Below are 144,179 nucleotides of genomic sequence, written 5' to 3' on the forward strand. Positions count from 1 at the left end.
AGTTGAAAAAGACAGGTATTCTCGTTCTTAACATAGTTGAGGATTTTATCTCAAAGCGAATGGCCATAGACCAAATACTTATCGAAAAGTATAAAGAGCTGCACCAGCCCCCTTCCCTTGAGTTGAAGACTCTGTTGTTACTTAGACGATACAGTGCTGACCTAAATACACTGAAAGCTAAGAAGAAGCGGAATCGATTGTCGCCTAAAAATCGTAGAGCGATTCACAACAGACTTAAAGCTTTAAAACTTCAAGTTACTCCCCCTTGTAAGTTATTGATGTATTAGAGTATTCTGTGGATTTACTTGAGTGAAAAAAAAAGTATTTCTGAGAGTCGTTTATTTCCGAAATTATTAAGCATGGAAGTTAAATTTCGGGAGAAAATTAAGAAGTTGTTTCATAAACGTAGTAATCTCGAAAGCGAACTTTATAAACGCCATGAAAAATTTTTTGAATACATAGAGAGTCAGAGTCGTTGCTCAAAAATTGATACCTATATTGAAAAATGTAGGAACTATATAGAACAAGCGGTCGAGATAAATACTGAGTTGATTGATATGGCTGCAAAAAGTGCCAATCCCGACGAATTGATACCGGCACAGAATATGTGGCTTCATAAGTTGACTCAAAGCAACGATAAACTTTTACAGGAAGCTATCACATACAAAACAAGTTTTGAGGCAGTAACAGAGCCGGACAACATAGATAGCAGCTCAAAAATTTCTCATCCTTCTGAAAAAAGTGAAAAACCCCAGTCGCATAAAACAGATACCCGCTCTAAGGTGTCACACCGAAGCAGCCGACATCATCAATCGGGTTCTCAGAAATCTAGTCGTTATACCGCCGCTCCGTCGAAAACACTTTCTGAGAAAAAGCGCAAATTAAAGATTTTAAAGAAACAACAAGAGGAACTTGAGAGGCATGCAAAGGTATCATTAAGACTGAAAGAGCAGCAAAACAAGATGAAACAATATGTTTTAGAACAACAAAGCAGTTTAGAGTTGGAAAAATTGGCTGAAGAACACAGAAAAAACTGGCAGAAATTGAGTCGAAAGGGCTTGAGTTAGAAGATGAGTTGTCGGAAATCAGCGAGAATGCTGAGGAAAGTGGTTTAACTCGAATTTCTCCGCAACTAACAACAGACAAAAAAGATCGTACGCGTCACTGGGTCGAATCCGTCGACCACAATCAGCATGATGCTGTTGTAGTTCCTAATCAAGAGCAGCACGCTCAACGTTCAACAGCTCATGAGGCAACTTATCCTGCATCAACAAATTACTTGGTCTCATCAAGTTTTACAGGAGTGAATAATGGCCAGGCAGCTTCTAGTGATCCGGGATTGTATTACAGTAACCACATTCAGGGACAACAACATAATTTGTCGAATTTGGTCCGATCGCAGGTTTCCGTTAACAATCCAGTAGGGTTACAGCAGGTCATTCAACCTGTTTCTAATAATTTGCCTCCGCAAACTTTTCTGTCCACTCATCCGGTGCTAGGCAATCCAAACACAGGTTCAGTAGTCCCGGTAACTTCTGAAAACTATTTTGCTCCACCAACATCTGCAGAAGTTCCTTCTGGTGTAGCACCGTTTGTTCCTGAATCAATCAGCAGCAATTAATCAGGTTTCTTTGAGTCATCAAACTACAGGATCAGTAGTAGCTGGCTACCAAGCACCTGTAATCCCATCACAACAACATATGGGTGTTCCCGTTAGTAGTTATAACTTTTCAAGTGACCACTATAATCCTTATAGTAATTTGTGGAGACCAGCTGTTGCTGCCCCTTTAATGTCAGCTCAACAACACTACGTTCCTTCGACAACTGTTTTTTCCGCAGTAACCCCGATTGTTCCTACGAATAATTTTGTTCCTTATACAAGTGTAGTGACTGTGTTCTTTGCACAGCCTGAAATTTCTTCACATGCTAATCAACCGTTCGTTCCTGATTGTCACGGTAACTCTTCGAGTTACACAGAGCCAACTCCCGGTAATTCAGCTGGTGCAGACGTCGAGCGTCCACTTTCGACACGAGAGTTGGTTAATATACTCATGCACAGCCGAAAAGATCATCTCCCTGAGTGGAAGCTGACCCAGTTCGATGGCAATCCACTTAATTGGCATGAGTGGTTTGGGCAGTTCATATCGACGGTCGATTCAGCCATACTCAGTGACGATGAAAAGCTTACCTATCTGAAAACGCTCGTAGTGGGTAAAGCAAAATCCGCAATCGCTGAGTATAGCTATAGCGGAGTACTATATAAAGACGCATTAGCAACTCTTCAAAGAAAATTCGGGCAGCCGCATGCTGTAGTAGGGGCTCATCTAGATAAATTGAGTAATTTTCCGCCGCTGAAAATGCATAGCTCGGAAAATGTAATTGGATTTTCCTCTGCAATTTCTGGACTTGTTGCCGTATTCAAGTCGCTGTCTTTTAACGACGACCTGAAAAGTGTTAACTTACTGAATCAAGCTGTGAGTAAGCTTCCCCCGAACCTTAAGGAGGCATGGTCATTGCTAACCGTAAGACGCCAATGGCATAGACCAACTCTGCTAATTTTCAACGAGTGGCTTAAAGAAAAACCGGAGGGTCATGAGAGGCTAAAAACGATCAATTCGAAGGGTAAGTCTGAAGAACCAGTTAAGCAAAAAGTAGGTACGAAAGTGTTTGCTAGTAACGCAAATGTAAGTAAAAAGACTAAGGAAAAACCAAAGTACCCTCCATGTTCTGTATGTAAAGGTCAACACGCTCTTTGGAATTGCGCCGTATTCAAAGAGAAAAACGCTACGCAACGAGCGAAACATGTAGCCGAACAAAAACTTTGCTTTGCGTGTTTACAGAGCAATCACAGTTTTCGTAATTGTAGCAAGGCCAGAAAGTGCCCCAAGCCAGATTGTGAAAGCACGCACAACGTGCTCTTACATGGAGCTGAGAAAGTTTTTCCTCCTAAGGATACTATAAGTTCCCCGGCGTCAGGTAACGCAAACACTAAACATGTATCGACTAACGCTGCCGTCGGCGATGTTCATAGCCAGGAGTCAACTAAAGGCCTTCTGCCAGTTGCATCACTCGCCGTCTCTTCGGATGCGACGATTACTAATGCCCTAGCTCTTTGCGATAGTGCTTCCACGCACTCATGGGTATCCGCCGATCTCGTAAAACGCCTCCATTTGGTTGGCATTCCCGTTAACCTCGCCATAAATGGATTTAATTCCACGAGCTTGATGAAAACTCATCAAATAAGTTTTCAAGTTTCCGCCGAAACGAATAATTGTGAATTTTCGTTTTCTTTTCGAGCTTACGTTAAGGATCATATTCGTATTGGATCGGATAGCATAAGCATTCCTGAATTCCAGGAAAAATACCCGCAGTTGGCTCCGATCAAACCTATACATTATAAGTATGAGGACGTCGAAATAATTATTGGACAGGATTTCTACCATGCCATAAGACCCGTTGAGTACCTTCTGGGGGAGGACTCTATTTGACCGTGCGCCGTACGCCTTCCGATAGGTTGGGTTTTAAGTGGTCCGTTACCGCCGTCCTTTAAGTCGAACTCGTCTTGCTTTAAGTGTGTTGTCGAAGACATGTCTCTTGCGGACCAAATTAAAACTTGGTATGAGTTGGAGTCATATGGAGCCTTCAAGCAGGGAGATGCCCGTTCCGCCGCCGACAAACGCGCTTTGTCCGTTTTGAAAAATGACACCTTTCACGATGGTGAGAGGTACATTGTACCAATGCTTTGGAACGATAAGGAAAGTAGTTTACCGAATAACTATTTTTCCTCCTTAGCTCAATTAAAGTCTTTGGAAAAGAGGCTAGATAAGGATCCGTCGCTCCGTGAAAAATACGCCAAAACAATTAGAGAAGATATACAAAAAGGATATGTCATAACCGTTAAGGCACACGATCCCAAATCACGAGCCGATCGCGAGTGGTATCTCCCGCATCACCCGGTGTTGAACCCGAATAAACCCGGTAAGGTGCGCCGAGTCCTCATGGGGCATCGAAGTGTCATGGCGCTTCCTTGAAAAAATCTCTGCTGGTTGGCCCGGATCTCCTTCAAAACCTCATTTTTGTACTTTTAAGATTCCGTCAGCATAAATACGCCGTTTCAGCTGACATTGAAGGGATGTTTTTACAGGTTGGAGTCCGGGAAGAATATCAACCTTCTCTTCGTTTTTTGTGGCGGGAGGACCCCACATCAAGTGTGGTAGTTCACCAATATACGCGTCACATTTTTGGTGCTCGTGACTCGCCGACTTGTGCGATTTTTGCTTTGCAGAAGACTGCATCGGATAATCAAGCTGAGCACCCCGAAGCTGCTTCGGCTGTTGTCCAGAAATTTTATATGGATGATTATCTGGATTCTTTTCAAAACAGGGATAACGCCTTGAAATTAGGTAGGGATTTAATCTCGTTGCTTAAACTAGGTGGGTTTCGTCTGACAAAATTTGTCAGCAACGTGCCCGACGTAACAACCGCTCTTGATCCGGACAACCGTGAGTCGAATTCCTCTGTTGAAGATATTTGTGCGAGTCCAGACCAGTCGTCGCATGTTCTCGGTCTTAAGTGGGATCACGTAAAAGATACCTTAGTCGTTAGTAGAGGGGTCCACTAGACAAAGCAATCACTCAGCGTACCGTGTTGAGTTTTGTTTTCTCTGTTTTTGATCCAATTGGGTTAGTGGCTCCGTATACTGTCGAATCAGCGGTCAAAAATGGGACGATGAACTGCCAGAGGAAATCAAAAGGCAATTCGCGGTCAATTCGAGGCAATTCTGGCGAATCAGCGGTCAAAAATGGGACGATGAACTGCCAGAGGAAATCAAAAGGCAATTCCTTGAGTGGCACTCAGGTCTTCATTTGTTAGGTTCTCTGACAATACCTCGCAGCTATTTCACTGAGCCTTTCGACCGAATAGAGCTTCACATGTTCGGTGATAGTTCGCAGGATGTTTTCTGTGCCGTCGCTTTCCTTCGTGCGCGACTTGCTAGCTCCCATCAGACCGAATTAGCCTTTGTGTTTGGCAAAGCCCGCGTCGCGCCTATGAAAGCGCTTTCTATTCCAAAGTTAGAGCTTCAAGCGGCTCTTCTTGCAACCCGCTTAAAAGAAGAAATTTTGAAAGGTCTCACTTTCAAAGTTACGGATGTTTTCATGTGGACAGATAGTACCACTGTTCTCCAGTGGCTTCACTCTTGTAGTAAACTACCCGTTTTTGTTGGTAATTGCACTGGTGAGATTCTGGAGTCTACCAGCACTGATCAGTGGCATCACATACTTAGCGGTGATAACCCAGCTGATACCGGTACACGAGGGATTTCTTTGGAAGCCCTCAAGGAAAGCAGCTGGGTTAATGGCCCTAGTATATTGAGAACAACTGATTGGCCGTTCAAGCCCGATACAAGGGTTATCGATAAAATAAGACTCAAAGAACCATCATGTGATATCGACATTTGTCTGGAAAATTCGTCAAATTTCGTCGTCGATGTTTTGACAGAAGAAAATCTTCCCTTCGGAAAATGGGAGAGATTCAATTCAATTGTAAAATACAAACGCGCAGTAGCATTTTTGTTAAGATGGCTGCCATCCCATAAACATTTCCGGTCGAGTATATTAGAAATTACAGACCCGTCTGAAATCGATATTGCTGAACAGAAGCTCATTTAGCTGTCCCAGGGTGAAACATTCCCTAGTGAGCTAAAACTACTAAGATCCGGTAAAGGTATCACGAGGAATAGTCGGATCGCCAAGTATTCGCCGTTCATTGGACCAGCTGGCATCCTTCGCTCGACTGGGCGCATCAGCCGCTTGGTTAATTCCGAGTTCGATAGCAAGCATCCGATTATACTTGATGCACGTCACGCGGTTGTTCGGTTATTGGTTCAGCACTTGCACGTTAGGAATTTCCATCAAGGCTTGGATTACATGCGTTCGGTGGTTAATTTGAAGTACGTTGTGTTAAATTTGCGATGGTTGCTGCGAAACATTGAAAATACTTGCGTTGCTTGCCGAAAACGCAAAGCGCAAACAGTAACTCAAATTATGGCTGATCTGCCCATTGAAAGGCTGGGTTACAAGCAACCTCCTTTCACTAACACAGGTGTCGACTACTTTGGGCCGTTCCTATTTCCAATCCGGAGAAGTACGGAAAAGAGGTGGGGTTTTTTGTTCATCTGTCTCACTACTAGAGCGGTGCATATTGAAGTGGTCCCGTCGCTCGACACAAGCTCTTGTGTGATGGGCGTAGAGAGGTTTATTGCGCGTCGCGGTACTCCGACTACTATCATGTCCGACAACGGAACGAACTTTGTTGGCGCTCAGAAAGAGCTCTTAGCTTGCGTTGAGAGTTGTAACAAGCTCGCACCCGCTGTTTTTGTTCAGAAAGGGATAAAGTGGAAATTCAATCCACCCAGCGCACCGCACCATGGTGGGTCCTGGGAGCGATTAGTTCGGAGTGTTAAGCGCGTCTTGTATGACATCCTAGGCAACAGGAGAGTAACTGAGGAGGTTCTAGGAACCACGCTGTGCCTTGTTGAGCAATCACTCAACGCTAGACCGATAACAGCCGTTAGTTCCGATCCGCTAGATCTAGAGGCGTTGACCCCGAATCATTTTATACTTGGTCAACACGCAGCGAGTTTTCCGTCGCTAAGTTTCGAAGAAAACTTCGACCATCCGAAGCGTTTCGCCAGAGCGCAATCATACGCTAACGCAATATGGACACGGTGGATGCGGGAATACGTTCCTTCCCTCAATAGGAGGGCAAAGTGGCACAACCAGTCAGACGTTAAGTTGAAAGCCGGCGACTTGGTTTGGGTCATAGAGCCTGACACTCCACGTGGACATTATCCACTCGCACGTATCCTAAAATTGCACTATGGCAAGGACGGATGCGCGAGATCCGCCGACATAAAGACCGTTACGAGCGAACTGACCCGCTCGACCGTAAAGCTCGCTCCCGTTCTTCCTTGTTTAGGGGTGGAGGATGTTGAAGCGCAAATGTAAATGTAAGCGAGAGTATAAATGCATATAAAACTGAACCAAAATATAAATGCATATAGGGACAGTAGCCAAGCGTATACATGGTGCGTCCCGGCGGGTTCGGCGCCGGTTCGAATCCCGACTAGGTCATTTACTTTCTAGAACTCAAATATGCACCGAACTTGATGGGATGCTCCGTAACCAGGTTCGATCCCCCCAAAACCTATTTTAACCGTCTTTTCGCTCTAATTTGGTTCAGCCTTGATTAAGGCTGACCTTTAAAAAGAGCAATTTGTCTCAAGGACAAATACTGGCCATTTTTGCAGCTTGCTTTGAGTTATGCAGTTTTGTGTGGCCGATGTTACCGATGGTTCAGATGTTAACAATACAAAAAAGTTTGTTAAAAATATCATTATATTACGAAATTTCCAGAGTTTTTTTCCCGATAAAATACTCGTTAATTCAAGTGTTTGGAAACAGATTTTATTACGAAGTGTGGAGATTGGCGCGCACATCTCTCTTACGCGTTAATAGCGCGAATTATATTGCGCGCTAATTGTCCCAAATTGGTCAAAATGACCAAAATGGCAATCTTTAAACCCTCATAACTTTAGGAAAAATGATCACAGGTGAAATATCTTTTCAAATTTAAGCTCAAGACAACAATACCTTTTGAATGATATAAAAAAATTCCGTCAAAAATGGCTAGTTAAAAAGTCGAAATTTGTCTGAAGAAAAAAACCCACCCCGAGCACAAATATTCGGTTACTTTCGTATCGAAAGTCGGAACAATAAACATGCTATAATATGCTATAAATGTTTATGCTATAATGAATTTTGTCAAAAGTGTAGTCAAAAAGTCGAATAAAAAATCACCCTATTTCGAGTTCTGAGCATTCTGAGCGAAGTGGGGAACGGCTAAAGCGTAGGGAAACATGTAGGTCATTGAGCTAGCGACCTTTAAGAAGACTTATAAAATGGATAACATACTAATCCCCTTTATGGTGATTTGGTTAGCAAAAATCAAGCATTTCAAAATTTTCCTCAGGGAAAAGTATTCTATAACTTTTACTGACTAATTTCCCTCTCACGCTAAAATATGAAACATTTCAACTTATTTAAAGTTTAAAGACATGAACATCCAAAATATAATTTTGCTCTGATTTTCAGCATTTAATCAGACAGCCGCTAATTTGTCATTTGACGTGAACAGAAGAACATTCGCCCCCTATCTGACTCAAGTCGCGTCGCTGAACAATCCAAACACGCCAGTTTCTGTTTCTGGGGGTGCCCCCTACATGTACCCTAGTGGGGGATCCTACCGCTCCTCTATGGCACTACCATCTAACAAGTCGCACCCCTACAACATGTGGAGCAACTACCCCTCCAGTGTCACTGCAACGGGAGCTAATTTGGCGTCAGGGATAAACTGGACAGGCTCAAAATATGGCGGCACCCCGGCTCCTCCCCCTCCTTCTACGGAGAGTGGAGCAGCGCAGATACTTGTCGGACCCGTGTCATTTCCGTCATTTGAAGCCATGGTAAGATAACTCATCCTACAATGGTCAATTATAGCTGACGTTGAAAGGCCATTCTTGCTTCAAGTAAAAAGCGAGTAAAAAATTAATTTTCAACGTTATTTAGAATGTTAGCAACTAGTTTTCGAAGCTCTCTGAAATGATAGACTTCACAGTAAAAACTATAATTATTCTAATAAAAACATAAATTTTTTCATTGAACAAAGATAATGTGGTCGGAAAACTCTGGACTGCTTATACAGGAACGGAATAATCATGTGAAAAAACTGATTTCAGACAGGAGACACGAGCATGGCAAACAGTCGAGGCTCCTCCTCCAGACCCCCTCTACCCATCGCAAACACCATCTTCATCCCCACTAAGCCATCAATGGAGATGGTAGCTGGGGGAGATTCGAACCTCAGTCCAATGGAGAGAATTGTACCTGAGGATAATACTTTGAAGTCTGCTGGCACGTCTCCGTTGTTGTTTGCAAACTGGCTACACAATCAGCAAACCAATTCTGGTAAATGGTAGTTTTAAAAAGCATTAAGAAACTAGCCCAAGAAGTTGCTCAAAGACTGAACGTCGATAATTGCTGAGGAAAATACGAACGATAACATAAGTAAGAACGAGAGAAAAAGCAGAAGGTTTTTGAATCCAACCGGAAATACCAAACAAAGGCAAAATCCGGACCAATTCTAACTGAACCATATTTTAGCACTGTACCAAGAGTGGGCCAGCTTACAACAGAAAGAGATCAAACGAATCTTGAAAGGAGAAATTGAGCAAATAAAGGAGATGATCGAGAACTTCGGTGAGAGACTTGACAGCATCCAATTGAGCATCAAGAAAAGTGTCGAAGTTAGCAAAAGTCAGGAAACTGAAACAAGTACAACTAGCAGCAGTATGACAGTCACTAAGAAGCTAGGCCGAACCGGATCCCGGAAGAAACACCATCCCGTAGAGCCGAAAAATCAGGGCCAGCTAATAAGCCGAGAATTAATTAAAACTTTGACTGGTTATGATTCAAATAATGACCAGCACGCGACGTTTGCTGTGCCTAAACAAATGCCTCAAGGTTCCTCAAGGAGCACCAAAAGTGGCCCTTGTCCTAAACATTCAACATTTTCGGCTAGAAGGGCAAATCGGTCAAACGATGGGGATGTCTCAGTTGAAATTGTTCGAGAAAACGAAAGTAAGATTAAGCCGAATAAAAATCAGAGAACGAACTCAAAAGATTTGACTCGTTATGCAACCGATGCAGGGATCAACCGAAAATCTGGACCATCTCATTCGTACGATTTCATCCGGAAATATCAGAATTACCAGCCGTATCTCGACAACAACGACTCCCAAATTACATTCGATGACGAACCAGTTAGCACAGCCACGAGTAATAAAAATTACACTTCCCAATACCGAGCGTCGAGTTACCAACCCGAGAACAAAATCAGGCTCTTTCCCATTATAGCCCTTCCATTCTAAGAGGAAGTTAAAGTAAATAAATAATACATTGTTTTCGGGCAGTAACATTGTAAAATTTGCTTTTTTTTCTATTTTCCGAATTCTAATATCCTTCTTATGCCTGGGAACAACCCTTGGATCGGCAGATCTGTTTTAGGAGTCTCTGAAAAAAGTTAATATCCCAAACAGTTATACCAATTTTGTGTTTTGGGTAGCCTAAATTAGCTCTATTGTAGATACCTAAAATTCAACTGCAGAAAATTTGCCGGCAGCTATAATAAAAAGAGCCCAAAATCAGTTCGAATGCGGAGAAGCTGGCTAAGCAGTTCACGCGTCCAATTCAAAGTGTCGACGCCACTAGATCGGAGCGTCATGACTCACTAGATAGCCAGACTGCGCCATTTCAGTTCCAGTACCCACTGGCAGTCAATGCTACCAAAGTGGTGGTGAACCCAGTGGTGAAAGTGGACAGGGAAGCTCTTTTCCGGGAATTATGGCAACTTAGAAATTAAAAAGTTTGTCCATTTTGTTTTTTAAAGACTCTTTTCATAATTTTTGATGCGAGAATTTGAAAAAATCGACACCAAGGTTCAAAACTGACAATATGTCTTTATTGCTCACTTTTCAAAAACTTCAAAAATCATAATTGCTGTATAAAATGAAAATATCAGTTAGTAGTTCTCCCATGAGGCTATGTAGTGTTAAAATTCCTGGAAAAGGAAAGTTCTCGCATGAATAGGAAGATGAATTACATATCGCCGATTGCGTCCCGTCCAGTGAGCACGGAGTCGAAGCTGCCTCTGATTCCCGAGACAGACGAGATGTCCATTCACTGTCTTAGTTCACGAGAGAGCGACATGAACAACAATGAACAACAGCAACAACAACAACAGCAGCAGCATCCGAGACGAAAAGAGTCGGTGGAACACGAAAGAAACGCCGAGACAGACGAGAGGTGAGTCATCATAACCTATTCTAAATTTTAACTTCATTGAAAATTAAAAAAAAAGTGCAAAGAAAACAAGAAATGCTAAAAATAGGCCAAAATTAACCCTAACTAAAACCCCATTTAAAGTTAATTAAAAACAAGCATAGCCGGTTACTGCGCAAGTAGCACAGAATGTTCCGACCAGTCTTTAAAAATTTCCTTAAAATTTTTCTTTCAAATTAGTGTCGTTTTTTCAGCGTGGTGTCTGATCGAAAAAGTAGGGCTTAGACATTTTCGTCAGTCATTATAAAATATGCAAATTGGAAAAAAATTTTTGAAGACAAATCACAAGAAAAACAAAAATTAATCGGAATTTTTTTTTGTTAATTTCCAAATTTTTTTCCCAAATATTTGAAGTTTTTGATTCCTAAGATAAAGCTAAAAACTCCAAAAACTAACTTCATTTGAGTAAAACTAATTTTTCAAGGCTTAAAATGAGCATAAATAAGCTAATGTAAGCCTGCTCACTGGCTCGAAATTAGACGAAAAATTAAAGATTTCAAATCGGTTTTTCTCGACACTGGGAAAATTTTTTTGAATTGTTAAATTTCGTTCAAATCACGACTGAAAGGGCTTTAGTTTGATAAATCACTCAACCCAGTCCTATTATTTTTTGGCAGCTGACTCTACGTGGAAAACAAAAAGAAAAAACTAAAACACAGGCCCGAATGCAAAGTTACTCCCCATTTTCAATGATCGAAACAATAATCTTAAAAAACTTTAATAATGCTTAATTTTGCTCAGCTGAATTTGATCGCCTAATAGGTACTATTTGAAGGTCAAACTGCTTTCTTGGTAGCCTCTCAAGTCTCAGTTGTTTCAAGTAATTATACTTTCACATATTTTCATTTTTATGTTGCAAACTTTAAAACAAAGTTTATTATGACTAATATTCTTATGACACAGAGGCAAACCGGAGCTTCGCACCACTTGCGATACAACACTAGCATAAAATAAAAACATCAGAAGCGGAAAACGAAAATTTCAGCAAAAAACTAGGTCTGATAAATTTTCATATGTCTCTTTAGAAACTCATTCCAGGCAAACATGCCGGAAACTTGAATTTTAAATCAGCAACAACGGAACAAAACTTACGAAAATAAACACAGCCGACAATCTTTGAGCAGACACAAATTGAGCAAAAAAAACGATTGTAAGAAAAGAATGGACAACACCTGAATCAACATTGGACAATAATTGCAGTTGCAACTACAATGAAAGTTGTTTCCTTTCATCAGAGACACCAACTGAACTGAAAAAAAAAGTGGAAAACTTTTAAGAAACCTTTCAAGTTCCCCCTTAAAAATAAAATGAACAATATTTGCACTTGCAACTACAAGGAAAATTGTTTACAACACAAAAATAATCTGTTGTCACAATTTAGCCGACAAAACCTGAGCGAAAAAAACGAAAAACCAACAATTCACTTTTCTCTGAATTTTTTTTTCAGTTTCCTTGACTCTAACCCCACACCTTAGGGCACAAAGGCAACTGCTTTACCTCCAGGCCAAGGGGGAAGCAACCTGAAACAAATTAAAAGAAGATAAGAAGAGAAGTTACCAGAAGATAAAAAGAGAAGTGAAAAAGAAATGAATCAACTGTTTGTTAAACCAGTTGTTAACCCGAAAAAAGACAACATTTCAGTTTGATAACGCTTGCTTATTGCAAGCGTAATAAGCAAAAAATTGAAGAAATTCAGGTTTAATCTACCACCAAATATAACGCTTTAGGGCCCCGGCAGTCATCCGAATCGATCGCAACTGAGGCGTCGAACTTTTTGCTTCTCGGCTTTTGTAAGTTTTTAAATTGCTCACTCGTCCTGTTTGATTACATGAAGTTCACTTTGATATTACGTTTTCCATTATCTCATCAGTATTTCAGATCTATTTTTTTTATTCATTTCTTATTGCTCGATGACTTTCGTTTTTCTTTCGTTCGCATGTCCAAATCTCAAGAAAATGACTTTGATCAATTTTCTATCGAATTCTTTGTTATGGAACCTCTCCGTTCAAAAATGTTTTTCTCCGTATCCCGTATTCTTTGTTTTATCCTCAATTTCTGCCAATCTACTTTACTTGGTGGCCCACAGCCCATCGTTTTACTTTAAAGATCTTTTCTGGTGTTCAAATTTAATTATTCAGAAAATCAAGTGTTATATGTAATTTTTCGATTGCTTCAGTTCATACCAGCATTGATATCTCATCATAAATCATGTTCAGTTTCAACCAGATAAAGCTATCTGCCACTCTAACTGGTGGCAGTTAAACAAATTCTGCTTTTTACAACCCCTCAGCCAACCTTGAGTACTTAGCCATTCTACCTTCTGTAGTTAGCTTTTTGTTCTTCAATTCTTCATGCCTTTCCGCTATAGTTGTTTGGAAAATTCGCACAATTTCTTTTAACATACCCTGAGTTTTTTCTGTTCATTCGGTCTCCTCTTCTACGACCTCCCATTTTTGAACCATAAAACAATTGATTTTACAATCTCTCAACCAATGATCCAATGGTATCTATCTGAACCGTCTACCGAGTTGTCGCTTTCCTCCCCGAGCTGACCTATATCCCCCTCGTCTCCATTGATTAATTGCTCTGTTTGATTGATTGAACCTCTATTCTGTCTATGGTTATTAAACAGAATATTTTATGCTTGATTCTCAATTACTGTATTTCGTCGCATTTCTGCTCTTATACCAAATGGTCCATTCAATTTTCTAGTTCTTTGTTTTGTGCGATTTTCGCTATGTTTATCTTGATTGTCTCACACAAGTTCGACTCTTCTAATAGTGCAATAAAGAAGATGCTGTATTTTACTGACAAATCAACTTCGTTATTTGCTCGAACACCTGACCTTCTGCTTCTTAGACATTTGCTCTATCCACTAGGCTACATTCCTAGATGTATCTGCCTAGTTTTAGCTGTATATAATTTGTTATAAACAAATGTAAGTTTGCATTGTATAGCTACTGTTACTCGAAGCATGTTTATCTCGTAGCGGTTGAGCAGTGAACTGATTTCTGGTTATTTATTTTCAGAAACTGTTTATTTCTAAACTAGAAAAGAAATAGATCCTTTCTGCACGGAAAATAGGTGATTATTCACAAGTACCAAAATGATAAATCAGTCGCATTTGCACCAAAATAAAAAATCAATCATGTTAGTACCAAAATTATTCAATAGGCCAACAACTATTAAGCCCACTGTTTTAAGCCGAATATTTTAAGCTCTTGGTTTAAGGTCGCTAGTGGGCGCGCTACACGCGCGTCGCCGCTTTGCGGCGATAAATGGCTCTAAATTTCGTATAGAGACATACCCTCTATTGGCAAGCTCGCAACACGTTGGCGCGACTGCGGTGGTCACTATTCTGCTGCTAAGTTTTCTTCTGTTTGAACAGTAGAAAATTATTTTAATTATTCGTTGGCTCACAATTCGACCAATCAGAAAACGAGTTGAATAATTTTGGTACAAATGGGACCGATTTTTCATTTTGGTACAAATGAACGTTGGTACAAATGGGAGTTCACCGGAAAATACGAGAAAACTAGGATAGATAATCTACATAAAATTTCTATCTAGAAAAACAGCTTCCGTTGGGTACGGACTCCACTATCAAATTTGGATGCCGATATTCTTCGACATTTGTTGACTTCAAGACGTGTATATTACCATCCTCCATCTTGTTTTCAATGCCTTTTCCCCTTAGTTCCTTTCTTTAATATTATTTTTCTTCTGACTTTTTTAATGTCTTAGTCTTTCAATTTTGCACATGGTTTATTAGTCTTCACCGAATCTCTTACTAGTTGTTCTCTTCATTCGTGTGGTTCACATTTATACTGTGTAGTATATCTCAAGCCGGTGTTCCTTCTTCCTCTTTTTTTTGCTCTCTGCGAAGTTTCTTTCGATTTCATCATTTCCCTTGAGCTCGTACTGTTTCTTGTCCTCGTTTTTCGTCTTGTATATTTTCCCCATTTTTATTACAAAAATCTCTCACCTTTATTTTTGCCGTTAACCTCCTCCTACCATGTTGAAGTTACCTCTGTTGGCTTAAGGTTGCCGGTGGGAGCGCTACGGGGCTGCGCCATTTCACGTTAATAACCAGCTCTAGACTCAAAATGAAGTCTTTTTGTCCGTTGCCAAGCTTGCAACACGCGTCATTCAGTATTTGTTCCAACTTTCGATACGAAAGTAACGGAATATTTGTGCTCGGGGTGGGTTTTTTTTCTTCAGACAAATTTCGACTTTTTAACTAGCCAATTTTGACAAAATTTTTTAATATCATTCAAAAGGCATTCTTGTCCTGAGCTTAAATTTGAAAAGATATTTTACTGTGATCATTTTTTGTAAAGTTATGGGGGTTTAAAAATTGCCATTTTAGCCAATTTGGGACAATTAACGCGCGATATATTTCGCTCTGTTAACGGGTAAGCGGAGATTTAATCCGTCTTAGAAATCTTTCCAAATGGGGAGGGTTCTCATGCTAGAAGGACCGAATGTTTGAAAAATTTCAACCAATCAAAATCGTTAAGCGTTTCTATTGGCTAAATGCTTTCTCACAAAATCGAAGTCAATATTAACAGAAAATGTATTAAATCAGTGGAAAATAACCAAAAACATTACAAAATGCGCGTTACAACCGCAATATTATTCAGATAATTATCAAGATTAATGAGGTGAGAATCATAAGAATTTTTCAGTCTTGAAAACTCACTTGCTTATTATCTAAACGGTCAATATTAACACTAATGGCCTTGACTGATTTTCTTACTTTGAGATTTTCGCGATTTACTTTGAGATTTTGAATACTCAATTCTGATTGGCTGATAGAAAGCTAAAATTAATTTCAAGCATTGGGTCATTCAAGCATTTAGAATTTTTTTTTCATTTTGTTTTATTTCATTTAATTTTTAAATGTTATTACTGCTCCATAAACCTTAAAAGGCATTCGAAACATTCAGGGCTTCGCCCTGATGCCAACAGTTTTGTGTGATTTTATGTTGCCTGAAAAACAGCTAATGTTTGCGCGTTATTTTTTTAAATTATAAATTGAGAAAGAAAACTTGTTTGCTTGGTGACCGGCATGTGATTAAAGCAGTATGCATTTTTGCCGCATAACTATTACTATGCAAGTCGATTAGCTTGCACATGTGAAATATTGCAGTTGAATCGACGGATAGTTCATTTAGGTTCAAGAGTTCAAGTGTTCTTTCAGGTAAGAATAAAGTTTCAGATATCCTAACAACCCAAGTAGTTTTCAAAGTGTGCTGATTTTAAGGCTAAGTTAGGTTTTTTGGGTCTTATGCACTAAACGGCCCAAAATAAGTATTTCTACATCTTGATCATATGTCAATGTGGATCAATCTGATTGATTAATTAGTCAATCAAAGCAAGCAACCTTGTGTCACATTTCCATTAAAATTCAAAGCAGATAAAATGACTGGCCAAAATGACCAAAAATATGTTGAAACCGTTTTGCAGAACTTTTCCGTCTTGGCAAAATTTCACTAAAAACATGAATTAAATTTTTTAGTTGACTACAATTCACACTTTCGGTAAATTCTGCTAACATTTTTCAGCTGGACTAGTTGTTTGAAAAGCCTAACCATGTGCTAGAACTTGATTGGCTAATATTAGCCAATCAAATTGTGCCGCATAAAATTTGGGGGCTTTTCTCATGCGCGAAGAACTGAATGGGCGAAAAATTTTGTGAGCGAAAGACCGAAAACAAAATTAGCCGAAAGTCAATTTTTGGAAAAAAGCAATTGCCATTGAATTAAAATGAACTAAATGCAGCAACATTTTGCTTCTTTCATAACAAAACCCTTGAAACATAAAATTTGTTCCAATTTGGCGGCGTCAGTGACAATTTGAAATTTTGGCATTTTTCTACCGTTTTTATATTCGGCCAATATCAATTTTCAGTCCCTGGAAATGTTTATTTTTTTTCCAAACTTCAGATTACTGAGTCTGATTGGCTGATTTCTATTTTCGGGCATTCGGCCCTTCGCGTTTTATAGGTTCCACCTAAAATTTAGGTAAAGTTAAAAATTTTGATTTTGGGCCGTTTTGTGCATAAGTCCCGGTTTTTCTGAAAAAAGCTCTCATTGTAGCATTTATTGTATATCAATCGACATAGGTGTTTATATCAATATACTCCAGGGGGCCAGCCTATTAGCATGTGTAGATGAGCCCGCCAATGTGAATGATTGCAGTTGGTTGACTCGATGCTTAGTTAATGATTTGTTCACTGAATTTTGAATGTTTGAACAGCTTAGCACTTCGACAAATTTTTAATTGGACAAAAACGAAATGTAAAGTCTCTCAGAAAGCCAAATGATTTTCAAAATTATTTGAAAATTTGAGCTGGATGAAGTTAACATCCTCCCCCGCCCCCCACCTGATTGGCTGAAAGTTCGAACTCAGAACCAAGTTAACATCCTCCCCTCTAAACGTGTTAACATTCTCCATGTCCCCCAAACCCGTTGGGGGGGGGGGGTGTTAACTTGGTTCTAAGTTGGGATTTTCCAGCCAATCAGAATCAAGCTCCTTACATGCAGCGCTTAGCAAATTTAATAAAAAAGCACTGGGGTGGAGGATCTTAACTTGGTCTACTTGGGGGGAGGATGGAGGATGTTAACTTGATCCGTTAATGTAATCGGGCTGATACGCGTGGTGAGTTTGCCAAAGCTGCGATCCAAACTAGTTATAAAAATGCTTGATGGTTCAACCACCAGGCCACTGGAAAGAGTGTTTATTGTTCCGACTTTCGTAGCGAAAGTAACGGAATATTTGTGCTCGGGGTGTTTTTTTTCTTCAGACAAATTTCGACTTTTTAACTAGCCATTTTTGACGGAATTTTTTTTATGATTCAAAAGGTATTGTTGTCCTGAGTTTAAGTTTGAAAAGATATTTCACCTGTGATCATTTTTCGTAGAGTTATGAGGGTTTAAAGATTGCCATTTTGGCCATTTTGACCAATTTGGGACAATTAACGCGCGATATAATTCGCGCTATTAACGCGTAAGCGTAGATTTAATCCGTCTTATAAATCGTTCCAAATTGGTTGAACGAAGCTTGTTTGCTATAATTGATTTGTTACAAGGAACGAAATCTCTCTTTTTGTACTTTATATGGCGTGTGGGGGGATGATTTTCACAAAAACTTTCAAATTTTAGAAAAAATTTTCATTTTATTTTATTTCATTTCATTTTTTTATGCTTTTACTGCTGCTCCATAAACCTTAAAAGGCAGTCGGAACATTCAGGGCTTCGCCTTGATACGAGCAGTCTTGTTTTTTTATGTTATTACTTATCCATACACCGTAAAAGTCAGAATATTGAAATTGAACTTCGGAACATTGAAATTGAAATCGAGTTGAAATTGAAAGCGCTAAAGAGTGAAACAAACAATTATACACCACTCGCGTGCAATTAGCAGCTGCTGGATTAGAAGTGATTCTAATGATTACTATGAATCCAAATCGAGCAGCTGCTAATTGCACGCGAGTGGTGTTTAATTGTTTGTTTCCCTCGCTTTCAATTTCAACTCGAAATTTGAATTGTCAAATATATCCGTTTAGGGGAGTATAACCGAAAAAACCCAAAATTTGCAATAGGACGAAACTTGCACCAAGAGACATTTTTATCATTCATTTCAGCACTGTAACTACAAACAATGACGACCATCCTGACTTGGTCAATGTACCAGCAGCAGCAGTTGGTGGAAGAGAAAACGGAAAAACACAGCCTGGAAAAAGAGACCTTTGCTCGGCGCTTACAGGAGAAGTGATGGCCCAGGTAAGTGATGAGATTTCTGAGATTTTTATTTGATCAATCATAGACTTCATTTGGATCTAAAAATTGAGCAAGTTTTCTAGACTATTTTCTAACCTGTGCAAGACTTGAACCTCACTAAATCGGATATGAATCTGATATTTTAAAATTGGACTTAATGTAAATGAAGAACAACTTTTAAAAAATCTGGAAACTTCTTGGTTAGCCTCCAAATCCGTCCAAACTTTGGCAATTATCGTCCTTCGGTAATTTTGGCAAAATTTGTTAGTCACATCTTCAGGGGGACAAACTGGACGAGCGAATCAGCAGTATGAGGAGTGAGATATCAGAGCTGAAGCAGTGGATCATGATGCTACAGAATAGTGGAGGGGATCTCAACCCAGAACAAGGCGATGTAGTCAGACCAGCCCCATCCCCTCCCCGTCCGGACCAGAGCCGCTTTCAACCACCTGCAGCCGAAAGCTATCAAAAAATTGACCTGGAGTGCTTTAAAGATGGACAATGAGACATACCTAGAGACTCGATTTTCATTTATTGAAACCTTTTTGGTTTTGCAGATACATTCATTTTTTGCTGCTCTTCTCTGGCATTAAACTTAAACGTTTAAAATGTATTTGCAACTGGTTTATATATCAGAATTCAACCATGCGAATTTCAAAAACTTCCTGAAAACTTATTTAAAAAAAACAGAACACCAAATGCTAGGGGAAGTAATGCAACAGGTAATAAAGACGCAAGATGTTAGGGTGACTATTAATATTTGTATACCTGATTTCCCACATCTTTGTCAAGAACTAGGCAAGCAGATCTCAAAATGTTAGCAGCAAAAGTAGTTGCTGTCACTGCTTTTAGTTGCCTTCTTAAAATCCTTGTAGAGATCATTTTTATTTTTGATTTTAACATCCATCGTCTTCTTTGTTGAACTTCAGGGCAAGGAGACAATTCGTTAGAAACTACAATTTTTACAAAACATTAACAAAAAGCGACGATTCGTAACAAGCGATAATTCGTAATCTGCCATTGGCAAGAAGTGACGACCTGCTCGGCAGCTCTTACATTCGGCACGACAAGAATAGTACGCGTGAACTACTGTTGGAGCTGTCGCCTCACAAGACACCAAATTATTCGGTTCGTGCGCAAATAACGCATTTTAATTCATACGCCACTTACCAAATGAGCAACTGAAATTTGAAATCGATTATAGTTTGTGTTGATTTATAGCAAGCTTTCAATTGAAACATCCGAAAACGCCCAACTAGTTTCACGGGCGTTAGGTTTTTCGACATACCGGCCATTTACCAGACCGGTATTTAACCATAACCAAAAAAAAAACTTTTTAAAGGAAGCTTTTAAAAAGAGCAAAAGTTGAGCGCTTTCTCCAGCGCTCACCTTTCATTCGGCTTGAGATCTAAAAAGCTAATGAAAAAAGCTGAAAAGGTTTCTAAAAGTACCAGTTGTCGATTTCAACGAATTGTCTCCTTGCCCTGACGTTCAACAAAGATGACGATGGATGTTAAAAAAATATACTCAATATTTTAATTGGAACTAAAGGTTGGCGATACAGCAGCCAAGCTGCATCTGGAGCATGCTGTAGGTCTGACATGAGCAGAAGTAAGCTATCAGTCTATAGCCTCACTGGCTAAAACACCATTTTATTCAAGTGTAATTTCATTTTTTAATTCCATAACTTAATTTGTGTTTTAGCTGAGGTAGTTGCAGGCACTTCTTTTGCAATCATATCTGCGGTGATGATTCATTTAATTTATTAAAAAATCCAGCTCAAATGAATAAAAGTGTTGATTATAACTTTAAAACAGAGGCAAATGAAAAATATTGAAAAAAAAACAAGGTGAATCAAAATTTTTGCAGGTTTTCATAAAAATTAACAAGGTATCAGCTCAAGCTCGATATTTTTTGAATTTGTTTTCCACGGGAAGAAATGTTTATTTTCAAAATCTGGACTTTGATCTGGAAAGTTTTTGAGATATGGAGTTTACCCAAAAACAACAATTCTCCCTTAAGAAATTAAGGAGTCGCCTCTTCTGGAGTCTCGCAATCGGTTCTCTCGATTGAATTTTTCATCTCAAATTTGATAGGGTAATTTTTGAAATATGCAAAAAAATTTTGAAAATAGTCGAAATTTCAGTTAAAAAATACATCCTAAAATCCAGGCCGCTAAAATAAACAAGATTCCCGAAACTCAGTTTCTCGAAACAAATCGAAAAAATTTCAAAATTTTAACATTTTTGAAGCCGATAAATTTTATTCTGAAAATAATTGGGCTTAGCCAATTATAAAATTATAAACATAAACTTTCCTGAGCCTGTTTTAAATAAATCTATAATATAAGACAGAGCGGATCTAGGATTTTCTCGAGGGGGAATTTTGAAAAAAAAAAATCGAAAATTTTGTTAACCTTTTTTTAACGGGCCAAAAGGCGTTTTCAGTCAGTTTATGGAAAGATTTGACCAAAAAATAGTGTTTTTTCGGCGCGCTCTCACCCCTCGAACTTAATATAAATTGGCGCCCAAAACGCTTTTAGAAAAATTTAGGGTCCGTTCCCAAAAATGGATATCTGAAAAAAGTACAAAGAGGGACCCTTTGGGTCGGCAGGGGGTCTAGTCCCTGAGAAGGGAAGACGTCCCCCTCCCCCGATCCTCCCTAAATCTGTCCTGATATAAAATTTGGCAGTAAAAAAGCCCAAAAATTGACCAAAAATTTTTAGAAAATTGATTTTCCGAGAACGACTTTCTAAAAAAAATTGTGAGTAGCCGCTAATGCAAACGGGTTTCACACTATCCATTATCTCCATTGAAACCAAATCTCAGAACTCAGAATTTAATTTTCGCCAAAAAAAAAGATTCAAAAACATCAAAAACTCAAATATCCGTGGGCCTCAACTTTGAAACTAAAAAATTTTGGGCTAAGATGCTTGTTCATGGGAGCTTTCCAAAACCCGTTGTATTTGCTTAATTCAAAGTTGCAGATTTGTGATAATAGTTTTGAGAAAAAGATTTAAAAATATGGGGAAAATATTCCACCCACAGAACATTTCGAAGGCTGTCGAAAAAGTCTTGTAAAAAGAGACTAGGACAGTATGCAGGCCCACACGCGCGTAGGCATTCTTTCCAAAAACACTGAAAATCATTGGAATCTTTTTGAGAAAAGGACATTTTGATTAAAGCCCAATCGCATATATTTTCATAAAATCTAGGCAAAATGCCAAGCTAGACATTTGAATTTTAAACTAGCAACGGAATAAACTTGAGAAGTGAAAATAAAACCGAAAACTTTTGAGCAAACATCAGATAACCGATAAAAAAGTTGATTTATGAGACCCCCAAAACTACAATAATTAACATTTGCAATTACTATGGCAGACGATTTGTCCACAAGGGAAAAGACCAGCATACAAGCTGGTCAGCTCATCGCGGAGAAACGCTGCTGTTTCCTGGCTGGAAAACTTCGTGCAAACTTTTTGGTGATTTTTTCTAACTGGGTAATGTTACTTCATTCTCGAGCAACGAGCAACGAGCACGGATGATTGTGGGATTCCAACATCCGGCCTTTCAATTAGGAGGCGGAGACGTAGCCTCAACAAAATACTTTGAGGCCATGCGTTATCAAACCTGGTGATCATAGGTTCATAAACTCAAGCAGCGTCAGATTTTTTTTTAAGAACGACAAATTCCGTGGTTGGATTGCATTTCGGCGATACTGCGCTCTTACATGGGAGCCACTCATTCTTTTACACTTTTTTGGATCAGATTAGGCTGGAAGCTGCTAAGCAAAAGTTCATTTTTTCAAACGCAAGGGGAAGCAGCAACCAAAATAGCAAAAAATAGACTTATTCAATAAATACCCCATTTTTGATTAGTCGAATTGTCTGATTCAATTGAGTGTTTTTTGAAGGTATTTGTTTGAAACGCATGGCTGATGTTTTGAGAGGCGCTAGAGGTAATGGTAAAAAATAGTTTTTATTTCCTTTGCATTTTAAAGCACATGCATTATCCATTACTCTCAAAAAATTTGATTATACATGAGTTTTACTTGTCTAACTAATGATAGCAACGCACTATAAAGCTTCAATCTAAATAAATTTTTGTCTGTTTATTCATTTCCATTTTGAACAAGCAATTTTTACGTTGCTGTGATATTTTATGATCTTTTTCTTCCGACTTACGATGAAAGTGCTGAATTTATATGCTCGGGGTGTTTTTTTTATTCAGATCACTTTTTAAAAAACTCTGGTCTTTCGCGGGATCATTTCTGAGCTGCATGGGCCAGCCGCCTGTGCTCACCACTATATTAACCAGCCATGAGCTCGAATTAAGCTGCTTGCTTTTTTATCCTGCACTACAAAAACGTTCGATGAATTGAATCGAGGCAGCTAGTTGGTTGTAGTAACTCCATGCACGACTCAAATTGCAACTTTTAATTCCAGCCTATTTGATATTATCAGCCTAAAAATCCTAGTTTTGCCAATATTTAGTTTAACAAATTATCCGAGACTAATTAAAGGGCAGTCGGGACATTTAGGGCTTTGCCCTGATAAAAGCAGTCATCTTTTGTTTGTTATGCTTCATTCAAAGTACACAAATGAACGGTTCTGTGCATTTAGCACAGAATTTTCCGGCCACAGTCAGTTTGAATGTAAGAGCTGATTTTTGGACTGTTTCTAATTATAGCCCTCCGCTAAGTTCTAGTTCCCATATTTAGTTATTTTTGATACGGCCATTTTTTGAAAAAAATCTCAACTTTCAAATTTCACAGAAACAAAAGATGGTCTTAAGGCTCTTAGAAATTCTAGAATAATATATGGATGTTATTTTTACAATAAAATTAACTCAATTTGAATCAACTCGACCAATAGTTAAAATTTATATTTCGCTGTGAAAACTGAAAATTAAATGCCACCTTTACACTTCCGCTGTTCGATATTGGTGTGCCTTGCTTTTAGCAAAGCAAATGAACGGAATCAAAAGTCAAACGCGAAAATTTTTTTAGCCTGAGCACATTTTAAGACTTCCTAAAAAACCATCGCGACGTGTAATATTCTGAACTACGTTCATCGACTCTCAGTAAAATTTTTTGGGGGTCTTGAGACGTCTCTGTATCCAAAACTGGACCAAAATTGATTTGTTGCCAGGATGCTGTCCCAGTCATTTTTTTTACTTTTAAAATGAAATCTTGACGATTTTGGATCTACTCAACAGTTGCCTCCATTTCAAGAAAGGGAGGCATATGTTAAGTAGATTAAGTTGTGGAATTTTCGACCAATCAGATAGCAGCAAAACTCGAATTTTAAACAACGCTCCAGTGCTAATTACTGCTTTTATTTATAGAGCTGCCAATTTTTTAAGTTGGTACCAAAGGGACGGCTATTATTCAGTAGATCCACGATGCTTTTCGAAATCTAAAATATAAATTCTATGTCATGATTTCGGTAATTGTTAACATGATTTTCCAATAATTTTTGATAACTTTCGTATTGAGTTTGATGAATTTCATAAGAGGTTAATTGAAGTCGTTACAACTACTCCAAACTATTTTTTCGCCACTGCTTTCTGGCATTACTTAACTAATGATTGAATTTGAAAAGAGAATATGGAAAATAATTTAAGATCACAAAAAATGTTGGACAGCAATCAGACAAAAATTAGCAATTAAACATTGACTTCACTCAAAATCGCGCTTGAATATTTCAATAAGTTCGTTTACACAAATATGAGTGATGTCAAAACAGCTGTACGAAACTGCGAAACATTCTAATCCAGAGGGTTTAGAGAAAGGTATTCTAGTTATGTACAAATTCATCATATATAAATTACTTTTTCGCAATATCAATATCAATAAACAGCCCACGATTTCGAATCCATTTTTGAAATTAGTTTGTTTTCCACCAATTAAAGGCTACGTTGGAAAAGAACGCCCAATCAAAACAATTCATCTTTAAGTACTGCGAGAAAGGTCATTGTTTCTGAATAGTTCAATTAAAGGTAATAAATTCTGAGCAAAAATAAGAAACTAACTACTATTGACTGGTCGATTGTATGAAATTAATGATACAGAACAATTAATTCACAGCAAAATGTGCTAGCCTTGAGCAACATTTTTGATAGTTGGTACAGGTAACAATGTTTCTTCTGGCTTTCAGATAAAATAGCACGCACGTCTTGGAATAAAAGAGACCTTTAACACTCGACTACAAAACAATTTTCAAGACAATTTTGAGTTCTCAGTTTATTAATGGATGGCGAAAAAACTGTTCCAATGCCCGAACAAAGCCACGAATTGAAAGCGAGTTTTCTTTTTGGGTTGCTTTTGTGTTTCTTTTTTAATTTCCTATTCATTGAAGCGCTCTAATCTGTCCTTACTCTGAGACGAACTCTCCACATTTCGTTTCAGACGCTTACGAATTTAGATCCCAGAAGAGCTACGTAACAAAATCAGGTCGAAATGAGATGGATGTTCTTTGGAGATGTGCTTAGAGATATGACGGCTTGCAATTGAGGGTATGAGAATCCACATTAAGGTATAGGCTGCAGGGTTCTAGCAAAGTGGTAATGCCACATCCACAAGGAAGTGAAGAACTCGGCAGTTGTCGAGAAACAGGGCGAAAAAAGATTAAAACGTCCACCTTAGTTAGAAAGCAGCTCCTCGCATACTCTGGATCCGAATATTTTGCAATAGTCCAGAGGTGTCCTGCCGTCACAATCTTTCATTCGGCTCTCTGCTCCAAACTAAAAACACATCAAGATCTATTTCACAATCATACATTTCATACTTAGAGTAGCAAAACCGGAAATTTGTCGGTAGCGCTCCCTAATCATTCTACTTCACCGAAACAGCGTTTTGTTTCATCGGAAACTACCAACATCAGGTAACGCGCAGAATTAACTAATTCTGAAGTTCACTGTTAACTAACATTTTTTTGAATTCAACAACACTAGGACTACTCACAGCTAAAAGTAGAGATGCAATGGCTGGTTGATTCGTCTCACAGCTCACGTGCATAGCCGTCTTCTGTGTTTTATCTGAGGGGTCGTGATGATTTAACTCTGCGGCTGAGTGCTGAAGGACTGCATTTGGGGGTAAAGACACCCCAATCCCTACCACACTGCTGCGTCTGGCGGGCGAGGGCGAGGGAGACACAGAAGAAGATGATCTGTTGGGGGCACAATGACCTAGCAAAAGTAGCACCAGAGGTATGTCCCTTCTCTGCACGGCTGAAATCAACTGCACTGCTAGCGGCTGCTGTGAACTGGAGGCTCGGCTGTTGTTTGTACTTGTTGTGCTTAAAGGCAGAGGCGACAAAAACTTCCTTTCTATGTACTTCTGTTGAATGTACGCTTTGCGTTCCTCGTCCGTACAGGTTCGGTTACACTTTTTAACACCTGAGAGCGAGTCGTTTGGAGATCCGAACAGTCGTCCCTCGAATACCTGATTTGCCACTAGGTTTCCGACTGAGATCATAACATTGTATGCACTGCTCGTCCAGTTGTCTAGGTCCAATGATTTGATTCGAGACACGTGTGTTCCCAGGTTTCTGTGGACTCCACTGCACTTTATGCACACCAGGATCCCAAATGTAACACTTGCCCATTTAGGGTCCTGCTCGTCACAGTCTGCGCATCTGAAATATAGTTCAAGCGTAGCCAACAGAAAGTTGAATGGACAGTTGGAAAATTGTCAATGCACGCAAAGAAACATCGAATTAGTAAAAAAAAAAACGGCAATATATGAGATTCGAACCTGCGTCCTACAGATTAAGAGTCTAATACACTAACCACTCAGCCACGGACTCATAATACACACCATACAAAAGCCACTACTAAAGCAGAGAACAGAATTTCATATTTAGAATCAGCAACCAGGCCGCGCCTGACTTTCAAAAGAGTTCGCACCTTTCAAGCTACAAACGCCCAGAGGGAGCGCAACTTCAGCAGGGCTGGTCAAATCCGGACAACCAAGTGTGTCCTCCTTTCTGCGGGAAAAGTCAGCCAAATCAAACTGTTAGGATCGGCTGCGGCCAATGGACTTAAAAAATTTTGATTTTTGCTAAACTTCAAATTTGAATTTCAATTTACTTTTGTTAGGAAATTCGTGTTTTCATTAAAAATGGGCCTTGAAATTTTTGTTTCCCAACCGGGCCGGGCCTCAATTTCAGGCCCGGTTCAAATTATGGCAAAAATACACTAAGATCATCGATAGTGTACAGAAAAAGATATATTACCTTAAAGCTCTTCGAATTTCTAGAACAATATCAATTTTTCACTTTTTGATAAAATTAGCCATGGAGAAAACTGGATCAATAGGTATTCAGGGCAACTCCTAAATAAGTCTCGTGATTTTTCCCAGTGTGGTCGCATCTATACATCGTTTAATATAATGTAACCTCGCAAAATTAATTGGAAGTCGACATAACTCATCAATTCCGCTGGGAAATCTGAAAATTAAAATCAGTTTTCAAAAACAGCCAAATGACTTGTTTCGTAAAATATATATTTTTTCGAATTTCAATGAAACATTCGACTTACATTGGAAAAAATGGACTGGTAATATAATAACATAACCAACGTTCTATTGGAAAAGCGACAACCAAGACGCAAAAAAAACTAGTAAAATAATTATCATAAAAAATTTTCCAATTGAGTTTCAAAGAACTAAAAACTCTTCCTTGTATAATAAGAATCTTGTATAATAGACACTTTTTTGAAAAAATAATCCAAATCGAGCAGACTGGATCAAAATATAATTTTTCTGGTAGCGTTGGGAAACCATAATACAAAATTTTGTTTTGAAAATGAAAATGTTTTTGCTATACCAAGCGTTATTTGCCTTCCATTCAGCAAATGAATATGTACTATGAAAATTAGAACGTTTAAGTGAATCAAATTCAAACCAATTTGAGCGCAGATAACTTTTCGCACAGAGGCGAAGCGAAGCTTCGAACAATTGCAATAGAACATACGTAGAAAACATAGGAAGTCGAAAAAAAATGAAACAAACCAGATTAACCAAAATATACGTATGTCTTGATGAATGAAAACTAGGCGCTCAGCTAAAGCTGGGGGTACTTGTTTGATGTTTTTTGATATTTTTATGCTGATGCCATGTGCATTGGGTATTTTCTACATTTCAACTATTGAACTTAGCCCAAAACCTTTACTGTTTCTCTACTAAAATAGCTGACAATGAAAGATTCTGAGAAATTAGACTTTCGCCAAGGACAACATTTTTCTTTCAAAAAATTAAAAATTAGCATCTGCAGGGAAAACCCTTCATCTTAGATTTATTAGGGAAGTTTTTAAAAGCTTAAAGCCTCTAAAAACGGCCAAAAAATTTGACTTTCCAAATCCTTCTGCAAAAAATAAGTCAAGAAAATACTCATAAACCGAGCTTATCGACTGAACACTTTGGCATGTTTTCGAGAAAAAATTTCAAAGCTTCGTCTTTTGTGCAGGCCATAATTTTTGCCTAAAATTTGGATGTAGCCGCTCATCCGGTTAAGTTTTCAACAAGCTGATGTTTCGATTAAAACCTGATATCAGATTTGGCAAGATAGTTATCGAGAAAAGTAAAAAAAAATTAAAAAATATGGTTTTTCCGAGAAATCATAGCTTTTTGTGTAGAAAATGGGCGCAGCCTCTTATGCAGGGGAGTTTCCCACAATCTCAGATTTGATAGGACACTTTCTGTGTGCCTGCAAAATCCCCGTCTCCGCTTACCTTACCCCACTATCTACAGCTTTTAAAAAGTCTGTATGGGGGAATTTTTTTTCATTTTCTCGAAAACTGCTCTCCCAGTTTTTCCCTGCAGTTTTCGGGTTCAATGGGAAGATCATTCCCATGCATACGCGATAACGCCCAAATGTTTTCACAAAAAATTATGGCCCTCGAAAAAATCAAACTTTCAATTTTGGAACTTTTCTCAAAACTACAATCCCAAATCTGAGTTTTAAATTTCAATCAAAAGGATGTGTAGGTCAAACTCCCCGGCAAGAGCTGCTAGACCCAATTTTTTACCTAAAAAATTATGCTCTCGGAAAAGTCAAATATTTGATTTTTTAACCGTTTTTTTTTGAAACTTTGTGATATTTCTCAAAAACTAAGCTCCCAAATCTGAGATTTAATATTTCAACAGAAAAAGTAGATTATTAGAAGCCCCCTGCATAAGCGGGTACGCCCAAATTGTTTACACGAAAATTTATGAACCTCGAAAAAGTAACTCGAGCAGACAAACGATAGTCCGACAATTCATTTTTAACCGGAAAAAAAATCAATTGCACGCATAGCTATTTGAAAAAAAAGCACGGTCCGACCGTATATGGAAACCCAGGCCTTAGGGTGCAAAGGCAACAACCTTACCTCCAGGCAAAAAAGGGATGAACCAGGAAATTGAACATAGCCATCTGACAGTTGGAAAAGAGTAATGAGCGCAAGGAAACTGAAAAAAAAGAACTACTTGGTTTTTCAATCAACTTTGAATTTCGAAGAAAATAAATGGCCTTAAAGCTCTTTGAATTTGCAGAATAATTGATGATTAATCATTGATTTTTGTCAAAGTTAACCCAAACTGATAAAACTGGATCAATAGGAAAATATATTTTTTTCGCTGGTAAATCTGATAATTAATTTCCATTTTCGAAACTGGAAGTCGATCACGTTTTTCGTGACCTCTACAATTTTGCTGTTCGTTAGGGGAGTTTGTCTCCCTTTTAAAAAAGAAACTTTTTCCTGAAAAAAAAACAAAAAAAATCAGCAAAATCTATATAAAATTACTCACCACGTTCATTACTCTTAATACGGTTTCATCATAAAAAAAACGATTTATTGTAAGAAGCTGTTTACGGGGTGATCTGGTACTCGATCACAAGACAACTGCTCTGGCAAATGTAAGAAACGTTCCTAAAAAAAGAAAATACGACCTAAATAAGTAACTTCACTTCGTACATCGACACTTACCAAATTCCGCTCCAATAGTTACATCAAAAGTCAACCCAACAACAAAGATAAACAACAAACAGCCACCAGACAGTTGGTAAAAATGTCAATGAACGCAAGTAAACAAAAAATACTGACTTTCTCAACTTTCAACAACTGAATTTTCGATTTTACCAGAAAAATATATGGCCTTCATTCTCTCAGAAATTCTAGAACAATTTAAGATTGACACTTTTTTGACAAAAACAATCCCAATTTGAGAAAACTGTAAATTTTTTATTTCGCAAGAAAATCTGAAAACTAAATTCAAATTTCGAGACCAGAAGTCGATCACGTTTTTCGTGAACTACGTTAATCGATTCCTTAAGTTTTCTTGAACAAAAAGGTAAAGAAAAACCCAAAACTTTATTTTTAGTTAGTTTCCTTGACGCTCTTAACTTCACTTTTTCAACTTTTTTAGATACTGCGCTCAAAAAATGAATTTAAAATACTACACTTTAAAATACATGTAAACATTTTGCTGAAGTTCCAAGTGAATGTAGTCCAAATGGAAATCAAAAACAGGCATTGGTGAAAGAAAAAACCTAAATTGGGGCTATTTTTGTCCACTAGTGTGACATGACAAAGTTTCGAAAATTAAATTCCAGTTTTGAAAATAGAAGTCGATCACGTTTTACGTGACCTTTTATCTTGAGCTGTTTGATGGTGGAGTTAGCCTTCCTTTTAACAAAGGAAATGAACTGAAAAAAATCAGAACTCAAACCGCAAAAAATCAAATTTGAGCGTGAGTTAATCTTAAGACTTTTCCTGAAAAAAATACTAACAAATCATCGCCACCTATATAAGGAGCTGAACTAAGTTCATCGGCTCTTAAAAAAACTACGCTTAAGCTCTTTGAACTTTTTGAATCTCTATTCCTCTGTTGTAATAAAACTAACCCATTTTGAAAAACTAGCTCAAAAGATACTTTTTAAAATGGTTAAATAATATTACTGGGAAAATTTAAGTCGATTTCTGAAACTAAAAAGCATTCACGTTTTTTGCGCTATTAACACTTTTGCCATTGAACAGGGAAATTTTCCTCCTCAGAAATCAAATTTGAAATCAATTTAAAGCCAGAAGTCAAACCTCATGAACAAATATTAGTTTCCTGAAAAAATAACATGATCTACTGAGAGATAAACAAGAACTTCAAAATGCGAACATAAGGTCATGAAGCGAGGCGGTTGCCACTGCTTGCCAATGATAAATCCACAATTACGGCATCCAATTTTGACCGACTAAGCCTAACACATTCTAACTGCGCCTTCGTTGCCAAGATTTAGTAAATTTGAAGATGAGCATGCTTTTTTCATCAAAAAGGTTGTGGTGCCGGTAATTGTAGCAAATTGAAACATAGCAATCGAAGATTTGACACTTGACTTTTGAAAAAAAAAACACTTGACACTTTCTTGAAAAAAATAGAATTTCAAAGAAAAAAATAGATGCCCTTTAAGCTCTTCTCTTAGAATTTCCAGAACAATTTATGATTGGCGCTTTTTTGATAACACGAACTCAACTTGAGAAAACTGGATCCAATAGGTAAAGTTTTTATTCCGCTGGGAAATCTTGAAAGTAAATTCCACTTTCGAAACTAGAAATCGTTCACGTTTTTCGCGCCATTTCCACGTTCGTATTTGGAGAGTGCTATTTACCTCACTTTCAGCAGATGAATTTCAATTGAACTCAAAAAGTGCATTATACCTCCTAGATTCGGATAATTGCATGTTACATCGAGCGTAGAATAGTGAATATCTAACCTGTTATTTCCAGGAAGTGAAAGTATGGCCTGTTTATGTGCGTCGTTCAAGTTAAGCGATGGCAAAACGAAAGGCGAGTAGTGATCTCCCAGTCCGTTCACGCCGTGTGTTGACATGTGCTGCTGATGTTGATTACTACCCCTTGGGACTGAACCCCCCGAGGAGCTGTGGTGGAATTGTTGCACGTAGGGGTAGTTGGGGTTCTGGCTGTTGTAATGAGTGGAGCTCTGATTCTGGTTTGTAGATGACATGATGTTGTCCAAAGATGCTCCGGTGGTGTTTGTGATCGTGGAGTCTGGTCCACTGAGAAGACTCGTCTCGATCTGCTGCTGAATGGCCGATATCCACTCGTCACGATCCTAACATTTCAATGTGAGAGTAAATAAATTTTAACTCACTAAATCTATAAGAAAAAACTACAAAGCACGAAACATATGGTTTAGGCAGTTATTTTCTGGACTAGTCAAATTCACGACATGTTACAATGAAATCATCGTTGCTTCAAAAACTGATGAACACTCCCGAGTCTTATGCTTCCTACTTGACTAGTCATTCAAGATTTGTTAACTTCAATCAAAATGATATAAAACGGTATATGGCTCAGGGACTCAAATCTATAGACAAAAACTGTAAAGGATGATTTCGCTTACCTCAGGTGAGTTTGCTTCGAACTGCCACTTCTTGTCCATTTTGATTATCATGAACTCCACGTCGTCGGAATCTAAACATTTACACATTATCACCAAGGCTTAAACTAGAAGAACTTTAAGCACAACTCAGTCTACCCTAAGTCTCATTTGATCTCTAACTTACATTAACTTACTATCTGTGAGCATAAAATGCAGCCATTGATGGGATAATGCTTTTAATTTTACCAACCGTCGTTTAAGGCGGAATGTCTTGTCTGACTGATGCTTTTCTGTCTTCTGTGTTTCCTCTTGTTCCCTCCGGAAGCCTCCTTTTCCTTATCTTTTCCTCCTCCACTCGACTGACCATTAGTTTGCTGCTGTTGTTGCAGAGAGAGTGACTGGTGGTCTGTTGTCAGATCTGGAGTTGCACGTGTGTTCTGCTGCTGCTGCTGCGGGTGGTTAGAGGATGACACCACACTGAGGTTGCTGTTTAGGTCGAAGGAGGCCGAGTTCAGCACCCTCGATTGTGACGACTGTGGAGTGGATCCGTTGTACGAGTTGCGACAGCCCACTGCAGAAGCATCTGAAAAAAAAACAACTGGTAACTATTGAGTAAACTTTCGGGTCTTACTGAACATATCTTGAGTGGCTTTCAAAAAGGTGCACAAAAGTTCTAGTTCTTATTCAAGTACCTATTATCAATGCACCAGAAATGGTATTGTTTAATTGAACAATACTTTTAGAAATTATCTACAACTCTCTCGAAGATATGGAAGCGATTTCCAGTAATTCGAAAGCGAACCTGGGTCTATGTGCATGGAGTTGACTCCATTGATGAGTACTCCGCTCACGTTGTTTCCCAGCAGGTGTGTGGGTGTTGAAGGTGAAGATTTGCTAGCAGCACTGGCTGTCGTTATAGACATGGACTGGGTCCTGCTCCCGAACGCGTTTGTTTGATTGGGCGCGACAGAGGCGGAGCCAAAGTTACTGGTAGGGAGTGCGTTTCCGAGCCCTGTGGTGCTACGTGGCCTGCATATTGCAGATGCTTTCACAGATGAGTTGTACAGTGAAATTTCTTTGCACGTCTTAGCATTGTTCGACTGGTAGTCCTAGATCAAAGACCAAATAAGATCACCCATCAATAGCACCATTACAATGCCAAAAAAACGTTGCACTTTTCGTATATCTCATATTTCTCAATTATTTGGGTAAACAGGATGGATAAAAATTATGCGGTTTAAATGAGTGCATTTCAAACGTGACGATTCACGCAGAAGACATAATAAAAAAGAGCGTGTTTACTTACTGCATAGTTTGGGTAGTATGTGAGGGTGGCGTTGTCGTTTAAAGTGACATACTTCTTCTTCCACTCTCTGCCCAGTGCTTTGCTGCTACGTTTGTATAGTAGACCCTACACATTACAACCTCATCATCAAATGGTGGTTATTAAGTCAATATTTATCAATTAATTCACCCTTTTCAGATTTAATTATTTCGTGGAGATGGAGAGATGAAGACGGCATTAGACTCCCAATCCGAAGTTTTTACTGTTTCTCTTATCTTATTCGCACAACTAACGCTCATTTTTAAGCTTAATTCAATCACTCCCCTGCGCATTCCGATAAAAACGGCGAGATATATTGAAAAAAAGGCAACGAGTACTGCAGTCAGGAATTATTGAATTGACACCTGCACTGCAAACGGGTGCTCTTGTTTTATTTGTTTTTAATCTTTTCTCTGTTACTCCGGCTGGGGTTACTAGGGTTTACTGGTTTCTAGTTGAAATCAGAACTTTTTTGAATCAAGATGCATCGATTGCAGCACCATATATGGCGAATTACCTCTTTGATTGGAATGGCTCTACCCACGCCCAGCCCTGGGAACGACTCGCAACTCGCTCTCGCATTTGGCGCAGAGGGCATCATCAAGCCTCCCGCTTGGGCGCCCACAGGGTTATTGCTACTGTTGCCCCCTCCTCCAGAATGGGTGCTGTTATGTTGGAGACTATTTGTGTTGAGAGGGGGTGCGAAGTTGTTCTGTTGTTGAAAATGACTGTTTATCAATTGCTGCTGCTGTTGTTGTTGTTGCTGCTGTTGCTGCAATTGATGTTGTTGTTTACGCTTGTTACCAGTCTGAAATAAAACCAACATTGCTGATATTGATTTCTAAGCCGATTACAAAGTAAATTTCTACTTGTGATTGCCAGCCAGATAATGAGATAGGTCAACATTCGAAAGGTATAAGGGTCAAATGATTAACATCAAAATTAGTCAACGATAACCAGATAAAAATAACAACACAGGCGAAGTGGATCTACGCAACACTACCGATACAACAACGTCATTGCGTTATAGAGGTCTCCCCTAAGGTACTGATTTATAACCTCAATTTTCGACCGTTCGACCCTATAAACTTTCTAAAGATGCCTACGCGCTATTAAAAGCTAATTTACAAGGGAGCGCGCGCGCCCAATAAAAGCAATAATATTTTACAAAATATGGTCTTTGTTTTCAGGGGGCTCCTACAATCAAAAAGGTCCAACTAACAAAAGCCGACAAAAATTTCAAAATCCAAGATCTACGATTAGATAGCCGGTTGCTGGGCAAGTAGCACTGAATGTTCCCCGACCACCTAAATCCAAGAAAAAAAACTTTAAAAAAACAACTGAAACTTTTTTCTGGACGGTGGGAAGAGTGCCATTAAATGATTATCTACAAGAATGAGGTTACTATAGTTAAACACAGAGGCGAAGACTCGCTTCGCAAACACTAGCGAGAACACGACAAAAAGCAGCTCTAGAAAGTGCAATAAAGTAAAAATAAGCCTCGAATTAGTAAAAAAAAAAATTCGGCCAGGTATAGGATTCGATCTACCACCTACTGCAGTATAGAGATTTTGAGTCTCACGCGCTAAGCATTCAGCCACGAACGCTTAACCATCGACTAACACTAGTCACGAAGAAAGCAGCTACATATGCCACTAAATTTCCAATGCCATTCAGCCTAAGCGGCACCAAATACAAATAGACACAATTTTCCAAGTAATAATTTGGAATATAACACTTACTTTGCATGTAACAATTCCGAAAGCAAAAAACCAAATTATGTATAAGTTATGCATTTCAAAAACTGTTAGTTTTTACTGTTGTACTGATATTTGAAGCAAATATCTTTTTCGGTTCATTTGAACAAAGAGAACTGCATCAACTGTGTTAACTTATAATTAAGCGAATGTCAACGAACATGCTATCAAAAAGCTGTAAAAAGGCCCCAAAAAATGCACCTAAATTTGTGATTTAATTAGAAAAAAGAAGGTTCGTTTTGATACACTAAGTAGAGTTGGACAGGAAATTCACTCTCTCTCATTCTTTCGTGTAAATTAGACTGAAAAACAGTAAAATTGAGACTATTTTTTCGACACAGACAATTCTTCACTTTTTTGGAATCCGAATCAAAAACCAACAAGGCTTTAGAATGATACCAAACTTTTCTCCCTATGAGCTTTGTTGAGGTACCTAAAATTAAATAGAAAACCAACCCTAAAGAGCTTCAGAAGTCAAACTGGGTGACTAAAGGCCAAAAATATGATATATGGACAGTATTAATTATGGGTCTAGGACAACAAGCCGACGGGACTTCAAGCCGAAGGGACTTCAAGCCGAAATTAAAACTTTACAAGCACCCCAAAACGCTATTTTATCATCTGCAAAATGTTGCTCTTCTAAAATTTTGGCAAGTTAAGTCCATAATAAGCGTTATTCATGACAATGCACCACTTGTGATTCGCATCCGTTAATAACATCAGCCGGTTTTTGAAATGCATAAATTATAAACATGAAAAATGCCTTCAACCATGTTTTACTTTTCAACTTTCCGGAACATCATTTGGAACCTTAAATTATATGCAAACGCCAATAACTAGTGAAGAAAGATCATGAAATTCAGAAACTCTTCAAAAAAGTTTTCAAATTGTTCATATTTCACGACTTTATAAGGAATTATTCGGCTTGAAGTCCCTAATTTTACAATTCGGCTTGAAGTCCCGTCGGCTTGATGTCCGGCACCCATTAATTATAACCTCTTCGTTCCTGATCATTTAAACAATGTATGAAGCCATTTAAAGTCTCCAAAAAACAAAAAAAGGCTTACAACCGAAATATAAGCAACGGAATTCATTGATGCAATTGATATCATTGATTGTCCTCGTTTTTAATACATTTAAGCCAAAAAATTTGGTCGCTAGGTCTCGCACATACACTTTTGATACAACGAGCATGAATGTTCCATTCTGTTTAGACCGGAAACATGAAATATGTTTTTCTCGAAACCGATATAGAAATACTAGAATGCAGAATTACACATGATAAAGCAATCTTACTGTGTTTGCACGATCAGACATTCGACCCAAATGTTTCAACAGAGAATCTTAACTCGAACCCATTTCATACAAGCACACATTTAACAATAGAGTGTGCAGCATTTTCTATCAGAACAGGAAATATCGTAGTTGTCACAATTTAGTACCACAAGAGCAGAAATAACTTGTTTTTGGAAACATGAAAACTCGAATACTGTAGTTGCTACCATTGATCCAGCCTTTAGAACACTGACCGAATAAACTTAGGGTGACGTGAATGCATGTCTAGAAACTGCAGCATAATTCAGAGATTTCTCTATCTTCAGACAAGTGCTGTCTTCATGATTTATGGCTTCGTGTATTTACCTAGCAACTAGGTTTTCTATACTAACAATGAACTTTTCCACGGCGTACCCATAAATTTAAGGGCTGCCCCATTTCAAATCATTTCACACAATAAAACATTTCAAATCATTATTTAGGACTAAATATTTCCTAACATTTAATCGAGGTTTTACTTTTTATCGGTTTTGCCAAAGATGACAATCGGGTTTAACAGCCAGAACACAACAAATCCAAACCCTACCGACCGTGCATACACCGAAGACCCTCGCAAACTAAAAAAAAAATAGTCCAAAGCTTAGCAACACTAATCAAAAGGTTATGTTTTGCAGGTTATGTCTTGAACTTCAACTTACCTCGCATAGCAAACAATGCATGAGAAACTGAAAATGTCTTCTCTCAATTTCTCCTAGAGTCGTGTTGCAATTTAATTACAACCGCATACAAGCACACCAAATTCAATTCCATTGGAGAGCCACGCAACAATCTTCACTTCATACGGCTGATATCTGGCTAAAAATGGGGTTTAAAATTCACTTCTGGGACTTAAATCTCCTCAAGGCTATTTCTTTACGCAGATGAGAAAATAGCAAGGGGAAGAAGAGAGCAAATAATCGTCACTTTCTTCCTCAAGTTGAAACACACGTTGACGATGAAGAGTTTAGAACCCAATCGACTAGTCCAGACATCAAATCGAGCATTTCAACTCAAATTTATTTCTGCTTATGGCACTTTTTTGGACTTCGAAAACGTTCATCACATAAGTTATTGCCACCAAAAAAAAATCAAGTAATTGCAACGGTAATCGAAGGTGAATGTAATTTAATCGCTGAAACGGGTCTGCGAAGTGAAGTATTAAAAATTTTTCCAATGGAAATAAAAAAGTATTCATTTATTCATTTGATGCCACAATTTTAAAACAATATTAGGCCAGGCATCGAACTCTTTTCCTTGAACTGATTGGAGTCAAAATGCAATTGAAAAAAAAACAATTTAATCTTGCAATCAAAAAAATCCCATTCGGTCGAATGAAACCTTACTCAGCTCAATTTTCTGTTTAATGTTGGATTGAAACAAAAATAACAAAACTAAGCATAATTCAGGCAAAAAAAACATTCAATATGAACTGTAACTCAATGTCTATTTTTAAATGACAAGCGTTCATTGCTAATAAAATCAGCAATGACAAGCAACGTCTCTAAAAATATATCTTGCCTGGATAAAGACGACTAAAAGAAGCAACAGTCGCAAAGCTAGCTAAATCGTACACAGTTATCTAAATTGGTAGAAAACTACAGCTCAGAAAATAAAAATAGCTCATTAAGTTTCAGTTAGTTTCAACGTCATTTGTAATTTTGAAGTAAGAATTTAACAAAATGTTTCATTTTCGGTTTCACAGGAAAGAGAAATCCGTTGTTAGTAGCTTATGTATATAGCAGGATGACAAAATCATGGGACCACTACCACATACCACAAAGGCCACGCAATTTATGGTAATAAGATGGTAGATTCATGCTCACACTAGCATTGAAGCGCAACTTTTCTGTTGTAGCGCTAAATTAGCTAGGAATAAATTGCTGTCGCTGTTCAGGCGTGGAAATATTGAAATATATTTTCTGTGTGGTTAAATTGAAGCGCATACCGTCATGGTAAAAGCTCACCGAACAGACAAAGTCAGTCAAAAAAAAACTTTAAAGAAGTGAAACAGATAAAAAGAAATAAAACTGAAGTACCAGCATCAAAAAGGAATGAAGATTAGAAAAGATATGGTTCAATGTTCTCCGTTACAAAACAAAAATGAGTTCATAAACTACCAAATACAAAAAAGATCAATTTTGCACCATTTCTTTCTGTCAAAAAAGCATTGGCGGCAATTAAGAGGATATGTTATTGTCTGATTTAGATTCTAGCCCCAAGATAATTCTGGCATTAACTTAAGGCCTTACAGGGCTGATGACAAAAACTGCTTTGGGGATGGAAGACTGCATTCGGGGGTCACGAAAATACAATAAGTTTAGTGTGACACATCGTTAAGTTTTCCTCACTGTAGACGGGGATACCATGAGGAAGACGCAGTATTTTCTTTCTAGAGGCTTTAACTAGATCAGCGTGGAGGACACTTCCATGTACAAATACTAATCTAGTTCCTAGTAAAAAAACAATAGTTCCATAAAAGAGTAATTTACCACGCATGATTCCATGCCGCATATAGATCATCCTTTAATCGCCCACAAAGTTTAACTTAGATCCGGCCAGGCTTTCAAAACCAATAAAATATCTTCACTAGTCGCAAATGCTGCTTAGCATCACAAACCGAATTGCCACCTTATCTGTTCTCATTAACATACTAACTCTCCAACCACTTGCCCAAAATTGTTTAAGCTAGGAAAGTTCTAAATCTGAAGACCTCAAGACCCCGAGCCAACTTAGGGCTCCAAACAACACAAAAAGCTTCGGGAATTTGAGCAACACAAAGAGCTTAGGGAAACAACACACTGAGCGTCGTGAAGCAACACAAGAGCGCCGTGAACAACACAAAGAGCTTCGGGAATATAAGCAACACTAAGAGCATAGGGAAGCAACACAAAGAGTGTCGGAAAAGCTCATACTTCGAATCTTCAAGACATTTCCAAAAAAACTGCTTTTTTTCTGATTTAAGGCAAAAAGTAAAGTTGATCAAACATAGTCAACAGTCAGTTCGAATAAGGACAATGAACAAGGAAACTTAAAACACACCACTTGCAATACAACAAACATAGATTGCGACGAAAGCCGCTAAGTCGAAAAAAGTTTTGAAATGTAGATAAATACTAGATCTACCAAACCTATTAAATCGTTGTCTCATATTACTGACAAATGTTTCAGCAGTCACCCGTTGGGCCAAAAAAAATTTGAACTTTCAAAAATAAAAAATAAATATCACCCTCAAAAGAATCACGTGCATAGGAAAGTTGTTGCCTTCAGAAATATCAGGTTTAAGCCGAAAAACTTATAAGCCCAGAAAACAAAGAAATTATTCCAAACTGGAGTTGATAAAATTACAAAATATTGGTTGAATAGAAAGGTTGTCTGATATGCAGACATGGTCAAATTTTGTCTGTTGGTTGACTAAAGATTTATCAAAATTTAGGACAAGTTGTTTGCAAGAGAAGGCATATTCCAAATTGATAACGCTTGCTACTCGCCAGCATGAAAACCGCATGCCTAATTATTCTGTGCATATTAATAAAGAGTTGAGAAATTTACAAAAATGTACAACTGATAGAAATTTTTTAACCAAAATTACATGAAAAATATTAAAAACTATTCATAAAAACTGTAACTAAAATACCTCAAAAATCTTTTAACTCAATTACATTCTAATGAGGCTTTAGAAATGAAATTCCCAAATTCATTAGGAAGCCGGGCCTTCGAAAAGAATCGGGCCATGGAAACAAAGACTACAAGTATAAACAGATAAACGATAGTCTGAAAAAGCAGAACATTTCTAGTCTAGTTTGCAAAAAAACGTGACCAGGCCGGATTCGAACTGCAAGCCTGAGTTGTTAGATTTTACTTGGGTTGTTAAATTAGACTTGCGCTGTTAACCAAAGTAGTTAACTTGGGCATATACCAAATAAAGTTGTTCGCGAGAAGAAAAAGTCTGCCACGCGGTTGCAACACCCTTGCTTTTTTAGAACTAAAATTGGGACAACTTGCTTTTCATTTAGCAGAAAAAACTTAAATGAATCATATTTTTCAGTGCATTTTAAGATAACGTTATAGAGCGTAATTCGAGCTCATTTTACCAAGCCAATTTGAATTGCATTTTAACAAAGCCAACAGAGAGATGACACTTTCCTGAAAACCAAAAAGAAAGAATATATATTTTGCAGGACGTTGGAAAAACGTGCTACAGATTGTGATAATTTGCATTTAGAATCCCGCAAACTTTACGCAAATTAAAACTTAGTATAAAAAGCCTAGTTTCAAAGACAAATTTAAACGTTTTATGTAATTTCAACAAGAATTTTAAATAGGCCGTGAGCGAACGTTCTCAGGTACTCTCTACTGAAGAGCCCTTACCTGGTTTGAAAGACTTGAATGCCAGTCTCGGACTACATTAGGTTTTCTACGGGCAGTGAGTACTTTGCCCAAAAAACGGAGTAAACCGGGTTGATCATGCTACCCCGGCTGTCTTACAATTACACGATGTTCGATAATAACTTTATTGCAGTTGGTAAAAACAAGCTTTTTCAGACCTGGAACAAAAGGACAATGCTCACGGAATAATGTTGAAACTTTTTGTTGAAATTTTGCTGATCTTGTCCAAAATGGTTTTCGAGAGTTCTTCAATTTGCGTTTAATTTTGACCACCTGTGTACTGGAGAACATACACAAGTGACAAAATTAAGCGCAATTCCAAGTTTTTTTCCTGTACAAAGCCTGCTTTCAATATCTATTTTGGACAACTTCAGCAAAATTTATACGCAGAGCGAAAGCAAATTATCAAAGCTGCCCTCAAGGAAAATATCGATATATTGTATCAAAGACTAAACAAAATAATCCCGGTCTGAAAATGCCAGATTTCTTCATTTGCACTAAGTTTTACATCGGAGTGAACTCTCTATTAATAAGCAAAAAATTGTTATGCGACGTGAAACATTTTTAGTTAGAAAAATTCAATTGACCACTGTAAAAATTTACTAAACCAATGCTTCCTACAATTTCACGCGGTTTGAAAACTTAGCACAGATGAGAAAACATGGAATTTTCAGACCCAAATATTACATTGGTAAACCTTTAAAACCACTTATTGATAAATTTATAGAAAGTAGCTCTCATCATTTTCTCTCGGTATATGTTAAAATTTTGGAGAAGTTCCAAGTGAATAAGTCCTGTCAAAATGGAAATCAAACATGCATTTTTGAAAGTAAAAATCTTAATTTGCGGTCAATTATGTCCACTAGTGTAAGTGACGCACAGAGCTTACTTAACTTAAGCTAAACAAAAACCAATTTAAATTTTGACAGTAGTAGCTACTTTGAGTGATAAAAAAACTCTTCCCAGTTAAACATAGCCAACAGAAAGTTGGAAAAGATTCAATGAACGCAAGTAAACAGGAAACTACTGACTTGTTTTTCTTTCGAAAAAAATAGATCGCCTTAAAGCTCTTTGATATTCTAGAACAATTTATGATAGACACTTTTTTGATAAAATTGAACCAATTTGAGAAAACTGGATCAATGGTAAAATTTTTATTTCGGTTAGAAATCAGAAAGTTTAATTGCATTCTCGAAACCAGAAGACGCTCACGTTGTTCGTGACATTTACACTTCTGCTGTTCTATAGTGGAGGTTGCCTTTTTAAAAAGGAAACAAAGTAAACTTTAAAATAAATCAAAAGTCAAAGAGCCTGAAGAAATTTTAAGACTTCTCCTGAAAAAAAAACGAAAGAAAAAGCATCATGACCAAAACAACTACGTTCATCGACTTGGAGTTTTCAAACTCAAAACTTCATTTTTATTTAGTTTCTTGACGCTCTAAACTTCACTTTCAATTTTTTTTGTGATACTGCACTCAATAACTGACTTTAAAATACCAGATTACCAAAATCGAAATGAAAATTTTACGTACTCTTTTGTAGAATCTGTTTAGAATGTTCCACATTTCTCTCATCTGAACTAAGTTTACAATGGCTTAAAACTAATTTATTGCAAATTACATTTGTTCGAACAGTTTCAATTATGGTCAAACTTATTGTTTTCATATGCCGACGGAAGAGATTTCATGTTTATAAGTTTTCTTAAGACAAACTAAAAGTCCTACAAAACGTTTGGTTGTGTTACTTTATTTCTCCATTGTCTCATTTTCCAAAAAAAAATTCAAGTAGCGTTCAGTAGCACTTCCGTGGCCTTGAAAATGACTTGGCAAGCACACAACGCAGAGAGAGCTCCATGAAGCAAAATATTTTAAGCTACTTTTTAACTACAAACACATTAATGTAAAACATTTTGCTAGCTAAAACAAAACCTAAATATAACTTACCAGAAGAGTAGCGTACACCGATATTAAACACGACATCAAATGAATACAATTTAAACTGAATAACACACAGCGGATAATTCTTTTTTAATAAGTCCCTCCTTTTCGCCCTGCTTTAGTCAATAAAATCGAATTTATTCGATGTGACGTTCTGATTGTCTTGCAAAAAATTCCGAGCCATTGATTTTCTGCAGCAATATCTCTTTATGTTGGAAAAATAAGGAAAGTTATTTTGCACAAAACCAGCAGCGTGACTGATTTATTAAATCACGTTTCAAACCAACTAAAAACAATTTTCTCCATGGAATGACGGCACAAAAAGCAACGTTTTTCCTATTTGTGTAGGGCAACTATAATACATATGCTGGATATTGCATAGTACTTTTGTGCACTGAAATGTAGTTACACGTGGAAGATAAAATTTGAGTTGGTAAGAAATGGCGACAGGAAAATTGCTCAGTGCTTCCCGTTCCAAGGAAAGGGAAAGAAGAGGCTATGAGTGATAACTGTATAAAACACAGAGGTAGACAGCGAGATATGTAATGTATAAATATTTGGTGCGTTGGTAACACAATCGGATGAAATTCGATATCAATAACCTACTAGGTCAAAAAAAATTGTAATGACGACAATGCTCAAAGTAATTGTTGCAAAAGTGCAAAATATTTCTAGATAGCCCAACTGATGTAACCGATAAAAGCACCCCAAAAAAATTTATCAAATGTTTCAAATGAAGCTGTTCTAATTTGCTTTGTCTATAAATATAACGTGAGCTAGAATATTTTCACACAAAATAATCCAGCAACATTCAGAGCTTCAAGTTGTTTGTTTGTTTATGAGCCTGTCGGTTGACAAAACACGCCAAATTTTCGTTAAAACTAGGTCAGCACCATTTAAGTCAACATTCCATACTTCCATAGACGGATGACACAAATTAAAGAGATCGTTCACTTCAGTAACAAGTGAACCCTGTTGATACTCTATCTAATAACTCCTCGATCCTTTCAAGGGTAAATCTTCCAACTAATTGAAATTGAACAAAAAATGCCGCATTCGTAAACTTGAACAATCACAGTCAACCATTGAAGCTAGATCTTAGTAGTCGAAGCTTTTATTAAGCTTTTCAAATATTTTTGTGTAATGAAAAATTTGTTAATACTTTATATGTTAGCTGACAGACTTATTATTTGAAGCACGCTTTACATAAGCGCATATCTTACAAATGAATCTGTCTTTTCTAACAGACAAGCATTAAAAAATGTCAGTAGAAAAGAATAATTTTCGAAGACAACCTATACTACCTAATAAATAAGTCTACTATAAAGTTAAGAAGCACCTAGTATCGCAACCAGGAAGCGAGCGAAATCAACGGTTAATCGGTTTGACGTTGACAATCACATAAGCGAAGAGCAAAACACAAGTACCTTCACAGCTACAACTGCACTAACTAACTACGCTATGTAATATAGGGTACCAAAATTTATCGCAAACAATGTCCAGAAGCCTTCTTTAAATGGTAAGCCCTCCGAACTTAAGTGCCAATGGTACTATTTCGTTGATCCTTCTACCTCTAAGAGAACATGAATGGGGAAAATACAATCAAAGTTGAGCCGCCTCAAATATATCAGTTGTAAATAGTATTTATACATTACTACACAACCAAAGTTTCCGGGCACGGGTTCGAGTTATAACGGTTTAATACAAAACTTAAAAGGCACTGTTGGAAACAGCGTGGAAGAATTTTTCTCACTCTTGACAGCCTGTCAAATCTAGCTTCAAAGGTTTTGACGTCATTAACCGACAGTTGGGGCCGAAAAAACTCCTAAGCAAAATATCTCAGGAAAACGTAAACTTAGCAACAGGTGCAGATACGGGAAAACTAATTCAAACTCAGAGGGTTTTGAGCAATTTACCAGCTAGACTTGTAATGCCTTTGTACATTGCTAGCTGAATAGAAAAATTAGCTTACGTCTAGGAAATAGTGGATAACTCTGTTTCAGGTCAAATAGGAGCAAATAAACAAGGAAATTAGAAGCTTCAGTAAATAGGATAAAGATTTAGGCTGAGTTTCATTTATTTAACGCGCTGGAGCTAAATGAAAAACAGACTACCATTAAGCTGCAGATCACATTACATAAGATCAACGAACAATATGCAAAAATACGACCAAAAACACGTTTGAAAATAAAAATGGCTGATTGTACAACTAACTGTAGCAGAAAAGCTTAAGATTGGAGCATATTTTAAAAGAAACTGGCGTTTACTTTTCAGCTGAGAACACAGCAGTTCAAGTCAGTTCTTCGGGCGGTGCAGCTCTGAATGTTTTCTTGTTGGTTTAGAGCGATTTGTTTGCTAGTTTGGGACAGCACAAGACATACCATGTGCTATCTACGGCTGCTTCAATCAGTCTGGCGATCGATTGAATTACATTGAATAGCGGATTATTTCATTACGCAATCGGCTTTTAAGCGGCAGCTTCATTCGACAGTATGTTCCAACGATACTTGACAACAAAAGGTACTTTAGAGATACTTACAGTATGAATTAGACATACTTGTAGAAAGTGATTCCAGAATCCAGAAAGTAAGTACAGGTCCTTGAAAGCAAGCATCTGATAATGAATATTTGCTCCATATTGCAAAAAAAAATCAACCAATGTACAGAAACGACGGGACTTAATGAAAATAATGTCGGTCATTTCGGTTAGAAACTCCCAGTTTCATTAATATATATTTTCATATCAAACGAGGGCTTTCTCACAAAAAATGATACACAAAATTTGTTACCAACGGCACAATAAACCACCAAAAGGCTTATATGCTTTCTATAGAGAGACGATCATTATTGAATGGCCTATTTTTCGGCTGACCCCAACCAAAATCTTATTTGCACGACCTAAAAAAATCAAGAAAAGCTGGTTGCTGTGCAAGCAAAGAATGTTTCGAGCGCAGTGATTTGTGCAAACACATAGCCAAACAGCCAACAGACAGTGGGAAAATAGTCAAAGAACGCACGGAAACAGAAAAAAAGAATAACATGGTTTCTTGAAAAACAGACTTGAATTTGAAAATTAAAAACATATGACCTTAAAACTCTTTGAATTTCCAGAACAATTTATGCTTGACACTTTTTTGAGAAAACGCAATTTGCGAAAAATGGATTAATAGGTAAAACTTTCATTTTGCGTGAACAAAAAGTAAGACAACCAAAAAACTCACTAGACTCTACATAAGAATCTTAACTACGTTCTCTTACTCTTAACCAGAAATTTCATGTCAAAAAAAATTATTCCTTGAGATCCAAGTGAAACACAAAACCCATTCAGCCCTTTATGTAAGAAAACTAGTTAAAAGGAGTATACACAAATACTGCTTTGCCGAAATCAATATTAACTATATCACTATTCAAACTTTTCAAACCAACTTATAATGAGCAATTGAGAAAAAAAACTGAAACAGATTGGAACAAAAACAATACCATTTGAAGCGACAAATAACCACCGTAAAAAAACTTGGTGACCTGGAAAAAGGACTTTTTTTCATTTACAAGGTTTTTAAGCTGGACTTTCTCAAAATAAAGTCGATTGTCTCATTTAGTAACTGAGCTAAGATATTGCGATATGAACTGAATGCTGACACCAGGCGAATTAGGTCTCCTAAATACTTACGGTACATCACGCATATAGCATTGCAAGGTAGCGGATAGAAAAGCTAAAAAAAAAGTCGAAAAAAGTAAAAAACAAACAACATCTACAAACGTATGTCGCAAAATTCAGTCGCTTTGAAACAGGTTGAGAAAAGTAACTCTCAGCGTTGACTGAGCACTGAGATAAAAAATACTACAGAAGTGAAGCTCAACTAAGACACAATCCTGAAAACAAGAAAAAAGTAGCTCTTAAACCCAAAAAAAAATCACAAATAAAGCCTTGAAAACTAGAAAAACTGCTGTGCCGGCATCGAAATTCAAACTTGGAGATTTAACTTCTTTGCATCTTCAACAGGTTCTTTTAGAAAAGCAGACACAAGTTACTAACAAAGCCTATAGACTGCTGCTATTAAACTGCCAATGACTTGCCAAAATGATACCAAATGAGTAATTATATTTTCGAATTTCGTTAGACGTCGGGTGAGCCAAAAAAGTCTCTTTTTTTTTGTGATACAAAACGTTTTCAGACTCCAAAATCCACCCAAGCACAAAACAGCGCAACAAACAGTTGAAAAAGTCAAAAACGAGCGCAACAGACAGTTGAAAAAGTCAAAAACGCCTGTGAACAGAAAAAATACTTTCTTTTCATCTACAATTGTATATCGCTAACGTCGTTCGCTTTAAAACAAAAACAGGTCGAGGAAATCTGAGATACAAATTACCACAGAGGCGAAACTGAACTTTGCAAACGCAAGCGAGAAAACCGCAAAAGTAGCTCTAAAAACCAAAAAATTAAAATAATGAAAAAAAGACAAAGTAAGTCTTGATATTTCGCGCTATTAACGCGTGACCAGAGATTTAATCCATTCTAGAAATCGTTCCAAATTGGTTGAAATAAGCTTAATTACCATAATTGATTGTTACTAGCAGCTAAATCTATTCTTTTGTACTTTATATGGCGTGTGGGGGGATGATTTTCGTAAAAAAGTTCAAATTTTTTCATTTTGTTTTATTACATTCATTTTTAAATGTTATTACTGCTGCATAAACTTTAAAAGGCTGTCGCAACATTCAGGGCTTCGCCCTGATACGAGCAGTCTTGTTTCATTTGCGAGTGCTACCAAAATGAGTACTTTCAAAATAAGACAATGCTAGCTAGCTCAATTGCGTATCCAAGCGGTAACTAGGCAGATAATACTTGGTAGACGTCGGTTGAGCCAGAAATTGTTTTTTATTTTGTGCTATAAAAAGTTTTATGACTCCAAAGTCACTCGAGCACAAAAATGTCTCAACATATAATTTCGCTCTTTGAATGAGCTATTATGAGGTAATTAAGCCGTTAGAACATAAGTCGAAACCATTAAAACCCAAAACACTTTTTGGCAAAAAAAATAAAAACGGAAATCATACGAAGTCTTCAATTACGAGCATCGTTATGGAAGTAAGATACGACACTCTAAAATAGTGAAAACTCACTGAGTATTCAAGCAAAGTCCATGCTGTGGAAAATAACCCGACTACCGATAGTACGATAAATGAAATTTTCCAAAAAAAAATATAAATTCCCGATATGAAAAACAAGTTCCAGTAGACTCTAACCCACGATCTTAGGTTTCCAAGGCACGCACTTTAACACTAGACCAAATAGCTCAATTAAGTATAGATTAATTACAGCAACGTCAATTAATTACAGATTTTAAAAAAGTTGATTACGTTAATAAAATACCGACATGAAAAAAAGCGCAATTGGGACTCGAAGCATCCATTTATCGCAAATCAGATATATTACCTCTACGCCAACGGTAATTTAATTAAATTATGAAGACTATAAAAAAAAAGGTTCAAAACAAAGCAAGGGCTTACACGTAAAACTTTAACGTGCGAATTTCTGTGATCAGACTTTTTTAACGGGAAAAGTCTAGTACTCGATCGCATTACAGTTACTCTTGCTCTTACGATCGCATTACTCTTTTACTACGCATATACTAAAATAAGCGTTAGTTTTCCTGTTACGGTGAGGGAGTAAGGGTTACTTAAAATTCTCTAGATGCCATCTTTTCTTATTTTCTTCCATTAAAGTTCTTTTCAGCTATTATGGATAGTGAAATTACTCTGCCAATCTGTGCAGTAGACAGAAGAGAAATGGGGTCACTTGAAATGAAAACACATGGGCACAGAAAGTTGCGATGAAGCAGCTGAAAACATGTCTACAATACTGGGTGAACAAACACATTCAGAAGCACAAGAGGATAGAGAGACTAAATCAGCAAGTGGGTTGATTGACATTTAGCTGTTTAAAGAGTGAAGGGGAAATGTGCGGTAGTACGCACCAAACTACTGGCCCTGCGTCCAGTTTTAGGCGATAAAGGAGCCGCATTTTTGGATGAAGCAGATCCCACACCGGTAGCGTTTGATTTTTCACTGGATGACTTCTCACTAACATTTGAGGATTTGCGTCTAGAGCGCAGACTGCCTTTGGACTGGGAGCCAGTAGTGCTGTTAAGCGTGTTATTGTTGGACAGCACGTAAGACTGGCTGTTCATGCCTGGTAGATTAGGCAGCACAGCCTGAGGAGAAAAGCACTCCAGCATCGTGCTCTATTAGCGAGTGCAAAATGAGTATTATTGACTGTTAATCGGTAATGAGAGATGTACACGAAAATCGATTAGTTCTTAGCTATATTTTTAATTAACAAATTATGTTAAATCGATCCAAAAAAGCAAGTTAGTATAGTTATGGAAAATCATGGCCAACAGACAGGTCGAAAAGTGTAAAAAGAACATGATTGAATTTTTTTGAACATTTTTCAACTTGTTAAAAAATATATATCACGTTGAAGCTCATTTTTTTTTATTCCGTTGAAAATTCAGAAAATTATAGTCCATTCTTGGAACTTAAATTTATTCACGTTTTCCGTGACCTTTTCATTTATGTAGTTCGACAGAGGAGTTTGCCTTCATTTACACAGAGGCGAAGCTGAGCTTCGCAAACACTAGCGAGAACACGATAAAAAAATAGAAATACACCTAGAATCAGTAGAAAAAAAAGATTCTGCAACGCAACGGATTCGAACCTCACGCGTTCACCTCTCAGCCACCAACGCTTAACAATCCCCAAACACTAGCCACAAATAAAGCAGACAACAGATGCTATGAAAGTTCTAATGCAACAAATCGTGATTAAAGCAAAAGTAGTGCCACCAAATGAGCACTTTTAACTGCGATTTAAGTGTGAAAAGGGAAGGTTCATAATAATACACTACACTCGCAAGCTCGCTAGAGTACATGAAGTGAACTTAATCAGAAATCATAGTCAAACCACGAAAAATCAAATTAGAGCGTGAACAAATTTTAAAAGACTTTTTGCCTAAATAAAAAATGATCTATGAAAAAATAACAACTTCGTTCCTTTACACTTAATAACCAAGACAACTATGGCAAAAACAGGTCAAAAATAACAAGCAATTTTTTTGTATAATTTTGAGGTTCAAGAGTTTCCAGATTTTTTTTATCAACTCACCGAAAAGAGGTTTGATTTTCGTTTAGTACTGCCGCTGCTTTTTCGGCCTGCATTGGGCGTGCTGCCGCTACTCATTTGTTCGTCGTTGTCCGTGTAATCGCTTCTTTCCCCTGCTTGAATAGGCTGCTGATTTGGGAAGCACTTGATTGCACCTCCGAACGACAGACTACCTGCATTGGCATTACTGCTGGCATTCGAGTTGAGAGAGTTACTGTTTATTTGAAGTTGTGAGCCTGGTTGCACCATATGTGGTGAGAAGTTAGCAGTTGCGTTGACCAAGTGTTGGCTGTGATATGACTGCTGGCTGATTCCCCTGCCCACTTGAGGAGTGAGGTTCTGAGGTGTTGTTGAGACTCCTGTTGCGAGTGTGGCGCTGGATGTTGTGCGATGCGGCAGGTTACGCGGGGGTAAAGCTGGGGGTACGGGTGGTGGCTGATTGGCAGGCAGGGTCTCTGAGATAGCATAGGCGCTCACTAGCTGCTGAGTTGATGCCGTGTTCAGTCGGTTGAGAGATGTAGATGATCCATGATTCGAACCACTGTGATCTGAGTACCTACTACGACAAATCAGATCAAGAAGATAAAGAAAAATGCTTTAAACGTCAGTCAAAAAGCTCTCAACATAAACTCGGCGTTAGTTAGTTAACATATTGGACACTTACTACACACGGACCATTCCCCTCGCAGACCAAAATTCGAATCCAACCTTTACGTGATAGGAAAAGAAAGAAGTCAAACAAATAGTGGCGTACCTGCCACAGCTGCCTAAAGCACCTCCACTGTTCGACTGAAGCAGCGAAGAGGTCGAGTGGTTTTTGTTGTTCTGGTTCAACCCTGACGCGTTCGAGTTGTTCAAACTATGAGCAAAGAAGTGCTGCGGACTGCTGGCTGAATTCGAGGAGGCATTCGTGTTGTAGATTGTCGTATTGGCCAAACCACTCAAACTTCTCTTCAAACTAACTGTTCTTGAAGCCGCTATAGCACACACGTAGTCCTCATTAAACTTTTTAAACAAAAACTAGCTAATTTAAAATCAACTGAAAATGCTTTATGTAAAGTAAGCTTTTAACCGCGCGTGTATTAAAACATTCATTGCTTGCTTTTTCACTGTGTTCAAACATCAGATAAATTAAGAAGATAAAACTGAATGTCTACTAAGACAAAATATGTCATGTAACAAAACACATTAAACACGAATTTGAAAAAAAAAATCAATTTGGAAGTGGGTTTAAAACTCTAGAAGTCAATAAAAGCAAGAACACAACAAAAAAACAGCTTTATAAAGTGAAATGAGAAAAAATAGAAATAAGCCTCGAATCAGTAGAACTTTGCTACGTATCGGATTCGAAATTGCGCCCTCGAGTTTTGGCGTCTAACGAACACTTAACAACCGACAAACACTAGTCACGAGAATCAAGCAGCTACAAATGCTAATAAATTGCCAATTCGATGAAGCAAAAGTGGCAACAAATACAAATCGACACAATTTGGCAGGTAATAATTTGGAATATAACAAACTGAAGGCATCCACGCAAACTTTGCATTAATTAATTCGAAAGCATAAAGCCAAAATATGTATAATTATGTATAAATATTGCGCGATATATTGAGTTGGAAAATTTCGGAAATCGAGTTTTTCTTATTGCACTGATATTTGAAGCAAGTAGATTTTTCGATTCATTTGAACAATGAGATATGCATCAACTGTGTTAACTTCTTGTTATTAATCGAATGTCAAAGCACATGCTATGAAAAACTTGTAGGTGCCCCAAAAGTGGTAACATTATCTCACATAAAACTAATTCATTCTATAGATATTTTTCATACAGCTGCGACAGGACTGTAAAACATGGCCGGCAGACTGTTGGAAAATACATGTTGAGGCAATGAAACAAAAAAATCTGACTAGTTTTTTTGAAAAAATTTAACCTTTCAAATACAAAATATATATGGCTTTAAAACTCTTTGAATCTCAAAAACAAATAGCACCTCTGATCGCACAGATTGATGCACGTAAAACACCTTATGAACAAAATATATCAAAATTTGAAAGAATTTCTTGGTTTGGATATCAAAACCAAGAAATTTCCATATCAAAAAACTTCAAACGCCTTCATTTCATAAATGAAATTCTTAAATAATTAGCACGAATGTAAATTATCGGCTGCCTTCAATCGTTCAATCAAACGTAATTAATTTCCTTAAATTTGAAAGAGTTTCTAGGTTTTGAAAAATGTTGAAATTTAAATAAAAATTCTCATATCCAGAGAACTAAAAATATTCCGCAATTGTAAATCGGTGCCATGTTTGCAACACCTGTGAGTAGTTTGACATGCCTCTAACCGTATCTTCGTGAAATTAATTTTATTTGTTCACTTTTGAAAAATCATTTTAAAAAGTAGCATATCACGGAAAGCAAAAAAAAACGAGCAGCCTTATTATGTTGAAGGCCACATCTGCAACTTCTGTGAGTATTCTGACATTACCCAACCAAAAGGTCGATGGTATCAAAATTTTTAGACGTATTTTACTGATTTTTTTTCAAATCACGCAAACGGTTTCCACTCTTCACTATACCGCACTATAGAGTTATTGCTAAATTCAAGTTTTCTACAGAGGCAAAGCTTTGCTTCGCAAAACACTAGTGACAACACGACAAAAGGCAGCTTTATAAAGTACAATAAGAAAAAATATGAATAAGCCTCGAGTTAGCAAAAAATCGGCTACGGCTGAGATTCAAACCTGTGACCTTGAGATTAAGAATCACGCACACTAACCACTCAGCCACGGAAGCTTATTAGTACATAGAAGATTAAACACAGCCACATATAAAGCAGAGAACAGATGCTATGCAATTTCCAATGCTACCGTGAAACTTCCAAATAAGTGAACACTTTTATTAGCGAGTTTGCTTAGAAAAAAAAGAAGGTTCGTAATAACAAACTAAGCTGACACACAAAGCTGACGCTAGTGTAAAAACAAAGATAATAAAATCTTAAATTGCGTTGCGATATTATGAAATGCGTCGAGTTAACTTGAAATGCAACTGTGTTAACTTCTTGTTATTAATCGAATGTCAAAGCACATGCTATGAAAAACTTGTAGGTGCCCCAAAAGTGGTAACATTATCTCACATAAAACTAATTCATTCTATAGATATTTTTCATACAGCTGCGACAGGACTGTAAAACATGGCCGGCAGACTGTTGGAAAATACATGTTGAGGCAATGAAACAAAAAAATCTGACTAGTTTTTTTGAAAAAATTTAACCTTTCAAATACAAAATATATATGGCTTTAAAACTCTTTGAATCTCAAAAACAAATAGCACCTCTGATCGCACAGATTGATGCACGTAAAACACCTTATGAACAAAATATATCAAAATTTGAAAGAATTTCTTGGTTTGGATATCAAAACCAAGAAATTTCCATATCAAAAAACTTCAAACGCCTTCATTTCATAAATGAAATTCTTAAATAATTAGCACGAATGTAAATTATCGGCTGCCTTCAATCGTTCAATCAAACGTAATTAATTTCCTTAAATTTGAAAGAGTTTCTAGGTTTTGAAAAATGTTGAAATTTAAATAAAAATTCTCATATCCAGAGAACTAAAAATATTCCGCAATTGTAAATCGGTGCCATGTTCGCACTATAGAGTTATTGCTAAATTCAAGTTTTCTACAGAGGCAAAGCTTTGCTTCGCAAAACACTAGTGACAACACGACAAAAGGCAGCTTTATAAAGTACAATAAGAAAAAATATGAATAAGCCTCGAGTTAGCAAAAAATCGGCTACGGCTGAGATTCAAACCTGTGACCTTGAGATTAAGAATCACGCACACTAACCACTCAGCCACGGAAGCTTATTAGTACATAGAAGATTAAACACAGCCACATATAAAGCAGAGAACAGATGCTATGCAATTTCCAATGCTACCGTGAAACTTCCAAATAAGTGAACACTTTTATTAGCGAGTTTGCTTAGAAAAAAAAGAAGGTTCGTAATAACAAACTAAGCTGACACACAAAGCTGACGCTAGTGTAAAAACAAAGATAATAAAATCTTAAATTGCGTTGCGATATTATGAAATGCGTCGAGTTAAAGCATTCGCGCTTCAACCGATTTTAAGACTTCGTCTTCAGCAAATAAATTTGAATTGATAACAAAGAAGTACATCAAAAGCCAAGCCCCGAAAAATTCGAGCCAGAAAAACGTTAACACTTTTCTTGAAACAAGTTAAAACGGCATATAAGTGTCTCTACTATTTCATTGACACCTGAAAAAAGGCTGTGTATTTCAAAATTTACCGATTTCACTTAAAAAAAACTAAGGTATTTCAAAAAAAATAAATTAGGCTTTTTTCTCATGATGCTAACTTTTTGAAACTGCCAAATCAATATCTAAAATTTTAACTCATCTGCTTAAAATGCATGGAGATGATTGAATCTATTGATCCAGTTTTCTCAAAAACTTAGCTTAGTCGAAAAAAGTGTCGATTATAAAATATTCTTGAAACTCAGAGCTGTTTGAGTTCTTTATATTGTTGAAACTCTGAAGCCTAAAAATGTTTAAACACACTGTCATTTTCTAAGCATCAAAGAACCCAGTGAAGACTTTTATATGTCGTGTTGATTTGCTTCCAGAAAAAAAAATTAAGTTTGTTCACACTCAAATTTTGCTGTTCGCGATTTAACTTTTGTTTTTCTTTCAAGATCAATTAAATTTCGTTAGCTAAAAAAAAAATCACATGCACTCTCCAATAACATAGGCACAGATGAATCGAAAAAAAAGTGGGTAACTTTTTTTTTGACAACTCCCTTTTCAGAATTATCAGCGGTTTTTTAAAGAACTTATTGACTCTGTTTTCTCCAACTGTTTTAGTTTTATGTAGAAAGTGCATTACAAAAAAAAATCTTAAAATTTGTAGTGATAGTGATATATGTAGCTTTTTTAAGCTATATTTGTTCCAAAACACAAATCTGTTCAATCATGCTTTTCTTAACAAAATTTCAATTTTGTTTTGATGGCTTGACTTTGTATTCATTGTCAAGTGGCCTTCGTACTCTAAATGGAAATTGTAATGATTAGGCAACAGAATTGCTAAATGGACAGCAAACTACACACTTCAAAACAAAATGGCAGATAACAAGATAAAACGCCCTCAGCCCTTATATATAAAAGTATATATCACAAAACAATTCATTCAAAATCACTTTGAATTTCAAGAAACTTTTACGATCAACACTTTCTTCAGAAAACTAACCCCGTTAGAAAATACCGCGTCAATAATTATTTTTTCAATCCGCAGGGAATTCTGAAAATTTAAATCCATTTTTAAGTTATTTTCGCGCCATTAGCTTTTATGGTTAAGGAGAGTGCAACGTGTTTTCCATTAAACAAATTTATTCAAACTGATCTTAAAATGATTACAAACACTAAACCGCGAACAATCAAATTCGAGCCTTATCAAACTTAACACCTTCTGGAAAAATCGCCTTCAATTTTTAATACTTGAAAACCAACCGATCTAAACCAAAAAAAGTAATGAATTTCTTCATAAACACTTAATACAACACAGAGGCAAAGCTTCGCAAACACTAGCGAGAATACGACAAAAAGCAGCTTTAAAAAGTATAATTACAAGGAAGTATAAATAAGCCTCCAATTAGCGAAAGTTCGACTACGTCTGAGATTCGAACATGCGACCTTGAGATTAAGAATCACACACACTAACCACTCAGCCACGGAAGCATATTAGTACATGGATAGAGGATTAAACAGTAGCCACATATAAAGCAGAGAACAGATGCTATGGAATTTCCAATACTACATTGAAACTTCCAAATAAGTGAACACTTTCAATGAACACTTTTATTTGGGAGTTAGGTTCGAAAAAAAGAAGGTTCGTAATGACAGACTAAGCTGACGCTAGTGTAAATACGTACATAAAGGCGAAGCTGCACGCACAAGCGAAATTATGGCAAAAGAGAGCTCTAAAAAACGACAAAAATAATTATAATATTGGAACTAAGGGATTCAAACTAAGACTTCACGCTCGAGAGCCCTACCTGGCCGGCTTCTACCAACCTCACTCTTACTTCGTTTTAAGACATAAGGCAGCAAAGAATGCGCTTCAATGAAAGTGATATATCTAGATATACTGCTTAAATAACGCACTAGCGAGCTTGTCTCCAACAACCAATTGTCTCACAAAAAGTAGTACGTGCTTTTATCAAGCTATGAAACTCAAAACCATTTCAAGTTAACCCATATCGTAAATTGGTTTGAAAAAATTTAAATTTCAACGACCGAATCGGTCCGCGAAAAAATGAAGTTTTTTTACACCAGCTGGTCCAGCTATAAAACTTCGAAATCGGATAGCGAAAAATTAGGTTTTTATATTCGACCGACGAATCTTGGAAAAATCAAATTATTTCATAGACCAAATCGTTTTTCGAAAAAATCAACTCTTTCTGAACAAGCTATTCAAAGTATGATTCTCTGAAATATTTCAAATTATTTCCTGAAGGGAATCGGTAGGTTTAGATTATTTTAGAGCCACTTAACCGATGAAACTTTGACAAAAACTTTAACTTATTCCATAGAATGAATCGGTTCTCCTTTTTTGAGCAAGCTATTCCAGCTATGAAACTATGCAATATTTCAAGTTATTTAAAACACTGAATCGGTTAGCGAAAAGTACAAGACTTTCTAAGCAAACTATTCCAGTAACGAAAATTTAATTCTTTTTAAAGTTCTTAAAAATTTTAATATGAATTGAATTAAAAAACAATTCATTGATCGAATCGTTTCGCAAAAATTTTAAGTTTTTCTTAGCAAGCTACTCTAGTTATGAAAACTTGATAGATGGCAAGTTATTTATAACACCGAATCGAATCGCAACAAAAACATATATTTTTTTGCATGCAAGCTATTCCAGCTCTGAAACTTTCAAGCTATTTTCTTCCAAATTTTTAAGAAACATTTCAAGCTATTTCATAGACCGAATCGTTCTGCGAAAAGCTTCAGTTTTTCTCAGTAAGCGATTCGAGCTCTGAAACTTTTAAATATTCCAAGTTACTTCATTGAGCGATTCGCTTGGCATAAAATTAAAGTTTTTCTGAGAACGCTAGTCATGCGATGAAACTTTGAAATATGTCAAGTTGTTTCACAGAGCAAATCGACTGGCGAGATGTTTCAGTTTTTCTAAGTAAGCTATTCAGGCGATGAAACTTTCAGAAAGAAATTGATCTGAAAAGGCAAAATTTAGGAGAAAAAAATGAACAGGCATTGTCTAGCCTTGATATATATATATAAGATTAAGATCAGATAATTTTAGTGCACTTAAATAGGCAACTTTAATTGAAAAAAAAAACACTGAGCATATCAATACGGCGGAGAACTTGCTTGTGTAATTATTTTACGGACCTTCATTGAACACTCTTTCCACATTCAGGCCATAAGAAGCACATGTCTCAAAGTAGGCGCACTTGTTGATTTCAGCTCCTAATTTTCTGACACTCGCGTCATCCACTGCCCTTGGGACTTCGTCCGACAGGTAGTCTTGAGTTCCCACTAATATGACGGGCACATCTTTGAGCAATCGGTAAAATGATAGCTTCTGGTAGTACTCAAGAACAGTGTTGAAGCTTTCTTTGTCATGGAGTCCAAATACAAACACAACAGCATCTATCCAAAGGGCAAACTAAAAAAGATTTATAGCGTTTTTCCCGGTGAATGGGAAATTTTTAAGTAAAGAGCATCTAATGATGATTCGTGCCACCTGCTTTTGTTTTAGATGTGTATAACAATACCTGCAATTCCGGCCCTGGTGCTTCGTCTCTAATAAGCATGAGAACACTTTGGCTGTCAACAAACACTTCTTTCTTGAAGCGTCCTCCTGAATATCAGCAATCGATGAAACATGCGGTAAGCTTAGACAAAAATTCTTCAGTCTTTAAATGAAATTACCATCAGGTGATTCTTCGTGTAGATATGTTCCTGTCAAATATCTATGAACAAGAGCACTTTTTCCACTGTTAGAACTCCCAAGTACACCCTGCGAAATATCAGTTAACGTTTTTTTTTCAAATGAATTCACATTCAACTAGAGGCTCTTCCCAACCCCCGTCAGAGAGAAATTTCATAAATAAATAATTCGGTAGAATTGCAAGTCATAAAAATTGAATCGATAGCATGTGTGCTAATTAAGTAGCTAAATATTTGCATACTTGGCCCGAAGTACACCCTTGTACAATTGGCTAAATCATAAAACTGATATTTAGACAAGGTAGAGGTAGGGGTGCAGAAAGACCAAAAAGTCTCTAATAAACCAGAATTACAAACTAACAAGTCGTATTTCAGGGACGAATTTACTTAGGGTCCACTCCTGGCTGTTCACAAACGATTCTAAAGCAAAGACATTGTCAATTAATGGCTAAAACAGATAGTTTATTTTTGAGCTCTGCTTCCAGAGCATCTTTCAAGCATACGACAGCGTTAATTCACTTTACTAATTCTGATTTATTGCTTTAATGCGTAATTTGTCCAATTATCCAAACCCACCTTCAATGGATAGCAGGCAATTTTGAATACTTTCACGGATAGCCGCATCATCTACACGTTGAAGCAGATCGTAGCATTTGTAAATGTGAGGATGAACAGCTTCGAACCGGTTGATCTCGGTAGTTATTGATACGGAATTTGCTAACTCGTTTTGAAAATCTCTGTACGAATGATTCTCATCCATTCCACCGCAAGCATCCTCAACCTGAAACTTCGTTTATGGAAAAGTTTTATATCATAAGAAAACACTTTTGGTTAGAAATCAAGATTTAAAATGAAGTGTTCATAGCTAGTACAAGTTCAAGTTTAACCAACATAAGCTCTTTTCCAGCCCCCCTTTGATTTTGTTGGAAAATTAATATATGAAAACTTATTTCAAATGACTTTTCATGTTATAAACTGCATTTAAACGTGTCAGCGTGAACAGTTGAAAAAAATTCACAACATTTCTTACATGCAAAATGCCGTGTGAACGATTTTTGAACAGCTTTATTTTGAAACTTTACGAGGGTGGAAAACTGGAAAAGAGCCCTGATACACACTAGAGGACAAAATGAAAGCGGTATCACGTTTTCAAACTCTAGAATACTTAATTTTATGGATCATTTTGGATTTGGGTTTTCCGTAGCAAATGATCTCAAATAATAACTATGAAAAATCAATATTTTTTTTCTCAATTACCATGATAATCAGAAGGTCAAAAGTATCATAGTAACCGAGGTTACAGTCATGAGTCCCTTCATCATGTATTCCAGTCAAAATCCTTGGAATTTTTTAGATATGGAAGTGATCATGATAAAAGAAGATGACAAGTGTTTAAGTCCTTTTCAATTAAAATCGATACGGGTTACGTTTCTTCAATAAGAACACGCAACTCGACACGAGATAATATAATATACAAGTGTTACAAGTAAAAAATTTCGTCGAAAGTTATTTTGTCATTTATTGTTCCGAGTACGCAAGCGGCGTTCGCAATCTGTACTGCCAGGGAGATTCTGTTTTAAAAAGCTGCCTGATCTGGGTTCCTCAGTGCATATGCTTAGGTTCTTACAAAGCTTGCTCAAAAAAACTTCTCTGCTGGGACCGGCCGCGCCCTGAATTTCAAAAGCTAGCGGTTGGAAAAGATATCTATGATTTACAAGATCTTTATACTTGTCAATTTTTCGCTCTTCCGCTTCAGCGGCAGCCGTACCAGGGTTACAAACAGACCCGGCATTAATCCTACAAGGAGCTAAGGAGTCTACTACCGTTACATCCCACAAGAGCTGCTTACCATCAGCCCATGGAACGAGCGTCAAACCGTCTGGTCGCTTCTGATCGGTCCTGTAGAGGTGTCGTGGTTCTAAAACAGACGGAATGTGAGTAGATGATAGACTCTGCTTTATAAGAGCATTCAGGTTTGAATGCCTAGAGAATCTCCCTGCACTTTTGAGGCAAGAAAGACCATGCCAACCATCCTCGGTAACGTCTTTTCCGCACACGCATTTATGCCGTTCGCATATTTTTGATCCTAATCGAAGTCCTATCGCAATTCTGAGTTGTTGGTTCGACAGTTTTAACCTTAAATTTTTGCACGGGATGACGTTCAACCATTGGTAGCCAAATCTATCTTGGAACGCGTTGAACCTTTTTTTACGTCCGTTGGTTCGAGTCATAAAATCAAGTCTGCAATTTCGCTGTCAAAAATTGGCTCCGTCCAATTTTTTTGGATTTCATTTTCCGGAGCCATTTCAATTTTTCCAAGGTCAAACCACCGATTAAGCGCATCATCATAGTTTCCATCCACATGCTCGAAACCAAAGATTTCGCTCGAGGCATCTTTTGCTCCTACTGCTGAGGCTAAGAAAGCGGGTAAAGCGAGTAGATGAGCGGAAGAAACGCCCAAGCCACCTTTGGCTGCCGGGAGAACTGCTTTTAAAAACTGGTTATCATCCATTTTCACATTAGTGACCTTGCATAACGAATTTCTTAGTAATTTATCGTAACGTTCCAAAACATCATTGTGCAAAAAACAAGGGCTCGTACGCAAAAAATATAGGAGTTTTGGCATGCTAAAGCAATTTTTCAGGAGGTAAAAACCATAATGGGCGTCTAGTTTGTCAATGACATCCGAGATTTTTTCAAGCTCCTTAATTTTTTCGTCGAGCAATTCTTTTCGGCAAAGTTCGCCGATTGGAGATTCTAAAATGAGGAGTTCTTCTTTTGTTTTTATTTTTATTTTGGGGCATATTTTTCGAAATTGTGTTAAAATTGAATTAAACTGTGTACTAGTAGTCGGTCGCAAAAAACAAAGTTCACACTTCTCATTGTTTAAGCTCAGGCCGTAAATTTGTTCCGATTTCAGAATGTTTTTAAGGTCCCGGACTACTACCTTATAGTCGTCTGCTAAATTCCCATCATCTAAACACCAGATGTTAATTTTCGACTCCAACTGTTTGACTAGTGTATGAATTGTTTCCGCAAAAAGGGGTGGGGCTTCAGGATCACCTTGCTGAATTCCGTCTTCTGACATTATGACAGAGCTTCCGTTTAAAAGGTAACTGGGTTTACCATACGCGCAATGGGTGTAATTATACAATCCAGGGCGATTTGAATAAACATGATTCAGCATTGTTTCTCTGTTTAAAGAGTTAAAGGCATTCTTAAAATCTAGTTTTAAAAGAACAGTGCATTTTGGATTGTCGTCGCGTTCAATTAGGTTTCGAAACGAGTGCGCAGCTATTTCTGCTCCTCGTTTGGTACCGCATCCTACCTGTACGTTTCCAAAAAAATTTTGTCGCTCGGAGAGGGCCTTGCTTCCAGCGTATTTAGACGCGATACGTCTCAGCGTGTTGCCTACGGCACCGGTCTCAACCCTCCGTCTATCTTTATGAGGGCGATAAGCTTTGCGCCAAAAAAGAAAGGTTTTAGTGGTTCGGGTATTTTGCCATCTCCAATGAGGTTTATCAGCTTAGTAAGCGATTTCAGAAAATTAAGTCCTGCACTGCCATTCGACTTACTAAAAAGATCTTTAAAAATTTGAGGAACTATTTTATCAGGACCTGCTGCTGATCCGTTTGGAAAGGAAAGGTAAATAAAGGTTGGAAAACACCAATTTTCGTTATCTGTTATAATCTTTCTAACGACGTGAAATTATACGACAATCAAATTTGGAAAAATAATCACATTGAATAATTCAGTCTTTTTGTTCAAAATGCTCCAAATGGCATAATCATTTTTCACCTCTCTCATAAGAGAAAAAATATATATATCATGAAAACCGGCATTTTCAGAACCGGACTAATCTCCTATGAGGTTGAAACTACTGTTTGGCCCTTTCATAAAGTTTAGCTGAGTTGAACTATTGTTGACTAGTGGGTTTACCTATTATCAAATGGATCTTGCAATTAGGTATTTTTGAGAGTTGTGATATTCGACCAGAATGAGCGAAAATGCGGATTCGGCGATTTCGAATTGTTAGCAGCTAACCTTCCGAATTGACAGTTTTAAGAGATTAGTGACGTTATTGGGACGATTAGTAAAACGGTGAAGGTCAAGATATTCTGGCATTTTGAAATTTTAAAAATTCGAATTGAGAAGTCGCACTTCCGAGAAACGGCAAAAACCGCCATTTTGGAAAACCAGAAAAATTCAGAACAACAATAGTTGCGACGAAGATAACTACGAGAAAATAAATATCGGAATCGAAGAAAACAGCAGAGTTAGCAGAGACCGTTCCGAGTTGCAACGATTGTGCCGCTACAATCGTTGCAAGGCCGTTCACAACAACGGTGAAGGGTGGGAAAGCAGCCCTCCGGAAGGAAGATAAGGTTGTTATTTCCCCGGATTCAAGAATCCGGAGGAGTCTCGGGACTGGAACTTGTATCATTTTATATAAACTTTTAGCTTCCCGGTTATGTCTGGAATTGAATTTATTTAACATCTGAATTCATTTTACGACGATGAGAAGCTAGGAGTTGGGGGAAAGGGTTGATCCATCTTCAATGGAGATGATGATTTTTATCTACTGAACAAAAACAACAATTATATAATAAGTAGTAGTAGCCCTATTTTTAGGAGTGACCTCGTGGTCTGGGGATACTGAGACCCCAGCCATGAGCTCACAAATTTTGCATGTAATTAAGTTAATTTGAGCGTTCTGGTCGAAGCCGGAGAACAGTAACGTTTTTGTCGACCCGATGTTAGAAAGACCACCAAAAGAGCTAGGCTTGGCAGAGACGGTGAAAAGCATGTAGAGCTCTGTTTAGACGCTGGCCAGTCGTCTTAGAACCTAATTTTATTTTCCGTCGATATGTACTTCCGGGCGAATGTAACATAGATGTTTTTATGGAGCTCCTGAGTGTTATTCTTTTTTAACATCATAATGCTCATATTAACGCACTTAATATGCCCTAACCGCCAGGGCGGAAGGGTAGTTCGGAACCCGAAAGCCTTCCGGATTACCGTGAATAGCTTTTTAACCTAGTTAAGACCGAAAATTCACGTTCAAGGAAGGGTGGGGTGATTGGCCGTCCCCTCGTTCCCTGAGAGGTTTGTGACCAAAAACGCTTCAAGATATATACAAAACCAAACAAAAAGTAGTATTGTACCCAAGAAAAACAAAAAATATCAAAAAATAACCGAAAAAAAACAAAAAAAAACAGTAAAAAATTAAAAAATCAGTAGAAATCATTCCCCCAGACAAGATGTGATCCGACCCTCCCGTTTTTTGTTAATAGACATATTGTTGTTGCAGGCATTTATATCAATCCGGATTGTTACGATCTTTTGTAGCCCGTTTGTGAGGCTTGTACAATAGGGTTTTTCGAGTATTTAAGCACGTTAATATTAATTTGCGCTCAATCCGCAAGGGTCTGCTGATTTGCGCTCAATCCGGAGGGGTCTTGGGAGAAGACTGATCCGGCAAGCAGTACAAGGAGCAACAAGAATGGGCTCAACGACAACGACAGTCGACTGTTGGGTATCGTTAACAAGTTTTGTATCCCTTTTTTTGTACAAAAAATAAGATAGTAATCTGTGGGGGGCTCGACAGTGCTGCACTGTAGTGACCCTTCACCGAACTGCAAAAATCCGAGTTAAGCACCTTAATTCGGATATTCAACAAACCCGGAGGGTTATAGAATTTCTAATATAGTTTCTTATACAGCCTGTATTAATACTCCTATATCGTTTTTCAGTGAAAAACACAGAAAGCGGACCGGTTTTAGGGTCAAAATAGCGATATTTGAACCCCCCACAAATCGCAATTTTTGAGATATCGAAATTTTTTCAAACGGAAAAAAGCGCTAAATTAGTGAGTTACATCGTAACTGTGCTAGAATAATAGATAGAACCGGTTGAGTTTAGTTTAGAAGTGGTTGGAACTATTTTGGTACCAAAAACCGAATTTTCGCGATTTTTGGAAAAACGGAACACTATAAAATCGAAATTTTTTTAAAATTTTTTTGAGTTAGGACAGTAAAAATAGTTGATCGGACAACCTCCACTAGTGAATCTACAGGTTTTAAGACTCGTTTCCCGAAAACCTCCCGAATTACAGAGAAATCGAACTTAAATTGTTTGATTTAGTGGATTCATCAATCCGGAGGGGTCCAAATAGCATAGTTTTTTGCATATTTTTTCAGTTAGAGCGTTCCAGATCGGGCTTTTGCATTGAACTAGAAGATTATAGGCCTTCCGAGCTCGGTTCAATAATTTTTAGGCCGAATAGAACAGAATTGCGAAAAAAGTTAGGCGGAACCTATAAGAGAGAAATTTTTTCACTTTAGAAAAAAGACGTTTTGGTTAATAACTTTGGAGCTACTGGACAAATCTACTTGATCTTGGTACCATTAGATCAAAAATTAGCTTGGCATACTAATGAAAACATCAAATATTCAAAAAAATAAGCGTGAAAAAATTTTTAGGATTGTTTTTAGTAAACTCACCAATTCGGGAAGGTAGACCCTTCACGTTTTATAAAAAAAATTTTGGAAAGCCCTTACATCCCTACCAAAGGGTAGAAACGGTTTAATAAGGCAATTTTACGCTGTTCTAGACAAAAAGGGAAGGCTAAAGGCACAAGAAAACCCTGATCGAGCCGAAACTAAGCTAGTGATAAGACCCTTCACCGTTAGCGTGAATTGTCAAATAAGAGGCTTAACTTCAATCTGGAAGGGTCAAGGGATGGACCACATACCCTTCCTAGTTGATACAAACTGCATAATAGCATCGGAGAACGTATCCGGAGGGGTACAGGTTGAAAATCAAGAAAGTCTCCGAAAAGCTATTTTTACAAAACCGGAGGGGTCCCAATTAGGAGGGGTCCGAATTTTTCCTAATTCGGAGGGGTCCCAGTCCGGAGGGGTCGTAATTTTGCTAATCCAGAGGGGTCCCAATCCGGAGGGGTCTCAATTTTTCCAATCCAGAGGGGTCCTATTTTTGCCATTCCGGAGGGGTACTGTTTTTTGTCAACCCGGAGGGGTATTATTTTTGATTAAGGACTTAGGTAAATAGAAGAAAAGATAATAGAGAGAGGTATTAGGTTATTAAGAGACAAACTAGGAACCAGTGACTGCAATGGTAATTTGCATTTCAAAAAAAAGACCAGGTCAAAAAACAAAACAGGTCCAAACTCGGATATTCGCGACACTAAGTCTAAATTAAAAAAGAGTTTGTATCTCATTGGTGTGGATTGAAATCCAAAACGTTTTTGAGAAAAGTGACTGCCCTGAGGATTTTAGTAGGTCTAGCTCAGGCAGTCCGAAGGCAGATAGGTAAAAGGAGACTCGGTGGGTGCAATAGATGCCAACTTGAGAAAATTACTGCTTTCAAGTTTTTTCTTATTGGTGCAGCACCATCAGGGAAAGCTCTTTCTTTATAAAACAAGTTCGACTATTGTACTGCGACTGACTAAGAGTACAATACACATACGTGTTTTATAGAAATATTCTTATTTTGTTATATCTGGTTTTAAATCAACAATTTGTGCTTTGATTGGGTAGTGAATACACTATCTTTTAAATTGACTGATATCATCATACTGTGCTAGTTCTCAAATCTTACGACTAATAATCGATTATTGTGAATAAGTTGTATATACGCTGTACCGTGATAACATACAAGAATTCGTGGTCACTATTAAATAGAAACTTTTGGAATTTATCGTGTTGTGTTACTATTTTCAGTAGTCAGATCAAAAGGACACTAGCAATTGAATTGATTGTATAGGTAGTAAGAAGTGGTAAATTGAATATGAGTCTAGACAATTCAAGGATACGTAAACTAGGTGATAGCTCCAGGAAATTCATACCTGAGAAACAGAGAAGAGCAGTGACCGACCCTTTTGTGGAAAGGATCACACGAACCCGGACCGACAAAGGGGAGACGTTTTCAGGCAAAATGGTTGAAACTAGAAGTAAAAAGTCCTCAGAAGAGCGAAAAGCGGACCAGACCATGAATGAGAACCAGGAAATACATGGACCGGAGGGGAGAGACAGAAGGCTGGTGAGTGAATCGAATCCGGTAGAACAAGGCCAAGATTTTGCCACTTCCACCGGGACACTGGACCGAGAGGAGATGTCGGAACTGTCCGACATCTCTACTGAAATTGTAGCCACTAGAAGATCTCCCACAGACAACTCCATGATGGCAGGCGTGACGGAAAAACAGGCAACGTCCTCATCGTTTTCAGAAAGAGTGAAAAACACTTTCGGAAACATCTTTCCATTCACCATGTGAGTGGGTACAGGAGATGAAGGTGAACCCCAGGAGGAAGAAGAGGACAATGATGAGCAAGTTGACTTTGGATCTCGAGTCAGCCTCAATAGTTCAACCCAGGAGAATGGGGCATACACCGACAGAGAGACTGGAACCATGGACAAATTTGGTGTGGTGAGAACGATAAGCAAAGACACAAACGCATCAGGCCAGTCAAGAGACTTTGTGAGTATCACAAATTCGGAGACGCGAACTGGGGAGAATAGAAGCATAGGGCTAGGCAACGCATCGGTGGATCCAGAGGTGGATAATGAAAAGACGTCGAGGCAGAGAGTCAAAGCCCGAATCTCGACCAGCACAAAGCTACCTGGGATCGACAGGGTAACACCGCCACTAGTGACGCCGCTAGTAGAAAACGGAGCATCATTAAAAGAAGCCTTGAATAACATAGTGGGCAGTATAGGAGAACAAAATGAACATATGTCTATAAGAAAGAGTGAACTAGAAAGAGAAAGTATGCGGGAAGACATAAACCGCAATAGACAAGAAGTTGGTAGAAGCGAAAAACGCTAGAAGGAAAGAACGGACGAGCACATAGCGAAGAACTTGTCGCGAATGACAAGAGAAGCGGAACATAGAGAGTTACGCTTAAGAGACGACATGGAGAAATTAAGAATTCAGCAAGAGCAGTCTCTTGGGACTCTTGACACGAAGATAGATGCGATGATGGAGAGTTGAACTCAGGCTATCATCGATAGGTTGGACGGGCTACTAGTCAGCAAGAGTGGACCAAAAGAAGGAGAACCGAACTCGGGAGGTCCCAGCAGGGAGGCGAGGGTGAACTTCAATTACCATCAAAAGAGGAGGACATATGGAGGTAGGGGCAGTTCATCAGGCTATGCCACAAGGGATAACAGACAGTAGAGCAAGTTCAACAGGAAACAGACAGACCTCAAATGAACGACCGACGCAAGGCACACATTCGACTGGGAGAGGTGATTCCGGTAACAGGAGACATGCGAGCCCATGGAGGAGTCATGTGGGCCAAGGGGAAAACATCCACGGCGGTTTGGATTGTAGGGATGCACCGAATACAGAGCCCTTAACAGGGGGGCGATGATACTCAGGCGGGGCACTCAAGAGATGCTACGGCAATGGCCACAGCCTTTGAACTCCTTAACAGGTCTTTGGAGACATTCCTGAAGAGGTTATCTAGAAGCAATGAACGCAGTGAAAAGTCAAGAAGAGTCTTTAAGAAACCAAAATTCTACAAGGACGAATCTGATGGCTGCATTGACACCTGGATAGAGGTGATGAAACTGCATTTTGAGGAAGAAGACCTGTCAGAACGGCAAGAGTGCAGTGCGCTCTTTAGTAACTTGGAAGGGACAGCCCTAAACTGTGCGATGGCCAAAAAGCAATAACAGCGGGATACTGCTGAGAAAATCTTTGAAATCTTGTTAAATCGTTTTGGCTCAGGGGTGCAGGGACACCAAACAATGATGCGCTTCGAGAAAAGGAGGCAACGAGACGATGAGACGATAGACAAGTTTCTAGACGAATTGGAGATGCTTAGAAGGCGTAGCAAACCGGACGAGTCGAACAGGAGGATGAACCTGGCGGTAGCCTCAAAATTCATCGATGGTGTGAAGAATGATGAACTTCGAACAATGTTAGCAACGCATTACACACCACTATCAACCAATGCGCCAACACCAGAGGAGTTGAGGCTCAAGTCAACAGAATATTTTTTGCTGAAACTTTCATCGAGATCTGGATATTACAAGAACAATTATGGCAATTTTAACAACGGACCAGCAAATCAAGGGAACAACTGGTACAAACCGAGGGCGATATGGACAAGAGGCGCTCTTGTGCAAATTGCAGTTCAACGGACCATCATGTATCAGCATGCCCAACTTATAAACAGGGTATGAAAGCAATAGGCTTTAGCCTCGAGGACGAAGATGCGTCAGAAGTCGATCATGAAGATTTCATGAGAAGATTAATTGCAAAGTTCGGCCCGAGGTGTTTCTTTGGTAACCTGGAAGGTCATTTTAAATAGGGTTGTTCGCAATTCTGGGATGCTGTAGCAGACATCAAGCATCCAAGACATGAGGAAGCTCTATCGGGTGTGAAAGCCAGCAAGGCTCGCCTAATGAGTGAGGCGGAGGCACGCAGGAAAGAAAAACCGCAAGAGCTGGCAACGAACAAAATGCAAGCGGTAACGGAAGAGACATGTGAACCGGAACCGGTGACTGCGACGGACGACTTCAAGATTGATTACAGGGCAGCCGCGAGGGATGCTCGAAATAGAGTGCAGCAGGAACTGGTAACGAAAGAGATCGAGCAAAAAGTGAAGCTCGAACTGGAAAATGAGAAACTACAGGAGAAGCTGAATACCTTCGAGGCAACAGAAATCGAAGAAACGAAGGCACCAAGTAGTTTGAGCATGAAACTTAATTGAATCTTCGGGCAGAGGTTCGTTAATGTGCCACAAGGAAGCAAAATACAGTCAATAATCTCGGTAGCGGGACACCAGGTAATCATAAATCTGAGTGAACCGTCAGAGTTCACCTTGATGCATTTGGACACATATGCAGACTATCTGAGGCAACTGGAGCCACGCACTGAGTCAAGAGCTGTGCGAGCACTACTAACAATGGGTGGCCCTCGCATAAAGAAGCTTCACGGGCGCTACGTGGAAGTCTATGGACCGTATCAAGTGATGCTGAACGTAGATGGAATCAGTATCTACACTAGGACATATGTAACAACAGACAGTGACCAGATAGGACAGATCTATTTGGGTGAAGAGGAACTCAAAGTGCGCAGGATAGTCCATGACGCCTTGATGGAGCAAGACGCTGTACACATTGGATACGAAGCAGATGTGACTGCACATCTGCTCGACACCAACGGAAAGAAAATCGGAGTCACAGGGCTTCTGGACACAGGAGCGGTAGTGAGTGTGATGCCGATAAAGACTTGGGAAAGAATAGGCTTCACGAGGGAAGATCTAATTCCGACGAATCTCAGACTGGCTGCAGCCAATCGAGGAGCAATTTACGTAGCCGGAAGAACACCGATAACGTTCCTCCATATGGGAGGACGGGATCTTTGGATGAGCTTCCTGGTGGTACAGAATATGGACGACACCAATCAATTCATCTTGGGCAGAGATTTTGTCAGGAATTTTGACGTGATGATTGACTTGAACAACGGTCTAATAAGGATTAGGAACCCGGATCGGAAGTATGTTAAGAAACCAATTAATAGAATAATAACAGACGAAAACAAGGTACCAACTTTTTTAGACAGAAAGGTAAAACTACAGCCGGGACAAGCAGTGGTAGCAATTTTTAGAGTGAGAAATTTGAATTCATTAAATGATAGTTAACAGGTTTGTTTAGACCGAATCCAAATAGTCAGAGTTCGATGATTTTAGGCCGGAGCTTCTCGGTAACGCGAAACGGACTCTGTGTCAGTGTGTTATTGAACACACTGGACACCACGGTTTCAATCCAGCGCGGAAAGAAGCTTGGTTACGCTTTGCCGATGAGGAGACTTCGAAGAGACACAAAACTTGAAGAAATATAGTGTGAAAGACTGTCCTTATCATGCCAATAAAGATAAATATTTAAAAAGGAATAATGAATTAAAATCTATTCATAAATTGTTTTCAATGAAGTCCGATATGGACGACGGCTTATCGAGCTGCTCGAAATTTCCGGAACGCCCCTCGTCATATGAACTAGAGTCTGACCAACCGGTTTTGCCAGAGATAAAAGGGAAAATAGGCAAGGGAGATTTCGAGCTACTACGGGAGGTTTTAAATCGAAACGCGGATGTATTTTCAAGACATAAGGCAGATATCGGTTGCTGTAATTTCGTCGAACACAAAATTGAACTTGAGGAAGGCGCCTTTCCCCATAGGGAAGGCGCAAGACGAATGACGCCACATAAATCGGAAGCGTGCCGAACGGAAATAGAAATGCTGCTCGCATACGACATGATAGAACCCTCGAAACCGCAATGGGCTTGCGGGGTATTAATGGCGAAAAAGAAAGGGGGCAGCTTAGATTTTGTTGCGACTTTCTCTACTTGAACGCAGTAACGATAAAAGATGCGTACCCGATACCGCGAATAGACGAGAGCCTCTCTAAACTTGGTGATGCCAAGTTATTCACCACATTGGACTTGGTTTCTGTCTTCTGGCAGGTCCCTCTGCGGAAGTAGTATAGGGAAAAGACAGGATTCGTATGCGAATTGGGGTTTTACCAGTGGAAGAGGATGCCCTTCGGCTTGTACAATGCAACGGTAACATTTCAAAGGTTGATGGCTCAGGTTTTGACCAAAGTGACAAAGAAGTACGGGAATCTTGTGATGTGTTACGTGGATGACGTAGTCATAGCAACACCGACCCTGGAAGACCACATTGATTGGCTCGATTAGATATTTAGATGCATGAAAAGAGCAGGCTTGAAATGCAAACCATCGAAATGTGAAATCCTTAGGGATTCAATCAAGTACCTGGGAAGAATGGTGGACAGGCATGGTGTGAGGCGGGACCCGGAAGCAGTAGAAGCTGTGTTGACATGGAAGGCTCCCAGAACGGACACACAGCTCATGAGCTTCCTAGGGTTTGCCAACTACAACCGTGAGTTCATAAAAAGATATGCAGACAAGGTGTATCCGATGAAGAAGCTGATGCGCAACAAAGGGAAAAAGTTCGAATGGAGCGTTTAAGCTAAAATGGCCTTTGAGAACATAAAGCGGGAACTGTGCGAAGCGCCAGTGCTAGGCATGCCTACTGAAAAGGGCATGTATGTTCTTGACACAGACGCTTCAGTAGTAGCCATCTCGGGAATACTGCATCAGGAGCAAGAATGGAATGGGAGAACCGTTCTCCGTCCCATAGCATATGGCAGTGAGGTGTTAAGTGACACTGAGATAAAATATGGTGCAACAAAAGCAGAAATGTTTGCAGTAGTCACATTTGTGGAAAAGTACCGCGCATACTTGGGGAGCGCTCCCTTTAAGTTACGCGTGGACAACAGGGCGTTATCCTGGTTGAAGACATACTCGATGGATCAGAATTATATTGGTAGGTGGATAGTAAGATTAGATGGCTACCACATGATAATCGAGCACAGGATGCATGACAAACACCAGAATGCTGACAGCCTCAGCAAGAAAACCGAGCTCTATGAAAGACTGGAACAGAAGCAGGCCAATCAGGCAGAAATAAAGGAAGGATTCTCGTTTCTGGACAAAGAAACTTATGAAGCGCTTCCCTTGACGAGATGGTTGGACAAGTCTGGACATCCAAATCCAGGACATCCTGAGTTAACTGTAGAGAAAGTAGCCGAGATAAAGATCCTATCCAAGAAGGACCCGGTTCCCTTAGATCTGTTGCTGCGCTCAAACCTGGTCCACCAGGAACTCTCTCGCATAAACATTAACAGCCTCTCATTATTGGATAAAACGGTGCAGGTCACAACGCAAGTGATGCGGATGCTGGGTGGATTGTTAGAGAGAGAAGTGACCAGAGATGACCCCGAGTGGGCAGCAGCAGTGGCATTACTGACAGTCAGTGAGAAGGTGAAGATCATGCCGTCCAGACGACAACACAAAGAGAACGAAAGGGATTGTAGGACAATATTTCAGCAACTAGTATCCTCAATACCACACGAGATTTTAACTAGTACTTCTTACGGTCAGAAAGAACGGGAGAACGATACGCAAAAGAAGAAAACTGTTACCTTTGTGGACCAGGATAAAGAAAGTGAGAAGGTTGAACGAAACCTGGTGCAAGATTGTTTGTCCGGGGATACGAAAGGTGAGAAGAGCCGGCGAGTTCAAGATCAACACCCGGGACAAGGAAGTTTGTCCGGGGGTCTGATGTAGATGAGAAAGTTCCTGATGGGAAGCAGGACCTGGAGAACAAATCTTTATCCGGGGAGTTCAGATGGATGCGAAGAAAGCACAGAACTGACCCAGGAGATGGTGCAAACTTCATCGCAGATTCTTCAACAGATTACAACTCCCGAAATTCAGGAATTGACACCTACTCAGTCAGGAACTCGAGCTCAGGATCGGAACTGTCAGAATTAGCGATCCACACACTCTTAGTGGAAACTCGTGCAAGGGATCTGGACAGAGAGGTGTACCAGGATCCTGACCGTGGTCGCTACCTCATACCAAGCGAAAGAGTCTTTGACAACGCAGCGGATGATTTGGAAACGATAGCGGTATCGAAACGATCGATAAGTCTGTTGCCACAAAAAGAGGTAGTCAGGACTGATCTTCAGCCATTCGAACAGGAAACACAGCCATTGGCAAAGATTTGGTGCGTCAAGATGAAAGAAGATACGCATCAGCCCAATGATCTGAATAGTCAGATGAGGTTCATGAAGACGTACTTGAAGGCGAGATACAGACTCTCGGATCATCTAAGAGCGCAGAGAAATGACCGCATGACAAGCAACCTGAAAAGGTGGATCGAAAATGGTTCTCCGGACAAAGGAGACCTTGAAGAAGACAGTTACCGCATTCTGAGACAGTGTTTTATGCAGAAAGAGGGAAGGTTATACTTGAACAGGGACGGGATTGTGGCTTGCAAGAGAAGAGATTAAGACAAAGTCCTATACAAGTATAACGCGATAGTGTTTCCGCAACTCTATCAGACAGAATTCTTATTCAGGTTGCATGATCAGGTGGGCCATCGGGGATCGACAAAGTATATCAGAGGACCTGAAGCGCTTTGAGTGGCCTGGAATGAAAAAGCCATGCGAGAAGTGGGTAACAGCATGTCTGTCATGCCAACAAGTCAAGGATCCAAGGAAATTGCGATTTCTCTTACAATCGACCGGGTCGTCTGAATTCAACGAGGTGGTGCAGATAGATCACCAAAAGATAGCATGACAGACAGTGGTTATAATCAAGTCTTGGTCATGATAGATCACTTCACGAATTATGCAGAGGCCGTGCCCTGCATAACTGCCTCATCGGAAGAGACGTGCGACCACCTGATCAATACATGGATAGCGAGACATGGTTGTCCGATGACGTATCAATCGGATAACGGAACAGCTTTCGTGGGAGAACTTACAAAAGAGCTAATGCGACGTTCGCAGGTGGCTCAAGCTCACTTCACGACATACCATCCCCAGACAAACGGCTTAGTGGAAAGCCAAAATAGAATGTTAGTGTCGATGCTGAGGGTATAATGTTCCAGGTACTTGACCGATTGGGATATATATCTTCCACAGGTGATGGGAGCTTACAATAGCACGCAACATTCCACCACCGGAGTTAGTCCACATATGATGCTAACCGGGCACGAGAAGTCTTTGCTCTTGACTTTCTTCTACCTAGAGTATGAGGGTAAGAAGACGTCACCACAGCTCTATGTAAGGGATGTAATTAGACGTCAGAAAGAGTTGAACGACTTGTGTAGACGAAATACTCAGCAAGCACAAGCAAGGCAGAGGAAGAGATTTGACAGGAAAGCAGCTGGTGCAAAAGCTTATTTGGTAGGGGACTACGTATGGGTATTTCAGAACGTCATACCACCGAAAGAAACGAAAAAGATCTTTAAAAAGTGGAGGGGACCCTTCATGATTACGGAGGTGCACCAGGAGGGACGCTTCTACAGATTGAGTACTGGCCGAGCCGCTCATTACGAAAACATTAAACCACACAATCCATAGACATAAGACTGGTGTATACCTGCAGACATGGAAGAGGGGGATTATCTAATGATGGACCCTGCTTATGAGGTCAACGAGAAGGGCACCAGGGAAAAGAACGATGGAAATGAAGTCATAGAGGAAGGAACAAGTACACCACTGGACCTGGATCCAAGTGAGGTGATTGAAGCAGACGATGAAGCTTTACCCTGCGCAGAAGAGGACTGGAAAGACCCTGAACAAAGAGAGGTTCCCAAGAACTTGGAACCGGATCTTCCGTTCACGAAACAGACTCGACAGAATGACAAGACAAGACCCAGAAAAAAATATAACCCTTACGGCGACGATTTTGTAGTGGACAGGATAGACATAGAGAAGATAGGGGAAGAAGTAGTGGGTTTAGAAGAAATAACTGTGTCACAGGACATTGAGATAGTCGATGATCACGACAATGAGTGGGTCGATGACCGATCGAAACCCGAGGTGAAATTCGACGACGAACAACAGCAGTCATATGAATACAACTTGACGAATCTGCGTGTCTTGGAATGGCTAAACGAAATGACGTCGGACCCAAAGGAGACCAGTGTCACGATTCAAGATGTATATTGTGAAAGCATGAAATACATGGAAACCGAACGAGAGGATCCTTCCTGGGCTGCCCAGGAAGGGCAACTACTCATTCCGGCCTCCAACCTCGACTTGATATCCGGTATGCGATCAACGGGGACGTCGATGGACATTTTTGTCCGGGGAGTGGGGGTAGGACTTACCCACACTGAAATTTTATTAATAAAGAAATTGAGAATAGCAAGAGAAACAGGGGATTTAGAAGCAGAAACAGGCAAAGAACCAAAGAAACCTGACATAAGGAGGGTAGTTGAGTCATATTTTAACTTACGAAATGAATATTCTAGTAGCATAATATTAACAGATAGCGATTTCATACTCACAAATAGAATATGTGCGATAGCAATCACAGCAGACATGAGTTTTAGGACAGCGTTAGCAGCGGATTGGAAGCAAAGACCAGGAAAAGGGGCGTAGCTGCCTTGCCTCCGGCAGCGTCACAGATTCCTATGTTTCTTAGTGACACGGGCGTCGGAAAAGCGACACGTGGACCCGGAAAACCTAGTCTTGTCCTTGACGAGATTGAGAGACTTGCTCTTGGAAAGGGACGTGAAGGAGCTTTCGCTTCCAGTGTACGACCCAAAGAGAGGACGTCTGCATCCCCGAGAACTGTGCTCATACACGTAATCTTCTCTGATACTAATATACAAGTATACTTACATAAGAAATATTACTTAAGTATAGGCTGAGTTAAGGTGACATGCAAGAGGGTATGAGACTAAAGTAGGTAATGTGTGTTATGTTACGTTATGTATTATGTTATTAAGGTCCTGGGTAAGAAGGAGTTAGTGACCACGAACAACTGAAAAACAATCGTAGGAATAGATTCAAAGTTTGGACTGTCCAATCTTAGGTCGAGTTCCAAAATTTTAGAGACCGATTGATTTTAATAAATTTTATTATCAAAATCTTTTTATCTGACTGTTTTAAATAAACTTTAACAAAAAATTAAGGTGAAACGGACAAGTGTGATATTCGTGACCTCTTTTCTAGATCCTGATTGATCATTTAATTACTCACTTGAGTCAAATCATTGAATCAAATCGAATCGAACCTGAAAAGAGAATGGATAACTTCAACTTGGATGAAATGATGGACCTGGCAGAGGCATATGTAGGACCGATGGTAGATGCGATTTATCGTCGGCTAATGGATCGAGACTTCGCTCTGGAGGACCCAGAGGTAGTCATGTTGCTGACCGCCCTGATAAACATCTTGGGGCATGACAACCTTGGGGACCGCCCCACGGAAGTCCTATTGATGGCAGCATACGGAGAGAGGGGAGTAATAGACCGCCCGAACATGAGAGTGATGAGGTGGAGAAACGGGGCTCTCTCAGGGAGTGACTTGGCGAACGAGCCTGGATTGGGAAGTTCTAGGACTTACCAACCAGGTGAGATGCCTTTGCCCTCCAAGCCCAAGCCTGGGCTGAGGAGAATGCATCAAGAGATGAACAGCGAGGCTGCCTCGTCTAGTTCACCACTGAGAACAGCTGTGCCACCAAAGAGGGCGAGATTAGAACAGGGGGTTCAAACAAACCAAACCATGCAAGATCTAGATGGGATGAAAGATGAGCTGGAAAGGACCAGGAAGGAGCTGGATGAAATGACTAAGACCATGCTCATTACGGAGGACGACAGAGACATGTGGAAGAGATTGTTTGAAGACTGCAACAAAAAGCAGGGTGAAGAAATTGAACGCTTGAGGCGGGACTACAAGGAGCGATCGGAACGGGTGGCATTGACAACAGCCGTGGAAAAAGTGATACCCGCAAGGAGTATTCCTCGTGGGCAGTCCCCGATGGAGCTCTTGACGCCTCGAGAAATGAGTCAACCGACAGAAACGCGATTCCCAGCTACAACAGGTCGAGTGACAATCCCGGACCCGAGTGATACCTTAGGTGACCCAGTCGTGGAGCAGACGATGAGAAAGCTGATAGAGACAGCTGGACGACTAGTGGCCAACAGGAATGCGCTATGTTCCGGGGTGACTGCACCCTATGGAACGATCGACGATACGAGCAGAGTATGGCTCTCCCAAGACGTAATGACAAAAAGGGGAGTTAGCGATGCAACGCTACCAATGGGGAGCTCAAAGTCCCAGAACGGAAGATACGAAAGATGCCGGCGAAGAAAGTGTCACGGGTAATGGATGTGCAAAAGAATAATCAGTTGAAGTATAACTTCACAGGAGTCCCGGAGGCGGATCTGAGAGCTTGCTTCAATCGAGCGACCTGGAACCCGGCAGTAAACCTGCAGCAACCACCACTGGGGACATCACATCTGATACTAGGAGACAGTTTTGTCAGAGTGCTCTCAAACTTGAGGACCTCCTGGATCACCACGGTGATGGCTTTCGGAGGCGCGACGATAGCCCAGTTATTTCGGATGGTGGAGTTGATGAACCCAGGGAGCATCCCTAATGTAACGATCCTAGTTGGGACAAATAACATCTCGAGAAGCTCAGATGAGGAAGAAGCACTATGGGAATCAATGATGGTGTGCTTGTTTACTACCCTCTGCCAAAAGTTCAACTGCGCGGTAGTGACCGTTTTCACTGTGCCAATGAGCACGAGGACATTGACTGCGGCAGGGAGAAGGCACAACGAAAGAGCTAGAACCCATGAGGAAAATAGACGAAATCAGGAGATTCTCGAACAAAGAACTGAGGCTCGCTAAGGAATCCATGGGTGCACTGCCAAAATCCAATGAATACTGTGGACCTATCAGAAAGAAGTCATACAGTTACAGTTACGTGTGCGGAGTCATAGGGATAGCGTACAAACCGTTTTTCAGTGAAGACATACGCAATTACTTCTTTGGTTACGAGCAAGCAGTGTTGCTGAGGTTCTGGACGTCGAGAATTGCAACGATTAGAAGCGATACTAACCCGCAGACCAAGCTGGGACTATTTTTAGAAGAAAAGGTAGCTGCACCTTCCGTGCCAGAATCCGACAAACGAGTGGAGTTTGGATTGGGATTCTCAGATGAATTACTGAGAACGAGCTTGATGGTAGTGGGAACGGATGAGACCATCATGGTGTCCTAGTCCCAACGCTGATTCGATACTACTTGCAACGCAAGATGTACAGTGGGAACTAAATGCGGACTGTAACCTGCGTGATCTTAATATCATATACAATGTGATGACAACAGCCTCTACGAGCAATGAGGAAGACAAAGTGGAGTTGCCTGGCTGGGGACCAGAAGACCGGGTTAAACCTGGTAGCTGTCTGGCAGAAGTCTGTGGACAGGAAGGTCATGTTTGTGGAAGTCTAGATTGCGTGAAAACCCTGGAGAAACAACACAAACAGTTGACAATATTGTTTGGGAACATTGTGATGAAAGCGAAGACGGAAACGGAATTGATCGCAGATTGCCATGGAGGAACCGAGGTGAATCTAGTGACTGCACTAGGATTCTACAGTAAGTTTGGTTCTTTAGAGTCACTATTGAATCTAGAACAGAAACATGAGATGGTCACAGCCATCAGTGTAGAAGTGTTCCCAGGAGTTTTGCAAACTGAGCAAAAGCACATAGGAAAATGGAGGGAAGCGATCCAGGCAGAAATGAACATCAGGCACAGTGAAATTTATCGCAGACCATTGGGAGCGCGATATTTGGTGGGATCGATATTAGCTCCAATGTGCAAGAGCAGATACCCAGTGCATTTTGTAGCTGTGGATGTAAAAAGGACGAGAACGATCATGGATCAAGCTTTCTCATTTTCAAAGTGTGTGAGATTAGCGAGAATGTCAGAAAGATCTTATGAGTTATTGTGCAAATGTTCTCAGCAGTTTCAGAGATAACTAAGTGGGAGTTGGAATCGATACTGGTAAAGAAGTTCATGGGATACGTCAGTGGGAACTTCAGCGACTTTGAAAGACAAAAACAGAGAGGATCAACCGTTAGGGATTACAATGCAGTAGATGAGAATGATGAAGTCCACCGAGTGTTGATGGAAGTGGAACCACTACTGGAAGCTTCGGGAAAGCGTAAATGGAGGAGCATCATGTTAACACATGATGAGTTTCCCTGCCATTGCTTGCTGCAAACATGGTGGTATCCCGGGCGTAGTAATTTGGTGTTGATCTGGGACTCTGGAGAGCTGCTCTCCATGGGTTTACCAGACTCATCACGGCCCATAACAGTAGTGATAGTGGGAGTTATGATGGCGATACGATGGCTGGAAGCTCATGGGAAGGAGAACAATAGACAGGAGGCTCCAACGCGAGAACAATTGCAAAAATTGGATTGTCTAAAAGGTTTAGATCTTTTTGAGACAACGTGTAAGATTCTGAACATTCCGATGGAAGTGAAAAAGATATGGGCACAGAGACAAATGAGGCCATAGTTTAGAGCCAACATGACTGCATGGTTGTATGAGTATGCCAAGAAGCATATGTCGAAGCACGGCAGAGTGTACAGTGTGTATCAGCTGGACATTGGGGCGGGAGCTTTCAAGCGAGCTTTCGTAACTCATCGGAATGCAGTGAACACCGCTGTGAAGAGAACTTCCAGGACAAGTGAACGTGATGGAAGGGAGAAAGAAGAGATGTTGAAGCAAGATTTGGAGAGAAACGTGACGTTGTGTCTCCACAATAGCTTCTGCAGAAACAGAGAAACTAATGTAGGTCCCCTACCTTGTTGTAAACAAAAAGTAGAAGAGCAGAAGTGTTGGAGGACTGCTTCCAACAGCGTCAGAATAGCTAACGATGTGTTGCAAGACACAGAAACTGAAAGTGCAGAGTCAATGTTGCAGGAGGAGGAGATGGAGCATTGACAAATGGCCGGAAGACAAGATGCAAAAAGAACCGATATTAGAAAAATTTTCTTCTAAAATTTTAGAACTTCTAAACGACGAATAAAGAGGAAACAAAGAAGTGACGAAAAGAAGAAGTTGAAACTCACGATTGTTTTATGTGAGTGAGAAGAACTCAAGTGAGAAACTAAGCAACCAAGTCGTAATTGAAAACTGAAACATTTAGTTGAGTTTTGAGCATTGAAGAATTTGTTGCATTTATAAACTTGTATTTTGATTTTAGTAAGTGGCTTTAGAGACACCTACTATTTATTTAGAAAGGCTTGAGTAAAGATTATAATTAAATATTATAGCCTGCATGACTGTTTTTAATCAACTAGGAAAACTGATCACTTTGTGGTGACATGAAAGGCTTGGGTAATCTCTTGAAGAGGGAGATTGTTTCATTGTTCTTTCTAACCACAGAGTTGCTTAATTTTAATATTCAGAACAAAAACAACTAAAATTTCCGAAGGGAAGAAGCATAGTAGGATAATTTTAGCTTGTTGGTTGGCAGGACTGTCCTGCAAACTAACACCTTTTTAAACCTAGGAGAAAAAGTTTTAAATCAGGGCATTGATGTTGGAAGTCAGAAAAAAGGTTTTATCTTGAGTCATATCCTCAAAAAGCAGATTAGTGAAAGAATTTGGAAGGCTATAGTAGTGTAGTATGATGCCATTTATATGCTGCAGTGAGTCGATATGACGTGGATAAAATAATTTCGTGCATTTTCTAAATTCTGCTCAATGACACTGTACCAATTTTACGAACATTGCGAGATTCACTGGGGACATTGACCGGGCTGTCCGGGGAGTATGTGACATTCGATCAGAATCAGCGAAAATGCAGTTTGGGCGATTTCGAATTGTTCAGCTAACCTTCCGAATTGACAGTTTTAAGAGATAAGTGACGTTATTGGGACGATTAGTAAAACGGTGAACGTCAAGATATTCTGGTAATTTGTGTAATTTTAAAATTTCGAATTGGGAAGTCGCACTTCCGAGAAACGGCAAAAACCGCCATTTTGCAAGAAAACCAGAAAAAATCAGAACAACAATAGTTGCGACGAAGATAACTACGAGAAAATAGAATATCGGAATCGAAGAAAACAGCAGAGTTAGCAGAGACCGTTCCGAGTTGCAACGATTGTGCCGCTACAATCGTTGCAAAGCCGTTCACAACAACGGTGAAGGGTGGGAAAGCAGCCCTCCGGAAGGAAGATAAGGTTGTTATTTCCCCGGATTCAAGAATGGAGATGATGATTTTTATCTACTGAACAAAAACAATAATAATATAATAAGTAGTAGTAGCCCTGTTTTTATGAGTGACCTCGTGGTCTGGGGATACTGAGACCCAGCCATGAGCTCACTAATTTTGCATGTAATTAAGTTAATTTGAGCATTCTGGTCGAAGCCGGAGAACAGTAACGTTTTTGTCGACCCGATGTTAGAAAGACCACCAAAAGAACTGGCTTTGGTAGAGACGGTGGAAAACGTATAGAGCTCTGTTTAGACGTTGGCCAGTCGTCTTAGAACCTAGCTTTTTTTCCCGTCGATATGTACTTCCGGGCGAATGTTACAAGTAGATCCTAAATTAATGTTTGGGAGAAAAAACCTTGAGTAAGAACTTAAAACTTATTCCACGAGTCCTTTTATTGGACTGCCACATTTTTTTTTCAAGGACAACTTTCTGAAATCTGACTTAAGTGTTCCTTCAACTACATCATATGTTAGAACAAATTCTTTGCATAATGTTCTTGAAAATTTTTTCATATTTGGTCGTCTTATCGAAAAATTTTTCAATTAGTATGCTTAAATGTCGCTGGGTAATACTAATTGTTTTGTTCAACAATGTTCCATGAACCGGTGATTTGGGTAGTCTAGTATTATATAGGCTGCTTCTAAACTCATCGAGCTTCTTCCAGCCTAGCTTCTCTTTCTATCCAGGGGCTTGCCCTTACCCTCGATGATTTTGAACAAGGCGTCTGAATCCACCTTTGCGGATCAAATTTCAGGGTACTGATTTGTCAGCCATTGCGCCCTATTAGTTTCCATAGCCTTATGAAATTGCTCCCAGCTGGATGTACTCCTAAAAACCCTGTGTACAGTGCCTTGGATAACACTACGCTTACACTGAGTTGGGGGCGCAGCTTCTATAGTTCAGTATAGTCCCTGTATCTGTTGGTTTTTGATACCAACTGCAAGTTACACGCCTACCCTGCGATAAATTTATGTTCAAATCCAGGAACGGCAAATTCCCCTCCAAATTAGTTTTCTCTAGAGTGAACTGCAAATTTGGATGAAGAGAATTGGCGGTATCCAGAAGACAACTCGGCTCCCCTCTGACTGTTCCAACAATGTCATCCACATACCTGAGGAACAATTTCACCTGGGGAGTATCCTTCTCCTTGCTCTTAGCTCGGCAGCAGCTTTCACAGTACCAGACTATCTCGGTTATTGATGCGCATTCGTCATCGGATATTTTTCCGCATTTTAGATGATACCAGTTTCGGCAACTCTCGCATTCAACCCCCTTGATCTATATGTGACTTTCCTGCTGCAACATGGGCACAAGCCGTTTTTGTCATCAATTTGCTGTACCTCCGTTCCCACCGGTATTTCTTGTCTTAGGGCAAACTCGTACTCTTTCAGCCATAAATTTGCCAAAATTACAGCGAGGGACGCGCCCATTGCTAAACCATTAACTTTTACATAGCATGAATCATTACACATGAAATATACTTTGCTGACCGCCATATTCAAACGCCTTTTCATGGTTGCTCTTTGAATTTAAGGAGGAGACTCCTGGTTGTACAGCTTCTGTAAAGCAATTTCAATTGCCTCCTTCAGGGGAACATTGGTGTACAAACTTTTCACATTAAAATATTTTATGATTTCATCCGGATCAAAAAGTCCGGTATTAGATTGTTTTTCAGACTTTTTTAAAGAAAACTTCAATCTATGTACAGATACTTGAACTTTTTAAAAGAATTTTAAATAGTCTAACACAGTTTTCCAAGTAAATTTTCTTTTTAAAGTTTGTCTGAGCTAAACAGCAGGCAAAAGTACTGTGGTCATTGTTTTGCAGGCTACGAGTAATGAAACTCACAAGGCACAAAACAAAACAAATCACACACTTCTCACCCCTGTCTTTGAAGCGCAGACACTTCCTCTGCCTTCAGCTTCTGCTCACGTCTTGCTTTCGCCTTCCTCCTTGTTTGTGTTGGTCTCTGTTGTTTGCCCCTGATATTGCCAATCAGCTCTGACAGCCTTTCTTTGTGTGCCACTACCAATCGCAGAGATTTCAGCTCCAATTCAGCACTCTGGCGCAGCTTTAAATATTCCATGAGCTGCTCCGGGTCGCTTTGCTTGCTCTTGGAGAGTAGCCGTTTTGTAGCTAAAACAATGAGCACTCCTGTGCCACGAAGTTGACTAAACAAGTCGGGCGTTCCTTCCCTTCTGCAGTAAACGATCGCCAATATCTGCTGCTTCTTCGACTTCAAATAGTATGTCAGCTCCTCGGCACCGGCTGGGCGATAACTGTTTGTTCTGTGGCTGTTAATGGCGTTGTTCACCACGTCGTGCCACACAACCACTTTTTTCTACTTCAGTGGACTGTCTTCCAGTAATCGTCGGAGGTTCTTGCTTTGGTTCAGCAAGTTGTTATTAAGGGATAGGCCAGGAATTGCTGTAACAAGGCTCTCGTATTGCTTTTTCTCACATGTGTTAAGGGCGTTGATGCTGTGGAACAGGGAGCTAGCTGCTACAATTTGAAACATTTCGGTAATTCAAATAAAAATTGGCCATATTTTATGTATCGATAAAAAAAACACTATAAAAATTCCCTATACGTTGATGAAAATCATTAAAAGTTTTTTTTACTGGCCCTTTAATGGGAAAACAGTTAGAATTTTAAGCTCTTCGTTTTTTGGTTTTATCACGAATATACAAGTAAAATTGAAGAAATTTTTGCTAAAAATTTCTTCAATTTTACTTGAAAATTTTTTTCAATTGCTTCACATTGAAGAAATTTTCCTCTCACCAGCCAATGCTGATGGTGCAATATAGAGGTAACCAGAGCCAATATTTTGCTGACAGGTTACGAAAATTAACTAACGTTCAAGTGGTTTTCACCACAAAAAAACTAGAATCATGTTTACCATCACTGAAGTCAGCATTTTCTAATGGCCTCAAGTCAAGAGTGGTTTATAAAGTGTCATGTAGTGGATGCACTTCCACCTATGTCGGACAAACTGTTCGACATTTGACCACTAGAATTGAGGAACATAAGAAAGCAGACTCACCGGTAGGCCTCCACCTTCAGCAATGCCAACTTGAGGGAAATAGCGCAGATCTTAGTTGGGAAATTATAGATGAGTCAAACAACCAAACAAAATTGCTAACACTAGAGGCAAAACAAATCAGAAAGAGAAACCGGTCTTGAACACGCGCGATGAGTTTAGGAGCAGGGAGTTAACACTGAAAATTTAGTCCCAAAATATTTTTGGTTTTTTTATTTAAAACGTACATGTCTAAATCGAAATTATGACTCAGAAACTTCCAGACAAATTGATTTACAAATGTTTAATTAATTTTAGAGGTTAAAAATATTTTAATCTTAATAGTATTTAAGAGGTCAACTGTGATTGGCTAATTTTCTATTATGATGGTTAAAAACCAAATTTTATGTGATTCAATATAAATAACATTTGTAAATTGATGTTTTATCGTCATTTAGATTAGTTTATTATAAAAATTCTGACGATGCACATAGTTGCAAAAACGTTTGAAATTTACTTTTTAGCAAAAAAATTTCTTTAGCTTCTCTTTCCTGTTATGTATCGTACGTAGTGTTTACAGTTATATTTCGTTGTTCGACCTCTCTATAACTTCTCAACCAATTTGTGCGCTATTTCCTCATGAGTATGCATTGTTGAAAAGGGAGGCCTACCGCTGAGTCTGCTTTATTATGCTCCTCAATTTTTGTTTTAAAATGCCGAACAGTTGACCAAATTAGTTGAAGGTATTTTCACTACAAGACACTTTATAAACCACCCTTGAATTGAAGTCTGTAAAAAGTTCTGATTTTAGCGATGCTAAACGCCCTTGTAGTTTTCCTGAGGTAAAAATTATTTGAACGTTGTCTAAACTTCGTAACTTGCGTTTAATTGTTTGGCTTTAGTTACCTCTAATATGAATAATCCATTTTAGGATCTTCAAAGTTTAGGGTGATTGAATTGAAGAACTCCTAGTTTTGTACAGGGCCTATCCCCCATGATTACGCGCAGGACGTCTGCTGCCAAATGTGCGGTCCATTTTTTAGGTTGCTAATTTGTCGGTCGTTCCGCCCAATCAATTTTCATTTTCCTCTATCTTGAGATTTTCCTAAAACTCTACATACAGGGCCGTTGAGAATCTTACGCCTGTATCAAATGAGGCAGGGCTCCTGTAGGTCAATATAGTCCCATCATATGTTACTTTTTGATAATCATTGCAGCTTACCATCTTATCTTGCAATAAATTATTTTCAGTAGCAGGAACGGCAACTTCCCGTCTGGAAAACTGTACTCTAGATTGAGCTGTCGATTTGCAAAAAAAATGTTTGGCGACATCAAAAAATCGAACGGCATTTTAACTGTACTATCAAAGTCATCTTCATGTGACATTGTTGGTACAATAAAGTTTAGTACATTAAACTTTAGTTAGGTAAGTTAGGTAAAAATCTATTTGTATAGTATGCTTCCCAATGTTCTCAACGCGGCTACAAAGTTTTTTCTGCTTTACATTAAGCTCAAGCCTTTCTTGTCATTCAGTGGCTTTAGCTCGAACCCCGCCGCTTTTTCCTCTTTCAATGCCATTTTAAACTTTTTCAGCCGTAAATTAGCAATAATGACAGATAGGTAAGCTCCCATTGCTACACCATCAATTGGAACACAACTTGAATCATTATACATGAAATATACTTTGCACAACGCAAAAAAAAATAAAAAAATTTTCATTGCAGATTTTTGAAGTCCACGAAGAGAATTCTGACTGTTGACGTTAATAGATACTATTGTTTCACCCGGACTTAGAGCACTGTTTTGAAATTCTCTGGGATCTTTAGTGATGTTTTCGATATTGGCGCAACCTATGCTATCAAAACTCTTTTACAAACATTTTATTATGGTTTTCATAGGAGCTGCCCAGAATTATTGGAACTGGTCGCAAGGGTGTCTCAGCCTTGTTTTCCTTAGGTATACCGTACAGTTGGGTGATTCGCCCACCTGTTAGCCTCATCTTAGAATACCAATGATCTTTGATGTCGTTTCTTTTGTTAATTACAAGTAATTTGCTCTTGAACTTCTTCTCATTATTGAGTATACCCTCAACAGTTGTTGCAACTTTTTTCTAAACTTGAGCAGAAGACAACAAAGATTCTTTTTTTTTCAAGTTTTTTTCTCGTTACGCAAAAATTAGTTCCCTAAATAGCCCCTTAACTGGTCCCAGATTTAAGTGTAATGATTGATTGCAACCAGCAACCAATTGTCTTTTTCGATTGTTCTCATTTTCTCAACCACTTTATCTCTTGTGGTTTGCTATACTTCACAAAAAAAATCAGCCAATTGGTTTTAGTTTTTATTGAGAAGAAAACTTCAGGATCAGCCTAAAAGGGCTTATCGATAAAGTTGTCTCTAATTGGATGCTTCGGACTCCTTGACAGCAAATCATGTACCCATCTCCGCAACTCTATACTACTATAATATAACTATAATACAACGTCCCTCAACTGATCAGTTTTTCTCACACCAAGACCTTTATTTTGTCTCTCGGACACTTTTTCTAATTCTTGCTAATAGTTTTGTGATTTTGTCTTGCCACATCACCAGTTTTTACTTCTTCAATGGATTTCTATCCATCAATCGACAAAATTGTTGTCCTGTTTCAGCAAATTACTGTTGAGAAAGAGGCCAGGATTTGCTGCTAGAAAACGGTGGTTATATTTTGACAGCTTCTGCTAAGCGTGTCAGTGCTGTGAAACAGCAAGTAGCTGCTACAATATCAAAAATTTTGTCACTCAAAAATCAACTGGTCTTTTTCTACGTATCGATTGAATAATATTTTTCTAATGATTATTTTATATATTAAGAAACGCTAATGTTTGAAAAACTGGCTCATTACCAAGAAAACATGTGGCTCATCGCTTTTTATTTTTTTTGAAATTTTACAAAAAAAAAACGAACTGAACTATGATTTATGCATAGTCAAGATGCTTACAACATAGTATTCTAAATTAAATTTAAACATCAATACAAAAAATACTTACCAAATTTAACAAAAATTGGGCTTCTTTTTCTTCAGGATAAAGCCTTAGCTAACAACAATTGACTTCCTAAATTAATCAATTAGATTATAACTCATTGAAACTCCCAAATCAATTGAAAGAGTTTTAAATGAATTGCCTGGAAGTATTCAAGTCAATTTTTCGATGCCGGACAAAAAAAATCAAAACTTATGTGTCTATTGTTTCCTAAGTTTTATTAGTAAAAATTGCATCCTGAATTTTATTTGGTTTCTTTTTATTCAAAAACCTATATGTCTAAATTGAGTTTGTGACTCAGAAACCTCCAAACAACTCGACTAAGAATTGTTTAATTAATTCAAATTGTTGAACGTTATTTTATTCTACTTCATAAAACTTAGAAGTCAACGGTGGTTGGTTTTTTTAACAATGTAGTTTCATACCAAAATTTGTGTAAATTTTTTAAATCAATAACTGTAAATTGATGTTAACGTTTGTCAAAAACTAATCGTCATAGAGATTTTTTTTGTGAAAATCTTGTCGATGCACATAATGGTAATACCGGAAAATTTAAATGAATTAGAACAACTGCTTTTTAAGCATTCCTTTCAAAAATTTGACATGGGTTTATGTTGGATTGCAAGAAATTTCGTCTGCTTGCTATGAATATATTGACTGAAAATATTTTTGACTTCACTTTTTTTTTTGAACTTCGATGTGTTTCTAATTTTTTGTTGTCCGTTTTTTTCTGCCTGAAAAACTAAAACATTTAACTTTAATTTTTAGCATTCAGTTTCAATAAAAAAAGTTTCAAATCGTTTCGGTAAAATAAAAAATTCCAGCTGACTCGAAACGTTGGTCAAGTTTTCATTCTTGGTGGACAGCAAATTGTCATCGTTGAACTTTACGAGCTAACATTACATTCTGAAATTTTTTTACATTCAAATCTGTGAGTCAATTGAGCGAAAATTATTGGTTCCAGTAATCATTTACTTTGCAGACTATACTTGTTATTGAATTTTTTTTCAAACTGGCAAAAGCTCTAGTATGAGCAGCTCATAGATTTTGCCTTCTCTTCTGACAGTATGAGTAGCTAATCAATTTTGCCTTCTCGATACAAAATACCTGACTGATTTAATTTCAACACTTCTACTAACCTGCTCACCACCTTCTAGCTATTTTTCTAAATCTTTCTAGGGAATACACTCTGCACAGCTCGTGGCCAAATATTGCACTGTATGGCCGAAATAAACAGATAAACTGAAAACAATTTTTACTGTGCCACAATAATGTTACAGAAAATGTTGATGTTTGGAAGAAAATTTTCTCTTTGACTCCAAATTACCGCAGGACAATCAGTATTTTTCAACGATACTGGAGGTATTTTTCAACCCTGTTGGAGGTATGTTTGGCTCGTGCTCAACCGTGCTGGAGTAAAATTACGATCGTGTTCTAGATATATTTCGACCGTGCTCGGCCCTGCTGGAGGTATAATTAGAAATTGTGCTTGAACCAAACACCTGTTTCGACTATTTATTTCGGCCGAGCACTGACGAAGGCTCAGTTTTAAAAGTCGAAGCATAAAGTGAGGAAAAAGATTGGGCAGCAACCTCGATTCGTGATCAATTTTGCCAGCTTGCATCAACATACAATCAGTTTCTAAACGGTTGCAGTCGACATAGTGCTTGAAAACAGTACTGAGGACGCTGCAACCTTGGACTGACCCATTGCAAATCAGCTCTCTAAATTCACGGGAGCGCTAGCAAGCAAAGGTTCAGCTACAGCCACAGCAGCGGGACAAGTAGTTAAAAGTATGCAAAAACTTTGACTTGTATGCCCGGGTTGGAGTCCCACCGTTAAATATCGTTTTTTAAATGGTATCACAACGATCGCCATTTTCCACCACTAATTCATGTATAAATCAGAGTTTTCACATAGCTAAACCTGCAATATTTCAGAGCTATTTCAATAAATATTCCGTAGAAAATCAGCACAGAAGTAGCATACAGGTCTATAAATCTGAAAGTTGTGAGATCGATCCACAAGAGCTCACTCTTTTTACTCATTTTGATAAAAATTTAATAGCTGTTTTATCGCTGAAAGTTAGCCAAGTTAGCGATAATCTATCGATAAAAATTACTATGGTGACAATGAACATCGATAATTCATTGATGGCTATCTCTGTTTTTGTTGTCGCTAATTTTCAATCTGATTTCAACGCGGGTATCCTGATAAATTAAAGGTCGATTAAAATCGTTGATCATTGCTCCTAACTTAGCAGGGATGTCGTGCAAAAAGAAGAAAATCAAACTCAGCAAACCAAAAAAATCAAAAAACAAAATCGTTTTTCCTGGTTTAGCACTCAAACGCTTATTCTTCAATGGGCAAGGATTTGACTTCATAATATGTTTCAAAGTATGCAACCATTTGAAACTATTCTTGCTGTTTAGATTTTCAATCAATTAACTTGGTTTACTTTGTCTCGTTCAGTCTGATGAAAACTAGATTTAAATAGTTTGATTCGTGTAAAGTAAAAAACACGATATAAATTTTGATATTCTGCACCAAAGGAAACATATGAAGTGGAAATTTGTTATTGAAGCTGAATTTTGTTGATGAATATTATTGAAGTTATGATGTTAAACTCGACCGAAATGACGATAAGTTTTTGCCGATAAACTCTCTCGAGCGAAATGACGATAAGTTTTTGCCGATAAATTCTCTCGTCTAATTCAAACATTCCACTTCATTTTTTTGATTTACGGAGATTAGGCGCACATTTTGGCGCCCCTTGTGGGGCGCCAAAAATTGCGCCTAGTCTCTGTAAATCAAAAATATGCTAAAAACATGTTAAAATCGGCAAAAACTTATCGTCATTTCGGTCGAGTTTAACATCATAACTTCAATAATATTCATCACCAATATTCAGCTTCAAAAACAAATTGGCGCAAGCTAGCCACAAGAACCGGTCGGTAATGCCCTGAGAAAAATTGCTCCTTTTTAGCGGTCAGCCTTAATTAAAATCGGAATTAGAATCAAAAAACAGTTAAAATAGGATACAACCCCCTATTTTAGTATATTAATACATGGGCAGGTTGGGGACTCCAACCTACGTCAATTGTCGGTACGTTAGCTTAGGCCACTCGGCCAACTGTGCTTATTTTATATGCATTTATACTCTTGTTTTATATTTACGTTGCAACACCAAAGGAAACACATGAAGTGGCATATTTCGCTTCCACAAAAGCATTATTCAGAATAGTTAACAAGTGTGGACTCAATTAGGAAAAATTTTAGCTGGATTATTTTGCTGCATTTTAAACGCGCTTATGAAAAAGTGTAATTTTAATTGCCTTAATCAACTCTAATTGAGCAATGTAAATTCCTGTAAAATCATAAAATTGATCACAAGTAAAATATGTTTTTACGTTTGGGCTCGCTCACGAAATTAAAAAAATTTGATGGCGTCAAACAAAAGTTAATTAAAATGTCTAAATTGTTCGCAATAAAAAAAAATCACCCCAAGCATGCACATTCTGTCTTTTTCCTCAAAACTCGGAACAAATATTGTCTGCACCTTTGTAAAACTATGTAACGCCTGAAGAAATTTGTCTAAATCATTGTAGAAGATTACAATAACGAGGATTCTGGGTTTGCAATATGTGCAAAGTTTGTTCGGGCTAAATTTTTACTTAAACTTAGCTTAGAGTTTTTATGGCGCCGTTATTGTAATTTATTTATTTGTTTCTTTGAGTCGGTAAATTTTAGTTTTTGTACTTAAACTTAGCTTTGAGTTTTTATGGCGCCGTTATTGTAATTTATTTATTTGTTTCTTTGAGTCGGTAAATTTTAGTTTTTGTACTTAAACTTAGCTTTGAGTTTTTATGGCGCCGTTATTGTAATTTATTCATTTGTTTCTTTGAGTCGGTAAAGTTTTATCATGATATCTGGACTCCCCGTTTCAGCACTCTAGAGTTGATTTCATTGGTTTACTTTTGCTTTCGCTTTTTTCAAAATATTTTTGGTACCTTATACATTTTATTTATCTTCTTATTCAGGTCGGTACTCCAGCACTCACAGCTCTCATTAAACAATTTTTGTCGTACTGATTGTTTTCTCACAAATTTGGTTTCAAATGCATTTTCATCAATTTTAGCGGTTTTTTGAACTTAAATTAGAAAAATCACAAATCTTATAAAACACAATTTGTAAAATTTTAAAATGTTTCTAGTCTAAAGAGCACAATTTTGCGTAAGAAGCACAGAAAGCGTAGAAATCTCCGAGCCAATTTCATATTTTTAAAAAAGAGACAAATATATGAACGCAGATCATTGGGAAAACTCAAATAAGTAGCACAGATTGAAATTGAAAATAAAAAATAAATTTTTCCGTTTCTACTATTATTTCTGCTGTTCGTTTACCACAAAAGTGCGGTGGAATTAGTTTAAAAAGACATTATACGAGTTTCAAAAGTATGTAAGTTAACAAAAAAGTAAATTGAGAGTTTAAGCTTTGATAACTGTAATTTTGACATTTTTAATTTCCTTATGGTTTTGTTGAAAAAAACTTTTCCGGCCAATTTTTGACACTAGGACAACGTACCACTGCGAATCAGAATTGTGACCACGAGAAAACCACAATTAAACGTCTGTAGTCCGTCATTGAGGAACCTGAGGTGGGCTGCAAATAATACGATAAATCCAGAGTTCCTTGCAGTCATTTAATAAGCGTGGTCGGAATAAAAAGATATGAGAGCAAAACCTTGCGGAATCCAGAACAGTTTGCGGAATCCAAAAACAAACAAAAAGATATTTGTATAGTTAATATGAGCTGTTGCGGGTTCCGCAAATTGTAAGTGGAATCCGCAAATTGTAAGTGCAATCCGCATTTTGTTTGCGGATTCCGTTTAAATATATGCATATGTTTAGTATAGCGTTTAAAATTATATCTTTTATTTACTAGGTGATCACCAGAAAAATCAATCTCAATTACTATATTGATCAACTACCAGTTGAAATACCAAACGTTTGGTCTCAATTCCTTTCAACCCAACTTCCATCTCAAATCCTGTCACCTCCGATCTGAACTTCGATCTCAGTTCACTAGAGTCTGAATCTATTAGATCATCAGTATTTTTGATTGATCGAATCTCAAATACTGACCAAAATTTGAAATTTATGCAATCCCAAACTTTGACCTAATTCGGCGATATGCTGTGCGTTGTGTCTCCAAACACTCTCAACCTAACGACTGAAAACATTAAATTTTTTTGTCGTTATACTTCCAAAATCAGTATTTGGGATTGAAGCAATCCAAAATACTGATCTAACATGGCAATATTCTGTGTGTTTTGTTTCCATGTTTTCCCAACTCATTGACTACAAATATTGAATTTATTTGGCGTTATGCTTTCAAAATCAGTACTTGGGTTGAACACTACGCTTATACTGAGTTGGGGGCGCAGCTTCTATAGTTCAGTATAGTCCCTGTATCTGTTGGTTTTTGATACCAACTGCAAGTTACACGCCTACCCTGCGATACATTTATGTTCAAATCCAGGAACGGCAAATTCCCCTCCAAATTAGTTTTCTCTAGAGTGAACTGCAAATTTGGATGAAGAGAATTGGCGGTATCGAGAAGACAACTCGGCTCCCCTCTGACTGTTCCAACAATGTCATCCACATACCTGAGGAACAATTTCACCTGGGGAGTATCCTTCTCCTTGCTCTTAGCTCGGCAGCAGCTTTCACAGTACCAGACTATCTCGGTTATTGATGCGCATTCGTCATCGGATTTTTTTCCGCATTTTAGATGATACCAGTTTCGGCAACTCTCGCATTCAACCCCCTTGATCTATATGTGACTTTCCTGCTGCAACATGGGCACAAGCCGTTTTTGTCATCAATTTGCTGTACCTCCGTTCCCACCGGTATTTCTTGTCTTAGAGCAAATTCGTACTCTTTCAGCCATAAGTTTGCCAAAATTACAGCGAGGGATGCGCCCATCGCTAAACCATCAACTTGTACATACCATGAATCATTACACATGAAATATACTTTGCTGACCACCATATTCAAACGCCTTTTCATGGTTGCTCTTTGAATTTAAGGAGGAGACTCCTGGTTGTACAGCTTCTGTAAAGCAATTTCAATTGCCTCCTTCAGGGGAACATTGGTGTACAAACTTTTCACATTAAAAGATTTTATGATTTCATCCGGATCTAGAGCAATGTTTTCAATTGTTTCTCTAGCCTCTTTAGTATTGATTTCTAGATTTGCTCCATCGATGTTGTCAAAAAGCTTTGCAAGCATTTTGTTAAGATTCTTATACGAGCTGCCTGGAAGTGATAGTACTGGTCGTACGGGGTATCTCATCCTTGTGTACCTTAGCTAAACCGTACAAACGGGTGGGTTGCCCCCCTGTTGACCTCATCTTCGAATATATCTGATCACTTATCTCGTGTCTTTTGTCCATGGCTAGTAATGCTTTGTTAAGTTCCTTCTCAGTTTTCAGTATCACCTCATCAGTGGTTGCATCTTTTTTCACAAACTAATCAGATTGCAACAAGGATTCCAGCTTTGATTCATACGTTTGTTTCCTCCCTATGCAAAAACCAACCCCCTTATCAAACGGCACAACCAGCGACCCATTATCTTTGAGATATTTCCTCGTTTTTTCAACGGCTTTGTCTCTTGGGGTTTGCCTTACGTTTTTTGCGTATGCCTTTGCCGCGGCTTCTCTTTCACATAACGTTTCACCAGATGGTTTTTGATTTTTCAATTGTGAGATGAAAATGTCGATATCCGCCAAAAAATGTGTTTCGTTAAATTTTTCTCTAATGGGATGCTTCGGGCCCATTGATAGCACTTCATATACCCATTCAGGCAGTTCAATGTTATCAAGTACCTTAACTGATCGCTCATTTCTCCCCCCAAGAGGTTTATCTTGTCTCTCGGACAGTTTTTTTTTCTTTAGTTTTCTGATGTTGTCTTTAAGCTTGCCTCAACTTGACGCCTCACGAAGCGGAAAATGGATGCCCACCCCTGTTCGTCAATTTCTTTTTGCACCAGTGATCTTGCTTTCATTAGCATCTCCTCGTACCTTTTCCTATCCTCATTTGCCCTAGAAGTTTCAGTCCTTAGTAGTTTCAATTAAAAATTATGCACAGCTTGGTCCAACAAAACCCGTTCTCGGGGACCCTTAACTTCAAAAAGTCCGGTATTAGATTGTTTTTCAGACTTTTTTAAAGAAAACTTCAATCTATGTACAGATACTTGAACTTTTTAAAAGAATTTTAAATAGTCTAACACAGTTTTCCAAGTAAATTTTCTTTTTAAAGTTTGTCTGAGCTAAACAGCAGGCAAAAGTACTGTGGTCATTGTTTTGCAGGCTACGAGTAATGAAACTCACAAGGCACAAAACAAAACAAATCACACACTTCTCACCCCTGTCTTTGAAGTGCAGACACTTCCTCTGCCTTCAGCTTCTGCTCACGTCTTGCTTTCGCCTTCCTCCTTGTTTGTGTTGGTCTCTGTTGTTTGCCCCTGATATTGCCAATCAGCTCTGACAGCCTTTCTTTGTGTGCCACTACCAATCGCAGAGATTTCAGCTCCAATTCAGCACTCTGGCGCAGCTTTAAATATTCCATGAGCTGCTCCGGGTCGCTTTGCTTGCTCTTGGAGAGTAGCCGTTTTGAAGCTAAAACAATGAGCACTCCTGTGCCACGAAGTTGACTAAACAAGTCGGGCGTTCCTTCCCTTCTGCAGTAAACGATCGCCAATATCTGCTGCTTCTTCGACTTCAAATAGTATGTCAGCTCCTCGGCACCGGCTGGGCGATAACTGTTTGTTCTGTGGCTGTTAATGGCGTTGTTCACCACGTCGTGCCACACAACCACTTTTTTCTCCTTCATTGGACTGTCTTCCAGTAATCGTCGGAGGTTCTTTCTTTGGTTCAGCAAGTTGTTATTAAGGGATAGGCCAGGAATTGCTGTAACAAGGCTCTCGTATTGCTTTTTCTCACATGTGTTAAGGGTGTTGATGCTGTGGAACAGGGAGCTAGCTGCTACAATTTGAAACATTTCGGTAATTCAAATAAAAATTGGCCATATTTTATGTATCGATAAAAAAAACACTATAAAAATTCCCTATACGTTGATGAAAATCATTAAAAGTTTTTTTACTGGCCCTTTAATGGGAAAACAGTTAGAATTTTAAGCTCTTCGGTTTTTGGTTTTATCACGAATATACAAGTAAAATTGAAGAAAATTTTGCTAAAAATTTCTTCAATTTACTTGAAAATTTTTTTCAATTTCTTCACATTGAAGAAATTTTCCTCTCACCAGCCAATGCTGATGGTGCAATATAGAGGTAACCAGAGCCAATATTTTGCTGACAGGTTACGAAAATTAACTAACGTTCAAGTGGTTTTCACCACAAAAAAACTAGAATCATGTTTACCATCACTGAAGTCAGCATTTTCTAATGGCCTCAAGTCAAAAGTGGTTTATAAAGTGTCATGTAGTGGATGCACTTCCACCTTTGTCGGACAAACTGTTCGACATTTGACCACTAGAATTGAGGAACATAAGAAAGCAGACTCACCGGTAGGCCTCCACCTTCAGCAATGCCAACTTGAGGGAAATAGCGCAGATCTTAGCTGGGAAATTATAGATGAGTCAAACAACCAAACAAAATTGCTAACACTAGAGGCAACACATATCAGAAAGAGAAACCGTTCTTGAACACGCGCGATGAGTTTAGGAGCAGGGAGTTAACACTGAAAATTCAGTCCCAAAATATTTTTGGTTTTTTATTTAAAACGTACATGTCTAAATCGAAATTATGACTCCCAGACAACTTCCAGACAAATTGATTTAAAAAGGTTTAATTAAATTTAGAGGTTAAAAATTTTTTAATCTTAATAGTATTTAAGAGGTCAACTTTGATTGGCTAATTTTCTATTATGATGGTTAAAAACCAAATTTTATGTGATTTAATATAAATAACATTTGTAAATTGATGTTTTATCGTCATTTAGATTAGTTTATTATAAAAATTCTGACGATGCACATAGTTGCGAAAACGTTTGAAATTTACTTTTTAGCAAAAAAATATCTTTAGCTTCTTTTTCCTGTTATGTATCGTATGTAGTGTTTACACTTATATTTCGTTGTTCGACCTCTCTATAGCTTCTCAATCAATTTGTGCGCTATTTCCTCATGAGTATGCATTGCTGAAAAGGGAGGCCTACCGCTGAGTCTGCTTTATTATGCTCCTCAATTTTCGTTGTAAAATGCCGAACGGTTGACCAAAATAGTTGAAGTTATTTTCACGACAAGACACTTTATAAACCACCCTTGAATTGAAGTCTGTAAAAAGTTCTGATTTTAGCGATGCTAAACGCCTTTGTAGTTTTCCTGAGGTAAAAATTATTTGAACGTTGTCTAAACTTCGTAACTTGCGTTTAATTGTTTGGCTTTAGTTACCTCTAATATGAATAATCAATTTTAGGATCTTCAAAGTTTAGGGTGATTGAATTGAAGAACTCCTAATTTTGTACAGGGCCTATCCCCCATGATTACGCGCAGGACGTCTGCTGCCAACTTTGCTGTCCATTTTTTAGGTTGCTAATTTGTCGGTCGTTCCGCCCAATCAGTTTTCATTTTCCTCTATCTTGAGATTTTCCTAAAACTCTACATACAGGGCCGTGGAGAATCTTACGCCTGTATCGAATGAGGCAGGGCTCCTGTAGCTCAATATAGTCTCATCATATGTTACTTTTTGATAATCATTGCAGCTTACCATCTTATCTTGCAATAAGTTATTTTCAGTAGCAGGAACGGCAACTTCCCGCCTGGAAAACTTTACTCTAGATTGAGCTGTCGATTTGCAAAAAAAACGTTTGGCGACATCAAGAAAACGAACGGCATTTTAACTGTACTATCAATGTCATCTTCATGTGACATTGTTGGTACAATAAAGTTTAGTACATTAAACTTTAGTTAGGTAAGTTAGGTAAAAATCTATTTGTATAGTATGCTTCCCAATGTTCTCAACGCGGCTACAAAGTTTTTTCTGTTTTACATTAAGCTCAAGCTTTTCTTGTCATTCAGTGGCTTTAGCTCGAACCCCGCCGCTTTTTCCTCTTTCAATGCCATTTTAAACTTTTTCAGCCGTAAATTAGCAATAATGACAGATAGGTAAGCTCCCATTGCTACACCATCAATTGGAACACAACTTGAATCATTATACATGAAATATACTTTGCACAACGCAAAAAAAAAAAAAAAATTCATTGTAGATTTTTGAAGTCCACGAAGAGAATTCTGACTGTTGACGTAAATAGATACTATTGTTTCATCCGGACTTAGAGCACTGTTTTGAAATTCTCTGGGATCTCTAGTGATGTTTTCGATATTGGCGCAATCTATGCTATCAAAACTCTTTTACAAACATTTTATTATGGTTTTCATAGGAGCTGCCCAGAAGTATTGGAACTGGTCGCAAGGGTGTCTCAGCCTTGTTTTCCTTAGGTATACCGTACAGTTGGGTGATGTCGTTTCTTTTGTTAATTACAAGTAATTTGCTCTTGAACTTCTTCTCATTATTGAGTATACCCTCAACAGTTGTTGCAACTTCTTTCTAAACTTGAGCAGAAGACAACAAAGATTCTTTTTTCAAGTTTTTTTCTCGTTACGTAAAAACTAGTTCCCTAACTAGCCCCTTAACTGGTCCCTTAATTTAAGTGTAATGATTGGTTGCAACCAGCAACCAATTGTCTTTTTCGATTGTTCTCATTTTCTCAACCACTTTATCTCTTGTGGTTTGCTATACTTCACAGAAAAATTCAGCCGATTTGTTTTAGTTTTTATTGAGAAGAAAACTTCAGGATCAGCCTAAAAGGGCTTATCGATAAAGTTGTCTCTAATTGGATGCTTCGGACTCCTTGACAGCAAATCATGTACCCATGCCCGCAACTCTATACTACTATAATATAACTATAATACAACGTCCCTCAACTGATCAGTTTTTCTCACACCAAGACCTTTATTTTGTCTCTCGGACACTTTTTCTAATTTTTGCTAATAGTTTTCTGATTTTGTCTTGCCACATCAACAGTTTTTTCTTCTTCAATGGATTTCTACCCATCAATCGACAAAATTGTTGTCCTGTTTCAGCAAATTACTGTTGAGAAAGAGGCCAGGATTTGCTGCTAGAAAACGGTGGTTATATTTTAACAGCTTCTGCTAAGCGTGTCAGTGCTGTGAAACAGCAAGTAGCTGCTACAATATCAAAAATTTTGTCACTCAAAAATCAACTGGTCTTTTTCTACGTATCGATTGAATAATATTTTTCTAATGATTATTTTATATATTAAGAAACGCTGCATCCTGAGTTTTATTTGGTTTCTTTTTATTTCAAAAACCTATATGTCTAAATTGAGTTTGTGATTCAGAAACCTCCAAACTACTCGATTAAGAATTGTTTAATTAATTCAAATTATTGAACGTTATTTTATTCTACTTCATAAAACTTAGAAGTCAACGGTGGTTGGTTTTTTTAACATTGTAGTTTCATACCAAAATTTATGTAAATTTTTTAAATCAATATCTGTAAATTGATGTTAACGTTTGTCAAAAACTAATCGTCATAAAGATTTTTTTTGTGAAAATCTTGTCGATGCACATAATGGTAATACCGGAAAATTTAAATGAATCAGAACAACTGCATTTGACATGGGCTTATGTTGGATTGCAAGAAATTTCGTCTGCTTGCCATGAATAGATTGACTGAAAATATTTTTGACTTCACCTTTTTTTTTAATTTCTTTGAAGTTCGATGTGTTTCTAATCTTTTGTTGTCCGTTTTTTTCTGCCTGAAAAACTAAAACATTTAACTTTAGTTTTTAGCATTCAGTTTCAATAAAAAAGTTTCAAATCGTTTCGGTAAAATAAAAAATTCCAGCTGACTCGAAACGTTGGTCAAGTTTTCATTCTTGGTGGACAGCAAATTGTCATCGTTGAACTTTACGACCTAACGTTACATTCTGAAATTTTTTTACATTCAAATCTGTGAGTCAATTGAGCGACAATTATTGGTTCCAGTAATCATTTACTTTGCAGACTATACTTGTTATTGACTTTTTATCCAAACTGGCGAAAACTCTAGTATGAGTAGCTAATAGATTTTGCCTCCTCGATACAAAATACCTGACTGATTTAATTTCAACACTTCTACTAACCTGCTCACCACCTTCTAGCTATTTTTCTAAATCTTTCTAGGGAATCCACTCTGCACAGCACGTGGCCAAATATTGCACTGTATGGCCGAAATAAACAGATAAACTGAAAACAAATTTTACTGTGCCACAATAATGTTTAAGATTATGTTGATATTTGAAAGAAAATTTTCTCTTTGACTCCAAATTACCGCAGGACAATCAATATTTTTCAACGATACTGGAGGTATTTTTCGACCCTGCTGGAGGTATAATTAGAAATTGTGCTTGAACCAAACACCTGTTTCGACTATTTATTTCGGCCGAGCACTGACGAAGGCTCGATTTTAAAAGTCGAAGCATAAAGTGAGGAAAAAGATTGGGCAGCAACCTCGATTCGTGATCAATTTTGCCAGCTTGCATCAACATACAAACAGTTTCTAAACGGTTGCAGTCGACATAGTGCTTGAAAACAGTACTGAGGACGCTGCAACCTTGGACTGACCCATTGCAAATCAGCTCACTACCTCTCTAAATTCACGGGAGCGCTAGCAAGCAGAGGTTCAGCTACAGCCACAGTAGCGGGACAATTAGGTAAAAGTATGCAAAAACTTTGACTTGTATGCCCGGGTTGGAGTCCCACCGTTAAATATCGTTTTTTATATGGTATCACAACGATCGCCATTTTCCACCACTAATTCATGTATAAATCAGAGTTTTTTACATAGCTAAACCTGCGATATTTCAGAGCTATTTCAATAAATATTCCGTAGAAAATCAGCACAGAAGTAGCATACAGGTCTATAAATCTGAAAGTTGTGAGATCGATCCACAGTAGCTCACTCTTTTTACTCATTTTGATAAAATTTTAATAGCTGTTTTATCGCTGAAAGTTAGCCAAATTAGCGATAATCTATCGATAAAATTTGCTATTGTGACAATGAACATCGATAATTCATTGATGGCTATCTCTGTTCTTTTTAGTCGCTAATTTTCAATCTGAGCTCAACGCGGGTATCCTGATAAAATAAAGGTCGATTAAAAACGTTGATCATTTCTCCTAACTAAGCAGGGATGTCGTGCAAAAGGAAGAAAATCAAACTCAGCAAACCAAAAAAATCAAAAAACAAAATCTATTGTCTGATTTAGCACTCAAACGCTGATTCTTCAATGGACAAGGATTTGACTTCATAATATGTTTCAAAGTATGCAACCATTTGAAACTATTCTTGCTGTTTAGATTTTCAATCTATTAACTTGGTTTACTTTGTCTCGTTCAGTCTGATGAAAACTAGATTTAAATAGTTTGATTCGTGTAAGGAAAAAAACCACGATTAAATTTTGATATTCTGCACCAAAGGAAACATATCAAGTGGCAATTTGTTATTGAAGCTGAATATTGGTGATGAATATTATTGAAGTTATGATGTTATACTCGAGCGAAATGACGATAAGTTTTTGCCGATAAACTCTCTCGAGCGAAATGACGATAAGTTTTTGCCGATTAATTCTCTCGTTTAATTCAAACATTCCACTTCATTTTTTTGATTTACGGAGATTAGGCGCACATTTCGGCGCCCCTTGTGGGGCGCCAAAATTTGCGCCTAGTCTCTGTAAATCAAAAATATGCTAAAAATATGTTAAAATCGGCAAAAACTTATCGTCATTTCGGTCAAGTTTAACATCATAGTTTCAATAATATTCATCACCAATATTCAGCTTCAATAACAAATTGGCGCAAGCTAGCCACAAGATCCGGTCGGTAATGCCCTGAGACAAATTGCTCCTTTTTAGCGGTCAGCCTTAATTAGAATCGGAATTAGAACCAAAAAACAGTTAAAACAGGATATAACCCCCTTTTTTAGTATATTAATACATGGGCAGGTTGGGGACTCCAACCTACGTCAACTGTCGGTACGTTAGCTTAGGCCACTCGGCCAATTGTGCTTATTTTATATGCATTTATACTCTTGTTTTATATTTACGTTGCAACACCAAAGGAAACATATGAAGTGGCATATTTCGCTTCCATAAAAGCATTCTCAGAATAGTTAACAGGTGTCGACTCAAGAAGGAAAAATTTTAGCTGGATTATTTTGCTGCATTTTAAACGCGCGGCTCTTTTTCCTTTCCCCCCCCCCCCCCCACCCTCACGCCAGTTTCAACTTATTAGTGTAACGAGTGGTTTTACAAGGTTGAGTATGAAAACCAAATATGTTTGTCGTGGCCTTATTGGTCTGTATGTAAATTTTCATAACAATCGGACAATGTGGTCAACAAATTTACATGTAAAAATTTGCAGGTGGGGGGGGGGGGGGTAGGAAAAAGAGCCAAACGCGCTTATGAAAAAATGTAATTTTAATCGCCTTAATCAACTCTAATTGAGCAAGGTAAATTCCTGTAAAATCATGAAAATGATCACAAGTAAAATATGTTTTTACGTTTGAGCTCGCTCACGAAATTTAGAAAATTTGATGGCGTCAAACAAAAGTCAATTAAAATGTCTAAATTGTTCGCAATAAAAAAACCACCCCAAGCATGCACATTTTCTGTCTTTTTCCTCAAAACTCGGAACAATTATTGTCTGCACCTTTGTAACGGCTCAATAACTATGTAACGCCTGAAGAAGTTTGTCTACATCATTATAGAAGATTACAATAACGAGGATTCTGGGTTTGCATTGTGTGCAAAGTTTGTTCGGGCTAAATTTTAGTTTTTTTATTTCAACTTAGCTTTGAGTTTTTATGGCGCCGTTATTGTAATTCATTCATTTGTTCCCTTGAGTCGGTAAATTTTAGTTTTTGTACTTAAACTTAGCTTTGAGTTTTTATAGCGCCGTTATTGTAATTTATTCTTTTGTTTCTTTGAGTCGGTAAAATTTTATCATGATATCTGTACTCCCCGTTTCAGCATTTTAGAGCTGATTTCATTGGTTTACTTTTGCTTTCGCTTTTTTCAAAACATTTTCGGTACCTTATACATTTTATTTATCTTCTTTTTCAGGTCGCTACTCCAGCACTCACAGCTCTCATTAAAAAAATTTTGTCGTGCTGATTGTTTTCTCCCAAAATTGGTTTCAAATGCATTTTCATCAATTTTAGCGGTTTTCTGAACTTAAATTAGAAAAATCACAAATCTTATAAAACACAATTTTTAAAATTTTAAAAAGTTTTTAGCCTAAAGAACACAATTTTGCGTAAGAAGCACAGAAAGCGTAGAAATCTCCGAGCCAATTTCATATTTTTAAAAAGGAGACAAATATATGAACGCAGATCATTGGGAAAACTGAAATAAGTAGAACAGATTGAATTTGAATTTTAAAAAAAAATTTCCGTTTCTACTATTATTTCTGCTGTTCGTTTACCACAAAAGTGCGGTGGAATTAGTTTAAAAAGACATTATACGAGTTTGAAAAGTATGTAAGTTAACAAAAAAGTAAATTGAGAGTTTAAGTTTTGATAACTGTAATTTTGACATTTTTAATTTCCTTATGGTTTTGTTGAAAAAAAACTTTGCGGAAATTTTTTGACACTAGGACAACGTACCACTGCGAATCAGAATTGTGACCACGAGAAAACCACAATTAAACGTCTGTAGGCCGTCATTGAGGAACCTGAGGGGGGCTGCAAATAACACGATAAATCCAGAGTTCCTTTGAAGTCATTTAATTAGCGTGGTCGGAATAAAAAGATATGAGAGCAAAACCTTGCGGAATCCAGAACAGTTTGTGGAATCCACAAACAAACAAAAAGACATTTGTATAGTTAATATGAGCTGTTGCGGGTTCCGCAAATTGTAAGTGGAATCCGCAAATTGTAAGTGCAATCCGCATTTTGTTTGCGGATTCCGTTTAAATATATGCATATGCGTTTAGTATAGCGTTTAAAATGATATCTTTTATTTACTAGGTGATCACCAGAAAAATCAATCTCAATTACTACATTGATCAACTACCAAAATTACTTTCGACCCAACTTCCATCTCAAATCCTGTCACCTTCGATCTGAACTTCGATCTCAGTTCACTAGAGTCTGAATCTATTAGATCATCATTATTTTTGATTGATCGAATCTCAAATACTGACCAACATTTGAGATTTATGCAATCACAAACTTTGTCCTAATTCGGCGATATGCTGTGCGTTGTGTTTCCAAACACTCTCAACCTAATGACTGAAAACAATGAATTTATTTGTCGTTATACTTCCAAAATCAGTATTTGGGATTGAAGCAATCCAAAATACTGACCTAACATGGCAATATTCTGTGTGTTTTGTTTCCATGTTTTCTCAACCCATTGACTACAAATATTGAATTTATTTGGCGTTATGCTTTCAAAATCAGTACTTGTGATTGATGCAATCCCAAATACTGACCTAATTTGGCGATATATTGAGTGTTGAATTTCCAAACACTCTCAACCTAATGACTCCAAATAGTGAATTTATTCGGTTTTGTGTTTCTAAATTACTACAAGATGACATCCACTGACATCCACCGATTTGTCAGTGGAGTCCACTTACATTTTGGAACAAGTTTAAAGGTTTATCTATGGAATCCAGGAACATACAGACACAAATTTGTGCGCCTATCCACTGCACAGTCAGTTTGGTCTCGTAATGAAAGTTTTTGACCTAATTTGTGAAACATATATAGGCACGAAAATGAATTTGTCTCACATTTTTTGGACCTTTGCTTTTTTCACAGGAACTAAGCGAGACTTTTCATTCTACAGACATGGAAACTATTTGATGAAAAATTATTTAAAAAACAATATTCATAAACTGATTTTTAAGTTCTGTTATCAAGAATCTACTGTGAATGCGGGTGTGCTTTTTGCAAAGATTGACAGGTACCCAAAAAAGCTGTTACATAATCAAGTATCATACTAACAAAGACTTTTTAAATGGTGATTCGAGTTAATGTTTCAAATTTTACAAATGTTCTCCAAAGAAAAAAAGTTTTCGACTTTTTTCACAGGTATCAAAGTCAGTGATGTTTAAAGTTTTCAGCATGTAGCTTTTACTTTAGTCTTCATTTTAGGAAGTAACACTATAAAACGCATATTTCAAAAGGTCAGGTCAAAGTCTGTGTACCGATAGCTGTGGTTTCATTTTCATCTGCTATTTGTTCGGGAGAGGTCTAAAACTTAACCGAAATTTATAAAATGTAACTATCCTCTGACTCGAAATATTTGTGGACTCTTCCCTAATCTGAATACAATAAATAGCGATTTTCGATAAAAATTTTCACTAATTCTGCATTAAGGGAGATTTTTGCCGCAAACCGTTTGTTATTTTGTATATATCTTTTATATTTTAAAAATACATTTTTTCCCAAAGTTATAATTCCAAAAAATAAATCAAGTTTATAATCTAACTCGCATTTCAGAAAAGTGAAAACAAATCGGTTATAATGAATTTTTGTGGTCCAAAATGTTGTAAATATAATCGATTCCCATGTTACGTTCAGACAACAAAATCCAATTTTTCTCCCCAAAACAAAATGCATTATAATTCATTTCGAATCCATTACAGTGGATTTTATAATGAGTAGGAAATCACATCAAAAATTAAAATGGATTTTTTTCCACTTTATTTTTGTTTCGCGCGTCGTGCAAATTTTAGCGAGAGTTTCTGCATTTATCAAGTGAGTCTAAAGTCAATATGCAAAAAGATTCCGTTATGCTTTCCCCCCCCCCCCCCCCCCCAACGTTTGCCCCTTTCTCCCTTTCAATCCCCCTAACGTTTGCCACTTTGCTCCGTCCCCCCCCCCCACCTGAACATCCCCCACCTGAACATCCCCCACCTGAACACACCCCCCTCCCCCACCTGAAAATCCCCCACCTGAACATCCCCCCTGAACACCCCCCTCCCCCACCTGAACACCCCCCCGGCTGAACGCCCCGCCCCCTCCCCCACCTGAATCCCCTGAATCCAACACCCCCCATCAACACCCCCCCCCCCCCTGAAATTCTGTTTTGCCAATCAATTTTTTTTTAATATTAGAGAGAGAAGAAAGACTGGAAAACATAAGCAGAACACAATAATCACCATTTGGAATTCAAAGTATAAAAAAGAAAGTTTCGTTATTTGCTTCAGTTGAATAACACCAAAACTTTCAAAAAAAAATTCATTGAAAAATGTCCAAATTTTGAAAAAAGTATCGTTCACAGACAGGATCGCTCTTGAAATTTTTTTTTGCCATCTGCCATGTAATGTAAAAAAGTAGTAGAGGTGTTCCTACCAAACTCTGAAAGTACAAATGTTTCTTTTTTAGTGTGAAGTCATCCGCGAAATGATTAATTATATTTTCGACCAAGCTTCCCCAAGAAACACCACATATGCTGCGCCAACTGATGTCGAGATTGACGTACGGGTTATTCTCATGGCCGCTGGAGTTTCCACCACGTCGCTTCTATTGCAGGTGTGATTTAATGTGGATCAAAACCTAAATGGTCTTTTCCATTATAGCCTTGCTCCCCTCAGTAAATTAAAGACTCCCGAAATACAAAAAAACACTAAGCTATCCACCCCCCCCCCACACACACACACACACACCCACATTCGAATTCAATCTTCAATCTTAAAAAAAAACAATTTACACATTGTCAAAATGCAATGAAACTAGGCATAGTGAACAAAGTAACCATTGTGAACAATTTTGGGCTCTATTTCCTTTTCTCCCACCTGCAAAATTTTACAAGCTAAAGTTTGGTCACATTGTCAGATTCTTTCAAACATTTGCATGCGACAAACAAATAGTCTTGAAATAAAACTATTAGTGTATGAACAACGTTCCAAGAAGTTTGCCTATGAATTACTGGGGGTTATAATTGGAAACAGTCGAAAACTTTTAAAAGTAAAGTTATGTAACAAGGGAGTGAAAGTGGTCATTTTCAAACTCTTTTGCAGGTACCGGTCGTGTTGATTGGTCTGGGTCTGGAGGGTGACTTTTCTGCGAAGACGCTGATGGTGGTCCAGGCAGTGGCTGAGATGCTGAGACGGGCAGCTGCCACCTACCTCGCACTCTGCGGAGCTATCGGTTAGTATGAGAAATATTACCCAAATTAACAAGAGTAGCCATTACTCTGCTAGTAGATGAGAAAACTCGGGTCAGTTATCAATGTGAACACATTAACATTTAAAAATCGTGTGTGTGTGTGTGTGTGTGTGTGTGTGTGTGTGTGTGTGTGTTTGTGTGTAACCAAGAAGTTGAGTTCTGGTTTTTACAACTGAAAGTTCGCTTCGTTTTTTTCACTTATGTAGAAAAACAAATTCTAGATTTACCGAAGTAAAACGGGACGCGTCCCCGTAATAAGAGCAGAGTGTCCCTCCCCCTTTTGATGCCTCTCAGCTTGGACGCGTTAACACATACATAATACCTCCAGCCCATTCTGGCGGCGTTTGTGTCCCGCAAAATAATTCAATCTGAGGCCATCGATATTCCCAAAAGCTTACAGCGAGAAAATCTGTTTCGAGAATCCAGCGGTCCAGTAATGATAATTAGGAATAACAAAAGTGAGTTAGGACTGGAGTGTATAACTCATAGAGTAATTTCGGATAGGGTACACCGTCTGCTCGTCACGCTATCTTATTTTCGGCCGGATAGATTCGTGCAACTTCTTAGTCTAATACCGATCCTAATCTTACTCTTATACTATCTAGTCTCAGGTTGTTTAACTAGTCTCTGCTAGGCTCAATAGATCTAGGGTATACTGGTTTATTGCGGCTGCTGAAGTGCTCGGGAGAGTCCAACTAATTTCTAAGTTAAATTCAAATCTCTCTGGTGCTGAAATTACAAGTAACTTCAGCACTTACAAATAAGTGGGTTGTTAGTTAGATGGATCATGATTGGTTAATATTAAATACTTTACATTGGTAAAATATCTAATTTATCCAATCATAAAATGTAGTTTAGATCAGGTTCCACCCATCCGGGTTTTACAGAGTTTTTTAGAATAGTTCTTCTGCAATTCGAAGGATGGATGATGGACGTTGGTTTTTGGCGAACATCATAATTTTCTTCCGTTTCTTCTTTGTTAAAGAAGTTCCAGGAAGCTGGAGTTAGAGACATAAGACGTTGTGTCTTCTAGTGACAACGACTAAGTCTTCGCAACAAACTCAAATCTGATTTCAGAATGGTTGGCTATGTCAGGTTTTTCTGTTCTGCGTGGAGAACTTCTTTTGTGTCTGATCTAGTTTGGGAATGGCGTGGAGATTGTGCGTGGAGGGGATGCCTGGTTACTCGGATCTGTACGTATACTTGAACATCGAGGTGGTCATTGGTCTAGTTTAATGAAGTCCTTTTCTGCGAAGTCAAGTCGTACTCTAAATCCTTTGAGTTGTGATTGTGAGTGGCATATCGATTGTGGTTGGCCATTCTCTCTCGAGTGTAGTGGGGTCGTTTTGTCTTTAGATGTTCGTCCTTGGTGTTGTATTCTGATCTATGTATTGCATAATGTAATTTACATTTTATAAAACATTTATTAGTTTAATATTTTTTAATTATGATTTTAGTTAGTTGTTTTCACAAAAGCTTTTTGTTTTAGTTCGGTTATTTTGAAGAGTTACTCACACTTGAGTAGCTCTTATTAAAAATAGAGGTGTGGTCACAAAGCGTGGATGTAGCGCGGTGGGTTAGGCCGGCTATAGAGCATGCTCAGGACGTCCTTCCTGGTGGGTTAGGCCAGGAGTGGGAGTATGATTTCATGCGGTTTTTGTGAGGGGTCCTGTTATGGGTCCTAAATAACGCAGGTAGTCCAGAAAACAACTCAACTTGGAGCGAGCGCACTATGAAAAAAAGGTTCGTGCGTAATACGATTGATGATTAAAGTGGGTTTAAAATAAGGATGAGACCAAAATCTTGTCTACGTTGATTCCCTGAGTGTTAACTGGAGCTGCTTAGAAACTGTGTGTTTCCCCGTAAGTAAATAACGCAGGCAGTGCAGAAGACAACTGGACTTGGGACGGGCGCTCTCAATATGATTTGACTCATGCATAATACGGTTTAGAATTTCACAGTCGACGGCGGTTCTCGGGCGGCGGCTCTCGGGGCCTAGGTAGTTCATGGGGCAGTCACTCAACAAAACGGCCTTCCGTTTCTCACACACTTCGCAATTAAGGAACACGCTTCTGTAGTGCTTGCGAGGAGACTCGCGAAGTATCTAGACACGCTCAAATTGGTTGCAACCTCCTCTGTAGCCCAAAGCGTTCCTGAGCAAAGCGCGTAAAATGAGGGCAATTGTGTGCTCGACCAGAACACGATTACCCGTCTTGGTATACATTCTGGAGGTTAAATGGGAAAACTCCAGGTTGAACGTTGCCTGTTCTACCATAATTAAGTTAGTGCGGATAACCTCCTTTCCTTGGTCTTAGCTTTTTGAAAGCATAAAGTTTCACCTTAATTCTTAAAAAGCTCGATTGAAGCTGATGAAGCGTGTGTGTGTGTGTGTGTGTGTGTTTGTGTGTAACGAAGCAAATGATTTCTGGGTCTTACAATTGAGCGTTCGCTTCGTTTTTTTCACTTATGGAGAAAATTTTTTTTGATTTACCTAAGTGTGTGTGTGTCCCGCAAAATAATTCAATCTGAGGCCAACCTGGTTATCTCGATATTCGTAAATGTGTAAAGCGAGCAAATCTGTTTCGAGAATCCAGCGGTCCAATAATGACAAATTAGGGATAGTAGTAGGAATAGGACCAAAACGCCTGCTTACCTTGTTGTTCCTTGAGTTTTTTCTGGAGCTAGTGAGCTACGTGTAACAATGTAAGACTAGGGTTGAGCCCTTACTATTAGGATTCAATGGCTAAAAAGATAAATCGAAAAGCCAGCAATCGGTTATGTCAGAAATAGTTCAAATTGTTAGATAAATGTCCCTCCTATGGCTGAAACCCCAACTAATTTGAAATTGGAACACCCTCCACAAATCGGAACTAACAATTCTAACTTTAAGGAACTCTCAGATCGGTTTCTAGAGATAGTTCGAACGGACATGCAAAACCCCGAATTACAGAGAGCCACAGTTGCAGTTGATAAAGTTTCCTTAAAATGTAATTAGCCCTAGTGAAATTGTGGATCAGGTGGTTGGAATGGGACTAAAGTTTAGAATGTCGCAACCTAATCCAGGAAGCTTATGTTTAGATTTCCAGACCCCCTGGACTCTTAATTAGGTTGTTATGCTTTTAACAATAGTCTCCAAGCCGACTTACGGACGGCATTTTGTGGCCTCCTGTAAACGCAGGGAGCCAAATCTTTGAGATATGTTAGGTGTTGATCAGTGACATCAAATATTTAAATCCACTGGTTGCATCGGAACTTCTGAGCATAAAAAAACACACACTTTCACAGAAAAAAGACATTTTACGCAAAATAATGAACGAGGACATGATGAGATTTAGGCAAAATTAGATTCAGGGCACCAACACCGAGGAAGACCCTTTGTGAACAAAACTCCTCCGTCGACTTTTTCCAGCGCTAAAATTCAGTTCCACCAAAAAACAATATCTGAAAATGAAAATGGGATAGTTTTGAAAAATTAAAGCAAAAAAATGACGATTGACCCTGAGTGATCCCAGTAAATGAACTAAACAGAACGTAAGCATACGGTAACGCAAGGTAAACATAAGTGGCTTTGAAGTAAATTTGGACTTGACATTTGCACAACATAGTTGAAGACAGTCTAATGAACTTGGTCATCAATAGTTGTGTCGTAAAGGGAAATTGCCGATGAGGAGATTGCGCAAAAATACCAGAGTAAATGTCAGCACTTGTGGGGACGATCATAACTATCTTTTTTGTTATAAAGCTCAAACTTATCAACATAGCAAAAATCTTACGGGTAGCTCACCCATATTGTGAACAGATAGCGAAGTCAGCTGAGAGTCGGTTCTCATATATATTTAAAGAACACAAAACAGAGTTAGAGAACAGTTGATTGTTGAATTTATAGAGAATAGTTACATCACCTCAAAGCAAAATTGATCTATAGAGAATCTCTATCTTTTGGCAGATCGAAATAATTAGTTCTGTGGAATTACTAAGCGTAATTGAACAGTTATAGTCCTCTAGAGAGGAAGAATTGTTTAGTTGGCTATTGGATTTTAAAAAAAAATCTTGCAAATTGAAGTCCGACTATAATTATCTGAATTTAATTACGATTCGAAGTTAATTACTGAATTTAATTACGTTTGATAACAATTGGAAAAAAAATTCTATCCATTAGATTCTTGAAAAAAATCTGGCCAAATTAAGCCCGGCTATAATTATCTGAACTTAAATACGATTGGAAGTTCTTGCAGTTTCGAGGTGCAAACGATACAGCTGTAAGAGATGTGATAAATGGGGTGCAACCAACATAGTACAGTCAGAATAACAGCCACCAAAATAACCCTTACGGGATTGTAGATAACGAAAGATCTTGGTCGCCCCAGATCAGCAATACCGTGAGCGAAACGATTGTATGTCGGCAAAAATGCATGAAGCAGAACAAGCGTAGATGGCCGAGTCTGAGGTGGCAGCGCGAAATGCCCTAGATAGACTGGACAAGTTTGGATTGGGAAAAATCTGACCCGAACTGACAATAGTTATCAGAATTGGGCGGACTGAAGGAGACACTTGGGCGGACCGGTGGGCGGAAACAGTTGGGCGGACCGATTGAAAGACGAAAAACCAGGGTGCTGCCGCCCACTTGCTTAACCGACTGGCCCCTTGACGAGTTTTCAAGCATGCAGGCCCGTGGTTATCCGAACGCCACATTAGTGAAGATGTCGGGTGAACTCGATCAGCGAATGTTGCTGTTCCAGACTCAGGCAGTAGCCCAAGCGGAGTTCAAAAACCTGATGCAGAGCGACAAGGAAGGATTACGGGAGCTCTCGGGGTGTGTCAAGTCCCTTGGCGACGTGGCGAATGCGAACGTAGGAACCCATCATAGAGATGATATGAATCGTGAACAATTCATTGACTGACTAATGACATGGAACTGCAGGACCTCATTCTACGGGAAGAACTGGGGAGCTTGGATCAGGCAGTGGCCCACGCTCAGGCTCTGAAAATAATGAAAAAGACGTCAAGAGCAAGGAACAGGAAGAGGCTCCGCATTGCGAGAGTGGCGTGTACCGACGATGGGGGCTGAGAACAGTCGTGGCGGGAATTGACATAACGGTCGGGCCGGGCCGGTAGTGACAGGCGCTGGGCGACAGCCAGTGGACATGGACCCGACAGTCGATCATTTGGTGAGTGTCCAGAGTGATATTCTGACACCGATGCAGAAAATAACAGCAATGATGAGTAGTTTTGTCAAATCTTTTATCCGTGACTTCATCAACACAATCTACTGCGATCTGGGGAAAACCCAGCGACACTGGCAGTGTGTTGACCCCTAACCCGGCAAGGATCGTCGGAGTTAATAGAGAAATGGATTCGAACGCTTAGGCGTGAAAAACTAGGCGCCTCGCTGCACCTGCTACGCATGCGGTCTGTCAGGACCTTTTTGAAAAGGAATGCCCGCCAGAATACTGCGGAAAATCAAACTGCGGCGGAGGTTTCGTCTCAGCTGCCTTTAGGAAGCAGCAGTCAAGTGGCAGGAATCCTCCTCATAACGGAATTTCCCCAATATAACCTGGATCCTCATGTTCCTCCTTGGATTCTGCAACCTGGATTCTGCAGAGTTTTGATTAGAAAACTATAATTGAAAATGTTGCAATCAACTTAAATTATTGATTTTTAAAAATAGCAATCAAAGAAGTTGATTATGCCAAACAAAATCAAACTTATAAATGCAACCAATTTTTGAGCTTCGCTGATTGACGTTGTATGGCTCTCAAATCAGTTATCATGCTTTCAAGAATTTTGAAAATTCCTTTACATTTTCTATTCTTGCTTATGATTTCAAAATACCAAAACTGCGAATAATAATTTTCATATATGAAAAAAAAGCTAGTGATACACTTTTCTAGAAAATGGGTACAGAAAAATAAGTACAGACATTATAAGAACAGGAAATTACATGAAAAGTCTATGATAAATGATTTTTCGTAAATAAATTTTGTATGACTAGCTTTCATCCATAAACCAAAAAAAAACTTTAGAAATTATATTTTCGTAAAGTTTTTGGATGTGTTTGTTCGTAACGGATACGAGTGATAAAGATCCTGGTTATGCACAGCTGGAGGCACGAAAGAACTACCGGTCATACATATACAATGCATGAGAAACTACATGAAGAGATCCTACTCAAGCAATAAAAGAAAAGTAACAATTTGGTCAAAAATTTTCAAAGATGCTAGTGTCCAAGGCATACAGAGGTATGTATTACAAAATAAATGATCTTTTGGAGCATTTTGAAAAAAATTATTAAAAGAAAGGGAAAAGTAACCCAATTTTTCGTGTACAGGGAGGGCTACGTTCTGCAAGCACAAAATTTTTTTCGGAAATGTTTGTTTGATTACAAAACTCTTTTGCGCATAAAAAAGCGAATTTCATTTTTGGATTAACTTCAAAAATACTGTTGCCGGAAAAAAAAGTGAGTCACATTATTGTTCCGACTATCGATACAAAAGTAACGGAATATTTGTGCTCGGGGTTGGTTTTTTTTTCTTCAGACCAATTTCGACTTTTTAGCTAGCCATTTTTGACGGAATTTCTTTATATCATTCAAAAGCTATTGTTGTCCTGAGCTTAAATTTGAAAAGTTATTTCACCTGTGACTATTTTTCGTCAAGTTATGAGGGTTTAAAGATTGCCATTTTGGCCATTTTGACCAATTTGGGACAATTAACGCGCAATATAATTCGCGCTATTAACGCGTAAGCAGAGATTTAATCCGTCTTATAAATCATTCCAAATTGGTTGAGCGAAGCTTATTTGCCACAATTGATTTTTTAAAAGGAACAAAATCTATCTTTTTGTACTTTATATGGCGTGTGGGGGGATGTTTTTCATAAAAATTTTCAAATTAAAAGTTTTTTTTTTCATTTTATTTTATTTCATTTAATTTTTTATGTTATTACTGCTGCTCCATAAACCTTAAAAGGCAGTCGAAACATTTAGGGCTTCGCCCTGATACGAGCAGTCTTGTTTTCATTAATGGAAATTATATAATAAGTATTTTTTGTTAAAAAAATTTTCTTTTTTATGACAATCAGTCAAATTTAATGCCCAAACAAGATTAAAAAATTTCAAAAATTGAATACACCATTTTTAGCGAAAATGCATGACGTTTTTTTGATTGACAGTACTTCAAAAAGTTTGTTTATTAATTTGTATGATTAGTTTTTTGGTCTATGGAGGTCATCCCGGGTGGTTGCCGCGAGCAAATTGTTCACTAACCAACTAAAAACCAGTTATGTTCAACAACCAAGTGGATTTTGTAGAGCAGAGACAACCTAGTAAAAATAACAACCATGCGTCAAAAAATTTGTGTCTTCTGAGAAAGAGACCTTTGAAAAAAAAACAAAAAAAAAACGGTTTTTTGCACTGCTTTTGTTGAATTGGTTTTTGAAGAGCTTTTAGTATTAAGAAATTGTAGGGCCTGCAGGATTTTCTCAATGATTGATAAATTGAGAACTTGAGATAATGTATTTTATCGTTTGGGACGATAAAGCATACATTGGTTTTTGACCGACAATAGTTTCTTTTTTGATCATTGTAAGCCCTTTAATTTCTTGATTTTATATGATAGATTTTAATTAGGCATGTTTGTTAGGAACGGATTGTATAACTCTTTGTAGTTTCGGTCAAATCCGGCGTATAAAGTTTTATTATGAAACCATGTGGCTATTTTTTAAATGAAACACGCTGAATTGAAAGCCATTTTAAACAAGACTGCTCGTATCAGGGCGAAGCCCTAAATGTTCCGACTGCCTTTTAAGGTTTATGGAGCAGTAATAACTTACAAAAATTAAATGAAAAAAAAAAATAAAATGAAAATCATCCCCCCACACACCATATAAAGTACGAAAGGATAGATTTCTTTCCTTGTTACAAATCAATTCTGGCAAATAAGCTTCGTTCAACCAATTTGGAACGATTTCTAAGACGGATTAAATCTCCGCTTACGCGTTAATAGCTCGAATTATATCGCGCGTTAATTGTCCCAAATTGGTCAAAATGGACAAAATGACAGCCTTTAAATCCTCATAACTTTACGAAAAATGATCACAGGTGAAATATATTTTCAAATTAAATCTCAGGACAACAATACGTTTTCAATGATATAAAAAACCTCCGTCAAAAATGGCTAGTTAAAAAGTCGAAATTTGTCTGAAGAAAAAAACCCACCCCGTGCACAAATATTCCGTTACTTTCGTATCGAAAGTCGGAACAATAACGAATACCATATTTTCATCGGAACCACATTTGCTATTGAAGATAAAAGACGCCTATCTTGCCAGGGTAATCGAACATTTTGCTTAATTTTATGCATAAATATGTGAGAAAAAAACTATATTGCAGAGCTAGCTGGAACTGTTTATGCAGAATATATTACACAGATTCTGTTTATTCAACGTGTTAGCTGATAAGGAATCGGTGAAAACTACATTACGAGGCCAAACTGTGCATTCTGTGCATTGTAAGCGCGTTCCGCAGCAGGCTAATATCAGATTTGTCGCGGAACCCGCAACTTTGCTACTTTTCTTTGATCTTCTTCGCTGTTTTGGATTCCACAAACAAATGCCTAAAACACTGTACCGCTCAAGATTGCTCCAAAAATAGGCAAAATTGCGGAATCCGGAGCCGTATTTGCTGAATCCAGAACAGTTTGCGGAGTCCACAAACAAATAATAAGACATTTGTGTAGTTAATATGAGCTGTTGCGGAATCCACAAATGTAAGGGGAATCCGCAAATTTTAAGTGGAGTCCGCATTTTGTTTGCCGATTCCGTTTACATATATGCATAAGTGAAGTATAGCGTTTAAATTTATATCTTTTATTCACTAGGTGATCACCAGAAAAATCAATCTCAATTACTACATTGATCAACTATCAGTTGAAATACCAAACGTTTGGTCTCAGTTCCTGCAAACCTAACTTCCATCTGATACCCTGCCAACTTCGATAAGAACTTTAATCTCAAGTCACTAGAGTCTGAATCTATTAGATCATCAATATTTGGGATTGATGGAATCCCAAGTATGGCCAAAATTTGGGATTTATGCAATCCCAAATACTGACCTAATTCGGCGATATGCTGTGCGTTGTGTCTCCAAACACTCTCAACCCAATGACTACAAATATTGAATTTATTTGGCGTTATGCTTTAAAAATCAGTATTTGGGATTGATGCAATTCCAAATGCTGACCTAATTTAGCGATATGCTGTGTGTTGTATTTCCATACACTATTATCCCAACGACTCAAAATATTGAATTTACTTGCTATTCTGTTTCCAAAATACTGAAAGATAACATCCACCAATTTAAATAACAATTGTTTTGAATTTGGTTAAGTCTTTGCTTTTTAATTCCGCATTTCTATAGATAAGAATTCCAGCTCTAGCTTTTAATTGCTCATGTGCAAGTTCAGTAATAAACAAAACTCTGATCCACTTACAGTTTGCGGAATCCGCTTACAGTTGCGAATTCCAATTATATTTTGTAGAATCCACTTACAGTTGCGGAAGCCAGAACAACTGGCTATTTTCGCAAATGTGCCGACAAAATTTACGTTACAGCTATTTGTAAGCGGAATCCACGGAAGTTTTGTAAGTGGAATCCACTTGCATTTTGGAAAGTGTTTAAGGGTTTGTCTATGGAATCCAGAAACACACAGACACAAAATTTTGGCCTCGTAATGTCCAGAGCACATTTTGGCCTCGTAATGTAGATTTTCAAAAAAACCTATTTTCAAAAAAAAACCTACTACTTTTGACAATTAGATGTCGCAATCCGTTCCATACTTAAGTAAATGTTTTTGTATTTTCAGCCGTTTCACAAAAAAATCCAGCAAATTTGACCAAATATAGCAGGCACGGATCTAGAGTAATCTCAAAGGGGGATTTCTTAAAATTCTCTCCTAAAAGACAAAAAGGTCCCATTTTGATAAAGTTTTCTGCGCCGCAGACAAATTTTGAAAAAAAAACTTCAAAGCGAGTTGTAGGTACTTTTTGAGTTTTAGGCAAAGAAATAAGTTTTAGGTTTTGAGCCAGTTTTTTGTCCAGTCTTAAGTACTTTTGAAATAACTTTGACCAAAATACTTTGTTTTTTTTTCTGGCGCGCTCTCCCCCTGAAAGCTACGATCTGGGCAGAAGTATATTAGGTTACTTATTGGTTCTTTTAATTGGTAGGGGCGTCTTTTCAAAACATATCCAAATAGTTTCTTTCCCATTGTTCGGTTCATTTTTAGCCATCATATTCTTCGTTTTTCAGACAAAGACTCTTGTGTCGTGTATGTATCTCAGATCTCATGCAAGTTGTCCCTCTTTCTCATATTCTTCTTCATGCTCACACCTGATTGGCTGATGGTTCTGGTTGCCGTGGACCGAGTTCTGGCCATAGAAAAGAGTGTGTGGTACAAGATGCACTGCACCACAAGGCGCTAAACTTAATCACCTCTTGCGAAGAAAAGCCGCCAATTTAGTGGAAGAAAAAATGAACTAATTTCTTCTAATGTTTTAAATTTTTACGGAAAATGCTTTCGCATGCATTTTTCTGCAAACTGAAGACGGGACTCGATAGGCAGAAGTGCTGGGTGTTTCGAAAAGGTATTTTTCTTTATCATTTACTGATTTACAATTTTTTGAACGCCCGCAAGATAGTAAAGTGAAAAAAAAAATACTTGCGATGGGTTTTTTGGTCAATATAATCGACTTGCATGTCACCTGCAGACAACAGAATGAAAACAAAACCTATTTTAATCTACTGTTTTATCAAATTCAAAATCAGTTTCAATCCATTCAATATCAACTCAAATTTTATTGTTCCGACTTTCGATACGAAAGTAACGGAATATTTGTGCTCGGGTGGTTTTTTTTCTTCAGACAAATTTCGAAAATTAACAAGCCATTTTTGACAATTTTTTTTTATATCATTCGAAAGTTATTGTAGTCTTAAGCTTAAATTTGAAAAGATATTTCACCTGTGAATAGTTTTTGTAAAGTTATGGGGGTTTAAATATTGCCATTTTGGCCAATTTGGGACAACTAACGCGCGATATATTTCGCGCTATTAACGCGTTAGCGGATATTTAATCCGTCTTAGAAGTCGTTCCAAATTGGTTGAAAGAAGCTTATTTGCCATAATTGATTTGTTACAAGGAGCAAAATTTATCCTTTTGTACTTTATATGACGTGAGGAGGGATGTTTTTCATCAAAAAAGTTCAAATTTTAGAAAAAAATTTTCATTTTATTTTATTACATTTAATTTTTTTTGTTAGTACTGCTCCAAAAACCTCAAAAGGCAGTCGGAACATTCAGGGCTTCGCCCTGATACGAGCAGTCTTGTTTCTATTTGTTTTTGTTTTGCGTAGTACTATTTTTTGATCAATCTGCTTTTATCACACGGATAATGCAAAATTTCTAAACTTAAATTATTAAAATTAGAAAACAGTTTCACCCCAATGCGCTTGAAACGGAGGCGGAGCAATAAGCAGATTGGTCCAAGTGCAGAATGAGTCCAAGAGCAGAAAAACAGAAAAATATTGACTTTTATTGTTTTATACGGGCTTAATTGATAAAACGATTATTAGAATCGTCAAAAAAAACCAAGAACACGAATAAATTATGCATGAATTGACTAATGTCTTTAAGTTTTTTGATTAATTTTTTTTTTAAAAATTCTTGATTAAATTGCTCAAATTATGCATGAAATGTTTGTTGCTTTGCTATTATTGACGTTTCTGATCATTAATTTGCCGATTAGCTTATAGAAGTTGATATTTTTCTATTTTTCTGCTCTTGGACCCATGCTGCTCTTAGACCATTTTGCTTATTCACTGGCCACCGCTTGAAGCAGTTCCATTTGCAATTGAATTTATTGCTTTGATTGTTTACTTTAAATATTATAGATACCGACAATGATACACAAGTTAATCGATTTGTATTTTTGGAACTCCAGTGCGGAAGAGTTAATTATCTTTTGTTCGAATCATATAAGGCTGACAAAACTTTGGCCTCGCTAATTCAGCTACCAGAATTAAACATCAGTTGATATGAGTGATGTATTCTGTTATACCTCTCACTGGTATAATGGAAAAACGTCAATTTCGAAGAAAAAAATCAGTTTCAAGTGCTTCGCGGTTTGACCTCCTGACATAAAAAAAAACGATTATCACACAATTTCTTGCAGAAAAAGTTGCTCGTTCTACAATTCCATTTAATGAATGAGTGGCGTCCCTCATTTTTTCCAGCTAATCAGAAATCAAAAGTCCCAAATAGGCTCTTAAAATCAAAGTAAACAAATAATTTAGCGCCCTTGGAGTTAATACTGACCGATTACATAATTAGCAGATAGCAGATAAGTGAAATTTGAAACCTTGCCAGATCAAAAACCACCAATTTGAAAACAAATGAAAAAACTCCAAAATTTTTTTAATGTAAAAAACGGTTAGGTCTTAATGATAAAAATGTAGGTGCAATTTAATACATCATTTTTTGGCAAAAGTTCAAATGCAATTCATGTGTGCGATTTCTACCACTAAACCTATGGGTTTTTTGTGAAAAAAAACCTGATATATTGTGTTTTCAGACAAAAACACATAAATCAAAGAGAAGTTTGCTTTTTAAAGGGAAAAATGCTTGTCATACAGATTCAATATATAAAAAGTGTTATAGTAGAAAAATTATTTCAAACGCTTTTTTTGTACGCATGGAATTGTACGAAACTGGAAATTGAATGACAAGCGTTTTTGGACATCCCGGGCCTACGGCATTCGAAGGCAACCGATTACATCAAAAGAAAATATTAAACCGATCCTTTGTCAGATTAACTCTTAGCCCATTCTCTCTATTAAAACTCTGCACAAATGGCGAAAAATCATTGAAAACTTGGGATCCATTTTTCAAATTGTTTCTATCAGGTCACTTGTGACGATAAAGATTTATGTGCTAAGTATAGTATCATTTTGGAGAATATTAGTTATAAATAGAAAAAAAATTGGCCGAAATTTTTTTGGTTTCCCAGAGAAAATAAGACGAAGTCTGACTGGATTTAATTAGAGACTGATCTATAAACTTAAGTCTGCTACAATTTTTTTTGTTATATTAGTTGTTATTACCCCTTATTTGAACACTTTTTGCTTAATTGAATCTCCCTCTTTTAGTTTTTTTTTTAAATTTTTGGTATTTGAATTTTTTCCTTCCATCAGTGTAGTCGGAACATTCTGTGCTATTTGTGCAGCAACTGGTTGAATTGTTCTTGTTTAAAATTGTTAACCCAAAAATTGTCTTACCGTTTTTGTAATAATTATATTTAAACTCTATCAAGTGAGGCGTAAAGGTCAGTATAAGTGGTTGAGTTTCGCCGTTCTACAACAGGAGTGCGTGGATACCCATATCAGTGTTTCTTCTGACCCTCATGGTATTCGGAATCCCCAGAATTGTTGGGGGAAGATTGTCATTCGATGAGGGTCCAGACTGCACCCAGGTAAGGTCTTTATCAGAACAATTTTTGTCGATGCGCTTAAGCATTGAACTCTTTATTGCTTCTTCAGGTTTTGAAAGCCTGTCGGTTACTTTTTTCGGTAGAGTTTAGATGCTACTGCACGGCAAAATAATAGTTTAGAGTTTAGAAGCTAAGGCAAATAATCCTGAAAGCGTAAAGTTTACGCAATTTGATTCTAGCTATCTGTCATTTCCGCTATATTTCTATATGCCATTTTAGTTCTGGAATTCAATTTTCCCGGTTTCTAAATTATAGCGCTGATTGCTCTTCTTATAAATACCCAACGTAATCATTTGATTTATAAATAATATATTAAGACCGTGTTTGATGAGGCACTTAGCATACTGGTAAGGCCTTCACTTCGAGATTGTCAGATTGAGTAAATCGATCCCCTGCCATGGCAATGATTTGACCTCTAGCTTCAGGTCTACCAGATCCCGGCTGATTATGGCTGCAATAAGCTTGAAAGTTCCAGCCTTGAGTCGCTAAAAAGAGCTTTGCTCAACTATATAACTCGAAAGTCTAGAATGTCGGGAAAAAACTATGCTTAAACAGGTTGGATAGTTTTTCATAGATCCTCTGCGAATCGCAGAAATCACCATTGTTATTTGAGTTTTCTAGGCAGCGGAAAATCCAAATAAGGAGTTTCTAGGAGTGCATTTCTCCAACATCACTTTCTTTGGGGTGCCGGCGCTGCTGCTTGTGGCTGGAATGACTGTCAGACTGCTGCAAGACCTCGCGAAGAGGAACATCAACTTCAGAGGAGCTCGACAACAATCGGAACCAGAGAGCATACGAACGGTAATTCTGTTCACAACTAGAGAACAATTTCATCTCACTTCATCTGACCGTTCCGAAGTCATAATTTTCTGAATAATTTTCAGAGCAAAAATAGATTCGAAAAGAAAATGAATATGTAAATTTACTTTTAAAAACCCACCTCCACCCTTACACAAACAAGCCTACGCATGCGCGAATTGAAAACTTTTGTAAACGTTTTTTAGGCCGACCAAATTGTTCCAATCCTTCTCAAAACACTACGAAGACCATTAATAAAAGTGTGCAAATACCACTGGTAAGCTAAACTAACTACACTAAGTTAAAAGAATAAAAGTAAGTGTGTTAAATTAAAACTGGCCGATGTCTCAATAGAGCAACTAGTGACGCAAAGTCCACTGGACTTCGTAAAGCTAACAACTTGCTAGTATCTAATTAACTAATAGAGGTCAAGGTTACTACTTTAAGATACACAATCACAACATTCCCCAAAGCACGAAAAAATTGTATCTGCATTTTTACAAAATAACCAAAATCACACATATACTCCATTCTCCCTTCACTCCAAGGGATCGGAAGTTTGACACAAAAAAAATCAGCATTCAGCACCAATGGAATTTACAAGAAAATAGACACATTAACACGGAGATGAATATGAGATAAAGTTTACAGGCTACCTACAAAATGTTACAGATATATACAGCAGATGAACAAATGAGTTAAACAAAACGTTACGTACAATTGGGGTTATGTATCATATAAACAAATTTAACATAGTAAACTAAAATGGTAATTGCACTAAAATGAGTCCAACAAGGAACTACTATTAAGATCATTAAGGTTAAGAATTGAGCGTGTAAAGAAAAGTTTTAAGAAAATGTTGAGGAATTAAATGTTTTATGGAAAATGTCTCTTTCTGTTCTAACTTCTTAGCACGTATTGACGAAATAGCGCTACCATCATCGTCTTTGTTATCCAATGGGGGTTCTTCCAATGGGGAGCATTAGACCGCAATTTTCGGGTTCAATGAGGATGTAGTCGAAAGTGAGCCTTGTGTCATTTCGGCCACTAAGGTTGGTCTTGTTTGTATTTCCTCCAGAGGTGTCAAGAATGCCGATGGAGGCTCGATAGTAATGGAAATCTGGCATCTGTTGGATGACAAAATGTGATAAGTGGTTCCTCTTCTGAGTCCAATACGTATATTATCGCGGCTGCTGATTACACCTGTTCTATGAACCGCCTCTCTCCATAAAAATTTGGGGGGCCTGGGTTCCTCCTTGGGCGCGACGAACCGCATGTTGGAGTTTCTGTTTTGACTCTGTTTGCTTCTCAGGGGAACTCTCAATTGCCTTTGGATTCTCGCTTGTGCAGGAGTTGATGCAGAGTAGACCGAGATTGGGAGTTCGCCAAAAGGTATTCGTCTTGTCTGATCTAAAGCACTATCACCAATAAAAGACTGGGAATTAGAATTAACCTCCGATTCAGTGCCCAAATATTCCTCTGAAACATTGTCCCAAAGATCTAGGTCTATCGGTGAAGATAAATTCAAGTTAACGAAGCTGAAACCTTTACTGATTGAGGCTTTTGTTTTCCTCCTTTTCATTGAACTGGAACCCGTTGGTGTGTAGGCTATTGTTGGATTGGCTCCATTGGAGTCCATTCTTTTCAGATGGGAATTTCTGTTTCTTTTTCCTGCTAAATCTTTTTAGTATTTAAAGTGTTCGGGCCGACGAAAATTCAGTTGGTGCCAAAGGTTGGATTTTCTTGAAAGCAAGATCCGAGTTTCTAAGTAATTGACCGTTATCTAGGATTACCGCATGTTTTGTGTCTGAAATAGGTTTTCCGCCAAGGGTCTTAAAGTATGGTTTGCCTTCCCTTCCCTTCACAGTCTTTCTATACCAATTACCTCCTTGACTGAAGGGGTTAGATAATGGGGCTCTCGGTACGACTTGATCCGTTTCATCGGTGGGGTCGCTCTCGTATCCCCTGCTGTCCGGTATCGTTTCCTCCAAGTATCCGTCCTCTGTGATATCATTCGCTCCCCAGTCCTGCGCTCTCTTTTTTGACAAAATTGACTTCCCTTTATCTAAATTAATGATGTGTGAAACCAAGGATTTCCGGATTGTATTGGGTGACCTAATAAAAGGTTTAGAAAAAGGGGAACATTCAATGGATGGTTGTTTCGTTGAACAAAGTTTCCAAATGATTTTGTCGATCGCCGCTTTGAAAGTCGGTTAAGGTTCGTTAAAGGACATTGCCTTAAGTTTTGCTTTAACTGTATAAATAAGACGTTCTATGACTCTTTTAAAAGTAGATGTGTTAAATTAAAACTGGCCGATGTCTCAATAGAGCAACTAGTGACGCAAAGTGCGCTGGATTTCGTAAAGCTAATAAATTGCTGGTATCTAATTAACTAATAGAGATCAAGGTTACTACTTTAAGATACACAACCACAACTTTCCCCAAAGCACGAAAAAATTGTATCTGCATTTTTACAAAATAACCAATATCACACATATACTCCATTCTCCCTTCACTCCACGGGATCGGAAGGTTGACACAAAAAAAAATCAGCTTTCAGCACCAATGGAATTTACAAGATAATAGACACATTAACACGGAGATGAATATGAGATAAAGTTTACAGGCTACCTACAAAATGTTACAGATATATACAGCAGATGAGCAAGTGAGTTAAAAAAAACGTTATGTACAATTGGGGTTTTGTATCATTTAACCAATTTTAACATAGTAAACTAAAATGGTAATTGCGCTAAAATGAGTCTAACAAGGAACTACTATTAGATCACTAAGGTTAAGAATTGATCGTGTAAAGAAACGTTTTAAGAAATTGATGTATAAACCAATGGTAAAGTAAGCTCACCTTAATGTCCAGTTTACTTAAATAAATTTTGTGAGTTTAAGCTGAAGAATTAAATTTTTTATGGAAAATGTCTCTTTCTGTTCTAACTTCTTAGCAAGTATTGACGAAATAGCGCTCCCATCATCGTCTTTGTTATCCAATGGGGGTTCTTCCAATGGGGAGCATTAGACCGCAATTTTCGGGTTCAATGAGGATGTTGTCGAAAGTGAGCCTTGTGTCATTTCGGCCATTAAGGTTGGTCTTGTTGGTATATCCTCCAGAGGTGTCAAGAATGCTGATGGAGGCTCGATAGTATTGGAAATCTGGCATCTGTTGGATGACAAAAATTTGATAAGTGGTTCCTCTCCTGAGTCCAATGCTTCTATTATCGCGGCTGCTGATTACATCTATTCTATGAAACGCCTCTCTCCATAAAAAATTGGAGGGCCTGAGTTCCTCCTTGGGCGCGACGAACTGCATGTTGGAGCTTCTGTTTTTGACTCTGTTTGCTTCTCAGGGGAACTCTCAATTGCCTTTGGATTCTCGCTTGTGCAGGAGTTGATGCAGAGTAGACCGAGATTGGGAGTTCGCCAAGAGGTGTTTATCTTGGCTGATCTAAAGCACTATCTCCAATAAAAGACTGGGAATTAGAACTAACCTCCGATTCAGTGCCCAAATAGTCCTCTAAAACATTTTACCAATGGTCTTAGTCTAGCGGTGAAGATAAATTCGAGTTAACGAAACTGAAACCTATAGTGATTGAGGCCTTTGTTTTCCTCCTTTTCATTGAACTGGAGCCCGTTAGTGTGTAGGCTATTGTTGGATCGGCTCCATTGGAGTCCATTCTTTTCAGCGGGGAATTTCGGTTTCTTTTTCCTGCTAAATCTTTTTAGTATTTAAAGGGTTCGGAACGGAGGAAAATTCAGTTGGCGCCAAAGTTTGGGTTTTCTTGAAAGCGAGATCCGAGTTTCTAAGTAATTGACCGTTATCTAGGGTTACCGCATGTTTTGTGTCTGAAAAAGGTTTTCCGCCAAGGGGCTTAAAGTACGGTTGGCCTTCCCTTCCCTTCACAGTCTTTCTATACCAATTACCTCCTTGACTGAAGGGGTTAGATAATGGGGCTCTCAGTACGACTTGATCCGTTTCATCGATGGTGTCGCTCTCGTATCCCCTGCTGTCCGGTATCGTTTCCTCCAAGTATCCGTCCTCTGTGATATCATTCGCTCCCCAGTCCTGCGCTCTCTTTTTTGACAAAATCGACTTCCCTTTATCTAAATTAATGGTGTGTGAAACCAAGGATTTCTGGATTGTATTGGGTGACTTATTAAAAGGTTTAGAAAAAGGGGAACATCCAATGGATGGTTGTTTCGTTGAACAAAGTTTCCAAATGATTTTGTCGATCGCCGCTTTTAAAGTCGGTTAAGGTTCGTTAAAGGACATTGCCTTAAGTTTTGCTTTAACTGTACAAATAAGACGTTCTATGACTCTTTTAAAAGTAAGTGTGTTAAATTAAAAATGGCCGATGTCTCAATAGAGCAACTAGTGATGCAAAATCCACTGGACTTCGTAAAGCTAACAACTTGCTGGTATCTAAATAACTAATAGAGATCAAGGTTACTACTTTAAGATACACAATCACAACATTCCCCAAAGCACGAAAAAATTGTATCTGCATTTTTACAAAATAACCAATATCACACTTAAACTTTATTCTCCCTCCACTCCACGGGATCGGAAGTTTGACACAAAAAGAATCAGCATTCAGCACCAATGGAATTTACAAGAAAATAGACACATTAACACGGAGATGAATATGAGATAAAGTTTACAGGCTACCTACAAAATGTTACAGATATATACAGCAGATGAACAAATGAGTTAAAAAAAGATACACAAGATAATAAGCTCACCTTAAAGTCCAATTAACTAAATGAGTTTTGTGAGTTTAAGCTGAGAAATTAAATGTTTTATGGAAAATGTCTCTTTCTGTTCTAACTTCTTAGCAAGTATTGACGAAAGAGCGCTCCCATCATCGTCTTTGTTATCCAATGGGGGTTCATCCAATGGGGAGCATTAGACCGCAGTTTTCGGGTTCAATGAGGATGTAGTCGAAAGTGAGCCTTGTGTCATTTCGGCCACTAAGGTTGGTCTTGTTAGTATAACCTCCAGAGGTGTCAAGAATGCCGATGGAGGCTCAATAGAAATGGTAATCTGGCATCTGTTGGATGACAAAAATGTTATAAGTGGTTCCTCTTCTGAGTCCAACACGTCTATTATCGCGGCTGCTGATTACACCTGTTCCATGAACCGCCTCTCTCCATAAAAAATTGGGGGGCCTGGGTTCCTCCTTGGGCGCGACGAACTGCATGTTGGAGTTTCTGTTTTTACTCTGTTTGCTTCTCAGGGGAACTCTCAATTGCCTTTGGATTCTCGCTTGTGCAGGAGTTGATGCAGAGTAGACCGAGATTGCGCTCTCTTTTTTGACAAAATTGACTTCCTTTTATCTAAATTAATGGCGTGTAAGACCAAGGATTTCCGGATTGTATTCGGTGACCTATTAAAAGGTTTAGAAAAAGGGGAACATCCAATGGATGGTTGTTTCGTTGAACGAAGTTTCCAAATGATTTTGTCAATCGCCGCTTTTAAAGTCGGTCAAGGTTCGTTAAAGGACATTGCCATAAGTTTTGCTTTGACTGTATAAATAAAACGTTCTATGACTATTTACATAAAATTACATTAATGTTGTTCTTGTCGCAAAAGTTTTTGAAACGAAGCATGACCCATGGTCCGCTCTAATTGACTTTGGGTACCGATGTAGATTACAGTAATACGACATGAATATTAGTAACGAAGAGGCTGAAGTATTGTTCACCACTTTAGCAGAAGGTATTTTTGTGAATCCATCTATGCATATTAGGAGATATTTTGCTGTGCCCCAGTAATTTATGTATTTTGATGTGCCCCACCAAAGAACCAGTAATTTATCCGTATTATTTTGATGTGCCCCACCAAATAACCAGTAATTTATCCGTATTATTCGAGCCAAGAATAACTTTAATATTATTACCCTCTTTTATGCACTGAAAACCGTTTTTCCCGTGGTAATAGATTTCTCGATAGAAGTGTGGCCACCATATGTTCTCTGTCAGCGCTTTCATCCCAAACTGTCCTGGACGAGTTTAATGCAATAATGTCATAAATAGAGAACTGAGGGCTGGTGGAACGATTAACTTTTTGTCATAGAATATTATTCCTTCCTTCACGTGGATGTCCAGTTGAAAGGTCGTCAAGTAAGCCCAAAATCTATCCAAAGGTCTACCTCCTTCCACCGCCTTTTTACATCTTTAAGGATTTTTTCTTCGTCTCTCATCATTTTGATCAAGATGTTGGAGCAATGGTCCGTAAATACTAGAGGAGTTGTAGGTAGTTTTATCTCCCATTTTCTTTGTGAGAAGTTTCTAACGAATTTCCGACATAATTGTGTCGTCAAATTTCATTGAAATTCTTTGACGTTCCGCCCGAACGGATAATTTTTGAGGAATGTACCGAAGATTGAAATTCTGTAATTTTGCAATTATCTTCTCGATTTAGAATTGAAGCGTTTTAAAATGAAGACTGCTAAAAAAAGGTAGGTTTTGCCTGATAGGAAAATTTGATTAAAATTGAATATGGAGAGAATTAATGGAATACAACTGCTTGTACAAGACTCTGAGCGCCAGTGATTAGAATTGCAAATGCGAAAACTTCTGTGACGTAATTAAGAATATTTGCGAAGAACGCGTTGGATTTGTTGTAGTATATCTTTCATCCTGACCATTGGGCTTACGCAATCCAAGTTAACAATACTATACACACAAAATACATCCACTGGATTATTGATTAAAATTTCGTTATTTATACAATTTTTCTCTTTATAATCACTATTTACAGTAACGTTTTCTAAAACTTTGTTCGATGTTGTCACCACAAATTTGTTATCATAATATGAGGTTGGAGGGCTTTTCCTGTGCGTAGTGTCGATAAAAGGTCGGTGAATCCCATTTTTTCCTGGGATAAGTTTGATTTTGAAATTAAACGGCAAAAGTCAATTTACCCAATGGGTCAGTCTACTATGCATTTCTTTATTGCTCTGATTTGCATTTAACGCCAATGATAATGGCTTAAGACCCTTAACATTTTCAAACTCGGCGCCGTATGAATAATTCTTGAAATGTTTAGTAGCCCAAACCACTCCCAAAAGTTCGAGTTCATAAGTTGAGTACTTCGTTATGTGGTTATTAAAAAATCGGGAAGGAAATGCTATAGTTAGTCAATTTTCTCCATCCCACTGTTTTAGTGTGGCTCCCAAACCGCTGTGTGAAATATATGTTTTTATTTTGGACATCTTCTTATATCGAAATGATTATTCTCCCTTATATTTACAAATTGTGTTTTTAGTTCTTCGTAATCTTCCGTTTAGGATTCAACCCAATGGTTAACTGAATTTTTGTCTAACAAGAGACGTAACGGAGAGCTTAGTTTTGACAATTTGGAACAAATTTTATGTATTGGTTTGCTGAACCATAGAATGATCATAATTCGTAGATATTCTTCGGGTTTGGGAAATTTTTTATTGAGTCCAATTTCCTAACCAATGGGGTTCCCTCAACAATGGGATATTTTGAACCTCTGCCATTCGATGTCTTTTTTGAAAGAACGCGCATTTCTCCCACTTGACTGCCATGTTCTTATTTTCCAAACTGTTTAAAAATTTCCAAAGGATCATTTTATGTTCTTCTAAAGATCCTTTTGAGGCAATTAAAATGTAACAGTTGGTAAATGGAATATCTTTTAACAGCGAATCCATTACCCTTTGGAAATCGTTTGGCATATCTCCCAGCCCATAGAATCTTGTTAAAAATCGGTATGTTTTGGTGGTTTTGCCGGCTACAACTGTATTGTTTACTCGTATAATTGCATAGTTGAAGTTGATTGTAAGCGTTTTTCAAATCTAAGTAACTGAACCACACTTCCCCTGAGTTTTATTTTGAAAGTTTGGATATTAGGCATTTGATATTTATTCTCGAATTTCTGATTTGTTAAAAGTTATGAGTCTAGAGCTAATTTAATACTACCATCCTTTTTTGTTGTGATTAAGATTGGGCTTATAAAACAGTTTTTGTCATTTTTACTTAATTTCACGAAGTGCCCTTCTTGTTCCGTTCTATTCAATTCCACCTTTAAGCTTTCAAGGAAGTTTAAGGGAACTCTTCTACTTTTGGTTTGAGTTGGTTTAAGCGGGGAATGGAAATGAGTGATCTTTTCCTGCAATGGTATTTGTCCAACTCTATTAAAAAGTCCTTTGAAAATAATGTACCAGTTGAGAATTGTTTTCGAAAAGAGTAGTTGACTTACACGAATCCGGAAGGGAGACATTGTTGACTGGCAGTGATGGTTGTCTTTGTGCAATTTTTATCTCTATTCGGGGTAAGTTATCGTTTCCCAAGATGTTCCTCTCGTGTCCAGTGGTAATAAAAACTGGAGTTTCATCTAAAATTCATCCTTTGGATTGTATTCTGACCACTATTTTCCCAATGATGTTGATTGTGTCATTAGTAAAGCCGCAATGTAGTGCTCGGATTTTTTTGTCGACGGGTTGAATTTTCAGCTTTGTATCTCTCAATGTTAGGTCATGTATTACATTTTGTTTCAAGAAGCTTACTGGACTAGCTGAATCCACTGTAATATTCATGTTTACAATTACGTCTTCACCTATTCCAGTGTTACAAACTTATTCGTTTCGAGGCCGTTGTCGTCGTAAAAGGTTCGAATGAACTAGTTGTTTGCTCTTGTGTCCAGGCATTTATCACTCCATAAAAATTTTCTTCTGTGTTCACTTGTGGGTCTTCTGGGGAATATGAACAATTCGGATCATTTACATTTTGTTCAACATTAATTACAACTGGCCTTCTCCCTTTTGCCTTACTAAGTCTTCCAATGTGTCCTTTATATTTACAAATTTTACAGATTATTTCTTTCGCTGAGCACACGTACAAATGTACCTTGGTAAAAGCGTTTTCACATTTCATTCAGTGTTTGATCTTTCTATAGTCAAGCTTGGTTCCTTTTTTACAGTATTAAAATTTTTGTACACTCTACCGCTACTGAAGTTGGTTGCCCTTGTCATGTTTGTTGGTTTGAGATGGTTATAGTAACCTTTCTCGTCTATGATAGCTTGGTTGAGTGCATCCACTGTGTTTAGTGTTTCCGAAAGGAGTCTCCCTTGTAGATCACAATTCCTCATATTGAAAATAAATAAGTCCCTTATCCATTCCCGTTCTGCATTGATTCCAATTTCACAAGATCTTGCTAAGTCCTACAACGCTCCCGAGAACTACTGTTCATAGGACTCTCTGTCCTTTTATTTTCTGCTCCACAGTTTAAATCGTTCGAACGTGATGTTTGTTGGTTTAATGAAAGCTGCCTCCAGGAGGTACAAAAAACTCTTTGAAGGAGATTGCTAAGACCTTCACACTTAGGAGTTTTTAGGAAAACACTCTCTTCCCTTCGACTCCTAAGGCCAGGTATAGGAAAGAACTTACTTTCTTGTCTGCCTCGTATCTCCTCATCCCCCCGAATTTTCGTTTCTCTTCTAAGATTCTTTTGTCGTCTTTGTTCCTCTGTGGTTCTTTTTCTGAATCCTGGGCGCCTTCTAAGATAGGGATTGTAGTTTCCAGTTGCAATGGTTCTTTTAGATTGTCTATGTCCAAGTTCTCTTGCGAAATGATGGCCAGGTGGAACTGATCTATCGAGTTAACCCATTGTTTGGGTGATTTTACGGTGTGATTTGACCAAAAAGCGGAATTTCCCCGCAGATTTGATTCAGTTGATGACTGCTAATACCACTGGTAAGCTAAACTAACTAAAATAACTTAAAAGAATAAAAGTAAGTGTGTTAAATTAAAATTGGCCGATGTCTCAATACACTAACTAGTGACGCGAAGTCCACTGGACTTCATAAAGCTAACAACTTGCTAGTATCCTATTAGTTTTTTGGAGGTCAATTTTAAATTTGCAACACTTAAGTTTAGTACATACTGGCTCGCCACCACGACACCAACCGCCTAATTTTGCCAATGCACACCCACGCAAACACGCACACGTGCAATTTGAATTACTAGGTGATACGTCTTTTGTCTAATAATGCATTAACTGCACGATTTTTTGTTTGGCTCAACTCATTTTGAGAATATTTTGAGAGCGAATTAAAAGTTGCGGTAATTTTTTTTAAACCTTTTGGTATTTTTACTCGGCTAAAATTTGATGTATTTGGGCATCGGACATCTTAATTACGGTACGTATTGGTTTTAATTAATCCTACGAAAACAAAATTGACTTGACAGCATCGTTGAAATATCCTTCCAGCCGCATGAACTAATCAAAGTTCGTTTTGATATTATTTGAAAAAAGTGTACGCGTGACCGCCTCTAAAAAAGTTCTTACTGGCCAGTAGTATTGTATCGTGTCCCAGATCCTAAGGGGGGGGTCCTTCCTAAGGGGGAGGGGGGTCCTCACGTAAAGCAAAATCCTAGGAAAGGGGTCCTTATTTTTTTGGAGGACCCCTATCCTAGGATTTTGTAAATGAACGTAAGTTCCCACCCCTTAAGTAAAAGACCCCCTCCTTAGGATCTTGTTAAGCTGATCTTAACAACCGGGACCCGATACAAAAATTCCTTCTAATTCCTTTTAAAGCGTTCCCTTTTTCCGCGATAATTGAAGTTAATTTTCCTAATTCCTGAACTTTTCTTTTTCGTCCTAGTTTCATGTGGATATCGATTCCTGGCTTTCTTTTTTTTCGTCAAAAATTTGTCATGCTATTAAAGTTTGTTATTGAAAACGGGCCTAAAGATTTCACAAAATTGTTTGAATTAACACTTAGTTTGCGTCAACTAGTTTATTTGCTTGAAGCTATTTATGTTAAAACAGTGATTGAGCTCAATACGAGTATTTTATTAGTTTTAAATTGGTAAGAACCAAAACATATACAAGTCGAAGTATAAAAAGGACGAACAGTAAACATAATCTGAAAATATATGTTTCCGAATTTAATGTTTTTTGTTTTGGTTTTCTTTGCGCTGTTTTTATATGGTCGTTCTTCTGAAGCTTCAGATAAAATAAATGGGTTATTTATAGGGGGACGCTCACGGACTTAGCTGCTAGAAGCTTCTTCTTCTTGCAGCTCTGCTTCTGAGTAGGGCCGCTGTCAAAATCCCTAATCCGGAAGTTGAAAATCGGTAGAACTGTTATCAGTTTCATTGTATGAGTTGGTCCACTCGGTGTCTATGTAAATGTCTTCTAGAAAAGCATTTTCTTGGGCGGCTTTATGGCCAAAGGGCAGTGTCGAAATTCCGTCGAAAAGTAGAAAACGTTTTTAGTCGAATGGTGATAATGCAAGTTTGTTTTGTTTCACTGTCATACTGGTGTGACCTTTCGAAACTATGTTACAGTTGTACACTCCATTGTTTTTCCAGTAAATAATGTGTCCTTGAAGGTTTGGTGGACCAATTCTTTCTGTGCACTCCGTTTAATTCCTTTGGCACTCAATTTTTGAGTGCCTTCTAAACAGAAGCAAAATTATTATTCTTTTCTACAACGCAGGGGATAGTTTCATTTCAATTCAGCAACTCAATTTATACCGAACAAAATTTGATTCATTTTACCAAAAAAGAGCAGAAGACTCTAAATTATGATTAAAAAAGAGGAAAAGAGAGGGAATATGTTGTCAGATAAATCAACGTTTAGGCAACATTGTATAATGTTGCCTAAATCAGCTAAATGCCCATAGCTTAATGCAACAAATTAATGGGGGTAGGGAGGTTGGTGGTGGTAATTTTGTTCTGTAAAAGGTAGGAATGGGGGTGGAAGGGTGGCTTAAATTTTATTTACCATTAAGGACGACCGAATATAGTTTCGGTTTTAGGGCGATGAATTCTCTGATCGGCTTCCCAGGCTCCCTGCCTTAAAAATGTGCTAATTGAGATTTTAAATACGCTTACACAGATCTAAATTTTGAATCCTAAATTCATTCTTCTGTACAGTTAAAAAAAAATCCAGCCATTTGTGTTAGTTAGAAAATTATGGACTCTACTAGTTTTTTGAACCATAAAAACGTCTTGAAAAATGTACTAAGCTCAATGTGCTCATTACTGCTTTTTCACAGCGCTAGTTGTTTTAAATGCGAATTGTTTTTTTTGGCACATAAATCCGTTTTTGTTTCGAATTCCGAAAAAAGTTTCAATTATCTCAGATAGCGCGTAATCGATTTTTTTACTGAAATTTTTTATATTCCTAAGACTAGCGGTCACTGGTGCACCTGATATTTTTACCTCCTAAATTGAGTGCAGAATGTACGATTGATCGATTTTATAAGTTTGCGTCTCAATCAAGCCGCCATTTTCTATCAAAATATAATCATTGTTTTGGTCACACGAACAAAACAAAATAAGACGAGCAAAACAAAGAAAACGAGAGAGTGGTCATGTATTAAAAAAAAACATTGAGGCGTATCTATAACTCATCTGATTTGACCCTGGAAAATCTTGATCTACGGTCTCATAATGAGCCTAGCACATCAGCCCGGTCTAGAAAAATGAACACTAATTATTTTTTCCTGAGACCTGGTTTTCATGACAATCAAAATCAGGCCGCAGAATTCCTAAAAGTTTGAAAATTGTTTCTTAAAGACTCATTTCGCCTAAAGGGAAATTCAATTTAGTTTTGAAGTAAAAAGAAATCTATTAATTGCCTCTATTGATAGCAGGGTTTTTGATGAAATCTAAAATTTGGACTGTCAATAAATGTTTGTTAATTTTTGAGAAGTGAAAATTTTTGAAACTTGGATTGTGTGACTTCAAATTGATTTTTTTATTGAGATAAAAAACATTTGTGCTGAAATATATCTTTGCCAAAAATTTTTTTTTGAGAAATATACTGCCAAAAATCATCATTTTCGTCACTGTTGAACTCTTTTCGATATTCGGCACTTTTTATTCTGGCATTATTGCAACTTCCTTTCCAGTTTTTGAGATAGAACTTCGTGTTACGCTTTCAACACCAAACATAGGTCGCAAAACACAAAATATGCAAAGAATCGGGTAGACACATGATGGTTTTTCCCGCGGAAATGTGGTGTCTCGCGTAGAAAGGTGGGTCCCGTACCATGTAAATGTGCTTATTCAGATCTGAAATACTTTTTTTTCAGATCCATTACGAGGCTAAAATAAGGGTTTTATGAATTTTAAGCGGCTTCCGCAATGAAAATGGTCTCTTTAATCTTCTTTTGCTCTTTCATTTTCTTGGATAGTTTCGAAAAATTTTTCTGAAGACATGTCTCTGGAAACCCAGTGCACATTTTGGCCTCCTAATGTCTAAATTTCAGATCTTAAATTCTTTCTCTGAATAATTAAAATGAACTTAAACTGGTCAGTGCTTATGTTCAGCGCTGGTGATTTCAGTTGCAGTTTGCGTTTTTGCTTTATAAATTTGTTTTTATTTCCACTTCCGAAAAAAGTTCACTTCCGAAAAAAGTACATAATCAGTTTTTTTGCCGAATATTTATAGGTTCCTGAGACTCGCCTTTACTGGCACACCGAAAACTTTCAGACCCTAAAGTGATTGCAAATTAGCGTTTGAACAATTTCATAAACTCTGCTTCTCAATCAAGCCTCGGCATTCTAATACTTTATAGTCATTTGTTCGATCATGCTCTCGTTTTGTTTGTTTTGTTTGTTAAATTTTGTTTTGTTCTTTTGACCTTGACCTCAAAATTAAGCGTTGAAGCGTTTGTGAACTCCAATGAAATTCTACAGCTCATCAAATTTGGGATCAATTTATCATCCTCCCAAAATAGAATGAGTTAATCTTCCACACAAGCATTAAATTTGCCAAGCGCTGCACGAAAAATTCTTAACTTAGAACAAATATACCATGGCTTACTGTCCAATCATGAGTCTAAACCCCAACCCGGGCTAGAAAATTGCACATTACGCAATTGTTGTTTTTTTCTGAGACCTGGTTTACTTAAATTGGGATAAAGAAAATCTAAACTACCCAATAATCATTCAGGCCACCGAATTCTAAAAATTGTGAAAACTTTTTACAGATATGTGTTTGCTCGCGTATCAGGCAAATTTCCTAATTTTCTGACTGCCTTTGATTTGGTATTAAATTTCTGATCGCGTATCAGGCAAATTTTCTAATTTTCTGACTGCCTTTGATTTGGTATTAATTTCTGATCGCGTATCAGGCAAATTTTCTAATTTTCTGACTGCCTTTGATTTGGTATTAAATTTCTGATCGCGTATCAGGCAAATTTTCTAATTTTCTGACTGCCTTTGATTTGATATTAAATTTCTGATCAGGTTAAAATTTTCATCTGGTTTCATATTGAATTCTTTTGAATTGAGATACTTTAAGAATTAGTATACATTACAACTGTATTGAAGTACAACACTGCCAAAAAATAAACTGTTGTTAAACATAATGCCTAAATTGATATCATTTCTAGACACTGTTCAACTCTTTTTGAGATTCGGCACTCCTTAGTGTGGCACTCCTCTTTCAATGTGTGGGATAGAACTTTGTGTTACGCTTTCAAAATCATAGAAAATGTTTTCACGGTTTGTAACCAAATCGGAGCCAAAACACTGGTCGAGCAGCGTCTGAACTACATATAAACCTCATAGAAAAATCCCTCGCCGTTTTTCACCGAATCCGGAAAAAACACTGGTCGAATAGAATCTAAACATTTGATAAACAACTACCTTTACAGTTTTGTAAATACACTGGTCGAGCAGAGTATAAAAATTTGATAAACAGCTACCCTTACAGAGTTGAAAAATAGGTATTATAGATTTGAAGAAATGTGCTTGTCTCCAACAGGAGATGGTGGGTCCCGTACATAGCTGGTTCCCATACCTTGTAACTATGATAGCTCAGATTTGAAATAATCTTTTTCATATATCATTGCGAGGCCAAACTGTGCATTTTGTGCATTGTAAGAGGATTCCAGAACAGGTCAAAATCAGATTTGTCGCGGAACCCACCACATTGTTACTTTTCTTTAATTTTTTTTGGTGTTTTTGGATTCCACAAACAAATAGCTAAAACACTGTATCGATTAAAATCGCTCCAAAAACAGGCAATTTTGCGGAATCCGCAACAAAATTTGTGGAATCCGCAACAAAGTTTGCGGAATTCGGAACAGTTAGTCGAATTCACAAACATATAATAATTATATATGTGCTTAGTAAATTTAAACAGTCCTGGAATCCGCAATTGTAAGTGGAATCCACAAATTGTAAGCGGAATCAGCAAGTTTTAAGTGGAATCTGCAAATTGTAAGTGGATTCTGCAAATTATAAATGGAATCCGCAAATTGTAAGCGGTATCCGCATAAATTTGCGGAATCCACTTACATTTGCGAAATCGGCTTAGAGTTGTGGAATCCAGAACTACTATATATATTCTTTTGTTGCGGAATCCGCGGCAAAACAAATGTGCCGACAAAATTTGCGTTACGGATTTTTGTACGCGGAACCAACAGAAATGTTGTAGGTGTAATCCACTTACATCTTGGAAGATGTTTAAAAATTAGTCTCTGGAATCCAGGAACATACAGACACAAAATTGTGCGCCTATCCAGTGCACAATTTGGCCTCGTAACAAAAAGTTTCAGATAAAAAAACGTTTGGATGCGCTTGAAGCCTCTTAAATTGAGTTATTTCAATTTTCATTTCAGATTTAGTTTTTTTTCACGGTTACTTTAGATCTAAGAAATGTTTCACATTTGTTTTTCAGATCTGAAATGATTTTTTTTCTATGACTATGACTTTTTTATTCTATTTTTCATGATCATGACACAATTTTTGCAAAAATAGTTGTTTCGAATCTATCAATGGTGGTCGCTAAGTTATCTGTCTATATCATCATTGGAAAATTATCATCAACTAAGCATCGGAAAAATTACGAGCAGCGCTTGGAAAACAAAAGTTTGATAGGTGACACAACCATTTTGAATGTTTTTCGACCAGTTGAACAAGTTTAGTTTATAAAAAAAACTGTTTGGGTAACATTTTTGGAGTATTTAATTAATCTCAATACAACTGAATATTCGATTGTATTGAAAAACAGTCAAAAATGAAATCAATTGGTTTCTCGAAAAGCATATACAATTTTACTTTTCTTTGATTTTTTTGGTGTTTTAGATTCCACAAACAAATAGCTAAAACACTATAATTCCTAATAATGCTGCAAAAACAGGCAATTTCGCGGAATCCGCAACAAAATTTGTGGAATCAGCAACAAAGTTTGCGGAATTCGGAACAGTTAGTCGAATTCACAAACATATATTAATTATATGTGTTTAGTAAATTTAAACAGTCCTGGAATCCGCAATTGTGAATCCACAAGTGGAATCCACAAACTGTAAGCGAAATCAGCAAATTTTAAGTAGAATCTGCAAATTGTAAGTGGATTTTGCAAATTATAAGCAGAATCCGCAAATTGTAAGATAAAAAAAAAATTTTAATTTCAGATAAAAAAATGTAGAGGTGCGCTTGAACCCTCTTAAATTGAATATTTTCAATTTTGGTTTCAGATTCAATTATTTTTTCACGGTTACGTTAGATCTAAGAAATGTTTCAGATTTGTTTTTCAGATCTGAAATGATTTTTTTTCTATGACTAGGACTTTTTTAATCTATTTTTAATGATCATGACACAATTTTTGCTAAAAAAGTTGTTTCGAATCTATCAATGGTGGTCGCTAAGTTATCTGTCGAAATTATCATCGGAAAATTATCATCAACTAAACATTGAAAAAATTACGAGCAGCGCTTGGAAAACAAAAGTTTGATAGGTGTTCAAGCAATTTTAGAACGTTTTTCGACCAGTTGAACAAGTTTAGTTTAAAAAAACTCTGTTTGTGTAACATTTTTGGAGTATTTTAACGCTAAATAATCTCAATACAACTGGATATTTGATTGTATTGAAAAACATTCAAAAATGAAATCAATTGGTTTCTCGAAGTGCATATACATTGTTACTTTTCTTTGATTTTTTTGTTGTTTTGGATTCCACAAACAAATAGCAAAAACACTATAATGCCTAACGTTGCTCCAAAAACAGGCAATTTTGCGGAATCCGCAACAAAATTTGTGCAATTCGCAACAAAGTTTGCGGAATTTGGAACAGTTAGTCGAATTCACAAACATATAATAATTATATACGTGTTTAGTAAATTTAAACAGTCCTGGAATCCGCAATTGTAAGTGGAATCCACAAACTGTAAGCGGAAGCAGCAAATTTTAAGTAGAATCTGCAAATTGTGAGTGGAATCCGCAAAGTGTAAGCGGGATCCACTTAAATTTGCGGAATTCACTTACATTTGCGGAATTCGCTTACAATTGCGGAATCCAGAAGTACTAGCTTTTTTCTCCTGTTGCGAAACCCGCGGCAAAACAAATGTGCCGATAAAGTTTACGTTACAGGTATTTGTACGCGGAATCCGCATAAATGTTGTAGGTGGAATCCACTTATATTTTGGAACATGTTTAAAAATAAGTCTCTGGAATCCAGGAACATACAGACACAAAATTGTGCGCCTATCCAGTGCACAGTTTGGCCTCGTAACGATAATTTTCAGATAAAAAACGTATGGGTGCGCTTGAACCCTCTTAAAATGAATAATTTCAATTTTGGTTTCAGATTCAATTATTTTTTCATGGTTACTTTAGATCTAAGAAATGTTTCACATTTGTTTTTCAGATCTGAAATTATTTTTTTGCTATGACTATGACTTTTTTATTCTATTTTTAATGATTATGACACAATTTTTGCTAATTAAGTTGTTTCGAATCTATCACTGTTGGTCGCTAAAAAATCTCTCTAAATTATCATCGGAAAATTATCATCAACTAAACATTGAAAAAATTACGAGCAGCGCTGGCAAAACAAACATTTGATAGGTGTTCAAGCAATTTTTGAATGTTTTTCGACCAGTTGAACAAGTTTAGTTTATAAAAACTGTTTGTGTAACATTTTTGGTGTAATTTAACGCTAATTAATCTCAATACACCCGAATATTTGAATGTATGAAAAACAGCCAAAAATGAAATCAATTGTTTTCTCGAAGTGCAAATGCTTTAACTTACAAATGAGTTCTCAGAGCTCTTTTTAAATCTAAATCTTAGATGCTCATCTTTATTTCAGATCTAAAGTTTTCTTATTTAGGCCCAAATTTCAGATCTGATCCTTGAAAATTTGCTAACTCGCACCGAGCGCCCATGGAGGATAATCGATTGTATTGTCATAATATGGTCAGCATCTATAAAATGACAAAACAATCGATTATAATCCATTAAAATTGGATTATAATCCTAAAATTTTTTTTGTCAGTTTAAATCACTATAATCAATTATAATCCATTAAAAATGTATTATAATCTCAAATTTTTTTATGCCAATAAAATCTAATATCATCGATCATAATCGATTACAATGGATTTTTTTGGAGGGTTTTTTCATGAAATTTACAATTTCGTTCAAAATTATCTCAATTCATGTTTAGTGTAGTTGCTACGTATTAAGTGTCATGAAATATTACATTTAAGTAAAAAATTTAAATTTTTTTGTCACTACTTTTCTTATTCATAGCAGTTTAACACTTCATTTTACTGTTTTTTTTACCACAACCCTCTCCCCCAGTTTACACCCCCACCGGTTTATTTACCCATCCCCCAGTTTATGCCCCAGTTTACACCCTCCACCCAGCTTATCCCCCAGCTTACCATCCCCCTTCAATTGGGGGGGGGGTTAAGAAAGAATAAGGGGGCGAGGGGATGACATTGGGGGATGACCAGTTTACCCCCCCCCCCCCCCCCCACGTCGGGTTTATTTACCCATCACCCATTTTATACTCCCTCTCAGCTTACCCACCCCCCGTTTAACCTACACCTTTAGCTGGGGGATGGGGGTAAAGAGCTTGAGGGGCGAGGGGATGAAAATGAGACATGGCATTTATTAAAAGACATAGCACTCTCTTTGCAAGTTTCTCGCAAAATTTGCAAAATTTTGGAAAAATAAATGAATTTAGTTCTAAAAAAAATGAAATGGATTATAATCGGTTATAATAGATTATAATGCTTTTTACTTCAAAAATAATCGATTATAAATGATTATCTTGGCGAAAATAATCGAATTTAGTCACAAAAATAATGGGTTATAATCGATTCAGATAATGATCTGAAACAATAAAAACTCTGATACAACATAAATATAAAGTAATTGGTAGGCTACAAATATATGTTGGCCTAAAATAAATTTCCGAAAGCTTTTTTCTATTATCGAACCTTTGTTTCAAAATAAAATTAGCAATATGCCTTTCCAACGTCGAGTTGCTTGAGTTGACCAAAATTTCTGATAAGAAAAAATTCATAAATTGAAAACTGCCAGTCATACACTTTTCAGACAATTCCATAAGTTTAGAAAATTGCATGAAAGGTCTTCGATTGGTAATTTTAATATATGGAAACTGTACGACAAGCATTTTTCTGTAAATAGAAAAATTTGATTTTATGAAATTTGATTTCTCAAAACTTTGAGTTGTATTCGTAACCGAACACAAGTGGCAAAGAACTTGGTTTCTCAAAAGTAGAGTGACTAAAGTTTTGACCGTCTTGAAATAACAGTGCATCGGAAAGGGCTTAATGTTTCAGTTTTTTCGTATTGTAATGATAAACAAAGAGTATCAAACTCTTAATTTTTGACAAACTTTGAAAATATCAAACTTTTAAATTTTAAGTATCAAACTTTTAAAGGTGGACAAGACATGATTAAACATTTTCATTAACTTTTGGGGGGGGGGCAACCTCAATTTTAAATGTATCAAAGTTTGTATCACTATTAATTTTCATAGACTTAGTTTATGGAATTGTATGAGTAGCAATTTCGGTCTCTGAATGTTAACCCGGGTAAGATCGCGCTATATAGCCTAATTGTTATAGGTGGCAATTTATATATACAGTGGAAAACCAGTTGAGCAGGAACACCAGTTGAGCGGTATACAAACCAGATAGACCATCTTATGTTGATAATGTTGGAGAGTTTTGTTGAACTTATAAAGGTGGCTTTTTCATGGCCCCGGTCGTCCACGAGAACGAGGAAAATTTCATTGGTCGGAGGATCGATGACGCCAACTATTTTCTTGTGCAATTTGACCTTTCCTGCTCTTTCGTTTCAACATCGGTGAGTTGTTTAATTTACCACTTAGTTTTTAGCTGATTTCAAGGAGCAGAAATCTCAAATTAACAAGAACATTGCACCGCATTTTGTCTGACTGTGTTGACCGAATCACCGTTTGTAGTAACAGTTATTTCAAAAGACGACAGACAAAATAATAAATTCTATTCATTGGTTGATTTTTGTGGCAAGGCGGAAAATTTCAGAACCAGAAGGAAAACGTTCATTTTTGGAACTTATGTTTTAACCCGCACTCAGTAAAAAAAAAGAAAAAAAATCGATTATATTACAATGATACTTGTACTTTTATCGAAATTATAATTAATCATAAGCGGCAAATTTAGATGTTAAAACGATTAATAATCCATTATAATGATAATATTTTTCGTGACATTATGATGAATTTTAATCCAAAATTCTCTTATAATCTCCTATAATCTATTATAATCTATTATTATAGATTAAGAAACTTTCTCAAAAATCTCTAAAAGGGACATGTCTTGTCACTCTTTGGTTCATCTGACCACATAGCTTTAGCACCTAACAAAAGTCATTAAGATCTCTTCATATTAGTTGAAAGAATCCCGCGATAGGTGAAATATAACTCTTCTATGTAAATCATGAAATTAAAGCAGTGTGCTGATATTTTGGTGGTCAAAAAACTTAAAACTTACTGCTTGAAACAACTATAATAAAAAATGAAACGTTATAAATTTGAATTGATTGGAAAACTGTCAAAACAAATTTCCCATTTTTCACATAAACCAAAGTCTACGAAATGCGTAAAATATAAGCAATTCTTGTGCAAACAAAAATGGGCGAACAAAATGGACAAAATGGGCAAACAAAAGCAATTCTAATCAATTATTATCGATTGCAATGCAATTTTTCTGCAAAAACAAATGAATTAGAAATTCGGATAAAAACAATTGATTATAATCGGTTATAATGTATGATAATTGATTCTATTTGATTTCAAAAAAAGAGTTTTTGAATGATTAATAATTGATTAAAATCAGTTTCTTCTCAATTTTTGTAAGACTGGTTCTAAAATCATATTATAATTGATTATTAACGCTTGAAACTGGATGCGGAAAGCTATCTTCTTAGCAGGTTCAACTTGAGTCAATTCACGATTTCAAGCAAGGCCATTAGGGGTTTTCCAAAATTAGACCACAAGGTGCTTAGCAAACCAAAATTAATTGAATTTAGACAATAGCTTGTGAAAAACTGTGTGAAAAATGCTTAGAAAGTTAAACAAGTATAGCCGGTTATGGTGCAATTAGCACAGTCTGTTCCGGCCACTTTCATTTATAAAAAAAACAAATGGTAAAACTTTTCAAATTAGTGTTTGTTTTTGTGTATGATGTGAGAACTATGGGAAGTCATAGTAAGTTGGAGTTTTTTTTTACAAAATCAACAGCAGCGGTTTTTAAAATTGAGCAAGCCTTCCGGGCCAAGGAATTGGTAAGGAAGCTTCTAAAACTCCTTTTTCTTTAGAAGAGCAAAAATTTTACTCTATATACTACATTTTTTAGCCTTGGAAATGCCTCTTAGCTCGGGTTACTCACTCGGAATATGACTAAAATTCAACCAGTTCAACCCGTTTTTTTAAACAGACAACTTTCATTAAAAAAAAATTCCGCTCGATCTATGATTGAGAGGGCTCTGAAATGATATTGCTCAGCCCATCCCGCTCATTTTTTGTGTTACCCGAATTTGCTAGGTAATTAAACTGAAAAGCACCCAAAAATTCTTCCATTTTAAAGATTTAGAGAAAAAAACAAATATACTTTTGATTGTCTTGTGATAATATACTCTTTTGTTTTTTTTGTAATTTTATACTGGTTCATTAAAAATTCGATTTTTTTAATCCAAAATATTGGTTTTGTACGAAGAGCCTAACAAACGTTTTGTACGAAGAGCCTTTGAAATGATATTGCTCAGTCTATCCCGTTGATTTTTTGTGTTACCTGAATTTGCTGGGTAAATAAACTGAAAAGAACCCAAAAACTCTTCCAATTTAAAGATTTAGAGTAAAAAACAAATATACTTTTGATTGTCTTGTGATAATATACTCTTTTGTTCTTTTGTAATTTTATACTGGTTCATTAAAATTTCGACTTTTTTAATCCAAAATATTGGTTTTGTACGAGGAGCCTAACCTCGTGTCTTTAGAATTGTCTGAATTGTTCAATTTCTTGGGCCTCTTTGAGTTAAATGTACCAGCAGACACAAAACAGTTACCAAGTCAGAACGCTAATTGCAAATATGGTATGATCAAAAAATGACTTCTTGCTCAACGGCGCACTTATTCGATACGAGAGGAATCGTGTGGATAAATCAGTGTTTACCGCAAATCAAATATGTTTTGCTTAGACCCAGGTAGAATTGCTCGATTTAGGTTTCGACTTTACTCACAAAAAACTGGTATGATTTAACCAACTATGATTCAACAAATTTCGGAATTTTAGATTTTTTGTCGATCAACTCTTAGTGCGTTTTGACTTTCTTGACCAAATTGTGATAGATTTCTACTTTCTCGACCTAACGAACAACCTATTTGACTTGTTTGACCTATTTTACATATGTTTCAATTTTCTCGTGTCTCGTTCCGCAATTTTAAAAGTTGATTTGTTCGACCGAAAATGTGCATGCTCCGATTGTTTCGACAATTTTTTCTATCTCAGTGAAGTATTTTTGGCATTAAATTTTTTATTCGATATTATAGTTGTTTTTATCAATCAAGTAGCTGAGATAGGGATTTTTATTGCGTTTTTTTTTTTAAAATTTTTCTATTTTTTTGGAATTTTTTTTGGTTCAGACAAGTTATCTCTAAGTTGAGTCATATTACTTATCCTTTAAATAACTATTACAATAAAATGACGACTGATGTTTTAATGATGACTGAGAATTTTGTTTCATTGTTTTTTAGCTGTCTGATTATGTGGTGATAATTTTGTCATCGTCCCAAAACTTATCTAATTTTTGTGCGACCATTTGTTGGTCCTCAACATTTTGATTGTGTTTTTTGACTTATGCTACGACAGCGGTTGACCTAAGTTTTGACTGTGCTAATCTTATGTTCTGATCTTCTTGACCAAAAACGGGTACCTTTTGATTATGGACTTGATTCAATTGACAAAAAACTATAATATATGCTTCTCAGTTAGTTTTATTATGGTGCTTTTTATGAAGTAAAGGAGTATTTGTGCTTTTGATGAAGTAACGAAAAAAATTTGCTCTGGGAGTTCTTCTTTCTTCAGACTAATTTTGAATTTTTAACGAGCCATTTTGACCAAATTTTGTAAAATCATTCAAAAGGTTTTGTTGTCTTGAGCTTGAATTTTTAAAAAATTTCACTGATTTATTTTTTAAAAAATTTTTAAATTATATTGTATTTAAAATTTTTTTTTCATGCTTTATAGACCTTGAAAGGCAGTCGGAGTGTTCAGGGAGTTGCCGTGATATGAGCATTTGTTGGTAAACGAAAAATTTACGAGCAGTTTTGATCAAGACTGCTGACATGAACAGAGTGAAAAAATTCAGAATATGCTTTTCAGTTGATTTCTTTTAGATGGCGCTTTAACTGAAAATAAACTATAAGAATCTGTAATGTGCGAAGTTCTTCCATCGAAAACTTATCGTTTTTAGCTAAATTTTTCTTTTTCTCCTTAATTTTTCTTTGCAAATCTGGACAAATGCTGTTGATCTTTATAAATATTGATAAAGTTGATCGAATGATATTTGAAGAGATTTTGGTCGAAATTACTTTTT

General features: G+C 37.6%; 1 protein-coding gene and 1 long non-coding RNA gene across 2 annotated transcripts; one reads left to right on the top strand and one right to left on the bottom strand.

Moving 5' to 3' along the window:
• The first annotated feature begins 15,986 nt into the window (after positions 1-15,986).
• Positions 15,987-19,254, top strand: LOC134845163 (uncharacterized). Its single transcript, XR_010162718.1, has 3 exons — positions 15,987-16,161; positions 18,607-18,745; positions 19,023-19,254. It is a non-coding gene; the product is annotated as an uncharacterized LOC134845163 (long non-coding RNA).
• Positions 19,255-24,342: 5,088 nt separating this feature from the next.
• Positions 24,343-91,401, bottom strand: LOC134844629 (arf-GAP with GTPase, ANK repeat and PH domain-containing protein 1-like). Its single transcript, XM_063861408.1, has 17 exons — positions 91,392-91,401; positions 58,571-58,777; positions 58,356-58,414; positions 57,977-58,064; positions 57,820-57,905; positions 57,434-57,710; positions 50,753-50,975; positions 50,002-50,554; positions 48,924-49,079; positions 33,958-34,248; positions 33,423-33,527; positions 32,919-33,225; positions 32,367-32,699; positions 32,138-32,208; positions 31,488-31,846; positions 25,706-26,378; positions 24,343-25,485 (listed from the first exon to the last, which is right to left on the bottom strand). The coding sequence occupies exons 2-17, from the start codon at positions 58,752-58,754 to the stop codon at positions 25,384-25,386; spliced, it is 3,867 nt and encodes a 1,288-aa protein (XP_063717478.1). The 5' UTR covers positions 58,755-58,777; positions 91,392-91,401; the 3' UTR covers positions 24,343-25,383.
• Positions 91,402-144,179: the final 52,778 nt, after the last annotated feature.

This window comes from Symsagittifera roscoffensis, chromosome 4 (genome assembly GCF_963678635.1).
Source record: "Symsagittifera roscoffensis chromosome 4, txSymRosc1.1, whole genome shotgun sequence".
Classification (NCBI taxonomy): Eukaryota; Metazoa; Xenacoelomorpha; order Acoela; family Convolutidae; genus Symsagittifera; species Symsagittifera roscoffensis.

What these genes read in the sequence shown, in the direction of transcription:
- LOC134844629 (XM_063861408.1), bottom strand. Translation starts at nt 58,754, where the DNA reads ATGGATGAGAATCATTCGTACAGAGATTTTCAAAACGAGTTAGCAAAT. An exon ending in GCTTTAGGCAGCTGTGGCAG is followed by an intron (nt 50,555 to 50,752) that starts GTACGCCACTAT and finishes TTGTCGTAGTAG; the next exon opens with GTACTCAGATCACAGTGGTT. An exon ending in TCGAAGCAAACTCACCTGAG is followed by an intron (nt 31,847 to 32,137) that starts GTAAGCGAAATC and finishes TTGAAATGTTAG; the next exon opens with GATCGTGACGAGTGGATATC.